Source organism: Gossypium hirsutum, chromosome A07, assembly GCF_007990345.1.
Source record: "Gossypium hirsutum isolate 1008001.06 chromosome A07, Gossypium_hirsutum_v2.1, whole genome shotgun sequence".
NCBI classification, from domain to species: domain Eukaryota; kingdom Viridiplantae; phylum Streptophyta; class Magnoliopsida; order Malvales; family Malvaceae; genus Gossypium; species Gossypium hirsutum.
Genome location: NC_053430.1, coordinates 94,764,020 through 94,882,262, shown reverse-complemented (window position 1 = coordinate 94,882,262; position 118,243 = coordinate 94,764,020). Strand labels below are relative to the sequence as shown.

The following is a 118,243-nucleotide window of genomic DNA, read 5'->3' as shown; positions in this document are numbered from 1 at the left end:
ATTATTTAGAAGCATGCTCACAAATATCATCTTCGTACGCCTTTTTTTTAGAATTAAGTTATGGTTAAATTTTTCTATTAGTCCTTGTACTTAGCAAAATTTGTTAAATTCATTAAATAAAGTTTTGCTATTTCCAAAGTCTGATGTGCCAAACATATTATCATATGTGTAATGTCATGTCGGCTTATTATTTCTACGTACTACTCACTAAAAGTCCAATTAATGGATTATTGATTGTTATTTGCATTAAGACTATAATTTTACAATTCGAAAAGTATAAGGACTTAGAATGAAATAATTGGAGAAAATGGACTAAATCTATAACTATACGCATAGTACATGACTAGTAATTGAATTTAGCCAAACAGATTTAACTCCTATTATTTGGGTCAGAACTAAAATTTCAAAATCTAAAAGGTGTAGGGACTAAAATTTACCAATTTGAAAAGTATAAAGACTAAAATTAATTAAATAAAAGTACAGAGACTAAATTCACAATTTTTACAAAGTATAAGGACTAATAGTAAAATTTAACCATTAAGTTATGCATATGATGTAAGTATCTGAATTTATGATAGACATATCTATTTTCTGTTTTACAGCATTGTCTTATTTCAAAATCATGGAAACAAAGCCAATTAAGTCTTAGCTCGATTGGCATGGGCATTGTTGTCAATATAGGAGAACGTGGATTCAAGTGTACTAAAGCGCATTATCCTCCTATTTATGGATTGGGGAAGGGCTATGGGTAATTCTGAGCATTATGTCAAAAAGAGTATATATATTATTAGAACCCATAATGAGATTATTAAAAAAATTTGAATTTCACTCTATGTAATTATGATGCATGGGTCTCTAATTTCAATATGGGCATATGTTATAGATAAGTTTTCTTGTGTTCTTTTTTGTCCTTTATCTATTATATTTTGTACTGATTTAATTTTACATTGTAATTTCTTGTATTTGTATTGTACTTGCCAATGTACTGGATTTGTAAGAGTAAAACTAAAACAACTATATAATAAGATTAATTAGTAAAAAGTAAGATTGAATTAAGCACTTGTCCATTTAAATCAATGGTGGGATGTGAGTTTAAGGGTCTCTTTGTTTCACTGAAAATGACTCTTGAAAAATGACTTATTTTCTTGAAAAAGTTAATATTTTTTTATGTTTGGATGAATCTGTATAAAATATTTTCTATTATTTGACAGATTTCTTAAAAATATTTTATAAAAGCTGTTTTCAATGAAACAAACAAATATTTGAGATTTTTCTTATCTTTTCATTGTTTAATTGAGTCTATTTTATATTTATAAACTTATATTTTACATTTTTTTTGTATATATTAAAAATATTTTATTAAATTCAAGTTCATTACAACGTTATTTTTTAATTATATGACTACCAAATGAGTATTTTTTTATTTAAAAATGTGATATCAACAAAATTGACAAAAAAATTTAACAATATCAACAATTGGACTTGATTTTCAAATCTGAAAAGTAAAAGGAATAAATTATTGAAAATAAATGTACAAAGACTAAATTGCAAATTTGTGAAGAGTAAATATAAATAATTAAATATGTATGTTTAATAATATTGAAAAATATAATATTTTATATTAATATATTAATATTTTTAAAAATTTTTAAAAATAAAAATAAAATTTATTATCAATATAATAATATGAAGCTTGATTTAAGTTAAATTTTTACATAAAAATTTTGCAAATTTTAAAAATAATTTAATTTTTAACTTCATTGTATAATAAAATATATGTTTATTACTTAATTATATAATGAAAATTTTTTATTTGTATTATTAATTTTTTTCATTTTTAGATAAAAATAATTGTTCTAACAATTAAGTTAACAAAGTATTTGGATAGACTATGGTGGTGGTTCACTCTATGTATGGTATGGAAAGTAATTACGGATAAAGGCTTAAGATGATGTTTCAGCAAATTGATGGGTACTTGAACTATCAATATGTGTTTTACTATGTTCAATGTGGTACTTGAACTATCAATATGTGTCTTACTACGGTACTTGATGTTAACACCATTAGTGAATTGCTAAACTAGCCTATAAAAATTCCACATGTAAATTTTTTTCCCGAATCATCAATTTCACATGAATAATATAACATTATATGAAAAACTAAATAAAATAAAAATAAATTTAAATTTAAAAAATAACTAAAAGTATGGTTAATAAAAAAAGAAATAAATACTAAATTAACTTTCATGGATAATAAAAAATAGTATTTTAAATGGAAAGCTCTTTGAAAAAGATGAACATTTTTTTGTTAAATTTAGTATTTACTTATTTTTTATTAATCATATGTTTAGTTATTTTTTTAATTTAATTTAATTCTTTTTGTTTTATTTAGTTTTTACATAATGTTATATTATCAATATGGACTTGATGATTTAGAAAAAAAAATTACATGTTGAATTTTTATTGGCTAGTTTAACAAGTCATTAACAATGTTAACACCAGGTACCATAATAAAACAAATATTAATAATTCGGGCACCACATTAGATATTTTGTGAAAATATAAATACTATAATAAAATACATATTAATAGTTCAGGTACCATATTAAACATTTTATGAAAGTAAAGATATCAATTATTAAAATTGTAATTCAGGAAAGACCAATTTGAATAAAAAAATCTTATCCAAATCCTTGGGCATTCAGACAGGTATGGTCTAATATTGGTAACCAATAAATTATACAACAAAAAGTAGGTGTTTTTCAAGGGTTGAATACAGAAGCAAGTAGAAAGCCACTTCAATTATAATATAATCACTAAGTGGAGCCCTAATTGTGCAAAGCTAAGCTGGCACTAATTTTGCAGTGCACCACTAACTTCCATACCTTTTCATCTTAACCACTTTATTATTACTAGGCCACTTTAAACATCATTTCATGGATTTTTATTTTTATCATATGTGCCAATTTAACTACTAATTTTTTCAGTTGTTTGAGTTTCAGTTCGATTGACATTGATATTGTTGCCAGTACAGGAGGATATAGATTCGAGTGCGCTGAAGTGCATTATTCTCCTATTTAAGGGTTAAAGAGGGACGATTGGTAGTTTTAAGCATTGTATCAAAAAAGAGCAGATATAATATAATTCAAATTTTATAAAAAGATTCACTCACTTTTGAAAAATATTTATTTATTCAATATTTTTAATTAAAAACAATAAATATCTAATTAATTTTCTAATATAAGCACATGCTAAACATAATGTTCAATTAATATATGTAAGTTTAGTTTTAAAAATTGCCATGAATGATAATTAATTTTCTTTTTGTCCTTGCTGGTTGAGTCTTAACTCAATTGGTATGGGTATTGTTGTTCATATAGGATGACGTAGGTTCGAGTGTGTTGAAGTACATTATCCTCCTATTTATGGGTTGGGGAGGGACTATGAGTAGTTCTAGACATTGTGTCAAAAAGAATAATTATGATCAGAACTTAAAATAAAATTTAAAAAAAAATCCTTTTGTCCTATATTTCACTTTTTATTTTTTTATGTAAATTCATGTTAAATATTTTAAACTTAATTTTAATTCAATTATATATTTTAACTTTGACATGAATTCATTTTTTTTCTATTTTTTGTTGTTATCTTTTAATTAATTTTCCATTAAAATCTTCTAAATAATTATAATTAATTTTAAATAAAAATAATGAATTCATGGGAATGTTAATAAATAATTGAATTAAATATGATTTTAAAATACTTAATTTTACTCAAAGTCATAGAATTTAATTCTATTGTACTTAAATATTATTTTAAAGTAATTAATTTTTTTTATTTTGTAATAAAAAGTGAATGAAATAAATAGAAAATACATAAATATATTATAAGAAGGTTATAATGAATTTTTATTTATAAACTTTTTATCCCAATTTAGTACCTAAAGTATTGATCAGTTATAGTTTTTGGTCCAATTTCTAACCAATGGGTTCTATGACTTTGATGATTTGAGGTTACATTTCGTTTTGCGTATTTGAGGTGAGTTGTGTTCAATTGTTTGGGTTCAATCATTCAAGTGTTCCAAACGTATTCATTCATTTACTTCTTCTGTTTCAATTGTTTTCAAACTCAGATTTCAATTATTCTATTTTGATTTTGATGTTGGTTTGAGATTCAACCATGATTCGCAGCAGCAAAGATGGAGGGTTAAAAAAGAAATTTAACCAAAAAACTAATTAAGAAATACATGTTAAAATAATATAATTTTTTTTTCATTTGAAAAAGATTTTTGTTTTTGAAAATATAAAAAAGTCACATGGCATTATTTGATTGGCTGTCATTTTTTTTAAACGTTTGTTGAAAACATATAATACACTTTAAGTTCTGAATTGAGACAAAAAAAAGTTTTAAGTACCAAAGTGGGAAAACAGATATACTTTAGGGGCTAAATCATGAATTAATCTATTTTTAAATTATAAGATAAATGCATTTGAGATAGGTGTCTATTACATTGATTTTTTAAATTAATGCTAGAAAGATATTTATGTGAATGATGTAATTTAATCCAAATTGGTGAAGAAAAAGTGGAAAAAGTTGGGGGTAAAGGCATTTATTTAAAATTGTCATAATGCTACATCCGCAAAAAAAGGGGCATTTTCCTAATTCCCTCCTTCTGTGGTTCTTCATTCCCTATTTAGATTCTAACTCATTATCCATTTACGATCTTTTTTACACAAAACAACAAGGGGCCAACTCACGCTTCTCTCTTTTTTTTTTGGCATAATAATTTATTGGCTTGAAACTGTGAAAATTCCTCAATTTTTTTAAAAAATAATTAAGTCTCTATTTTTTTACTTAGTTAGGTTTTTAAACCGTCAAAATATACCAAAAATACCCTCAATTTTTTTCGAAAAAGCAGTTATATCATTGTTTCTTTTTTCACTTAATTGGGTACTTTAATAGTTGACCATTAAAGATAATTGCCCCTAATTTTTTTTTAGTTAAAGCCATCATGTGTCACAACCATGGCATGACATGTGGCACAAAAATTATAAAAATAAAAATCGATAAAGTTATAAAATTCATTAAATTTTAATAAAAATTTTAAAAATTAGAAAAAATTAGAATTTTTTTATAAAAATCGTAAAAAAATAAAATATATAGAAATATATAAAAAATTATAAAATTTTATAAAGTCGTAAGAAAATTATAAAAAATATAAAGAAATATAAAATTTATAAAAAAATTATAAAAATTATCATACCAAAAGAATCATTTTATAATTTTTCTATAACTTTTATTGGTTTTTATTTTTATAATTTTTCGTCATATGTCACGTTGTGTTGCGACACGTGATGACTTTAATTGAAAACAACTGGGGGTCGTTAACTTTAACAGTCAACGATTAAAGTTAATGGTTAAAGGGCCTTTTTATTCTTTTTATAATTTTTTTATGATTTTTATAAAATTTTATATTTTTTTATTTATATATATTTATAGTTTTTAATAAAATTTAAACATTTTTATTAGAACTTAATAATTTTTATAACTTTATTGATTTCTATTTTTTAAATTTTTTTCGCATGTCACTCCGTGGTTGTGATATGGGGTGACTTTAACTGAAAACAATTAGGAGTAGTTAACTTTAACGGTCAACTGTTAAAGTACCCAATTGAGTGCAAAAAAAAAGAGATTAATTGCTTTTTTTGAAAAACCTTGAGGGCCTTTTAGATGTATTTTGGTAGTTTAAATACCCAATTGAATGCAAAAAAAGAAAAAGTAGGGACTTAATTTTTTTTATTAAGTTTAAGAGCCTTTTTGATGTATTTTAAAAGTTCAAGTACCCAATTGAGTGTAAAAAAAAAATAAGGGCTTAATTGCTTTTTTTGAAGAAGTTTGAGAGCTTTTTACACCCTTAATCCTAATTTATTTTGTCCTTCAACTTTACAATAAAAAATATTTTGGTTATCCATTTAATTTTTTACCTCTTTTTAACACTCGAACTTGCGCTTTTTGTTAAATCACACCAAAATAAATGAAAAAAATTGACAAACGTTAACTTTGTTGATGTGGCATCCAATTAATTAATTTTTTCAATTAAAAAATTCAAAAACTATGAAATTTTATTTTATTTTTTTGTAAAATTAAATATATTATAATTTTTAAAAATAAAAAAAAATATATATATATTTTCAAATTATTATTATTTATTTCGTTTGGTAATTCAATGAAATTTTGAGGAAACTTGAAAGACGATTATGATGTAAGTAAAAAAAAATTATATTATGTAAAAATAAACTCTTTGTATTTTTTATTTTTAAAAAATATTAAAAAATATTTTTTAAAATTAAATTGATGCTGGATTAATTCGTAAAATAAATTTATATTAATATTTAAAAGTATTTAAAATAAATTTTCTAATAACAGTAGAAAAAGTGATAATATAAAGGTAAAAAAGAGAAAAAAAAGGAGGGAAGAAAGGAAACAACAATTTTTTTCATGTTTATCTTTTTAATTTTATAGTATTAAAAATTAGGCATAATGATAAATTTAACTCTTCATATTTATATTTTTTATCAATTCGGTCATTATATTTTTAGCTAAATTTGATCCTTAAGCTTTCAAATATTTTTGTTAACGAAAATGATAATTAAAATATTAATTTTTTATGTTGTTGGCGTGACAGCTCGCACGACAGTTTATATGCACATTATGTTAGCTTAACATCATTTGTCTTATATGTCATACCAATAATTAAAAATCAAAATTAAAAAATATAAAAAGTTCATAAAAATTAGCATGAAGTACACGTGGATTGTTCTGTAGGCTGTTGTGTTTAAAAATTAATAGTTTAGTTAGTATCCTCGTTAAAAAAATTATTTTGACTCTTTTTTTAAATGTTGATGGTCAAATTTATCTTTCTTTTTTAAATATATATTTAACATACTCAAACTCACGTCTTTTTACACTGACAATAATACTAATACCAACTAAACTAAGATTCAATCAGTAATTTATTAAATATGGAATGGAAACAAAACAAAACGTAGAATTGAGTTGGTCCGGAGTTAATGAAGGGAAACCAAGTGAATATGATTGGTTTAAGCTAGCACGAAGAAGACCCTACTTATTTGGAATCTTAGAGAACAACCCTATGCCCCCACCTTGCCTCCTCCCTCAACCAATCCTGCATTATCATTAGCGTTGATTTCTCTGCTAAACTGGCGTCATGTGTGTGGGGTTTGCAGCCAATCTCATAAAAATCTATCACCATTTATTCCATCATATTATGTGCTGAAGGCTGGTTGCATGCATCATGAATGAAGATAGCAGCTAGCAAGCAAGGTAGGCAATTTTTTTTTAACATTTAATATTATTGTCGTTTACAATTGTACAATTAAATTGTCTAAATTCCTTTTATAAATGGAGTAATTTGTTCTTTTAACCCTAAAAAATGCAATGATATTTTGGAAATTATCCAACTTTATGGGGGAGGTTTAGGTCAGCATCATATGTTGATAAATGGCAAGGTTGTGAGTGACTAAAACATTGGAGAAAGATTGTTATTTGGATTGTCCATAATGATTAGTACATTATTATGGGAAAAATAAGATTGGTACGTTAATAATAATGTGACCTATATACATATGATAAACCAAGTAAATCAAAATGATTATCTAAGTGATAATATCATAATTAACTAGAAATTATAAGTTGATTGAGTTTTAGTTCAATTGGCATGAGTACTATTGTCAATGTTAGAGGATGTGGGTTCAAGTGTACTAAAGAACATTATTCTTTTATTTATGGGTTGTGGAGAGACTTTGGATAGTTCTAAATATTGTGTTAAAAAGAACAAATATGATCTTTGAAATCTAGAGCACCAACAAAAGAGGAAATTTCAATTTGGGTGTACGTCGGGTGATTTGGGCAAAGAAGGCCCATAGCTATGGCAGTGTTCCTTTTTCAGCTTTCTCGAACTGCATTTTGATTAATATTTGATAATACTTTTTAGGTTTTTCTTTTTTTTTATAAATATTTTATCATTACATTTTTAAGTAGTTATAACATAAAATCAAATCAGTATAAACACTATAGATTAATGAAAAAATCGGATAAAACTCATATATGACATATATATGATGAGACTAGAGATTCACACATTGTAATTGTGCATGGTAAGTCTCGAATCTAAATACTTAAAACAAAAAGGTAAAGTTTAGTCAACAAAATTTTGGCATCCACTCTATTCTACTTCATCAATTTAAAGCTAGCTATTGAATAGATGGGTGCAATACATATTATCATCCATCTCAAAGTTAACAATAGTTGGAGAGTGGCCTTGTTAGCTTATCTTGTTATGGTAATGCAGAAAGGTCATTTTCCATCTGTTAGGCTTTTTGATGACTTGAAGTGAATCCCCTCCAACCAAGTGTTATCCTGTGTAGGCGCCATTATTTGCAGCAAAATCCTATGCATGTGCTGCTGCTGCCGCCCTGCAACACTATCTCCACCTTTTATCACACCACATCCCTCAACAAAATCCTCACGCCTCCTAACGACTAAACTATATTAAAAAAATGTCATCTTCTAACGGCTAATTAAAGTGGTAACTTGTTAGGTAAGATGATGGTGTAGTTCCATGCTCCAACGATTATGTATCCCAATCTAATAGCAGAGTCTTGGTCCAAGTGCTAGCGATTCTCTTGTTATTTTCATTTCAATAAAACCATATATGACTGTGAGAGTTGTTAAGTTAATATCCAACCAATATATTTAGATTCGAATATGGGGGCTTGTTTGTAACCCCAACCTTATTTCCCAAAATCTTGAAAAGGGCCCATTTTAACAGTAACAACTTTACAAGATCCTATTGGGCCAGACTGGTATACTGGCTAATGTTTTATCTAGAATGGTTAATAGTGCAATTGAGCCTAGACATGTTAAGGGAATTAAAATTAGTGAAAACTGTCCTGTGTTGTCACACTTGTTTTTTTTGCAAATGATTCACTCTTCTTTTTGCCTGCTGACCCTAACAATGCTAGTGTTTTGAAGTCCATTATTGACAGATATTGTGGAGGTTCTGGACAGAGTGTGAATTTGGCTAAATCAAGTGTTATATTCAATGCAAATACTTCTGAATTGAATAGGAATGGGATGGTAGAAGGAATTGTTGAAGCAAAGAATGCTGGGTCATACTTAGGGGTTCCAAGTTTTTGGGGGAAATAATAAGGGTATGGCAATGAGCTTTATTAAGAAGAGAATTAACAAACTAAAACCATGGAAGAAGAACCTGTTGTCACAAGGTGGAAGGTATGTTTTGATTATAGTTGTTGCTTGCGCATGCCTTAATTACTGATGCTATGTTTTAAACTACCAAAGAAGCTTTGCAACTATATTAATGCTGCAATTGCTAGTTTTTGGTAGAGGTAGAAACATGATGAGCGAAAAATTCATTGTGTGAGTTAGCTCTGTTTAACCAAGTTGAAAGGTGTAGGGGGTATGGGTTTTAGAGATCTTGGATTGATGAATGTTGCTTTACTAGCTAAAAAAAATCGGAGGATTTTGATAAATCCAAAGGCCGTATGGGCTAGGTATTTTCCTAAAGGATCTAGCATGGATGCAAGGAAAGGGGGGAAGGCCTTTTTGGGCATGGGCAAGTATTTTAGAGGGAAGGAATTTTATTAAAGATAAGGTGCAATGGCAAGTCATTGATTGTTCTAAAGTTAGATTATGGGATGATAATTGGGTTAATGGAGAGAGGTGTTATAGAAGGGGTGATGAGGAGCAACAAGTACATCTGTTCATAGGTCGGGTCATTTAAAACGTGAAAAAGTTTGGGTAAAAATATAAACTTGAAAAAATGAGATTAGGTAAAAAGATAAGGTCTGTTTAGAAAACAGACTAGGCCTCGAGTAAAGCTCTTTTTGTCAGAGCATAGCCCAACCTGAATTTGCTGTTTTTTTTTATGTTTTATTGCTATTTTCTTGTTGTTTTTTTACTATTATGTTACTACTATTTTGTTGTTATTATTTGAATTTTGTATAACTCTTTTTTTATTGTTAATTTTGTTACTATTTTAGAAGCATTTGTTTATTAAGTTGCACTTATCTTACTACTATTTAAGTATACATGATTTTTTTTAAATTTATTTTCAATTTATTGGGAAACATTTATTTTAATTTTTTTTGTATTTTGGATGTATTATATTTTTTCAAAAAAAATTATATATGAAAAATTAATACGAGTGGACCGGGTTCAAATTTTAGCATTTTTATCCGGATCAAACTTGAGCAAAATTTTAGATATATTTTTTATCCAAACTTTAATAAACGAACTTAAGATTTTGATTTAACCCGATTCGGTCCATGAATACCTCTTACAGCAAGTCACAATGATGTTTCTTAGATATGGGATAAACATAATCTTAGGTGGAAGATTCAACCCTAATTAAGATTACGAGAATTTAGGGAAATTAACAAGGCTGAGAATTGAAAAAAAGTTTAATACTCCATACATACATAATTGCTTCACTCAAGAAATTAAAACGTTGAATATCAAAAAAAAAAAAAACTTTACATTTTCAACCCAAGAACTTCAATTCTATAAATTTTAAGCTTGATCAAGTCCATACAATTTTTTTAGAAAAATTTATGGCACAGACGATCCTAGACGAAGATGTAAATCAAGACCTAATCCATTATCAATCTTAGGTCCACCATCATCTCCAGTGAACCGCCTCACTACCGAAAAAACTCCGGCATGATCCCCGATATCATCTGACATGGCGGCTGCCATGCTCTCCCTTCCTTCTCCTGTATATAAACGCCGTCCATGCCCAGAACCAGTCCCACAATGGTGCGTGCTACCTTGCAACATATACGATGGGGCTGGTCCTCCTCCTCCTCCTCCTCCATGTGACATGTAAAAAGCAGAATGATACAGTGGCGGTGGTGCAGCGGCTGGTAACACCGCCGCAGCAAGGAGGTGTGGCGGAGGTGTAAAAGGCGATATCATGGAGTTCCGAGTGGCAGCAGCCTGCATTTGAGCACGCTTTAGTAACTGCCTTTCCTTCTTGTGAGCATTTTGGTGACCTCCTAGGGCTTGAGAGTTTGCGAACTCCCTGCAACAGTATTGACACTCGTATTTACGGTCAAGTTCCAGCGATCCTCCGGCTGGTGGTGCTTTGTTTGATCCTTTGCCAGTTCTTTCCCCGATATTGAACCCAAACAACTTCAAGGGTTTTGAGTGAAAATCAATATCAGCCATGGCAGATTGTAGAATAGCAAATCAAGAAATTGCTATCTGTGTTTCATGAGCTAATAATATTGTTATATAAGGTAATTTACTTGAGAGTGAGTGAAGACAGGCAAGAAAAAGGAGAGTTGGTTGCGAAAATGATCCTTAAGAAATAACAAATAAGCAAGTTTTGGCCATGAAAAATGCCCTCAGAGCAAGAAAACTATTCTTATAATTTATTAAACCCCCTCCCCCACCCCCCTTCCATGCAATCTCCTTAAAAAAGAGTGTGTTTTAAGCTTAAAAAGTAGAGTATAGAAGGGAAGTTTTGGGCTTTGAGTATTGAAATTCGAGATTTTTAGCGGTGATTATATATCGGTTTTAGTTCAATTAATTAAGTTAATTAATTTTAGTTTAGATTGTATTAATTTATTTATATTGTCATAATAGTTAAATTATCCGTTTGTACTATAATAGTTTAGCAGAGTATTATTTTTTATATATATTTTAACTATTCACATGATCGGTAAAGAAATAGAAAATATTTTTACTTATTTAGAATACATCTTTTTTTTACGAATTTTATTCATCCTTTTAATTTCAAGTTTAAATTTGAGCTAATTAAATTTTTATTTTATATTTAATTATTTTAAAACATATAAATGTTCATTATATTATTAACACTTTCAAAACATTAAAAAAAAAAGTCCCATCTTAATACATCCATGAATAATTTCTTGAGAAAGAATTATATTATTATAATTATTACTTCCCACATGGAAAACTCCATGATGCACGTGAAATCAGTATGTTCTTCGACCTTAATTTCTTAATCTAACATCACAATCAATATCATACATACTTTAAATGTGTTAGGTTAGAATTAATGATAATAGTGAAATAAATTAATAAAATTAGCTATTATTTTTTAAAAGATAAATTAAAAAAATCGATGATATTTAACATTTATTTTATTATTAAGGATATATATGTTCATCACGTTGTACTCGTTACATGTTATCTTTAAAAGGAATAATATATCACTATGTATGATATTTAATTATCGCTAATATATCACGTCAATAAACTGTATCTTATAAATATGAAAATAGGCCGAAGAGACGTAATTAAATAGAAAAATGAAGATCAATGTATGTAGAGTGAGGGCAGGGACATGGTGACGCACAATGTTGGCTTATAATTAAGATGTTAGCGTGATTGACGTAGAAATCCAAGGTTATTTTAATGAAGGCAAGATCTTTACGAATCTTACTAACCACCACAATTTGGGGAAGTTTAAACTAAAGCCTTCTTTCTCTTTCCAAATCCATCATCACCTTAATTTCCACCACTTTAAGTCATCAACGCCTTAAATTATTGGACTTGTCTCATCTTCACCATCTTAATTTTCATACTTATTTTTTGGTGTATATAATTATTTTTATTTTATTCACTTATTTGTCTCACTTATTGTTACTATATATATTCATCTTCACAAGTAAATAAATAAATTTATAACTGAATTATTAATAGTCGGTGTTCATCTCATAACTCACGTTATCGGTTCAAATCGTAAGAATTATTTATAGTTTGTGAGTTGTATTGAGAAAAATATTGTCGAAGTCCTTTTTTTTAGGTTTAAAAATGGGGGTCGACTTTAAAACGAGGTATGGAGTCGCCACCGATCCTTTTTTGAGGTGTAATCAGATCACCTTGAGATTGATCATTTTAATAAAATATTTAATTTATTAAAACAATAATTCTAGGTCTGTGAAAATTGAGAAAACAGGTTCGGAAGTCGGTTACGCACGAGGAAGGGTTAGCACCCTCGTAACGCCCAAAATTGGTACCAATTAATTATTTAATGTCCTATCGTTGAAATTTGAAGGAAAAATATTAAAATACGATCCCCTTAAAAATGCGTAAACAACTCGATTTGGATTTTAAGATTCACTCGTTCCAAAGGAATAAAATACCACATCCAGTACGTTAGGACACGATATTTTAAGCCTCCAAAAACTGAGATCACCTCAAGATTTCCAAAATACGCGACAAATACGATCCCCTTAAAAATGTGTGCACAACTTGAGTCGGATTTCAAGCTTCACTCGTCCCGAATAAAATACCACATCCAGCACGTTAAGACACGATATTTTAAGCCTTCGAAAACTGAGATCATCTCAAGATTCCCAAAATATGCAACAAAATTTAAAAAAGGGCATTCGGTTATTTGGTCAAACAGTAAATCGAAACCCAGCACCTTAGGGCACGATCTTTCGAATTTCCAAGCGCGAAACATTGCCTTATTTTGAGAAAATTCAAATAAACATTTATAAAAACCGAGTCAAAATATACTTTTTTGGCTTGTTTGGAGATAAAAACAATTGGTGTTGGGCGAAAAGTTGGAATTTCAAAATCATGATGCAATAACGAGCATACAAGCTTAGTATTGAACATGAAATAAAAATTCGGGGCAATAATATTACATGAATAAGTAATGAAAAACACAAAGGAACGAGTTAAGGTACATGCAGTGACAGGATATTATATGCTATATAAATACAAACACTAATAATCGAAAGCTAATAAATTAGAAGCCGACTTAGAGGAAATTCCATGCAAATTACACTAAAGAAATATCAAGTTTCAAAATAAAATTAAATGAACAATTGGGCAGAAAGAAAATATAAAAACATTACTATACAAACAACATAAAGATTTTAAAAAGAGAAGAAAAATATAAATAAATAAAATATATTTAATAAAATACAATTGAACTTTAAAATAAATAATATAAAGTAAACAATATACAAAATAATACACATATTAATTTACATAAAAAGACTTAATATAAATAATTGGTGTATAGGAATACAAATATATAAAAAGTATTTGAATTAATAAAAGTGACAGAATAAAGTTTATATAAAAAAAAGCTTTGTAAAAGGGGAAAAATATATCTATATAAAATAATATAACGTCAATAATATATATATAACTAAATGATGTGTAAATATAAAAAAAATGTATGGGGATATTTAATTTTAGCACATTGAAATAAAAGAAACACATATTGAAATAGTAGGTAGACTCAATTGAAATAAACCAAACTTAAAGAGATAATTTATGAATAAATAGAACATCAAATTAAAACTAAGGACCACAATTCAATGTGTACAAACTTACAAGGATTGAAAACGCAAATGATTCAGATCTCCAAAACACAGTACCTAGGCCCAGGCTAAATTGCAACAACACAGAAATTTCAGGGAAAATTTGAAAAAACAAATAATATGCAAATAAGGCCAATTGAGAGCTAGTGCGAAAGTTGGGGACTAATTGTGCAAATCACCCATTTAAAGAAAAATGCGCGGACTTCCAAACCCGATACTACTTTAGTTTTTCCAAACCCCATGCTGTTTTACTTTACTATTTAAAACCTGCTTTAAAATTTGTGTTTTAAAGAAAACTTTTTTAACTTTTATTTAAAAAAAAAAATCCAAATGCCTTGGACATTATCTCATCTCCCTCACTTTCCCTTTCTTCTCCAGCCGAAAGGCTCATTTCAAGCCCCCAACCATTTTCAAAATCTGATCGTGACCAACGGAGCACGGCCCACCGACGGCGTGAATGCGATATAACTCCGGTAAGCCTCTCATTCTCTCTTATATTTTATACTTGTAGATTCGAATAAAAAAAAAGTAAAACAAAGTAGAAACAACGATAAATAACCTTTGAAACGTATTCTATTGCTTTTGTTGATTTCTGTATATTTGTTTGATTTCCTCAATCTGTGTTCTATTTCTCTCAAAAAAAGAAAGAACCCCCTACCCCAAACAATGAAAAATTCAAAGGCTTTATAGCCAAGTACAAAACCGTTTCCTACTGTTTTCTTGTTCAACTTGCAGGTCATGAAGACGTGAAGGAGGGCGACGTGGTATGTGGGTGCTAACGTGGAGTAGGGCGCGCGTGTATTGAGGAGGCGATCGTGGCTGCGGCGCAAAGAAGGCTTCTAGTGCTTAGGGTTTGCTGAAAAATGTTTTAGGTTTGGGGTATTTTGGGGCTGTTTGGGTTAATTGTTTTTGTAATTTTGGATTTTCTTATGTGGAATTATTTGGGTCTTATTTATTGGGCTGGAATTAAGTAGCCCGAGCTAAAATTGGGTATTACAAATATAATGGTGCATAAATTTACACACCAATGTTTTTAGTTTTCTTTTTTTGGAATATTTATAATGATTTTTTAATCGTTTGACACAATATAATTTATTGTCAATTTACCGATTTTATGTCGACAGAGTATCAAATACAAATGCATAATAAATACTAGTCTTTTGACAAATCCAATGTGTGGGTGAAAAGTACAGCTAAAATAAAATTTTAATTGATAATTATGATTTATAAAAATAATAATTATTGATAATAAGGTAATAAAAATGTAAATTATTGTTCTTTTTGAAATTATAACTATATCAACATTTCTAATCAAAATCAATCATTATAAGCATTAAATTAAATAATTAACGTAACAACTAATTATTAATAACTAAACTCAAATTAATAAACTAACTATAAGAATAAATATGGAGAAAAACTTATTCATTTACATGTTACTTGAACTTGGGATCTCGAAGTTTTTAAGGCCTCGATTTTGATATCTTTGCTAATGTAATTATTTTATTTTAAGAAACCTTAAAAATTTTTTCTTTTTTCTCTAAATTGTTTGTTTATTCTCTTTTGTTTTGCCAAGCGGCTCCCACCAATTCTCTTTCTTTATTCTTCTTATTCAATTCACATGTCTTCTTTTTTTTAGTATGCAACTCTATTCTGTGGGTATCTTTGTTGTCTTCATAAATTGTGATGGACAGATGATGGTGTCTATCGTCAATGAAACTCTATCGATCACCAACAATTTCTCTTGGAAAGTGGGTGGTTCTTCGCCGGCTTCTTAACATGTTTCTATTTTGAGAGTATTTCAGAATAATAAACAATTTCACGAGTTGATTTGGACCCATGTTGTCTTAAGTTTTATATATATATTTTTTCAACTGTTTAATAAGTCTTCACTTTTAGAAGTTTTTGTCTCCTCTTGTATCATGTTTTTTAGTCTTACTTTTGCAAGTGATTTTAGGAATGGCTTGTCGTCATCTTTTTCAGTTTGGTGGATACTCGATTCTTTTGCCCATTTTTGTTCTCCACTTTGGACTATCTGAGGTTGATTTGTTTATCATTTTAAGTGCTTACAATCACCCCATATATGTCGTGCTTCAGTTGTGATGGATAAATTTCGAGTCAACAATTTTTTTCCCTTTTTGATAAAAAAGTGAGTAGTTAATTATATTGATTTTTGGATAAAAATAGTAATATGGAAAAGTAGTTTTTTTTTTCGAAATTGATTTTATGTATTTTTCTTGACTAAGTTGGTGCCTAGTTAACTCGTGATACCAACGCAATCAAGAGTTTTATAATAACACTCGATTATGGCTCACCCATGATGTAGGTGAAGAAAATTATGTAATAAATATATTTATTAAAAGTTTATATAAAAAACTCTTATAAGCAGTTTTGATTTCCAACTACAATGGTAGTTGTAGCTTGAGGCATAGTTGGAATAAGTTGAAACTTGTCTTATTTGTATTATTAATCTTTTGATTTAAAACGTGTAGGGCTTTGCATTTATGATCTCTAAGAATTATCTGGGCCCATCTATGATGTTCAAGTGTGAATAATCAAATCACAATGGATCAAATCAAAGTCTTTTAATGCAAAGTTCCTTGTTTAAGAAGATCAAGTCACACTAACTTTGGAATATCTTGAAGATATTAATTTTTCTCGTAACTTTTATGAGGATAATTGAAAACCTCTTTGTACAGGGGAATGATTATGATTTATTTGTATATAAGCAAGCTAAAACTATTATATGTGATCAACTTGTGCTAGGTAGAAGATTGCGAGGGTGAGCACTTATCATTGTTCATATAGTAACCGATATTTAAACTCAAGCGAGTCACTTAGTTTACAACAAAACTTGAAAGGGGAATGTCTTAGTGAAGTGTAACAACCCTCACCCGACCCAATCACTAGGTTCAAGCTGTAGGATGTTATATTCATTACCGAAGTGACCTCAGACAATTTTACAACATTCAATCAATAACATATGCAAATAAGTATCATACACATTCTAAATATGCAACACAATAATTTTCAAGTCCCATACGAGCTTACGAAAGCTCTTTTCTTAACTCAAGCATGAATTAAGACCAAATTGTAAAGTTTTGAAATTCTCAGACCGACGTTGCAACTTCATAATCTCCACGTCTTGACATTGTTATCTCAGTGAGTTACGTTACGACTGTTGCAAAAGGCCCAATTTGAAAACGGTTTTCTTGCACAACGAAAACCTAAAATTTTAAAAATTGACCCGGTTATGATATTTATAGTAATAAACTTTAACCAAATTCGTACTTGTGTTTTCGGCTTAAGGGACGTTCGTTGTTCCCGACTTTTAACCAAACGATCTTCTCTGATGTTCTCTTACCACGAACTGCTTTAAATGCGGGCTTGAACGAATTGAATCGAAACACAGAACTAGAAAAAGTTCTCTCTCCTTTTGAGGTGAAAACAAAAATTCTCTCTTCTTAATAAAAACCGGTAGAAGTGTTATTCCGAAAAATATATATAATAGTTGAGAATAAATTCTCTTTATACTTTGACAAAATAACAAACTCTTAAAGTTGCATTAATAGCTCTACTGGTGTCATCTATTTATAGGAAGAAAAGGTAAAACCCTTATTGAGTTGTAGTGGTTTGTTTTAAATATAAAATCATCCTACTTAGAATAAGACTAGGGTGGACAACAAACCCTAGTAATTGCCTACTAGGGTTGCCACCCCCTTCATGTCCATCAGGGGTTTTTGAGCCTCTCTCACATCGGGTCCAATTACGAGTACTTCTTGGGCCTTTTTAACCCAATACTCTATAATGTGATCCAACCCGATTCAATTTTTATATTTCTCAAAATAAAATTTAATATTTATATATAAAATAATTTTCTCATCTCTATTTTACCTCTAGCAAAATTTTGATGATTTTAACCATGGTAAAACTTTAACAATTTTGCCCCTAGTAAAATTTCGAGAAAATATGTTTAATATTTCACAACTCAACATATTCTGTAATACTCTGAAAATTTTTACAGTAAGATATTATCCTTGATATAGTAAAATAAGGAAATAAAGTGACAAAAAGGGAAATTTTGAGTTATGTCAATATTGAGAAGTATATTATGATATATTAATTCAAGAAAGGACTAAATTGTAAAAGTGAGAAAAGTTTTGTTGCACAAGAGTAAATATTCAAAATTTGAGGGGTTAAAGTATAAATATGAAAAAGTTGAAGGACCAATAGTGTAAATAATTTAATAGTGGAATGCTTTAGAAACTAAGGAAAATGGATGAATTAGGACCAAATTGAATAGATGAAGAACTATGAGGGACTAAATTGTAATTTTACCAAATTAAATGATGACTCAAGGATAGAATTTTAAAAGATAATGAAGGGCAAAATGGTCAATTGGAAGAAAGAGAAATCTAGAAAGTAATAATGATGCTAGAGATATTTTGATATTTTATAATTATTTAATTAGATAAATATTATTTTATTAATATTTTAATAAGATATTTTATTATTATTGTAACGGCCTAATTTTCAGTGGTGTCGGAAATGGTGATTTGAGATTACTAAATTCGACAAATAAGATTGAACAACATAGTAATTTAATATTTATGAGTCAAGTAAGAATTTAGAAGAATTTGTGAAATGGTGAAATTAGTGAATTAAAAGAACTTATTAGGTCAAATGGGTCAAAAACAAGGTATCGAGACCTCGAATTTGAAAATCAAGCTATAAATATTTTTATAAATATTTATGAAGTTTCATTAGCTAGTATTAAAGTTTGGTTGAGAAATTTTAACGATTAGGTAGCCAATTAAATAAAAAGGACTAAATTGTAATAAAAATAAATTTTGCTAAAAGGATTAAATAGCTCAAGTGTTAAAAGAAGGAAGATTTAAAGGGAAATTAAGCCTAAAAGTGAATAATCTAGACGGCAAAGGCAAGAAAATCAGTAGAAAAATAAGGGAAATAAGGGCAAAATTGGAAATTTTACAACTTTAACATATAAAATAATAACAAAATTGAAGAATCTAGAGATCGCTTCATATTTTATCAGCCAAAACACCGTAGAAGGTCTGGAGAAAGCTGGTTTTTCATATTTTTACATCGTGTAAGTTTAATTCTTGCTTTTTCTTGATAATTTTTATGTTTTTGTGACTTTTACAACTATGTCCATATGTTTAATTCATTAGTTTTTGATTATATGGATAATTTTGAAAGTTTCCATGAACAAGTGCTGAAAGTTTATGATGATTTATCATGGAATTGAGGTTTTAATTTTATTATATGATGATTTTATGGAGAGATTTTTTTTAGAAATAAATATTTATGACCTAATTGTGAAAGTTGTGAAATTAGGGTTTTGTGATGAAACTTTGAATGTCAAAAGCTGTGAGATAGTTTATAATGTTTAAATAAAGTGTTATTTGAGAAGAAAAAGTTCAATTGTTGAATAAATTGAGCAGGGACTAAATTGTAAAAATTGAAAAGTTTAGGGTAATTGTGTAATTTCGAAAATTTAAGGGCATAAATTGTGAAATAGAATAGAATTGAAATGGATGCTAATGAAGGAATGATTTTATAATTATAGATCAAGAAAACGAATTGAATCGTGGAAAGGAAAAAATTCAAGAATAGTCCCTGAATTTCTACGACTTTTGCAAATTAGCCCAGGTAAGTTCATATGGCAAAGTTCAATGTTTTGTTATGAAAATCTTATGATTGTTAAAGTATTTTATTGTTGATGAATATTATCAATTTGCATTAACTAATAAATAACGTGTAACTAAAAGTACAAATTAGTAGGAACAATGGATTTGAGTGCTTCTATTCTGTGACCCTGATGAATTGACGAAAAATATGTGATAAGTGCACCCGTTTAAAACCATAGCTGGGCTATGGCATCGGTGCAATGTGATAATGTGACTCCGTATAAGACCATAACTGGGCTATGGCATCGGTATAATGTGATAATGTGATTCCGTATAAGACCATGTCTGGGATATGGCTTCGGTATGATATGTGAACCGTGTAAGACCATGGCAAGGCTATGGCTTCGGTGTGTGATGCTTAACAATGTGAAAGTCCATAGTTTACCATGGCAATGTGATAATGGAGCACTCAATTCCCTTATTGTTCCCTAATTTGACAATGAAGTAAATGAGAAATGGGCCTAAGGGAGTTAAATTGTGAGTAGCCATATGGAAATTATTCACATGAGTTATTAATGAAATTGTGATTTGGAGGATGAAATAGTTAAACTAATAGATATATGATTGTGTACAATATTTGATAAGATTTGTGTTTTTATGCCTATGAGCTTACTAAGCTTCAATAAGCTTACCTGTGTGTGTTTGATAATTTCTTTTGTAGATTGAATTAAAGAGAAGTTGGTAGATCGGATCAACACAACAAGGCACACTATTCAGATCAATTCCGGTAGTTTTTGTTTTATGTTTAAAGATTTATATGGCATGTATAGAGTTTGAATGAATTGAAGAAAAGATGTTATAAACTAGTTAACAATATTTGTACTAAAACAGTTTTTGGTAAGTAGCAGTAGTTTGACTTTGAAAATTCACCATAAATTGTGGAAGTTGAGTTAAGGGCTGAGAAAAAAATGAGATTAAAGCCTAATGAGTCTAGTTTCATATAGAGGAAACGGTGCATGCAATTGGATTTTATGTTATGAGATATTTAAATTGTTGTGAGACAGAGTCTGAATGACTTCGAGTTCCCTTGTTCTAATTTGTAAAAATCATTAAAATTTGTACAAAAATAATTATAAGTCATACTGTATATGTATGGATTCCTCATTGGGTCTATTTCTAATAGAAACAAACTACATGGTTATTTGAATTCTGTACAGGGAGAAATTTGGTTTGTAATGGACAGGGATCAAAGTAGCCAAACCCTGAAATAGGGGAGAATTTAACTAATAAACTATACTAATTGGACCAACCAAAAATTATATAAAAACATTTGTAAGTAGATATATGAGTCTAAATTCGGAGAAAATTTACGGATTTGAATTTATAGTTTTATAACTCGAGATATGATTTTTTTAGCAACTATGATGCAGTTGGACAGCTTGTCTGAAAAGTATGATATAAATTATCTGAATTTGGTTAAGTGCTCAAATAAGTTTAGTAGTGCCTTGTGCTCGACTCCGGCGACGGTCTCGGGTAAGGGGCATTACAATTATTTTATTAGTATATAAAGAAAGAAAGATGAGAAATTCTCATCCATATTTTCCCATGCACTAACGTGAGAGAAAGAGAGGAAGAAAGAAAGTTTTGCATTCTTTACAATTTGGTCCTTTTACCAAAAATTTGCCATTTTCACCCAAGAATCAAATGAATTTCCATAGCTACCAAGAGACAAAAATATTAAGGAGAGCATGGGGAGTTAGAATATCAAGTTGGATTCAAGAAATAGAAGCTGGAGGAGAGAAAAAATCAAGTTAAAGATTAGTATCAATAGAACAAGGTAAGTATATAAAGATTTCAATATGTTTTTAAGTTTGTTATTATTGACAAAGCATGGAAATAATGTTATAGTAGAGTTTTCTTACATAAGGTCCTATGTTTTTGATATGTTAGTGAAGAGGAAATAAGAGAAAGTGATGAGAAATGGTGTAGAAAAAGAAAATAAGGGTGTTATAACATGGTAATTAATAGCTTGCACAAAAACAGTTTGGACAGCAGCAGTAGACTAACTTTGCAAAATCACCATAAATTGTAGAAATCGAATTAGAAGATGAAAAAAATATGAAATTAAATATTATTGAGTCTAATTTCTCATAGAAGAAATATTTTAAGCAATGAATTTGTAAATTTTGAGATATAATGAATTTTGTGAGACAAGGTCAGAATGAATTCGGGTTCCCCTGTTCTGACTTTGAAAAATCATAAAAAATTGAATAAAAATAATTATGGGCTTAAATTTATATGTATAAAATACTAAATGAGTCTATTTTTAATAGAAACAAACAAGAACATCATTTGAATCCTGTATGAGGAGATAATTAATTTTTGGTGAAGAAGGGTCAGAACTGTCAGACAGCAGAATAAGGGTAACTTTAAAGAATAAACTGTACTTATTGGCTAAACCAAAAATGCTGAAATTTTTATGGTAAGAATATATATGAGTCTATATTCAGGGAAAATTATCAGATATTAATTTGGAGTTCTATAGATCTAGATATAAATAATTTAGTGACTATGATGCAGATAGACAGCTTGAATATTCATAAAAGTAAATAATAAAAATTATGGATAATGTTACTTACAAGTGTGTTATATACATTAAGGATGTGGAATGGAGAGGAGGAGAAGGAAAAATATGTATGAATATTCATCTAGCATGGCTAATTTGCATATTTTAGGCTCAGGGACTAAATTGAATAAAAGTAAAACTTTATGGGCAATTTTGTAAACATGTCAGAAATGACCAAATTGCATGAAATGGATTATTTTATTATTTAAATTACAAAATTGAATGAAATTATTAATTTAGTTCAAGATCGGGGGAAAACATGTTTTAGGGATTAAATTGAAAAGTGTTGAAATTATGAAAAATTCTGATATTTTATAGAATTCATGGATTGTTATCAATATATATGAGAATAATAGCTGGAAATAAGGATTAAATTTCAAGAATTTTATTTTCCTGACCCTAAGGATGAAATCGTCATTAATTAAAAGTTTAGGGGCAAAATGGTAATTTTGCCTAGAGCATTAATTAAATGCATTAGAATATGAAATGAATGAAAATGACGATCAAATTTATTTATAAAGATCCGGACGACTCAAATATGAGACTTGATTGTGGAAAAGAAAAGATATCAGGTTAATGAAATTATAAACACAAACAAGCAATGAGGTAAGTTCGTGTAACTTGAATTATATTCTTAAATGCTTGAGATTGTATTTTATTGATGTGAATATGATTTGAATGTTCATTGTATGAAAATTTATGAAACATTGATATATTTGATAAAATGGGAAGAAATCTCGGTTGAATGAAAGGAAAATTCGATGGATCTCTGAAAAGGAATTGACGGTAAAAAGGATCTAGCTCGGACGGGTGATTCTATCTTGATATAGCCCTCCCGAAGAATATGTGTAAAATGGATTTAGCCCGGACGGTTAATCTGAATTAGGGTCTGAATTTAGCCTGGACTGGTAATTCAGATCCAAGCTCATTAGAGTAATTGTCGTTGCAGGGGATTTAGCTGGACTGGTAATCCCGACAATACTCTATGAGTTTATATTACAGGGGATTTAGCCTGGACTGGTAATCACGCTGTAAGGATGAGGTTGGCGGGAATGTGCTCTCTGATATGAAATGTGTAAGACCATGGTTGAAAGATACCATGGCAACCTTTGTGTAAGACCATGGTTGAAAGATACCATGGCAACCTGTGTGTAAGACCATGGTTGAAAGATACCATGACAACCTGATATGAGATGTGTAAGACAATGGTTGAAAGATACCATGGCAACCTGATATGAGATGTGTAAGACCACGGTTGAAAGATACCATGGCAACGTGACATGAAAAGAATAAGACCATGGTTGAAAGATACCATGGCAACATGACAGAAAATGAGTAAGACCATAGTTGAAAGACACTATGGCATCACTTCAAAGATAAATAAGACCGTGGATGGGAGATGCTATAACATCTGTTGAACAATTGATATTCAGGTAAAATGTACCAGATGAAGAATAGTTATATGAAATGGTTGTGTGAAATGTTTACAAGAACTGGTCATATGGAAATATATGTACAAAAGCGTTGTATGAAATAATTATGAAAATGGATAAACGAAATAAGTATAAGTACATGGAATATAATTTATGTTAAGTTTGATATAAGCTATTACCAGAATAAATATACATAAATATATGGAAATGATGGAACATAAAATATTGATATAATGAAATGAATGATATATGCTTGTGAAGAAACGGTAAGAGCATGATATGTTTCATGACACGTACATATATGATTATCTTTGATATGTTGATACAAGGAAATTATGTAAGTTGAGACTATTATTAAACTAAAGTGCGACATGTCGAGAAAATAGATATATCAATGTTGAATTTATATGAGATATGAGCAAGTATACTAACAATGTTGTTGTTTGATGATTATACAAGTGCCAAACTGTTGATTGAATGGTAATATATTTATTTTATATGATGCATTGAATCGATAAGTATTTTAATTTTTTTAAGTTATCTGCAAATGGTAGTAATACTCCGAAACCCTGTTTTGGCAGCGGATACGGGTTAGGGGTGTTACATGTTCACTATGACTGAATGATTTATTTTCATTTTTAGGCTTCAAAACAATCTAAAAACAAAATTCATTCTCCCGGTCATTTTTTAAGTAATCCATATAGGATAAGAAATGAATCATTTTCATTTCTATTTCCATTTTTGGAAACCTACATTCAGTTCCAAATGATTTCATTTCTCCATTTCAAAGAAAAACATAATCATTCCTAAATGTTTTTCATTTCTTTTTTCCTATCCATTCCGTTCATTTTTATTCAAACACGCAATTCATTTCTGGTTTCAATGAGCTAACGAAGGGACCGATTGGACGTATGTAGTTGAGACTCAAATAATTTATAATTAAGTTTTTACTTTTTGCCTATTAATTATAAACTCATTTAGTCATGAAGTCATTTCATTATAGTATTGTGACTAAGCTCTCCCCAACGACTTACCATTACGAAAGCAACTACTTAACGCTCCTATAATGATCTTGTCATAAGTGTGTTACCCTCACAGGATATCCTTAATCTCTTTAGAATAATACTTGTTCTCCCAATATGATCCTAGTTTATCTCATGGTAAACACTACATTTTCCTTCATGAAAAATCAATCACTACCAAATAGTAATCAAGTCATCCATCATAAAGACGAACGACCCGTAGCCACGTTTACCTTTCGTCAACCATGTAATGCCAATGAGATGATATCATTTACCCATGTTTTAGGCTATGAATTCCACTGTTGTGAATGATGGTACATATTACAAAAGTCGTACACCCAACGCACCAACTTTCGGTTCTTTATCTATTTGAACTCAGGCTTTTACTTACATCAATGTGTACAAGTCACGCGTATATAGTCTACCATCCACTTAAGATTTAGGTATGCCACACTACGAACATCTGTAACACCCCTTACCCGAGACCGTCTCCGGAATCGAGTACGAGATGTCATCCAATTTAACTTACCGATTCGGAGCATAAAAATTTGCTTTTAAAATTAAATTCACTGTTCATAACAACACTGTCCACCTGCGCAACTGTCACTAATTTAATTATAAATTGAGTTACGAAACTCAAAATTTAAATCTGTAAATTTTCCGTGAAACTAGACTCATATTCCTTCTTACCATAAAATTTTCAGAATTTTTGACTTAGCACATTAGTACAGTTTATTCATTAAAGTATCCCCTGTTTCACAGCTCGACAGATCTGACCTCTTGGCGCTAAAAATCAAATATCTAATTGTACAGAATTCATATAAGGTTACCATTAATTTATTTTGAAAATAAACTCACTAAGGAATCTAAACATATAAATTATGACCTATAATTATTTCTGTACAATTTATAATAATTTTCTAAAGTTAGAACAGGGGACTTCAAAAACCATTCTGACCCTGTCTCACTAAAATTTAAATATCTCAAAATATAAAATTCCTTTACCTACACCGTTTCTTTCATGTAAAAATAGACTTGATAAGATTTAATTATATATATCATTCACCCTCTAATTCCATTTCTACTATTTATGGTGATTTTTCACATTCACGTCACTGCTGCTGTCAAAGAAACTGCTTCTTTGAATTAGTTACCATTTAAACATACATAACTCCAAAACATATTCATTAATAACTACTTCAATAGCTAACATTAGCCATATCATTTGGACATGCTCAAAATGATTAAGACTCTATACATGCCATAGTTTAAACATTTTGAAAAGCACATAATACCGAGATGGTTATGATAGTGTGATACGAGCTCCGACGGTCCACTATTCGATCAAGTTCAAATCACTATAAAACAAAGGAAAGAAAGAGATGTGTAAGCTATAAATAGTTTAGTAAGTTACATGTAAACAATAATTACTCAATTAATAATTAACACTTTTAACATATAACTAATCAAAACATTTCTTAGCAATTTCAATCACTTACACATACACAATCTTACCAATTCACTTGCATATACATTTTCACACTTAACATTTCATATTCACTTTAATTCATTATTAATCCCGTTGAACACTTGGAATATATACGGATACGTAGAGATTTAGCACATAAGTGCCACACTGATATGTAGCCGAAGCTACCACTGATATGTAGCCAAAGCTACCACTGATATGTAGCCGAAGCTACCACTGAAATGTAGCCGAAGCTACCACTGATCAATAACACTGGAAATGTCCACGGGTCTGCTCACACAAGCTGTCAGGTGTCTGCAACACATGCTAGATCACCCAGCACCCGGGACTCACTGTAACACTGTAACACTGGTCTCTAGTGACATGTCACTTGTATCCAATTCTATTCCTAAGTTCAACCGGGAATTTACACTTAACACTTTATTTTCAACACTTTATCACTTGAATAATTCATGAACAACTTTCCTTCCACATTCAATATTAATTCACATATCAAATATAATTCACAATTTATACAAATATAACTATTACTTACATATAACTTACCTCGGATGCCAAACGACTATTTTTGTAATTTAGTCGATAACTTTCTCTTTTCCCCGATCGCTTGCACTATTTCTTCTTTCTTGATCTATATTAACACAATTTAATACATTTTATCAATATTCCATTCAAATACAATTCATACACAACATTTTGACACATTTACATTTTCCCCATAACTTTTCAAAAATTCCACTTTTGTCCCTAAGCTCGTAAAAATAAAAATTCTCTAAATTCTTAAATTTCAAACTTCACTAAATCATGTTTCATGCTCATAACGGGCCTCAATTTCACAAAATCACAACTTTATGCACACTTTACCATCTTTCACAATTTAGCCCTTTTTCAACATTTTTCATTGAAATTCATCTAGTAAAACTTGTAATTAACACTTCAAACATTCATTATCTAACATCACTAATCAATTTACAATTATATCATGAATGGGTCAATTTTTAAACTTTAATTTCATTTAAATTAAATGGTAGAAACATGAAATTCAAGCTTCAATAAGCATAAAAATACGAAAATAATTAAAAACGGGGCAAGAAATCACTTACAATTGAGCTTAGGAAAATCAAAACCCTTAACTATGGTAACCTGAAACTTTCGGCAGCAAGCTTCTGATTTTTTTGAAGAAGATGGACACTTATTTTCTCTTTATTTTGTCTTTTACCCAATTTGGACAAAAATGCCCTTGACCCATTACTTAGATATTTTTCTAGAAATACCCTTTTTGTCCATAACACTAATTTATGGTCTAATTGCCACATAAACACTTCCAATTTCATGCAATAATTCAATTAAGTCATTTAATCACTAATTAGACACACTTTGTATTTTTCTCAATTTAGTCCTAAAAATTCAATTAAGCACTAAAGCATTAAAATTTCCTATCCATATTTTCACACAACATTTCAATCAATCAGTAACTAATAAAATTTATAAAATTAAACTATTTCACTTCGGATTTGTGGTTACGAAACCACTATTCCGATTAGGCCCTATTTCGGGCTATCACAATTCTCCCCCTTAGGGATTTTCGTCCTCGAAAATCTTACCAGTGAATAAGTTGGGATACTATTTCCTCATAGCCTCCTCGGTTTCCCATGTTGCCTCTTCCACCCCATGTCGTTGCCATAACACTTTCACTAAAGCAATTTCTTTGTTTCTCAACTGTTTCACTTCTCGTGCCAAGATTCGAATCGGTTCTTCTTCGTATGTCATATCCGATCGAATTTCCACTTCAGTCGGTGAAATCACATGTGATGGGTCCGATCGATATCGCCTCAACATAGAAACATGAAACACATTATGAATTCTTTCCAATTCCGGTGGTAAAGACAATCGATAAGCCACTGGACCAATTCTTTTTATTACTTCATACGGACCAATAAATCTTGGACTTAATTTGCCTTTACGGCCAAATCTCAAAATTTTCTTCCATGGAGACACTTTCAAAAATACTTTATCTCCCACTTGAAACTCAATCTCTTTTCTTTTCAAGTCCGCATACGACTTCTGTCGATCCGATGCAGCTTTCAAACAATCACGGATTATCTTCACTTTTTCTTCGGTTTCTTTTACCAAATCGACTCCATGTAACTGATTTTCATTAAGTTCAGTCCAATATAATGGAGTCCGACACTTTCGTCCATACAACGCTTCATAAGGTGCCATTTTTATGCTTGACTGATAACTATTATTATAAGCAAATTCCACCAAAGGTAAATATCTTTCCCAATTACCTTCAAATTCCAATACACAACATCTCAACATGTCTTCGAGTATTTGAATTACTCTTTCAGACTGTCCATCGGTTTGGGGATGGAATGCTGTACTAAAATTCAATTTAGTACCCAATGCCTCTTGTAATTTCTTCCAAAACCTTGAAGTAAATCGTGGATCTCTATCAGATATAATAGACATAGGTACACCATGTAATCGGACTATCTCAGCAATATACAATTCAGCTAACTTGTCAAGTGAAAAACTCATTCGCACAGGAATGAAATGAGCCGACTTAGTCAATCGATCAACTATAACCCAAATTGAGTCTTTCTTTTTCGGTGACAATGGCAATCCAGAAACAAAATCCATAGTAATTCTATCCCATTTCCACTCGGGCACCATAATAGGTTGAAGTAATCCTGAAGGTACTTGGTGTTCAGCTTTTACTTGTTGGCACACTAAACACTTTGTCACATACTCGGAGATATCCCGTTTCATACCCGACCACCAATAAAATTTCTTCAAATCATTGTACATTTTTACACTACCGAGGTGAACTGCCAAATGACTATCATGTGCTTCTTGCAAAATTTTCTGAATTAAATCAACATTTTTCGGAACACATATTCTATCACGAAACATTAAACATCCATCTGAATCAATCTGAAAATCAGAATTATTGTCCACTGCACACTGAGTCTTTCTTCTTTGCAATTCATTATCCACTTTCTGAGCCTCACAAATTTCTTGAAGAAACAATGGTCTAGCTTTTAACTCTGCAAACAATGATCCATCTTCAGTCAATGTTAATCTCGTATTCAAAGCTCTCAAAGCAAAGAGAGACTTTATGCTTAAAGCATCAGCAACTATATTAGCTTTTCCCGGATGATAATCTATCACAAGTTCATAATCTTTCAACAATTCCAACCATCTTCTTTGCCGCAAATTCAGATCTTTTTGTGTCATAACATATTTCAAACTTTTATGATCTGTAAAAACACGACATTTCTCACCATATAAATAATGACGCCAAATCTTCAAAGCAAAGACAATAGCAGCCAACTCTAAATCATGGGTAGGATAATTTCATTCATGCGGTTTCAATTGTCGAGAAGCATACGCTATCACCTTTCCTTCTTACATCAATACACATCCAAGCCCATTTAGTGACGCGCCACTATAAACAACAAATTCCTTTCCTGACTCAGGTTGCACTAACACTGGTGCCTCAGTTAAACACTTCTTTAATTTCTCAAAACTTTGTTGACACTCCTCGGTCCATTCGAACTTAACATCTTTTTGCAACAATTTTGTCATCGGTGAAGCTATCATCGAAAAACCTTCTACAAATCGACGATAATATCCAGCTAAGCCCAGAAAACTCCTAACTTCAGATACATTTCTTGGAGGCTTCCACTCAACTATTGCCGATATCTTATTCGGATCCACTCGAATGCCATCTCCCGAGACAATATGCCCCAAAAATCCAACTTCACTAAGCCAAGATTCACTCTTGCTAAATTTAGCAAACAATTTCTTTTCTCGCAGCGTTCGTAGCACAATTCTTAAATGTTCAGCATGCTCGGCTTCACTTCGGGAATAAATAAGAATATCATCTATAAACACCACAACAAATTTATCCAAATAGGGCCGGAAAATTCGATTCATCAAATCCATAAAAATAGCTGGAGCATTAGTCAGACCAAAAGGCATTACAAGAAATTCATAGTGGCCATATCGGGTTCTGAAAGCAGTCTTTGGCACATCTGACTCTTTAACCCTCAATTGATAATATCCGGATCTCAAATCAATTTTGGAAAACACTGTGGCATCCTTTAACTGATCAAACAAGTCATCTATTCGGGGTAATGGATACTTATTCTTCACTGTCACTTTGTTAAGTTGACGATAATCAATACACAATCTCAATGTCCCATCCTTTTTCTTCGCAAATAGCACGGGAGCACCCCACGGAGAGTAACTTGGTCTAACAAATCCTTTATCTGTCAGCTCTTGTAATTGCACTTTTAATTCTTTTAATTCAGTTGGTGCCATTCTGTAGGGAGCAATCGATATTGGAGCAGTACCTGGCATTACTTCAATACCAAACTCTACTTCTCTAGTCGGAGGCAAACCTGGCAACTCTTCTGGGAACACATCTACATATTCACATACCACTGGCACTGATTCGATCTTTATTTCAGACACTTTTGTGTTCAACACATAAGCAAGATATGCTTCACAACCATTTTTCAAACATTTCTGAGCAGACATGGCAGAAATCACAATTGGCATCACATTTGACTTATCTGTTTCAACCCGAAGAACTGTACCACTACCACACTTCAACTCAAGAATTTTCTGACTGCAATCTATCTTGGCCTTATGTAATGTCAACCAATCCATTCCCAAAATAATATCAAATTCATCAAATGGCAACAACATTAAGTTGGCAGGGAAACACTGACCTTGTATAATCAAAGGACAATTTTTGCATATTTTATCAACTATCATATGCTTGCCTAAAGGATTCGACACTTTAACCACATACTCAGTCAATTCAACACACAAATTCTTATCAGACACTAAATTCATGCATACATACGAGTGAGTAGAACCAGGATCAATCAATGCAAGAACATTAGTGTCGTAAAGAGAAAATATACCAGTGATCACATCAGGAGAAGATGCTTCCTCTCTAGCTCGGATGGCATAAGCTTTTGCTGGAGCTCCCACTTCAAATCTTCCAGTCGTGTCTTTTGTTACGCCTCTACCACTAGTTCCAATCCCCACATTTCTCTGTGGTCTTCCTCTAGTAGTCACACTGCTCGATCTCACATTCTGAAACTTTTCTATCTCTTCTCTTTCCGGACAATCTTTCACAAAATGATCTTGAGATCCACATTTAAAACAAGCTCGGCTGATTAAATAACATTCCCCCAAATGTCGTTTTCCACAATGTTGACATTCCGGTCTAGTAGGTTTAACACTACCTGTACTTGCCATAGAAGTTGCCTGAGCTTTAGAACCTGAATATTGTCTTCCTCGATCTCTTTGAAAATTCACACTAGAAACATTCGATCGAGTATTCATTTCTTTAAACTTCTTCGCTTGAGACTGAAATGGCTTGCCCATTGATCTTTTTCTTTCATCTCTTGCTTCACTTTCCACCTTTCTTTCTCTTTGCTCAATTCTTCAGCCTTGATAGCTCTTTCAACTAGTACCACTAACTTTTTAATTTCAAGAATTCCCACTAGCAATCGGATATCCTCGTTTAATCCATCTTCAAACCTTTTACACAATGTAGCTTCATTAGATACACACTCTTGGGCATACTTGCTTAATTTGACAAATTCTCGCTCATATTCGGCTACCGTCATGCGCCCTTGTTTCAATTCAAGAAACTCTTTTCTCTTTTGATCAATGAAACGCTGACTCACATACTTCTTCCGGAATTCTTCTTGAAAGAAGTCCCATGTAACTTTCTCTTTAGGCACTACTGACACTAAAGTTTTCCACCAATTATAAGCCGAATCCCTCAGCAATGAGATAGCACATTTGAGACTTTCTTCTGGAGTACAAGATAATTCATCCAACACTCTGATAGTATTATCAAGCCAGAACTCTGCTCTTTCAGGATCATCATTTACATTAGCTCGGAACTCTTCGGCTCCATACTTTCGAATTTTGTCCACTGGAGGCTTTGACAATTTTAACACTTCAGTTTGTTGAGGAGCTATGGGAACAGCTTGAGGAATAGGAGGGGGCGGAGGAGGTTGAGCATTAGGATTAGTTCTAACAAACTCAGTGTACCAATTGTTCATCATTTGGAGAAAAGCTTCTCGAGCCTCATCTCCTTGACCCTGAGTCTCGAATCGACTTTCAACAGGCACATTACTTTGAGCATCATCAGCTGTATCACGGTTAGAATCCATTACTATAAAAAAACATTTTAAGATGTCAGGAGTCGTCACACTATCATTATTCAATTATGGCATGTATAGATAGTCTATTACACTCGCTACGTTAGTCCGAGAATCGACTAAACCGTAGCTATGATACCACTAAATGTAACACCCCTTACCCGAGACCGTATCCGGAATCGAGTACGAGATGTCATCCAATTTAACTTACCGATTCGGAGCATAAAAATTTGCTTTTAAAATTAAATTCACTGTTCATAACAACACTGTCCACCTGCGCAACTGTCACTAATTTAATTATAACTTGAGTTACGAAACTCAAAATTTAAATCCGTAAATTTTCCGTGAAACTAGACTCATATTCCTTCTTACCATAAAATTTCAGAATTTTTGACTTAGCACATTAGTACAGTTTATTCATTAAAGTATCCCCTGTTTCACAGCTCGACAGATCTGACCTCTTGGCGCTAAAATCAAATATCTAATTGTACAGAATTCATATAAGGTTACCATTAATTTATTTTGAAAATAGACTCACTAAGGAATCTAAACATATAAATTATGACCTATAATTATTTCTGTACAATTTATAATGATTTTCTAAAGTTAGAATAGGGGACTTCAAAAACCATTCTGACCCTGTCTCACTAAAATTTAAATATCTCAAAATATAAAATTCCTTTACCTACACCGTTTCTTTCATGTAAAAATAGACTTGATAAGCTTTAATTATATATATCATTCACCCTCTAATTCCATTTCTACTATTTATGGTGATTTTTCACATTCACGTCACTGCTGCTGTCAAAGAAACTGCTTCTTTGAATTAGTTACCATTTAAACATACATAACTCCAAAACATATTCATTAATAACTACTTCAATAGCTAACATTAGCCATATCATTTGGACATGCTCAAAATGATTAAGACTCTATACATGCCATAGTTTAAACATTTTGAAAAGCACATAATACCGAGATGGTTATGATAGTGTGATACGAGCTCCGACGGTCCACTATTCGATCAAGTTCAAATCACTATAAAACAAAGGAAAGAAAGAGATGTGTAAGCTATAAATAGCTTAGTAAGTTACATGTAAACAATAATTACTCAATTAATAATTAACACTTTTAACATATAACTAATCAAAACATTTCTTAGCAATTTCAATCACTTACACATACACAATCTTACCAATTCACTTGCATATACATTTTCACACTTAACATTTCATATTCACTTTAATTCATTATTAATCCCGTTGAACACTTGGAATATACACGGATACGTAGAGATTTAGCACATAAGTGCCACACTGATATGTAGCCGAAGCTACCACTGATATGTAGCCGAAGCTACCACTGGATGTAGCCAAAGCTACCACTGAAATGTAGCCGAAGCTACCACTGATCAATAACACTGGAAATGTCCACGGGTCTGCTCACACAAGCTGTCAGGTGTCTGCAACACATGCTAGATCACCCAGCACCCGGGACTCACTGTAACACTGTAACACTGGTCTCTAGTGACATGTCACTTGTATCCAATTCTATTCCTAAGTTCAACCGGGAATTTACACTTAACACTTTATTTTCAACACTTTATCACTTGAATAATTCATGAACAACTTTCCTTCCACATTCAATATTAATTCACATATCAAATATAATTCACAATTTATACAAATATAACTATTACTTACATATAACTTACCTCGGATGCCAAACGACTATTTTGTAATTTAGTCGATAACTTTCTCTTTTCCCCGATCGCTTGCACTATTTCTTCTTTCTTGATCTATATTAACACAATTTAATACATTTTATCAATATTCCATTCAAATACAATTCATACACAACATTTTGACACATTTACATTTTTCCCCATAACTTTTCAAAATTCCACTTTTGTCCCTAAGCTCGTAAAATAAAAATTCTCTAAATTCTTAAATTTCAAACTTCACTAAATCATGTTTCATGCTCATAACGGGCCTCAATTTCACAAAATCACAACTTTATGCACACTTTACCATCTTTCACAATTTAGCCCTTTTTCAACATTTTTCATTGAAATTCATCTAGTAAAACTTGTAATTAACACTTCAAACATTCATTATCTAACATCACTAATCAATTTACAATTATATCATGAATGGGTCAATTTTTAAACTTTAATTTCATTTAAATTAAATGGTAGAAACATGAAATTCAAGCTTCAATAAGCATAAAAATACGAAAATAATTAAAAACGGGGCAAGAAATCACTTACAATTGAGCTTAGGAAAATCAAAACCCTTAACTATGGTAACCTGAAACTTTCGGCAGCAAGCTTCTGATTTTTTTGAAGAAGATGGACACTTATTTTCTCTTTATTTTGTCTTTTACCCAATTTGGACAAAAATGCCCTTGACCCATTACTTAGATATTTTTCTAGAAATACCCTTTTTTGTCCATAACACTAATTTATGGTCTAATTGCCACATAAACACTTCCAATTTCATGCAATAATTCAATTAAGTCATTTAATCACTAATTAGACACACTTTGCATTTTTCTCAATTTAGTCCTAAAAATTCAATTAAGCACTAAAGCATTAAAATTTCCTATCCATATTTTCACACAATATTTCAATCAATCAGTAACTAATAAAAATTTATAAAATTAAACTATTTCACTTCGGATTTGTGGTTACGAAACCACTATTCCGATTAGGCCCTATTTCGGGCTATCACAACATCACAAGTGAATAAATCCATAAACGGATTCAGGATCTATTCTACTTAGGTCCTGTCCGATGTACAGTCAATCCAATCAGATATTTATGTCTTTATCTTTTAAGAGTCATTCACTCCGATGTCCAAGATAAGGAATCTCCCCAATTGGACTTGATAAACGACATATTAGTCTTTTAATCGATTTGCTCATTTCCAATTAGACTAAGGACATGTAATCAATGAATTTGTTTTATTAACCAATATGTTCGAAAAAATTACAAGTTTACAAATGAATGTATGCCACTCTGGGCACTGGATTTGACAACGACGTCACTTACTGTCGGACCATGTCTCGACGTCAGGGACTCAAAGTCGTAACGTTGCCCTATTCTAGAAACTTTCAAATTGTTGCATATTTCAAGTCATTAACCAAACATATTTGAACTTTCATTTAAGCTTGTTAACTTCAAATTCACATCAATTAACCAATTTAAACAAAACACATCATTAACTAACTAGACCAAATCACCAACTACCACATTTTACAATTCATTATTTACAAGACTTAAACGTCTATTCAACTTCAACATTCCAAGTCCTAATTCTATCATTACATGATTATATGCTTCATTTAACAACTTAATGTATTTAACTTTGAATAATCTAGGTCCATAAGTACAATTGGCATTCATCATAATCAAATTAAAGATCAACTTAGCCAAATGACAAACTAGCAAATGCACACATAACATTACCAAAACTACATCCTTGATACATACATTATGTTAACAATTCAAATGATATATTGATCTTATATACATGCCAAAACATTGAAACAAAAATGAGCATAACTCTACCGATTTGATGATAGTGTGAGCTTCAATTCGATTTGAGAGTTCTACAAGGTGACGATTTACAAGGGAAGAAAATAACTAGAGTAAGTATATAAAATGCTTAGTAAGTTCAATTGGAAGATACTATACTTACCTTGTTCTTATTTAAGCATGAAGGCAAACCTTAGTTTGACATAATTTTGGCTAGTACAAGGCATTTAAGCATCAATAAGGTAAGCTTATAACAATGTCCAATATTATCAAATGCTACATGTAACTTAAACATACCATGATATATAAGTTTCTTTTACTTATCACTATGGCATATTTAACTAAAAAATCATAAATCTATATCATGTTGGAACAAACGTGTTTGTAAAACGCAACAGAAAATATGTTTAAGGAGAAACCAAAGTTTTAATTTTTTTCTTCAAAACAAGAACTTGGATATGATATCTAAAGTAATAAGCACTTAATCAAAACTGTACATTTCGATTCGTCTAGAATGAATGCTTTGACCGAGTAGTCTTCTCCGCTATCCTCAAGCTTACGTCTATTGAGTGTGGGCTCATTTCAAATTAGAAAAATTTTCATAAAAATTACCCAATATTGGGTAATTTTGTAATTTCTCTAAACTTTTGGACCAAGTTGTAAATAAAAAATATCGCTAGAAATCTTTTGAAACAATTTCTTCAGAGAATTTTCTCTTTACAACTTTCTCTTGAATTCAAGTATGTGAAAAATAATAACTCATGTCTCTCTTTATATAGGGAGAGTTTAGAGAATTCAACTATAAATTAAACTTAATCACTTTAATATTAAATTTAATCTAATATTAATGCTACAAAGATATGTATTAAATTAAACTTATTAAAATAATATTAATTTTGGAATAGTTAATCTGAAATCAAATTATACAGTAGAGTCCCGAGAGGAGTATAATTATTCCACTACTCAACTACTAAAGAACCACCGTCATCGACCATCCGCCGGCCACTGGAATACCGCCGACACTGTCGTATCTGATGGTGCTATCGCAAGTGCGACACCCTTACGACACCCCGAGCCGGTTCGACAGTTATCAGTTCAATCTAGGACGATGACGACCCGACCGGTTCGGTCTTGCCACCAATTGCACCGTCAATCTAGTTTTACATACCAGACCCGATTCAACCAATTTTTAGGTCTCAGCCTAGGTTTTGGGTTCTTGAGCCTAATTTTTTATCTCAGGTCCAATTTTCAAGTTCAATTACCCATTGGGTCAATTGTCTAACTTGAAAATTAATTTCTAAAAATATCATATTAATCTTAATTAATTTCATTAATTTAATTTTACTTGATCAAAATTAATTTCCCCAAAAATCATTTAGATTTTCCAAATTAATGTTTCAGGAAAATTCTTTAATCAAATTTTCTTGTTGAACAATTCTCACGATTGCCTAATTTAATTCCACATCGTATAAATCAACTCAATTAAATTATTTCTAAAGTTGTAAAATTTTCTTCTGATTTAAATACAGTCCAATGGAGCTTTTGTTAAGCTAGCGAAGAGACCAATCAAACACATACAATTAGGCTCTAGTAATTGTAATTATATCCAGAAGCATCATTCCGATAATTCACAATTTACTTAATCATGGAATCAATACACAAAAAGTACCATGATTGAAAATTCATTATTAAAGTATTTCATCCAATTACTTTGTCCAATGACCTCGTCATGAGTGTGTTAGCCTTATATGATATCATTGATTACTTTGAGTTAAATACGTTCACTCAATATAATACTATTTTATCTCATTATCACTATTGTGTCTTCTTAATTATTAATATGATCACTATCAACAAATGATTGTGATAAATATTATGTTCGAGAATAAGCAACTCGTGGTCACATTCCATATTTATCAATCCACACAATACCAATGAGAAGATATCGTAAACTCTTTAATTGAGCTATGAATTTCATTGTTGCTAGTAAAGTCATGCCATACACAAGTCATGTACCCAACAAACTGGCTGTGGGCTTGATATTCTTTAGAGTATAAGCCTCCACTTATATCAAAGCACATGAGTTACATACGCATAGTCAGTGACTAACTCAAGAATTAGGTAAACCACACCATGAATATCACAAATGAATTAATTCACAAACGGGTTCAGAATTAATTCATCTCGGGTCCAGTCCAATATATCATTCTTTCAATGAATACACTTACGTTCATCCGTGGAGTCAACTGCTCCGATATCCTAGACTAGCCATCTCTCTAATTGGAATTGTAGACAACATAATAATCCTTCTAAGTGTTTGAATCAAACGCTCACTTTGATTCTTTTATGGGATCACGGACTAGTTTAAATTATCTACTAATGTAAGTTGTTTTTCTTGCAATGTAAATGTTCTTACAGTGCCACTTATCAACAGTTTGAACTTAGACAATCAATGAGCTAATATTTGTTTGTCACAATTTCACTATGCGTGCAAAACATGAAAGACAGAAGCACACAAGATATAAAAGTGAAATTTATTAAGGTAGTTTTTCAAACCCTAAACCTAATTTGAAGATTTTGAGTACAAAAATTTTTAATTATCTGATCTCTGTCTCTGCTGCTATATTTTATTTTTTGTTTTCTATTCTACTGCTCGTTATTCCGTCTGTTTACATCATTGAGAAGAAGAATTTTTTGTTAAAGCTATCTGTTTAGTGGCAATAGTGGATTTGATGTCGCCACTGCGAATTAGCGGCTGCATCACCGCTATTTGAAACTCAGACTTGCTATTAATTTTGGATATTTATTGCATCACCGCTATTTGAAGTTCTCTTAACTCGCATATTCGGCCGATTCAAACCTCCCCTCGAACACCACTATTCTACTAGAAACGGTGACCGACGAAGCGTAGAGGTCCGATTTACAACCAAGACTCGAAGGCTGCCAATTTCAGCCTTGAAATCCCCTCCAGAACTCCGATTTGAAGGAGAAGATTCTAGCGGCCTATTTGCGAATGTAAACCTAATTTGAAGATTTTATGTAAAGAGATTTTTAATTATCTGATCTCTGTCTCTGCTGCTATATTTTATTTTTGGTTTTCTATCCTACTGCTCGTTATTCCGTCTGTTTACTTCGTTGAGAAGGAGAATTTTTTTAAAGCTATCAGTTTAGTGTCAATAACGGATTTGCGGTCGACACTGTGAATTAGCGGCTGCATCACCGCTATTTGAAACTCTGACTTGCTATTAATTTTGGATATTTATTGCAGCTTCAAATGGAAGGATTAAGCGTAGCAGATGCTAATTTGTTGATGTATTTACACCCATCAAAGAGTAGGAACGTGTCTCAGTCGATTCTCCGTGAGCTTGGCTCTTTGATATTCAAGTTAGTTCTTTTACTTTCACTTAAATTTAATTTTTCATATAACTCGAGCGACATGTCATAAAGGTTGGAACCATGATCCGATTTTTAGTCAAGAGGTGACAATTTCCTTTCAAAAGAAACTATCCTTTTAATTTTAGGAATGGAATATGTTTTTCATTGTTGTACTGTTCTGGTTACCATCAATAGTTAATTGTAAGCTGGAGAGAAATGGTATTCTTTATGGTTACTAGGGTTATTTTCTTCTACCATCTAAAATTGTAAATTGAGATTGTGGAGAAGTTTATTTGCCCTGCTTATTGATAATATATATATTTATAATCTAGATTTTCATTATACCTATTGATATCTTGCCTCCGTACGTTTGTGATTTCCTTTGTTTAATTTTTAATCCATTACGAACCAGTGGATTATATAATCTTGCTGCTTCTTGATACCTCGATTCTACATTTTTTGAAAAAACGGCGGTCGACTTGGATTTTGAAAATAAAAACGAAAAACTTGAGAGTTGCCACCAATCCATTTTTTGCTGAGGTGGGATCGGGTCACCTCGAAAAGTGATTATTTTAATAAACAGTTTGATTTATCAAAACAAGGATTTTGATCTACGAAAACCAGAAAAATAGGTCTGGGAGTCGATTACATACGAGGAAGGATTAGCACCTTCGATACGCCCAAAATTGGTACCTAGTTGATTAATTTGTGTCTTAGTGTCGAAATTTTGAAAACTTGAAAGAATTTAAAATACGATCCTTTTTAAAAAAACACTTGAATAGATTGAAATGAATGTTAAAGACCATCTTGTCTCAAAGTAATAAAATGTCACATCCAGTACGTTAGGACACGATATCCTGAACCTTTGAGAACGAGCTTGCCTTTTATTTAAAATTCGTGTATTTTAACGTTTTTAAAAAGGATATTCAGTTATTTAGGGTAGACGAGAAAAATCGAAACCCAGTAAGTTAGGACACGATTTCTTGAACTTCTAAATACTGAATATTGCCTTTATTTACAAAAGAAAATCTTATCTCGAGGTAACAAGATGTCATATCCAGTAAGTTAGGGCACAACACCTCGAATCTCCGAGAATAAGCATTTTATTCAAAACTCGTATTGTAATTTTAAAAGAACATTTTGTTATTTAGGTTAAATGAAAAAAGTCAAAACCCAGTAAGTTAGGGCACGATTTTTTCAAATTTTCAAATACGAAATATTATTTTTATGAAAGAATTATTTTTGTCAGGTAAAGAATAATAAAACACAAATTTGTAAAAACAAAAAGAAATAAATCATGATATTAACAAGCATAACGGAATAATAATAAATGAGCAGTATGAATGACAAAAATAAAAAAATAAAAGAAATAAAACAAACAAGCTATGTAACTTAAAAGGAAAATAATAAGTAAAAATAATAAAAAGATAAAAATGAAAATAAATAAGAATAATAAGAATAAATAAAAAAAGAAACTTAATAGTAAACCGATAAATAAATAAGTAATATATAAAATAGTACAATAATAATAATGACAAAAGTAAAAATTTGTTAATAAGGATAATATTACTTATTTTGTCATAAACTTATTTTGCCATTTTACAAACAGACAGAAAAAAAAAAATTTGAAGTTCTCTTAACTCGCATATTCGGCCGATTCAAACCTCCCCTCGAACACCACTATTCTACTAGAAACGGTGACCGACGAAGCGTAGAGGTCCGATTTACAACCAAGACTCGAAGGCTGCCAATTTCAGCCTTGAAATCCCCTCCAGAACTCCGATTTGAAGGAGAAGATTCCAGCGGCCTATTTGCGAATGTAAACCTAATTTGAAGATTTTATGTAAAGAGATTTTTAATTATCTGATCTCTGTCTCTGCTGCTATATTTTATTTTTGGTTTTCTATCCTACTGCTCGTTATTCCGTCTGTTTACTTCGTTGAGAAGGAGAATTTTTTTTAAAGCTATCAGTTTAGTGTCAATAGCGGATTTGCGGTCGACACTGTGAATTAGCGGCTGCATCACCGCTATTTGAAACTCTGACTTGCTATTAATTTTGGATATTTATTGCAGCTTCAAATGGAAGGATTAAGCGTAGCAGATGCTAATTTGTTGATGTATTTACACCCATCAAAGAGTAGGAACGTGTCTCAGTCGATTCTCCGTGAGCTTGGCTCTTTGCTATTCAAGTTAGTTCTTTTACTTTCACTTAAATTTAATTTTTCATATAACTCAAAACTCCTGTTTTTGTTTATTATTTTTTCTTCACCAAAAGCTGTTTTGTGTTGATATTGCTTTTGATTTAAATAAAGTATACCTTAATTTAGTTTGGTCTGTTTTCTAGTTTAGCTGAAAATTTAACTTCTGATGATGAAGCTAATGATACTGTGGCTCTTTTTAAACAAATGGAGAAGTTTATTACTGTTGAGAATATAAGCTTTTAAACAGGCTGAATTTAACTGCAATGTCTGGATCTAGTAGCGTGATTCTTTTGACTCCGTTGGGATCAATACTAAATCAATAGGTTTTGTAATGATGCACTTCACTTGTAATGCTGATTATAAGAATGAAATGATGTGCGAATATTTGCTTCCTTTTGTCCTGTTATAATATGAAGTGATTCTGTTCTTGCAGGTTTAATGAAACATTTGATGGTGTTTTATTGGCCTATGATGTCAATATTCTGGATAAACAGGCGAAAATTCTTTCTGGTGTTCATCCTTATTTTGGTCTTAGACTAAAAGCAAATCTCCTACTTTTTTCACCAAAGCCAGATATGCTCTTAGGTACCATTTTTTCATGATATTTCAGGTTATTTATTTAGTTTTTTTTTTTTTTTTTTTTCTTGTAGTGGATATCACACTGCCGGTATGTATTTATGGATCTGCATGCCTAAGATGTTGTCTAAACTAATTTTCTTTGCCACATTCAGAGGGGAAGGTAGTGAAGCTTTCTCAAGAATCTATTCATGTTATTGTTCTCGGTTTCTCGTCTGCCATCATAACAGCTGAAAACATTCATGGAGAATTTAAATATAGAACCGTAACAATTTTCTACCTTGTTCTTAATTTTTTTATTTTCTTTGTGTGTTGGGTATGTGTATATGGAAGAGACTACATGTATTACTGTAGTAACTTTAGTGTCTTATTGTATCATAGAAAGACAAAGAGGAACTATTTGCCAGCAAATCTCACAAGCGACTTGTCATAAAGGTTGGAACCATGATCCGATTTTTAGTCAAGAGGTGACAATTTCCTTTCAAAAGAAACTATCCTTTTAATTTTAGGAATGGAATATTTTTTCATTGTTGTACTGTTCTGGTTACCATCCTGTTAATTGTAAGCTGGAGAGAAATGGTATTCTTTATGGTTACTAGGGTTATTTTCTTCTACCATCTAAAATTGTAAATTGAGATTGCGGAGAAGTTTATTTGCCGATAATATATATATTTATAATCTAGATTTTCATTATGCCTATTGATATCTTGCCTCCGTACTTTTGTGATTTCCTTTGTTTAAATTTTAATCCATTACGAACCAGTGGATCATATAATCTTGTTGCTTCTTTATCCCTCGGTTCTGCATGCTTTTCCACTCAATAATGCTTCATTGTGGTTCATCAAGTCAAGTTGATATGTATTGGAGATTTACAACTTATTTGAAGTTCTGATTTCTTGTGTTTTTATTTTTCCCTCGGAGAAAGGGAATGTGCGGTGGTTAATGACATGTTCATCACATGGTTTTTTACACTGATTCTTTTATTGCAGTTTTGATGAGGAAATACTTCATATCATTGGATCTCTGATATCAACTCACGCAGGAAGCATTCGTTGGTTGGATAGACATTTGGAGGAAGATTCAGAATTTGATAGGTCTTTTAGTAAACTCAAAAGTTTTATATAGCAACCTTTCTGTATTTCAACTTGCGAAAGTTTTAATTTAAATGTTGTATAATCCTATAGGAGTTCTATGAAGAGTAGAGATAGAGAATGGCTTGGGGATAATCATATTAAAATGTCCAAAAAGCGTAGAATCACAGAATGATGGTGATGATTACTTCAAATCACTAATTATATTAGGAGATTTCTTGTTGTCAGGTAATTCATTGACCAATTCTTGTGCTCACCATGAGTACTGCTAATCTTTTATCAGTGTTGAAGTCTTCTTCTCCTAAATAAGTTTTACATCCTCTGTTAGAGTAATCAAACTTGTGAACTGTTGGTAGTATTGACGAGTTATGCTTAAAACATAATACCTGTTTTAGTTTATGTTCATCTATTTGCTTTTCTTGCATCTTGTATAAGAACCTTTTGATGTTAACTTTTTTGCCTACTTTAGTCTTATACATTAATTGCTTATAGTTACAAGTGTACTGCAAAATATGTGCTAGTACAGGTAGTGGGGAGTGGTGGGCTGAAGGTCCATGTAGATGAAGGTATATTGCTTCTGGTGATTGCTTCGGTAAGGAATTGTTCTTCTGTTGAAGCTTGCTAAAATTTTGAAATCTTCCCTTCAATTTTTGTGGTCGTTGTTTTGTATGTGACCAAGATTGAAAATTCCAGATTCCCAAGTCGATAAAAGAGATTGCAGTTTTTTTCTCCTGTGAAGTAGGCGATTTTTGTTTCCTAATAATGTATGTTGAGTGACTTTTTTGCACGTTGTACAAGTATAGACTTGGTCTTATCTATAATATGTTAACATCGAATTTAGCAAAAGGAAATGCTTTGTCCCCTTGTCTCATGATGGCTTCACGTCATCTTTTGTGCACTTTCGATTTATGCCAATGTTTACTAAGTAAAAGTAGTCGAATTGCATTTTACGTGCCACAAGAAAAATGGATAAATTAATCCCTGTAGGTTAGATCCAAAAGCAAACTGGTCATTTCTGTTAAAATTTTTGTTCATTTTTACAGTTTATAAGTGGGGAGGGAGGGGTTGTTGTCTTTGAATCCAAGATTTGGTTTTGAGAAATGTTAAGATAAATTTAAAAAAGTTGAGATAAATCGTGTCTAAGATAACCTTTAAAAAAGGTTAGGATAAACCCGTCTAAGATAACTTGCGATAGACACGTATAATGTAATTTTTTTTCTATTTTTTATTATTTCAATATTAATATATTTTTATAAATATTTAAAGTGAATAATGATAGGAATTTTGCTTTAAATACAACTAAAAAAATATAAAATTAAAATTAAAATAAAGATTGAATATTCATTACAAAAATCGATCCAACAATCAAAATACACTAACATTTAGCTGAAATGTATACCACTAACATTCAACTCAATGTACAAAAGTAAACAAATAAAAAAGTACCTAAGGCGATGTACATTGATATTGATGTTGTACTATAAAAAAGCTAATACAGTTTGAAACTGCAACTTTAATTCCAAGAAACTCTATTGATCTCTTATTTCTACAAAGGTAGCCCCAAGTAGTGAAATATATCTAGATCCAAGTATACCATATACCCTAACAATCCATTTTGTTTACTACCTACTTGTAACATATGCAGTTTTCTCTCTTTTTACCTCTATTGCTTCTCGACTCTTGGCTATATTTAGTGTTATCCCTCGAGCCTCAACCTTGCTGTAAGCCAATTGCAGACTTCATTCATCTCTTTAGGGATTGTGTAATGACCAATCCTGCACAAACTGGACCAAAAACCTAAAACACTGATAACACACTTTTGAAGAAAACAATCCATTGGAAGTTGTAAAAAACAGGATATTTTCTATTATATTTTCCACAAGAGGTTACATACATATTTATACACATAGTTAGCCTAACTAAGATAACTTTACGCTAGTAAATAGAATAATTGTAGGGATACTGTACAGCCTTAAAGTTAGGGATAGAATATTTTTAGAATCATGTTTGATATACTCAAATATTCTGAAATCTGACACTCCCCCTCAAGCTGGGAAGTGGATATCATCCATTCTCAGCTTGCTTACTAATTTCTGAAACAACTTCCCAGACAATCCTTTGGTAAGTTTATCTGCTAGTTGTTCATCAGTAGACACAAATGGAGTGCAAATTAAGCCACTGTCCAGTTTTTCCTTTATGAAATGTCTGTCCACCTCAACGTGCTCGATCATGTTGAACTGGATTATGTGCGATATTGATAGCAGACTTATTATCGCAATACAACTTCATTGGACCTTCCCATTTGATCTTCAAGTCTTCCAATATAATCTTTAGCCATAACAACTCACAAACTCCAAGAGCCATTGCCCTAAATTCAGCTTCTGCACTAGATCTAGCCACAACGTTTTGTTTTTTACTCCTCCAAGTCACAAGGTTGCCTCCTAGGAAAGTGCAGTAACCAGAGGTTGATCTTCTATCAACCATAGATCCTGCATAATCTGCATCGGTATAGGCTTCAAGGGTTAAATTTTCTCCTTTTTTAAATAAGATTCATTTGCCTGGCGTGCCTTTTAAGTACTGTAGAATCTGATATACAGCAATAAGATGTGATTCCTTAGAATTGTGCATAAACTGACTTACAACACCTACTGCATAGGCAATATCTGGTCTGATATGGGACAAGTAAATAAGCTTCCCCACAAGTTTTTGATATGACCTTCTATCAACTGTTGTATCTTCTAATACATCTCTGAGCCTGTGGTTCACCTCTATGGGTGTCTTTGCTGGTTTACAGCCCAACTTGCTTGTTTCTGTCAACAAATCAACTATGTATTTTTGTTGAGATATGAATATTCCTTCCCGAGAGTGTGCCACTTCAATACCAAGGAAATATTTTAACTTACCTAGCTCTTTGACTTCGAATTCTTTTACTAGGCATTTTTTTAACTTCTCCATTCCTTCTAGATCATCACCAGTCACAATAATATCTTCAACATAGACTAATAAAGCAGTCATTCCCCCTGAAGATGAATGTTTTACGAACAGAGTATGATCTCCTTAACTCTATTTATATCTCAACTTGAGCATCACTTGGGTAAATCTTCCAAACCAAGCCCTCGGAGACTGTTTTAGTCCATATAAAGCCTTTTTTAGTCTGCAAACTGCTTGTCCTGTATTTGGACCGAATCCTGGAGGAACATCCATATAGATTTCCTCTTCAAGGTCACCGTGTAAAAAGGTATTTTTGATGTCAAATTGCTGTAATTTCCAGCCTCGGTTGGCAGCTAGTAACAACAACACTCTTACAGTGTTTATCTTTGCAACATGGGCAAATGTCTCAAGATAGTGTATCTCATACATTTGAGTGTACCCTTTAGCAACCAATCTTGCTTTGTACCTCTCCAAAGAACCATCTGAGTTAAATTTCACTGTGTACACCCAGCGACATCCCACCAGTTTCTTTCCTTCCGGTAATTTCACTAAGTTCCATGTCTTATTTTTTTCAAGAGCTTTCATTTCAACCTTCATGACATTTCTCCAATTCTCATCTTCTAATGCCTCGAATACAGTTTTAAGAATGGAAATAAAATTTAGGCTAGTAAGAAAGGCTTTGTGGTTATGGGACAAGTTTTTGTAAGACATGAATAGGTGCAAGGGATGTTTTGTACAAGCTCTAGTCCCCTTTCTAATAGCAATGGGAAAATCATCTAAATATGTAGTATTAGAATTCAAAGTAGGTTCAGCAGTTACCTCAGGTCGTATAGGAGAAGAAGATGATTGAACTTGCACTGGTGCCTTTTTCCTTGAGTAAACCAGTAACGGACGAGTAGTGTCCTGAATTCCTCTTGATGATTTGGGTGTACTAGGCTCAATTTCAGGTTGTATAGGGGTCATTGTTTCAAGTTGGGCAGGTTGGGTAGCAGGCAAGGTCTGAGTGAGAATGTTTGATTGCTAGACAGGAGCCGAAATGGGAGTGTTTAGAGCTGGAATGAGAGTGTTTGGTTGCTGGATAAGAGCTGGAATGTTAAGAAGAAAGAATTCTTTATCCTTATCTTCTGTGAATAAGATCTCCCCCTGAAGATAAGGACGAGTGAAGAAATTTTCTTATTCAGCAAAAGTAACATCAACTGTTACAAAAAAATTTGTGGGTAGATGATAGCACTTGTACCCCTTTTGAGTGGAAGAATATCCAAGAAAGACACTTGACAGCCCGTGAATCAAATTTCCCTCTATTTTGAGAATGAACATGGACAAAGGCGACACAGGCAAATACTTTGGGAGTAAGATTACTGGAGGTATTGAAATCAGGAAAAAATTTGGCTAGAACTTGCATAGGACTTTGAGATTCAAGGACCTTTGTAGGCAATCTATTTAACAAATGAGTAGTAGTTAGAACAACCTCCCCCCAATATTGTTTAGGGACGTTTTTTTGGAACAATAGGGCTCTTGTAATGGCTAAAATGTGACCATTCTTTCTTTCGGCTACACCATTTTGTTGGAGTGTACTAACACAAGATGACTCATGTATAATGCATCTTTCTTGAAAATATGTTGAGAGGAATTGATTGAAATAATCCTTGGCCTTGTCTGACCTAAACCTTTTTATTTCGGCCCCAAATTGTGTTTTGATCATGTTGTAAAAAATTGGAAAGACAGGCCTAACATCAGATTTTTGTTTTAAAAGGAAAATCCAAGACACACGAGTACAATCATCAATAAAAGATACAAACCACTGAGCTCCAGAAATATTTGAAATAGTGGATGGCCCCCAAACATCACTATGAACAAGAGTAAAAGGAGTGGATGTTCTTTTATTGCTTACTAGAAAAGAGGTACGTTTATGTTTAGCAAGTTCACAGATATCACAATGAAATTTTTCAACAGTTAATCCTTTGAATAGTGAAGGAAACATAATTTTAAGGACTCTAAATGATGGGTGACCAAGGCGAAGGTGATAGAGCCAAATTTGGTCTTTATTGGTTTTAATAGACTCGGATATGAGAGATAAAGGTGAGAAATTCAGAACACTAACTTCTTCACTGGATTCTTCAAGATAGTATAGGCCATTTATTTCCTTAGCATGTCCAATCATCCTCCGCATATTCTGTTCCTAAAAAAGACACCGATTGTGATAGAAAACCACTTTACAGTTAGAGTCTTTGGTAATTTTTTTAATGGATAAAAGATTGGTAAATAATTTTGGAACATGAAGGACATTTTTAAGAGTAAGGTTTTTGTTTATAACAATATCACCTTGACTGGCCACTGTGATCACAGAACCATCAGCTACTGTTATTTTTCTACTACTAGTGTCATGGGTTGCGCATGGGAGCCCGCAATCATGACATATCTGTGCGATCCATCAAGAAGGAAGGAGGTTATTTGGCCCAATCGGACTAGCCCGTTGCTTGAAGAGATTGAAGCCCCATCTACAAGTTAGACAAATATGGAAACATGACCTTGAAAGATATGATTTTATATTCTTAGAGATTTGATTATAGATACCCTTTAATCATAGCCGTTGATGTACTTGATTTTGTACCGTTGGATTTGGAGAGGCTCAACTATAAATAGAGGCATCTTCCCTCATTGTAAAGCACTTGAGTTTTGAGCAATAAGAATTCTTGAGAGCATTCACTCAAACTTTTCTCTCTTGTGTTCTTATTTTCCTTGGCTTGTTCTTGTCTCATTCTTCTTTCATCTTGTTGGCTTTGAGTTGCTTTCGCTTGAGTTGTGTTTTGGGAAGAATTCTGTTGAATCCTTCTTTTGTGGAAGTTAAGCTAACTTAGGCATTTTTGGAGTAAGAAACTGCCTAAGGCCACACGAATTGTAAGGTAAAAATCCTAAGTTCGTGACAGTTGGTATCAGAGCGGGTTCGAAAGCACTTTTGAGATATGTCGAAAGAAGTTGTTGATCAGAATGAGCCAATAGAGACCCGTGGGAGGGCTAGAAAGGCTAGTCGGTCGAGGGATATGCTGTCAAGCTTGGAAATTCGAGTGGTTAATCTCGAGGAGTCCGTTGGTGACATGAAGGAGACACTCGAAGTGGTCCTGACCCGTATGGAGGAACTAAGGGAAGATAGCAAGGAGTTTGTGTTAAACTCCCTCAGATCCACTTCAGACAAACTGACAGAGGGACGAAGCTCTTGAGGCCCTGCTAACTGCCATGAATGAAGAGATTGCTGAGCTTAAGGGGGAGCTCAAAATCTATAAGGCTGCCCTGAGAAGTGGGATGTTGGCTTTGGGACCGAAGCAACGTCATGTGGATGTTTCAAAACCCGAAAAGTTCAAGGGGATTAGGTCCGCAAGAGAAGTGGACTTCCTGCGGGAATTGGAGCAATATTTTCGAGCAATTGGCATTGAGGATGATGCCACCAAGGTAAACACCGTTTCAATTTACTTTTCTGATGTTGCTCTCTTGTGGTGGAGACGTAGGTCCACGGATGAGAAACGTGGAGGAACGACCATTGAAACTTGGGAGGAGTTCCAAAGAGAGTTGAAGAAGCAGTTTTATCCGCAACATGCTGAAAAAGAGGCTCGTGCTAAGTTGCGTCGGCTTACGCAACAAGGCACTGTTCGAGATTATGTTCGGGAATTCAGTGAATTGATTTTTCAGATCTTAGACTTGAACGAGAAAGAAGCATTCTATTGGTTCGAGGATGGTTTAAAAATGTGGGCCAAGCAAGAGTTGCGTCGCCTAGATATCACCGAATTGACTTAAGCTATGGCCAAAGCAGAAAATTTCTATGATGTTGGGGAAAGAAAGTTTGATAATAATGATTCTTCCAAACCCAAGTCGAAACCCAAAGACAATGGTGGGGGAAACAAGGATCAAAGGGAAAAGAATAACGAAGGCCCAAAGTCTAGTCAAGGTAAGCCTTGGGATAGAAAAGGACCAATGAAGTGCTTTCTTTGCCAAGGCCCACATAGAATGAGTGTCTGTCCAAAGAAAGCCACTTTTCATGCCATGGAGGCACGCGAGGAAGCCGAAGATGACACCAAAAGCCTCAATTCGATATTAGGAGGTGTCGAAGAGAAGTCAAGCAATGGGTTGATGTTTGTGGACATCATTGTAGCTAGCAGAAGATTGAATGCACTTGTTGATACTGGTGCGTCTGATTTATTCATGTCTAAATAAATGGCAAAGGAACTTGGCCTTAGAATCGAGGAAGATTCGGGACGAATCAAAACGGTAAATTCAGAAAGCATTCCCATAACGGGTGTGGCAAAAGGGGTAGAACTCAAACTTGGCGAGTGGACGGGCAAAGCGACCATTAAGGTAATCCCACTTGATGATTACGATTTTGTAGTTGGATTAAGTTTACTTGACAGGCTTATTGCGGATATTCACCCTTTCGAGAATTACATGACAATCTCCGATGCAAATCAACGATATATGGTGAGAATGAAAAGAAAAGGAAGCATGGAGGGAAAAACCTTGTCGACAATTCAATTTGCCAAAGGAGTCCGTCGAAATGAAGTCTCCTACCTAGCTACCTTGAGAGACAATATGGATGATAAATTCGATAGGGAAATTCCAAAGGAAGTGGAACGGTTGCTAAAGTCATTTCAAGATATAATACCCATGGAGTTGCCCAAAAGATTGCCATCTAAGAGGGAGGTGGACCACAAGATTGAGCTATTGCCCAATACTGAACTACCAGCAAGGGCATCATATCGGATGGCTCCACCGGAGCTAGAGGAATTGCGAAAGCAGTTGATAAAACTTTTAGATGCTGGGTTCATTAGACCATCTAAAGCCCCGTTCGGTGCACCTGTGTTATTTCAAAAGAAACATGGTGGATCTTTGAGAATGTGCATCGACTATAGAGCCTTAAACAAAATCACTATAAAAAACAGGTATCCCATTCCTCTTATTGCAGATTTGTTCGATCAACTTGGTAGCCCGAGATGGTTTACTAAATTGGATTTGCGATCGGGGTGCCACCAAGTGAGAATAGCCAAAGGGGATGAGCTCAAGACAGCCTGTGTAACTAGGTATGGGTCCTTTGAGTTCTTGGTGATGCCATTCGGGTTGACAAATGCTCCGGCACATTTTGTACCCTAATGAATAAGGTATTACAACTTTTCTTGGATCGTTTTGTGGTTGTTTATCTTGACGATATTGTGATGTATAGTAAGACGCTCGAAGAGCATGTGGGACACTTGAGGGAGGTGTTCCAAACTCTACGAGAAAATGAGCTATATGTCAAAAAAGAGAGATGCTCCTTTGCCCAACGAGAAGTGCCATTTCTAGACCATATTGTGGGAGGTGGCACGATTCGAATGGATGAAAGTAAAGTTCAAGCAATTGCCGATTGGGAATCACCAACCAAGGTGACGGAGTTGCGGTCTTTCCTTGGATTAGCAAATTACTACCGTCGCTTCATTGAAGGCTATTCCAAGATAACTGCACCATTGAAGGACCTATTGAAAAAGGGTAAAATGTGGGATTGGGACCTTCAGTGTGAGAAAGCCTTCAACCAAGTGAAGCAAACGATGACGAGCAAGCCTGTACTCGCATTGCCAAATTTTTCAAAGGCATATGAGGTACGCACAGATGCTTCAGAGTATGCGATTGGAGGGGTGTTGATGCAAGATGGGCATCCGATTGCTTTCGAGAGTCGAAAGCTTAATGAGACGGAACGGAGATACACGGTCCAAGAAAAAGAGATGACGGCAGTGGTGCATTGTTTGCGCACATGGAGACACTATTTGCTGGGTTCCAGGTTTGTGGTATTCACTGATAATGTTGCAAATAGCTATTTCTTAACCCAGAAAAAATCCCCCAAGCAGGCTCGTTGGCAGGTTTTCCTAGCAGAGTTTGATTTTAGCATGGAATACAAGCCGGGGAATGCCAACATTGTGGCCGATGCACTTAACCGAAAAATGGAATTTGCAACGATAAGCCAACTTGAGTCCCTTATTAGAGCGCATTCAAGAAGGACCGTCCCATGATCCCACGGCCAAAAATCTGATAGAGCTTGCTAGAGATGGAAAGACGAAGCGATTTTGTCTCGAGGGAGAATTGCTATACACTCATGGGCAACGTCTATATGTGCCTCCACATGGGAATTTACGAAGGGAAATCATGAAGGAATGCCATGATTCAAAATGGGCTGGCCATCCAGGAATACACCGTACCTTGGCTATATTGGAGGATCGATTTTATTGGCCTCACATGGGTGATGATGTGGAGGCCTATGTGAAAACTTGTTTAATCTGCCAACAAGATAAGGTTGAGTTGAAAGCCCCTGCTGGTTTGTTACAACCGTTGCCCATTCCAAAACGCCCATGGGAGAGCTTGTCCATGGACTTTATCACAGGCTTGCCTAAATCTGATGGATTTGCAAGTATTTTTGTTGTGGTGGACAGGTTTTCAAAGTATGCAACTTTCATCCCCGCAACCAAGGAGTGTCCCGCTGAGGAGGCAGCTCGCTTATTCCTTAAGCATGTGGTGAAGTATTGGGGAGTACCATAGTCTATCATCAGTGATCGAGATGGGCGATTTACGGGTCGATTTTGAACCGAGTTGTTCAAGTTAATGGGCTCAGACTTAAACTTTTCTACTAGTATGCATCCCCAAACTGATGGGCAAATCGAACGAGTGAATGCATTGTTGGAGACGTATCTTTGGCACTATGTAAGTGTGACACAAAAGGATTGGCCAAAGTTGTTGGACGTGGCCCAGTTTTCGTACAACTTACAACAAAGTGGGGTAACAAACCAGAGTCCGTTTGAGATAGTGACAGGGCAACAGCCGCTTACACCCAATGTGGTTGCAACTCGTTATGCAGGACTGAATCCAGCAGCTTATCGATTTGCGAGGGATTGGCAAGAGCAAAACGATCTAGCTAAAGCTTGTCTACATAAGGCAAGTAAGCGCAACAAGAAGTGGGCGGATCGAAATCGAAGGGACGTGCAATTTCAGGTTGGTGACCCAGTTTTTGCCAAACTACACCTAATTTTGCGACATGATGGGTTACACAAAGGACTCGTTCGGCGGTATGAGGGGCCATTTCGAATTTTGAAGAAGGTAGGCAAGGTGGCCTACAACCTTGAGTTGCCTGAGAAGCTCAAAGTTCATCCAGTATTCCATGTGAGTATGCTTAAGCCATTCCATGAAGATGGAGAAGGCCCAAATCGGAGCAAGTCTGAACGAGCACCAATGGGGGCAAAAGTTGCCTATGATCGAGAGGCCGAGAACATTGAAGCTGATCGTGTGGTCAGACGTATTACCGACCACGGCGTGAATACTTGGTTCGATAGAAAGGATTCCCGGATAGTGAGATGAGCTGGGAACCTGCTGAAGCCTTATGGCAATTCCAAGACAAGATAGATCGATACCATGCGGAGGACGCGACGAGGGCATCGCTAGATTCGGTGGGGGAGAATGTCATGGGTTGCGCATGGGAGCCCACAACTATGACACATCTGTGCGATCCATCAAGAAAGAAGGAGGTCATTTGGCCCAATCGGACTGGCCCGTTGCTTGAAGAGATTGAAGCCCCATCTACAAGTTAGACAAATATGGAAACATGATCTTGAAAGATATGATTTTATATTCTTAGAGATTTGATTGTAGATACCCTTTAATCATAGCCGTTGATGTACTTGATTTTGTACCGTTGGATTTGGAAAGGCTCAACTATAAATAGAGGCCTCTTCCCTCATTGTAAAGCACTTGAGTTTTGAGCAATAATAATTCTTGAGAGCATTCACTCAAACTTCTCTCGTGTTCTTATTTTCCTTGGTTTGTTCTTGTCTCATTCTTCTTTCATCTTGTTTGCTTTGAGTTGCTTTCGCTTAAGTTGTGTTTTGGGAAGAATTCTGTTGAATCCTTCTTTTGTGGAAGTTAGGCTGACTTAGGCGTTTTTGGAGTAAGAAACTGCCTAAGGCCGCACGGATTGTGAGGCAAGAATCCTAAGTCCGTGACACTAGAACAAGGTGTATATGAAAAAAAAATTTGTGAGGAGTGGGTCATGTGGTCTGTAGCTCCTGAGTCAATGACCCAAGAACTTTTGGTATCTGTATTTGAGACTTTAGAACTTTGAGGAGAGGATATACCTGAAAAAGCCAAACTACAAGTACCTGTTGAAGAAGTTTTTTCCAATGATCCCAGCAAATTTTTTAATTTCTCAATTTCTTTATTGAATTCAATAAGTAATTCCTGAGAACTGTTTTTTTTATCTAGCTGTCTAGCTGTATTTGCTCGTCCTTGTCCCTTTGATTGTCCACCTTTTTTTGAAAAATTTTTGTTTGTTGTTTGTGGCTTCCCATGGAGTTTCCAGCATCTGCCTTTAGTGTGACGAGCCTTTTTGCAGTAGGTGCACCATACGGAATCCTTGTTAAAAGACTTTGTACGTTCTATCTGTCTATTATCTTCACTAGTTGGCTGCTCTAGGCCAAATCTCCTCTCATTTACAGCATTAGTAACCAAGGCTGAACTATCCACTTGATTGTTCTCCACCATAACTCCTCTTCTTCCTTCCTCAGCACGAACAATTGCAATTGTTTCATTTAGTGATGGTAGTTCCTCTTTTACAAGTATTTGAACTCTTATTGCATCAAACTCAACATTCAGTCCAACAAGAAAATCATAAATTCGATCCTTTTCAACAAACCTTTTCAGGAGTGCTGCATCTTCACTGCATTTCATCTGAATGCACTGGTAATGATCCATCTCTTGCCACAAACTTTGCAACAGATTGGAATACTCCGTGATTGATCGACTTCCTTGCTTGGTGGATGAAATCTTAGTCTTGATTTCATAAATTTGAGCAGCATCTCGAACTTTAGAATAAGTCTGCTTCACAGCTTCCCATATTTCTTTGGATGTGCTAAGAAACATGCATGTATCACTGATTTCTGGCATCATAGAGTTCCATAACCAAGACATTACCATAAAGTCTTGTTCATCCCAAGCATCAAACTTAAGGTCCCCTTCTTTAGGTCCAGTTCCGAGTAAGTGACTCAGCTTTCCTCTTCCTTTCAAGAAGGTACGGACCAGTTGGGACCATTTCAGATAATTTTTTTCATTTAGCCTGTAGGCTACTTGGATATTCTGAAACTCACTTATTGGATTTGAGTTGTTTACAGAAATTTCTGAGCCCTCCCCAGTGTTACTGGTCTTGACAATTTCAGTCATGTTGTGTCTGAACAAGTTCTATAGACTTGAGGACTAGTTGGGAGTCAGAAAAAAAACAGGCTAAAGAAACCGGCTAAAAAATCTCAGAAATCGGGCTAAATAACAGGCTCTGATACTATTTGAAAAACAGGATATTTTCTATTATATTTTCCACAAGAGATTACATACATATTTATACACATAGTTAGCCTAACAGAATAATTGTAATGATACTGTACAGCCTTAAAGTTAGGGATAGAATATTTTTAGAATCACATTTGATATACTCAAATATTCTGAAATCTGACAGAAGTTAATATGAGCTCTATGCATGAAGTGAGAGATCATAAACAGTGTTGGCTTGTATGCTTGTATGCCTGTATGCTTTTATGGAATAAATGTTGCAAATCAAAGTATTTGCATTGCTTGTATGCTTTTATGCTGTGAGAAAAGATATAATTGCCAGCACAAAAGGGTTGGCTTAATCTACATCATTGTCCACTAAAATTAAAAAAAGAAAAACTCAGAAATAATAAATCACCTTTCACCAATAAAAATAGGAGATGAAGTAAAAAGCTCCACTAATATAGCACCAACAACCCACATATCTGTAAACGCTACCATTATCAGACATCATTCAAGCAAAATTTTACAAAGGCTTCAATAAGCTAATGAAATAATTCAGTGATCTCTCCAGAAATCACACTCTAATTTTGTAAAGGGACTTCCCCATCTACATATATCAGAAAGAACTATCATGCATTGGCTCAATTCCTTTAGTCTTCCATTTATTAGGGGCATCAGATAAGATGAACAAGAGAAACGAGAATACTTTGTTTACCAGGGGTAACATACTCAAATGCTGCAGGGTTGTATTAGAGAACTTGTGCATGAAGTTCCAAGGGCTCCAAATGGTCATGCGAAACTGAATCTGCCTCATCCCTAAGATTCCTGCACCAAAAAAAAAAAGAAATATAATCACTTGCTTACACCTAAGATTGGCATCTCAAATCCATAATTAATCATTTAATATTACGTTGTTTGTTACTTTTTTTTATATTTGGCTTTTGTTTATGGGAAAAAAAATAAAAATTTTCTGAAAAATCAAAATTACAGTTATTTAACATAAAACGCATAATTTTACTTTCACCTTTTTCATAAATGATAGAATCATATATGCTCTCTCTATATAAATCATTCTTTCAAACGAGTATAATTTTACCTTTTAACAATTTCGCGAACACCGAACAGCAATTAAATCAAATAGCAACTATGTGGGAGCTTTAACCAATAAATACAAATTGTTTAAAAAAAAAGAGATAAAGCTTATATAATCAATAACAATGTCAAAGACTTAGAAGTCCAAATATTTTCTTTCAGATTTCACTGCATTGAGAAAACACTAAAATTTGAGCTAAAATTTCAAATTCACTAGAATTTTAAACACTTACAGATATGAAAAGTCAGTTTCACGAAGCAGATCAGCAACTCAACTAGCCTGAGCTTTAATTTGAGGTCGGTTCAAAGACCTGGAAGCTCCAACAGCCGGGTCGTCAAATAGCCAGAGCCCAGATCTGAAGCACCACAGGAAACAGGCAACGAAGGAAGCATCAAGCACTGCGCCACCTCGGAGTGGATGGTGTGTGGTTTGCATAAAAAACCACCATTAGTAGAATATAATGTTAGCTTCACAGAAGTTATTACATAAAAAAATTCTCTTATATGCCAAAAATAAGAAAAATGGAAGTTTTTTAAAACTAAATATATTAACTTGAAATTCGGTTTACAGCTCTAATCATCTATTAACAATTTATTAACAAGTTGAAATCTTTTTAAACTATAGAGATCAGAGACAGAGAGAGAAAACCTGTAGTTCAAAACCAGTAAATACCAATTCTTATACCAATAGTTGGCCAAAACGTTAGAGTACACCATTTAGTAAATTCAAATTGATAAACACCGTTACCAGTTGCCTATTTTCTTAAAAAATCCAATAAATAGTGTTCAATTCGTCTAAGCTGAATCTCAAAGCCGGGTTTTCTTTTTTAAATGAGTACTGTTAGCCATTTGAACCTACCAATAATATTGTAAAAGTAGAAAGACTAAATTATGCCAAATCAAATTAGAAAAACTGGATCCCAAATTTCAACATAATAAAGGGTCTAAAACCATAATTAGATCACTAAAATCAGGCTAGTTGTAAAAATATTGTTCAATTTTACCTGTGCCTGCATTGAACAACTACTAAATATACAAGCATTTTACTCATCTTAAGGATTTGGGACTCAGATAATAAATTACTACTTTTTTTTTTCATTTTAAGAAAAAGACATGATTTGTCTTTCATTTGCAATACTACTGACTTAAAGGGATGATCACTCCGCGCCCCCCTTGGATCCGTAGTAGGGATAAGCAGTTGGTATGAATCTTTCATATTCATTGTGTCTATATGGCCTGACTGGAATCCGTAAAATTCAAAGTTTTGATAGTTTATTTGTAAAATAAAAATTTCCATGAGATGTGATAAACCTAAAAAGCAATTACGAAAAACAATATTAGTTACATAAATCACTATCAGTCACTCTCCTATACTGATTTTTGAGAACTATTTCTATTGCAAGTTTCTTCCAGATAACTAGTAAGAGAAGTCTCAAAGGAGAAATTGTATCCAGAATCATGAGAAACAAAATACGATACCCGTTTTGAAAGGGATAAGCTTGTATACCCAAGCTTTTCGTACTCAACCTTGAACTGGAAAACACCATAAACATCCGGAACCTTAAATGACGCAGAATAGAGACCCTGCAGTACAAGAATGGACCAGTATTTTATGTGGATGACTTCCTACTAAGAGAAGGGTGTTTTCACAAACCATATAATCTAAACTGGCAAATAAAAAACCTTTTTGTCATTCGACAAAAATCTTATAAGAACTTCTTTCCCCCTTTTCTCCTCTAGGGTTTCGGCGTTTTGAAAAAGTTGAGAAGAAGAAAAAGGTTCTTCCCCTTTTCTTTTTTTTCTTTCCCAGTTTTTCTTACCCTCTTTTTTTATTATTATCTATTTTTATATTCCCATAAAATTTTAAAATTTTATAACATATATTAAACTATAATGGTTTATTTATTAGATAAATCTCTTAGTTATAATTTAGCTTTTAATTTAATAACAGCCATACTTTTACCACTTACATGATTTAGTCCCTATACTTAAATTGAGCACTAAAGCATCGAAATTATCTAATCAAAATTCAATTCACCTACAACATAACTCCATAATTATTTAATAAAAATATTTACGACATCGATTTACAAAAACGAAGTCACAAAATTAGATTTTTTAATACTACTAACTTTCGGGTCGTTACAAAGATGAAATAGAGGGCTGCCGACGGAGATGCAGCACTTTGATGCAGAGAATTGGGGAAAATTTTAGGGATTTCGGGCAAGGGGATTTGAGGAAAATTGGAGATCTAGGGGAGGGGATGAAAATAAATCTGCGCCGCCATATAGTGAAAAGTTTTTCTTTTATTTTATTTTTAAAATTTTTAAATATTGAACTTTTTGACAGAAATATGGACAAAAATATTAAATTTTTAATTTTTAAATATTTTTGAAAATTTTATAATTTTTTAATTAACATATAAAACAAATAATATCATGTCATGTGTATTACCTTATAGGTTGTCACATCAATATCATTAAAAAATTAATTTTGTAGTTAAATTTCTGTTAAAATTGATATTTAACATTTTTTAAAAAGTCGAATGTCAAATTTAGTTCAAAAAATAAGAATTAAATTGATTAAAAAATAAATATTGAGAGTTAAAATTTACCATGATCAACTCTTTTATGAATTAAATTGATAAATCGGTATGGCATGGTCTAGTATTGTTGAAAATATTTCTTTTTTCAATATGAAATTCTAATTGTAGTTTAAATGTATACTTAAAACTTTAATTTTGATTTAATCATACACATTTTCAAAAATAAATACATCAATTTTTTTTATATTGAATAAATATAAAATTTATGTATGCAATATATAAATATAAAATTATATTATATCAATAATTGTGTTAATAATTTACAAGAACTGGATCAAATTAAAGTTCATATATTCAATTGCACATTAAACAATTGTTCATGTATGCTTTTGGGATTTATCCCATTTTGATATTTTATTATTTGAAAAATAATAATTTATATTTTCTTATTTATGATTAAAATTTTTAAATATATATAACATAAATTTTGAAACATTTATATTAAAAAAACCCTAAAATCCTAAAACCCAAACCCATAATCACAAAATCCTAAAATCCTAAACCCCAAATCCATAAACACAAAACCCTGAAATTTTAAACCATAAACCATAATCCCTAATCCCTAAACTCTAAACAGTAAACCTTAAACCCAAAACTAAATTGATTTTTTGCGGCATTTTTATTAAAAACCTTATTCACACTCGAAGCTATTAAGTTTTTTTTAATTTGAATATATATAATTATTCACAAACTGATGATGTAAAATTTTAAGAATATTCATATTTTAAATCCATTTTGGTGCTACACATTCAAAAAAAGCCGAAATTAAGGAAATTTGGGACGTTACACCTTTATACAAAGAGTTGGTCAGAGCGTATTTTGACAAGCCTATCCCAATACTTAGGAAAGTGTCGCCCCAAAACTGTCGTCTTAGGACTACACAAAAGCCAACTCTTATTCAAGTGTTGCCTTAGGCATACATATCCCAACCCTTATACAAAGAGTTGGCCAAATCTCAACCCTTATACAAAGAGTTGGCTAAAGCATAGTCTATCCCAACACTTAGGAAAGTGTTGCCTCAAAAGTGGCATCTTAGGACTACACAAAAGCTAACTCTTATTCAAGCGTTGCCTTAGGCATACATATCCCAACCCTTATATATATAAAGAGTTGGCTAAAGTGTAGTCTATCACAACACTTAGGAAAGTGTCACCACAAAAGTGTTGTCTTAGGACTACACAAAAGCCAACTCTTATTCAAGCGTTGCCTTAGGCATACATATTCCAACCCTTATACAAAGAGTTGCCCAAAGCATATGTTTGCAACTCTATCCCAACACTTAGGAAAGTGTCGTCACAAAAGTGTCGTCTTAGGACTATACAAAAGCCAACTCTTATTCAAGCGTCGCCTTAAGCATACATATCCCAACCCTTATACAAAGAGTTGCCCAAAGTGTATGTTCGCAACTCTATCCCAACACTTAGGAAAGTGTCAGCCCCAAAAGTGTCGTCTTAGGACTAGACAAAGCCAACTCTTATTTAAGCGTTGCCTTAGGCATGCATGTCCCAACCCTTATACAAAGAGCTGGCCAAAGTGTATGTTGGCTAGTCTATCCTAATAGTTAGGAAAGTGTCGCCCCATAAATGTCGTCTTAGCACTGTTTTGTTGTAGTGCATGAATTACACATGGTACACTATTCCATCATCCACATCAAATTGATGAAATTTTTAACAGAAAGAATAAATTTGCTCTTTGATCTAACATAAAGGTATTAATTACCCATTTTTTGAGTAGAATACTAAAATGTAATCTGATTCTTAGTACAAATACATTTATGATATTTCAACCAAACTTTGACGAATATTTTTTCTTAGGGGTATGATAATGGTTTTAGAAAAACAAATGTTATAGACTTAACTGAATCAAATTGTATGAGTTTAGATTGGAAACATAAATAAACAGAATGAGGGAAGAAAGAAAAGATGGCATTGTTCTGTAATGTGGTGAAAGGGTCACTAAATCTATATCATTATAATGGAGTATTAGTTGTTAGTTTAGGTTCCACTATCAACACCTCTCTTCTAAAAAGAGTATCCTGGAAATTCTAAGACAGCTAGCAGCATTACTATTATTTGAGAGAGCGATGTTTGGACAAAATGTGTAGTGGTGTGAGATTATGGTTTCAGATTTTCATAAAATATAGTTATAATTGTAGGCAAAGTAAGGTGTATGAAGCTTGGGGGTTTTGGTCTTTAAGCTCTTTGTGTCAGTACGGATTTATTTGGAAGGATGTTTGATTGGTTGTTTTTTGATTAGATTGATCCAACTCCGCAAAATCTCAAGAACAGCTCTAGTTTTAATAAAGTCACTTGCACGGTACATTTCTCAACTATTCTCTATACTTACATCCTCTAATTATCAATATTTCATTTTAAAATATAAAAAAGACGCATAACTTTAAAAATTAAATTAAAAATAAAAGGAGTTTTATCGTTACAAAAGTTTTGGAAACTTCAAAATTAAGACATTTACATTATTCATTTTCTTTTAGATATTTCATTTAAAATTATGTCACATAAAATTTAACTAGTCATTTAATAATTAAATTAACGATTTTAATAATAAAATGACCTAATTAACATAGCTTTAATAATTTAAATAATTTTAAGTCTAGAGACAAATTTAAAATAAGAATATTTGATTTGATTAAGTTGTTTTAATATTACCCTAAATATTATAATAGATTATGTTGTTGAGTAATATTTAATCTAATTATTATTAGATAAAGTAGTACATATTTGAATATAATTAAAAAAAAACAACATAGGAAAGTTATAATAATTTGTCCGTTAAAATCCAACTTATTTGATAAAATTGAAACAGTAAAACAATAGGAGCAACATGAAATTGGTTCAACAAATACAAATTTGTAATTATATCAAACTATAAGGGTACTTTCTTATGATCCCTTTTTCTCTATAAAATCCTCTCCCACTCTTTCTCATTCTAAAAGCGAACGGTTCTCTAGTAAAATGTCGGCAAGGCCTAGAAAGTACACCAAAATCCACCACATTGTGAGGATTCGGCAAATGTTGCAATGGTGGAGGAACAAGGCCCGAATGTCAACCCGCTGCATCCTCTCTGATGTGCCAGTAGGTCACATGGCGATCTACGTCTGGACAAGTTGCAGGAGATTTGTGGTGCGCGTCTTTAGGAAACTCCTTATCCAAACCGAGGAAGAGTATGAGTTTATTAACCAAGGCTTGTTAGCCATCCTCTGCGATGAGTCGGTTGTCGAACAAGTGATCCAGCTTATTTCTGGAAATTATAAGTAAGCTTGATTTTACCACCGAATCTCGACCCTTATTTCATGGCTCCGCTGGTAAATAACGATATAGTGGAATAGAAAGGAAAGCCTTGGATTCTTATGTAGGAATTTTGAGTCAGTTTCTAGTTGGCTCGAGTGAATAATTACATGAAACCAATGAGTTGGCTTCTTGTTTCTTTATTTTTTAAAAATTGTTGGTAATCGACTATAAAGGGGGAAAAGGGTCAAATAAGTTGAGTCATTGTATTAACTTGGAGCAATGCATGGGGGATTTTTACCAAATTAATATAAAAAAATAAAAAAGTACTAAAATAATACAAAGGCAAAAGTATGTACTAAAATGGTACATTTAGGATGGTGCCGCCTCTGGCAGAGGCGTAACCACCCTGTCCCTCTGACATCTGTCACCAAATTAGTTAAAAAAATAAACTGTATTAAAAAAATAAACTGTTTAAAAAAAAAAGAGGAGCGTGTGCCAAAAGCGGCACTGGTGAAGCCTCTGTCAGAGGCGGCACCAGTTGCTGACGTGGCACATACGGCACCCTCTCCCCCAAACCTCTATTTAAGCCTTCGAAGGCATACAGCAGTAACAAAAATTGCAGAAAAAGAGAGGGGGAAGAGAAAAAAGAAAAGAAGAATAAATAACTTTTGCCAGTAAAAAAATTACAGAAAAAAAGAGGGAGAAAAGAATAAAGAAAAGAGGAAGAAAGAAAAGGTAACTTATTATTATTATTTTTAAATAGAATAGATTTTAATAAGAAAATATTATTTTGTTAGTATTATATATTTTGTTTAGTGTTATTTTTATGCTTTGTTGTAAAAGTTATTTTGTTTATTTTTTATTTGTTAGTAAGTTTTGTATTTAGAAATTTTGTTTATTTTTTAACAGATGGAGTATTGAGGATGGATAATTAGTTTTTCGTATGCGTTTATTTCAATAGAATCATCTTGACAACAACTGTTGGATGCATATTTGAATGTCGGCAACAAATAGCAATGAAATTTAATAGAAATGTCTCATTGGATGATATGAAGGGAAGGATTAACGCAAAAATTGTACGACGTTGTGGGAGAAGGATCTCGAAACTTTTCTACAAGTTTCTAATTTCGACAGATCCTATCAAATTCACCGAAATGGAACTTATAGATGACGAAGATATAGAGATAATGATCGCTCTTTATGTGGGAATGACAGTGACAAAAATGCACCAGTTCACTTATTTGTTGAGTTAGCCGGTATGGAGCAAAATGAAGATTTCACTGTATATGGTGAAAAACATGGAGCTCAAGAATCGTGCATAGTGGCTTCAATATCGTACATTGATAGTGAATCGACTATACATGGGATTAGTATCGATCTTAATGTTACACCCGATATTGATGTGGTTGGTGATGATGGATATGATAGTAGTGATTCTTGTGATCAAGAGGTCGATAGTGATAGTGATCCTAATGAAGACGATGTCCCCAATGATATTGACGATGAAGATGTGATTGACGATGGAAACATTAACGCGTTTTCGATCGAGAACCAAATGCGACGTATTGTGATACACAATAATCCTGGGCCATACATGTCGCTCATAGACCCCGACGTGGCGCAAGTAGCTGAGTTCTCAGAGTACCCTGAAATACTTCTTGCTTACTAGCTGGCCGTAAATTCCAATCTTGAGGAGTTATTCATAGGCCAGAGATTCGAAAGTAAGGAAGAGTGCGTATTTTCTATTAAGCGGTATAACATGAATATATCAGTGGATTACAAAGTTGCAGTGTCCAAACTGACATTATATATTGAAGAGTGTTGGAAGTCGGCGGAAGGCTGCAACTGGCAGGTATGAGCTGTATTATTCAAAATTCAAAGATGTGGGAGATAAAAAAATTCGTTGGGCCTTACACATGCATATCAACTCGTATGATAGAAGATCATCAAAAACTTGATTCTAAAACTATCTGTACGTGTATCATGCCAACGGTGAAGGACATGCCGACCATTAAAATTTCGGTACTGATTACCGAAATACGGGCATGATTTCAGTATCGAGTTTCATATCGAAAGGTGTGGATAGCTAAATAGATGGCAATTGAACAATTGTTTGAGTATTTCGATGTGTCGTATAACGAGTTACAGGGATGGATAGTCGCTGTGCGGGAGTACATTTCGGGGACTGCCATTGAGTTACAGACACAACCTTATTATGGCCCGGATGAACAACTAAAGCGGGAAAAAAGAATTTTCTATTGGATGTTCTGGACGTTTGATCCATGTGTGTGGGCATTTCCCCACTGCAAGCCGTTTGTACAAGTGGATGAGACTTGGCTATATGAAAAATATACACAGATCTTACTCCTTGCGGTTGTTCAATACGGCAATAAGAACGTGCTCCTGATAGCATTTGCCATCGTAGATAAGGAGAATATGGAATCTTGGGAATTCTTCCTTACCAACCTGCAGAGGTATGTTATTAGCAATGATAATATCTGCGTCATTTTCGATAGAGGAAAATGATTAATTGTCGCAATTAGGCGTTCCAGTGTGCCATAAAGATCCGTTTACTGCATCCATCACATTGCAACTAATTTCCATTGATATTATAAGAATGCAGACAGGAAGAGACAAGTAGTGAAAATGGGTAAATGATAACCTTATCTTTTCAATATAAGGTATAAAACTTCATTAATGTAAACTTTATATCTTCTTTGTCTTTTTCTTTCTAATATAAAACTTTCACTCACTATTTCTCTTTGTGTATATATATATATGGGTGAATATATTTGATAACTACTTTTATTATAAGAATAGGATTAAAATAGTTTTTTTTATTATTAAATTAAATAAAAGATTAAATCAATCTATTTAATAGTAGAATGAAGAATTTAAACTAGTCTAGATAATAAAGCAATTTAACATTTACTTTTACTTATATATATATATAACGACTTATGTGACCCTCTAATTTTATAAAAATAATCATTTTAGAATGAATGAAAGAATCCACATGATATACCATGTCAATAATTAATTACTTTTTTAATTTAAAAAGTTTTTTTATTCTTTTATAATTTATAATAATTTTAAATTATATATTTTTATATTTTTATATTTTTAAATAATTAATTAATTGATAATGTGGCATTCCTTATATAATACATAAATAAAGTCACAAACTAAATGTTTTAGAAGCTCTAGAATTCTCTAGGATTGTATTTACTTGTATAGCGTATTTAAAAATAAAAAATTTGATTCTACATTTGTATTGTTTGTAACCATTAGATGGAGAGGGCTTGGCCTATAAATAAGTACATACTTTTCTTTATACGTAATTAATTCGTTTAGCAATAATTAAAATATTAAATAAGAAATAAAATTATAAAACAATATGTTGTTTGGAAAATAACTATTAGATAATCATATTAGTGAATCTGCTAATACATACTTCATCCAGATAAAGTATGCATTATTAAAATTAAATTAAAATATTAAATAAGAAATAAAATTATAAAACAATATATTATTTGGAAAATAAATATTATTGTAATGAGATACATGTTTTATTAGGTATAAGTATTTAAATTTTGTTTTTGTAATATGATACATTCGTAAATATATATAATCATATTAGTGAATCTGCTAATACACTCTTTTTCAGGCTAAAGTATGCATTATTAAACTTAAATTAAAATATTAAATAAGAAATAAAATTATAAAACAATATGTTATTTGGAAAATAACTATTATATAATCATATTAGTGAATCTGCTAATGCATACTTCATCCAGATAAAGTATGCATTATTAAAATTAAATAAAAATATTAAATAAGAAATAAAATTATAAAACAATATGTTATTTGAAAAATAACTATTATATAATCATATTAGTGAATCTGCTAATACATACTTCATCCGGATAAAGTATACATTATTAAAATTAAATTAAAATATTAAATAAGAAATAAAATTATAAAACAATATGTTATTTGAAAAATAACTATTATTGTAATGAGATACATGTTTTATTAGGTATAAGTATTTAAATTTTTATTTTTGTAATGTGATACATGCGTAAATATATATATTAGTGAATCTGCTAATACATACTTCATCCGTCTAAAGTATTTGCCAGCAAATAAGAATGGAACCATGTCATAAAGGTTGGAACCATGACCCGATTTTTAGTCAAGAGGTGACAATTTCCTTTCAAAAGAAACTATCTTTTTAATTTTAGGAATGGAATATGTTTTTCATTGTTGTACTGTTCTGGTTACCATCAATAGTTAATTGTAAGCTGGAGAGAAATGGTATTCTTTATGGTTACTAGGGTTATTTTCTTCTACCATCTAAAATTGTAAATTGAGATTGCGGAGAAGTTTATTTGCCCTACTCATTGATAATATATATATTTATAATCTAGATTTTCATTATGCCTATTGATATCTTGCCTCCGTACTTTTGTGATTTCCTTTGTTTAATTTTTAATCCATTACGAACCAGTGGATCATATAATCTTGTTGCTTCTTTATCCCTCGGTTCTGCATGCTTTTCCACTCAATAATGCTTCATTGTGGTTCATCAAGTCAAGTTGATATGTATTCGAGATTTACAACTTATTTGAAGTTCTGATTTCATGTGTTTTATTTTTCCCTCGGAGAAAGGGAATGTGCGGTGGTTAATGACATGTTCATCACATGGTTTTTTACACTGATTCTTTTATTGCAGTTTTGATGAGGAAATACTTCATATCATTGGATCTCTGATATCAACTCACGCAGGAAGCATTCGTTGGTTGGATAGACATTTGGAGGAAGATTCAGAATTTGATAGGTCTTTTAGTAAACTCAAAAGTTTTATATAGCAACCTTTCTGTATTTCAACTGGCGAAAGTTTTAATTTAAATGTTGTATAATCCTATAGGAGTTCTACGAAGAGTGGAGATAGAGAATGGCTTGGGGATAAAATTGTTGATGAGGGAGCAACTTCCATGAGCTACGATAATCATATTAAAATGTCCAAAAAGCGTAGAATCACAAAATGATGGTGATGATTGCTTCAAATTACTAATTATATTAGGAGATTTCTTGTTGCCAGGTAATTCATTGACCAATTCTTGTGCTCACCATGAGTACTGCTAATCTTTTATCAGTGTTGAAGTCTTCTTCTCCTAAATAAGTTTTATATCCTTTGTTAGAGTAATCAAACTTGTGAACTGTTGGTAGTATTGATGAGTTATGCATAAAACATAATACCTGTTTTAGTTTATGTTCATCTATTTGCTTTTCTTGCATCTTGTATAAGAGCCTTTTGATGTTAATTTTTTTGCCTACTTTAGTCTTATACATTAATCGCTTATAATTACAAGTGTATTGCAAAATATGTGCTAGCACAGGTAGTGGGGAGTGGTGGGCTGAAGGTCCATGTAGATGAAGGTATATTGCTTCTGGTGATTGCTTCGGTAAGGAATTGTTCTTCTGTTGAAGCTTGCTAAAATTTTGAAATCTTCCCTTCATTTTTTGTGGTCGTTGTTTTGTACGTGACCAAAATTGAAAATTCCAGATTCCCAAGTCGATAAAAGAGATTGCAATTTTTTTCTCCTGTGAAGTAGGCAATTTTTGTTTCCTAATGATGTATGTTGAGTGACATTTTTGTACGTTGTACAAGTACAGACTTGGTCTTATCTATAATATGTTAACATCGAATTTAGCAAAAGGAAATGCTTTGTCCCCTTGTCTCATGATGGCTTCACGTCATCTTTTGTGCACTTTCGATTCATGCCAATGTTTACTAGGTAAAAGTAGTCGAATTGCATTTTACGCGCCACTAAAAAAATTGATAAATTAATCCTTGTAAGTTAGATTCAAAAGAAAAAAATTGATAAATTAATCCCTGTAGGTTAGATCCAAAAGTAAACTGGTCATTTCTGTTAATTTTTTTTTCATTTTTACTATTTAGAATTGGGCATGTCAAGTGTAACTATTTGGTTCTTTCGTCAGTTCCTTCAGTTTTTTAATAGTATAAATAGATGAATTTATAACAGAAAGGACTAGTTTACTTATTGATTTAACGTAAAGGGACTAAGTGTCTATTTTTTAGTAAAGGGAGCAAAATGGAGTTTAACTTTTAGTATAGGAACATCCATGATACATTTATTATCTTCATTGGTGAAATAGTTTTGCGTATTTTCTGGCTGCCTATGTCTGTGTTGCAGCGAACCAATTTCTAGAACTATGCCAGCCAATGCTTCTCCCTTCTTATTTAGGGGAATTCGTGTTTTTAATTTGGAAAAAGAAAAGAATTCAACTGGCAGGGAGTTTGAACTTGGGATTTATGGTGGATTCTCATGAACTTTTGCTACAATTATCTAATTAGACAGCAACAGTAAGAAAGAACAGAGAATTTACCTTTTGCTTATTTTGAAACTTTGAGTTCGAGCTTGCATTTTATTTAAAATTCGTGTATTTTAACCTTTTTTAAAAGGATATTCAGTTATTTAGGGTAGCGAGAAAAATCGAAATCCAATAAGTTAAGGCACGATTTTTCGAACTTCTAAATATTGAATATTGCCTTTATTTACAAAAAAAATATTATCTCGAGGTAACAATATGTCATATCTAGTAAGTTAGGGCACAACACCTTAAATCTCCGAGAATAAGCATTTTATTCAAAACTCGTATTGCAATTTTAAAAGAATATTCCGTTATTTAGGTTAAATGAGAAAAGTCGAAACCCAGTAAATTAAGGCACAATTTTCTCGAATTTTCAAATACGAAATATTGCTTTTATGAAAGAATTATTTTTGTCGGATAAAGGATAATATAACACAAATTTGTAAAAACAAAAAGAAATAAATCATGATAGAAACAAGTAGAGGTGTGCATGGGCTGGGCCGGGTTCGGGTCGGGCCTAGACAAAATTTTAGGCCCGTCCTGAAAATGGGCCTAAAAATTTGTCCAAGCCCGACCCAGAATAAAATTGTTAAGCCTGAGCCTGGCTCGACCCGGCCCATATTAATTTTTTTAACTTATTTCATTAAATAAAAAATTTAAAATATATTAAATCATCAAATACATTAAAAACAAATATTAAAACAAGAAACAAATAAAAAATATACTAAAACAATTCTTAAAACAATAGACAAATTGAAAATATAATAAAAAATGTTTATATTAAAATTAAAATTAAAATGTAAATATGATTAAAAATAAAAAATATATATTTAGTATATAATTCGGGCCGGGCCGGGCCGGACCCGGCCAAAAAAATTTTACCCGAGCCCGACCCATTTTCTAAACGGGCTTCTTTTTTTGCCCAAACCCATATTTCGGGCCTATATTTTTACTCGAACCCTCTCATTTTTCGGGCAGGCCTAAGGGTCGGGCCGGGTAGCCCGGCCCATGCACACCTCTAGTAACAAGCATCACGAAATAATAATAAATGAGTAGTATGAATGACAAAAATAAAAGAAATAAAACAAACAAGCTATGTAACTTAAAAGGAAAATAATAGGTAAAAATAATAAAAAGATAAAAATGAAAATAAATAAGAATAATAAGAATAAATAAAAAAAGAAACTTAATAGTAAACCGATAAATAAATAAGTAATATATAAATAGTAAAATAATAATAATAATGACAAAAGTAAAAATGTGTTAATAAGGATAATAAAAAAAAGAAAATAATAATTTGCTAATAATATAATAGTAACGATAATAATAATAGTAATAATATTTATTCATTTTGAATAACGTAATAATGAAAATATAATACTAATAAAAAAATACATTAGTAATAATAATAATAATATGTTGTTAATAAGAAAAATACTAACAAAGATAATGATAATAATATGCTAATAATGATAGTGATAATAAAAAGAAAATAGTAATAAAAATAATAATAATAACAGTAGGGTAATAATAATAATAATAATAACAAAAAGGACTAAATCGAATTAAAACAAGATATCTGGGGTAAATTCGAAATAAAAGAAGTGGAGGGACAAAAGGGAAATATTTAGTGACGTCATTATGTTTAACAAAACGGCGCCGTTTTTGTTTCATCCATTTCACCCCAATACAAACCCGAAACCCTTATTTTCCCCAAATCAAAATTTCCCCTAAACCCTAAATTTTCCCCAAATCAAACCCATTTGCCGTCTCCCTTTCTCTTTTGGTTCGACAGGTTTCATTTCATTTCGATTTCTAATCAAACCCGAAGCTCCTTGTTTCATTTCGATTTCATTTCTATTATTTTTTATGTGGGTTACACTTCTGTTTTATTTTTGCAGCAAGCGGAAAATTAAGGGATTTCATGTCGAAATCAAACCCGACTGAAGGCTAGCTTTTGCGAGTCCAACAAATCAAGGTACTCTCATTTAGTTGTTCTTTTGAACCCTAGACTTTAGCATGCTGACATTGGTAATCTTAGATTGTTGTGCTTCTCTCTCTTTTCGGGGTTTTGGAGATGTTTGGGTTTCAAATCAAATAGTGGATTGGTTAAAAACCATTGTTATATCAGGTGCAAAGATTTTTACTGGTCATCAAGATGGTAAAATTCGTGTATGGAAAGTATCTGTTAAGAACCCTGGTGTTCATAAACGAGCTGGTACATTACCATCTTTGAAAGAAATCCTCAAAAGTTCAATTAAACCAAGTAATTACATTGAAGTGAAACGCAAAAGATCTTTATGGATCAAGCATTCAGATGCTGTGTCATGTTTGAGTTTAAATGAAGAACATGGTCTTCTTTATTCAGCTTCATGGGATAGAACATTTAAAGTATGGAGGATTTCTGATTATAAATGTCTCGAATCGGTTAACGCACACGACGACACGGTGAATTCAGTAGTATCGAGGTCCAGCAGGGAGATGGTTTTCACCGGTTCGGCCGACGGGACGGTTAAAGTATGGAAAAGGGAACAACAACTTAAAGGGACGAAACATAGTTTGAACCAAACATTGTTACAACAAGAATGTGCTGTTACATCATTAGCAATTGATGCACCTGGTTCGGTTTTATATTGTGGTTCCAGTGATGGCCTTGTTAATTTTTGGGAACTTGAGAAAGGATTAGCGCATGGTGGTGTACTTAAAGGACATAAATTAGCTGTTCTTTGTCTTGAAGGAGCTGGGAATTTGGTGTTTAGTGGCTCAGCTGATAAAACTATATGTGTTTGGCGTAGGGATGGTAACATTCATACATGTCTTTCGGTTCTAACCGGACATACAGGACCGGTTAAGTGTTTGGCATCGGAAAATTCATGGAGTTGAGCTAATTTTGGCCGAATGGCTGGTGATGGCTAAGGAAAATGCTACTTCTTGAATTCTTTTAATGCATGCATCGGTTATGTGAAGTTATCCCTTGCATGCAAAGCCATGCACGGTTTTTGTATTGTTCTTACCTTGTAAATATGGTTTGGTTTGTAGCTAAATAGGTGGGAGGAAGCATTGGCGAGAAAGGGGAAGGAGCAAGTCGATCGGCTAGATAGCTCAGCTTGGAGAAATTTTAGTAAGTTCTTCAAAGTTAACGTGTAAAATTATTATGTTTGAAATATAAATATTTCATGCAGGTGTGGTTCGGCAAATGGACTGTTAAAATTATAAATTTAGGAGTTAAAAATACATGCTGATTTTTATTTTTATTTTACCGAAATGTTGCTGTTAGAAGAGATGTAAATGTGAGAAGTATATGCACAGGTTGACTGCTGAGTGTATTTTGTTTCAGCATGCGACTTGTATTACCGGTCTGCTGCTTTGGTGTTAAAGGCAAATAAAATATTAGTGGTTAAATGTTAAACTTGGCCCCTGTTTTAAAGTTGAATAAATCAAACTGTAATTGTAACATATGTTATGCTACTAAGTTAATTGAGAGTAAAGTGTCAAATTTACTATCCAATGCACTGTCATTTGTGCTGATTTTCTTCATTAAGTTCAGCTGTCCGAATCTGTTGTTGATATCAAATTATATGCAATGCACTATGAGATTGTATATGCATGTAAATTTGGTTTTTTGGAGGTTTGGATGGGTTGTATGGAGATTGAATATATTGTTGGAGACCAGATGTTGCAGTGATTATTCCTTTAAATGTAAAGCAAAGAGTTTACTGAATTTATAATGCGAGACCAGTTGTATTAAATGTTTGATATGTAGACACTTATATGTTTGTTCCACATTAAAAACACTACTTTAGGTTCAACATTTTTTGATGTTTTATTGTCATTTTTGGGACCTTATTTGCAGTACTTTAGGTACATCAAGAACAGTTCGTTCCAGAATATATATATATTTTTATGAGTATGAAACTAACTTATTTATGATCAGTGACTCTAATGGCACATATTTGTGTATATATATATATTTTAAAAATTCCTTCAAAAATTTCGAACTAACTCTTGTCTCGTTAACTATCCCGCCGCCAGACAAGCCTCTCACCACCATTCTGTCCCAGCCTCCTCTTTCTCTTGTCGCGTTCAAGTTTCCAACAGACTAGGAAATTTATTAAGGTAGTTTTTCAAACCCTAAACCTAATTTGAAGATTTTGAGTAAAGAGATTTTTAATTATCTGATCTCTGTCTCTGCTGCTATATTTTATTTTTTGTTTTCTATCCTACTGCTCGTTATTCCGTCTGTTTACTTCATTGAGAAGGAGAATTTTTTTAAAGCTATCAGTTTAGTGTCAATAGCGGATTTGCGGTCGCCACTGTGAATTAGCGGCTGCATCACCGCTATTTGAAACTCTGACTTGCTATTAATTTTGGATATTTACTGCAGCTTCAAATGGAAGGATTAAGCGTAGCAGATGCTAATTTGTTGATGTATTTACACCCATCAAAGAGTAGGAACGTGTCCCAGTCGATTCTCCGTGAGCTTGGCTCTTTGCTATTCAAGTTAGTTCTTTTACTTTCACTTAAATTTAATTTTTCATATAACTCAAAACTCCTGTTTTTGTTTATTATTTTTTCTTCACCAAAAGCTGTTTTGTGTTGATATTGCTTTTGATTTAAATAAAGTATACCTTAATTTAGTTTGGTCTGTTTTCTAGTTTAGCTGAAAATTTAACTTCTGATGATGAAGCTAATGATACTGTGGCTCTTTTTAAACAAATGGAGAAGTTTATTACTGTTGAGAATATAAGCTTTTAAACAGGCTGAATTTAACTGCAATGTCTGGATCTAGTAGCGTGATTCTTTTGACTCCGTTGGGATCAATACTAAATCAATAGGTTTTGTAATGATGCACTTCACTTGTAATGTTGATTATAAGAATGAAATGATGTGTGAATATTTGCTTCCTTTTGTCCTGTTATAATATGAAGTGATTCTGTTCTTGCAGGTTTAATGAAACATTTGATGGTGTTTTATTGGCCTATGATGTCAATATTCTGGATAAACAGGCGAAAATTCTTTCTGGTGTTCATCCTTATTTTGGTCTTAGACTAAAAGCAAATCTCCTACTTTTTTCACCAAAGCCAGATATGCTCTTAGGTACCATTTTTTCATGATATTTCAGGTTATTTATTTAGTTTTTCTTTTTTTTTCTTGTAGTGGATATCACACTGCCAGTATGTATTTATGGATCTGCATGCCTAAGATGTTGTCTAAACTAATTTTCTTTGCCACATTCAGAGGGGAAGGTAGTGAAGCTTTCTCAAGAATCTATTCATGTTATTGTTCTCGGTTTCTCGTCTGCCATCATAACAGCTGAAAACATTCGTGGAGAATTTAAATATAGAACCGTAACACTTTTCTACCTTGTTCTTAATTTTTTTATTTTCTTTGTGTGTTGGGTATGTGTATATGGCAAGAGACTACATGTATTACTGTAGTAACTTTAGTGTCTTATTGTATCATAGAAAGACAAAGAGGAACTATTTGCCAGCAAATCTCACAAGCGACATGTCATAAAGGTTGGAACCATGATCCGATTTTTAGTCAAGAGGTGACAATTTCCTTTCAAAAGAAACTATCCTTTTAATTTTAGGAATGGAATATGTTTTTCATTGTTGTACTGTTCTGGTTACTATCCTGTTAATTGTAAGCTGGAGAGAAATGGTATTCGTTATGGTTACTAGGGTTATTTTCTTCTACCATCTAAAATTGTAAATTGAGATTGCGGAGAAGTTTATTTGCCCTGCTCATTGATAATATATATTTATAATCTAGATTTTCATTATGCCTATTGATATCTTGCCTCGTACTTTTGTGATTTCCTTTGTTTAATTTTTAATCCATTACGAACCAGTGGATCATATAATCTTGTTGCTTCTTTATACCTTGGTTCTGCATGCCTTTCCACTCAATAATGCTTCATTGTGGTTCATCAAGTCAAGTTGATATGTATTGGAGATTTACAACTTATTTGAAGTTCTGATTTCTTGTGTTTTTATTTTTCCCTCGGAGAAAGGGAAGGTGCGGTGGTTAATGACATGTTCATCACATGGTTTTTTACACTGATTCTTTTATTGCAGTTTTGATGAGGAAATACTTCATATCATTGGATCTCTGATATCAGCTCACACAGGAAGCATTCGTTGGTTGGATAGACATTTGGAGGAAGATTCAGAATTTGATAGGTCTTGTAGTAAACTCAAAAGTTTTAAATAGCAACCTTTCTGTATTTCAACTTGCGAAAGTTTTAATTTAAATGTTGTATAATCCTATAGGAGTTCTATGAAGAGTAGAGATAGAGAATGGCTTGGGGATAAAGCTGTTGATGAGGGAGCAACTCCCATGAGCTACGATAATCATATTAAAATGTCCAAAAAGCGTAGAATCACAGAATGATGGTGATGATTGCTTCAAATTACTAATTGTATTAGGAGATTTCTTCTTGTCAGGTAATTCATTGACCAATTCTTGTGCTCACCATGAGTACTGCTAATCTTTTATCAGTGTTGAAGTCTTCTTCTCCTAAATAAGTTTTACATCCTCTGTTAGAGTAATCAAACTTGTGAACTGTTGGTGGTATTGATGAGTTATGCATAAAACATAATACCTGTTTTAGTTTATGTTCATCTATTTGCTTTTCTTGCATCTTGTATAAGAACCTTTTGATGTTAACTTTTTTGCCTACTTTAGTCTTATACATTAATTGCTTATAATTACAAGTGTACTGCAAAATATGTGCTAGCACAGGTAGTGGGGAGTGGTGGGCTGAAAGTCCATGTAGATGAAGGTATATTGCTTCTGGTGATTGCTTCGGTAAGGAATTGTTCTTCTGTTGAAGCTTGCTAAAATTTTGAAATCTTCCCTTCAATTTTTGTGGTCGTTGTTTTGTATGTGACCAAGATTGAAAATTCCAGATTCTCAAGTCGATAAAAGAGATTGCAATTTTTTTCTCCTGTGAAGTAGGCGATTTTTGTTTCCTAATGATGTATGTTGAGTGACATTTTTGTACGTTGTACAAGTACAGACTTGGTCTTATCTATAATATGTTAACATCGAATTTAGCAAAAGGAAATGCTTTGCCCCCTTGTCTGATGATGGCTTCACGTCATCTTTTGTGCACTTTCGTTTTACGCCAATATTTACTAGGTAAAAGAAGTCTAATTGCATTTTACGCGCTACTAAAAAAATGGATAAATTAATCCTTGTAGGTTAGATCCAAAAGCGAATTGATCATTTTTGTTAAAAATTTTGTTCATTTTTACTGTTTAAGATTGGGCATGTCATGTGTAATTATTTGGTTCATTCGTCAGTTACTTCAGTTTTTTAATAGTATAAATAGATGAATTTTTAACAGAAAGGACGAGTTTACTCATTGATTTAATGTAAAGGGACTAAGTGTCCATTTTTTAGTAAAGGGAGCAAAATGGAGTTTGACTTTTAGTACAGGAACATCCATGATTCATTTATTATGTTCATTGGTGAAACAGTTTTGCATATTTTCCGGCTGCGTATGTCTGTGTTGCAGTGAACCAATTTCTAGAACTATGCCTGCCAATGCTTCTCCTTTCTTATTTAGGGGAATTCATGTTTTTAATTTGGAAAAAGAAAAGAATTCAACTGGCAGGGAGTTTGAACTTGGGATTTATGGTGGATTCTCATGAACTTTTGCTACAATTATCTAATTAGCCAGCAACACTACGAAAGAACAGAGAATTTATCGTTTGCTTATTTTATTACCAATGATTATGAATCAATTTTCATTTTTTTTTTTGTAAGTGGGGAGGGAGGGGTTGTCGTCTTTGAATCCAAGATTTGGTTTCGAGAAATGTTGTGTAGTAACGAAATATATGTTTTTGACAAGTGGGCACGAAGACCTGCGTAGCCGATATGCAGTGACTCCGAAAAGTTAAACCAAACCTGCACGTTACAATATATAAAGTAGCCGATATGTGTTTACCTCCATTGGTATCACTAAATTCTTTTGCTTGATCAAAAGTACTTAGGGTAATACATTTGCTTGATCACCCAATACGAAAGTTGCTCTGGGTAATATATAAAGTAGAGATGAAATTGTTAAATATAGTTTCAACTTAAAATTTATTTCATATTATCTTTTAAAAATGATCGTATAGTCACACGCTCTAGTGTAAAAAGTATGCTCTCTTTCTTTACCTTTTACTTGTGTGAAAGTGGATTTTTCCCACTATTTTTCCTCTTTGGTTCAAAAACCCATGAAGGAAGAAACTTTCATGAGTTAGATGATTCATGCCACCTCCAACGTAGATTTGATGCTTTTGATAGTGAAGAAGGATGTTTTCTCTTTTTTTTTTTAGGAGTTTTATGGTTTTTCGTAGCTTTTTTTTATTGTGCTTTAGTGATGTAATTGATTTATACATTTGTCGATCTTCCACATCATGAAAACAAGCCATATCCACCTCAACATAATAAGCGAATTCTAATGGTCGAGATATACAAATGGTCAAAGATAAATAATGGCTTTGATTATGATCTTTGTTTTCCTAACTTAAAACTTTTATGAATTTCAACTCTACCCATCTCTTTTGTTGAATGAATTTATTTTCTTGTTCGTAAATAATATACATGTACCTGGGACACATTTCAATGAGATTTGTGTAAATCTAATCATTGTTGATCTGGGTATGGAACTATACCAATATATTAAACAAAGTAGAAGAGATCTGTGTTGGTTTTGTGGATCATTTTAATGGTGGATTCTGATTTTTCAGAGTTGAACTAACTAAATACATTCTCTGTTGCACTATACGCTACTACTTATGATTGGAACTGCAGCTGGATTTATATAACAAATATTCGATATATAAATGGATATCCTCTTTTAGCTGTTGAAAATTGAAAATCATGTATTCATTTATTCATGCTCCATTTTCAGGTATGGAGTTTCTTTCAGAAAAATAAAATCCATTTCGGGACCCATGTTTGTAGGTTCAACAATGATTGAAAGAGTAGAAGAAGAAGTTGATTGATGTAATGTTGGTCCTTTACATGATTCTCACTATTCATCAAACATCCATGTGATATCTCATTATTTTAAATTGCAGAATATAAAAAATGACTTGTCCATTAAAGTATTATGGAGATATTGCATTAGGAGTCGGATTTTATTGTCTTTTAAGTTCAAAAAATAAGTAAACTAGTCTTTGTAAAATAAATAAAAGAGTAAATTAATCTTGGAATATTAAAAATTGGTTATTATATGTTAACAATATTTCACAAATTTGTATTTATTTAAAAAACATAAAATTAGGTGACGTGGCACGCTTCCAACGATCCATTGTATTATTATTATTATTATTATTTGTAATGGTTAGGGTAACGTGTTTGACGTTTGAAAACTTTAGATACCAAATTGATAAAAAAATAGTTATCAAAGTGATAATTGGGTGTAACTTTGGGGGTAAATAGTACATTAACCCTATTAACAAATATGGTTATTTTTGTATTTATCAAGTTTTAATTGTTCTTTTCTAAAAGGTGTAAAACTAAAAAATTTATACAGATATACGTGAATTCCTCTCTATATAATACTAGAATTCCATCGCACTCATATGCATGTGGAAATCATGCATTTAGATCATAGATGTGTTTAAAAATAACATATAATAAATAATGAAATGTAAGGTATTGGAAAAATTACGTTCGAAAAAGTTAGCAAAAAATAGGTTTAAGGAAAAACTAAAGTTTTAAAAAAAATTCAAAATAAGAACTTGGTTGTGTTATCTAAAGTAATAAACACTTAATCAAAATAGTATCTTTATAATTCGTCTAGGATGAACATTTCGACGGAGTAGTCTTCTCCGCTATCCTCAAGCTCATGTTTGCGGAGTATGGACTTATTTTGAATTAAAAAAAAATTCACAAAATTACCAGTGAGGCAATTTTGTAATTTCTTTAAACTTTTGAGATCAAGTTATAAATAACAAGAATATCTCTAAAAATTTTCTGAAATAATTTATTTAAAAAAATCTCTCTACAACTTTTCTTAAATTCAAATGTTTGAGAATAATAACCGAAGTTATCTTTATATAGGGAGAGTTTAGAGAGAATTTAACTAGGATTAGAATTAATTACATTAATATTAAATTAATAAAATATTATCAAGATAACTATTAAATTAAATTTAATATCTCATATCAATATTAAATTTATAAAATACTATCTAGATAAAATATTAAATTTATTAAAACAATATTCTCTTTAGAAAAGTTAATTTGAAATCAAATTACTTGGTAGAGTCCCACTAGGAGTATGATTTTTCCACTACTCTACCGCCAAGAACCGTCGCCGTTGACAATTCAACGGCTGTCGGGTCGCCATTGTCGCAGTCTCTGTGCTTGGCGATGCCATCGTCTGCACAACTTCCTCCTGGCACCCTGAATCGTTTTCGCTTTGCCCAAATGGGCCTGGCCGATTTGGTTTCAATAAGTGACGACCCAATCGATCCGGTCTAGCTACCAGTTGGACCATCGACCTAATTTCGTACACAAGACCCGTACACAAGTCATGTACCTAACTAGTCGATTATTGGCTCAATCATCTTTAAAGCATAAGCTTTCACTTATATCAAAGCACATGAATTACATATGCAGTTGAGGCGGCTAATAAAAATATAAAGAGGATCGTGGGAAAAATGGCTGAGACCTACAAGGATTGGCATGAAAAGCTACCATTTGCTCTCTATGCCTATCGAACGTCGGTCAGTACTTCTACTGGGGCAACATATTTCTCGTTAGTTTATGGGATGGAGGTTCAAATGTTTGAGAATAATAACCGAAGTTATCTTTATATAGGGAGAGTTTAGAGAGAATTTAACTAGGATTAGAATTAATTACATTAATATTAAATTAATAAAATATTATCAAGATAACTATTAAATTAAATTTAATATCTCATATCAATATTAAATTTATAAAATACTATCTAGATAAAATATTAAATTTATTAAAACAATATTCTCTTTAGAAAAGTTAATTTGAAATCAAATTACTTGGTAGAGTCCCACTAGGAGTATGATTTTTCCACTACTCTACCGCCAAGAACCGTCGCCGTTGACAATTCAACGGCTGTCGGGTCGCCATTGTCGCAGTCTCTGTGCTTGGCGATGCCATCGTCTGCACAACTTCCTCCTGGCACCCTGAATCGTTTTCGCTTTGCCCAAATGGGCCTGGCCGATTTGGTTTCAATAAGTGACGACCCAATCGATCCGGTCTAGCTACCAGTTGGACCATCGACCTAATTTTGTACACAAGACCCGTACACAAGTCATGTACCTAACTAGTCGATTATTGGCTCAATCATCTTTAAAGCATAAGCTTTCACTTATATCAAAGCACATGAATTACATATGCAGTTGAGGCGGCTAATAAAAATATAAAGAGGATCGTGGGAAAAATGGCTGAGACCTACAAGGATTGGCATGAAAAGCTACCATTTGCTCTCTATGCCTATCGAACGTCGGTCAGTACTTCTACTGGGGCAACATATTTCTCGTTAGTTTATGGGATGGAGGCAGTTTTGCCTATTGAAGTCGAGATTCCTTATCTCCGAGTTTTATTTGAATTGAAGCTAGATGAAGTAGAATGGGTCCAATCCCGGTACGATCAGCTGAACTTGATTGAAGAAAAAAGGCTGAAGGCTATCCGTCATGGTCAAATGTACCAGAAGCGAATGATGCAAGCTTACAACAAAAAAGTTCGCCCAAGAGTATTCCAGGAAGGGGACTTGGTATTAAAAAAGATTCTTCCTATGCAAAAAAATTTCAGAGGGAAATGGATGTCAAACTAGGAAGGACCTTATGTAGTGAAGAAGGCTTTTTCTGGAGAGGCATTGATATTAGCAGAAATAGATGGTAAAAGCCTTCCCAACCCGGTAAATTCAGATTCGGTCAAGAAGTACTTCACCTGAAAAAGAAGAGGTCAAGGCGAAAACCCGCAAAGGGTGCTTTGAGACCAAAGGGGTTTTGAGTTGAAAACTCGGAAAAGGGCAGCTCAAATTGTGATCAAAGATGGGGCATGTTGCGGCCTTGTTCTACCAAAATTAACAAGAAGGAGGAACATTACATCTTGGGGTATCAACGAAATACCTCGGGCCTCCTAAACACATATCTGGCTCCTAATGGTTTTCGAACAGTTCGAATAGTGAAGCTCATGCTGCGATATCTGGGGCACCTATTTTCCATCTTATACATTTTTTTTGTACCTTAGCGAAATTTGTTATCATGATTAGTTTTCTACCTCGAGCTTCGCTCTCAATAAAGTTTCATATTGTCCATTTTGATAATCTTTTTCAAGCATTTCCTATTGAAAAATTTGGTTAATGGACTAATAACACTTTTATAAAAGGAGTTCTGCATATTACTCTAGAAGCTTCTAAGTAGTGCAAGAACTCGAAACAGATCAATTATTCAGAACCCACCAAGCTTGAGGGTTAGAGTTACTTGAGAAGTAAAAAGTTTAAGTTAAGACTATTGCTTCAGATGTCTGTTAAAGATATTAGTTGAACGAGAAGAAATACATCAATGACAAACAGCGAGCAATAATAGCCTAAACGTTAAAAAGGGAATTCTCACGACAATCTGCATTCATACAAATGTCATTCATGATACATCTAGTTAGGGGCATTTGATTCATTTCAATCATAACATCCTAATTATTTGACATACGCATTACATCTAGTTAAGAGCATTTGATTCATTGCAATCATAGCATCCTAATTATTTGGCATAAGTATAGATACAGGAAACCGATTTTACAGATCATGTTCCTCAGAGAACAGTACAGTGGCATCGGTGAATTCGCAAGCCTTAACCCCCTAAGTAGTAGGGTAACAGGCTGGAAAATACAGATTTTCCCTAAACAGTAATGGAGCAGATCGAAGACAGCGAGCCTTAACCCCCTAAGCAGTAGGGTAACAGGCTGCAAATTACAGAATTTATCACCATGTATCGGCTATGGAGCAAATAAAAAATGGCGAGTCTTATCTCAATGTATCGGCTATGGAGCAGATTTTAGCCACCAGCCTTATCTCTCTAAGGTAACAAGAGAGCAGGTTAAAGATACGAGCCTTAACCCCCTAAACAGTAAGGTTACAGGCTGTAAATTACAAATCTTATCTCCATGTATCGGCTATGGAGCAGATCAAAAATGGAGAGTCTTATCTCCATGTCTCGACTATGGAGTAGATTTTAGCCACCGGTCTTATCTCTCTGAGGTAGCAAGAGAGCAGTTTGAAGATACGAGCCTTAACCTCCTAAGCAGTAGGGTGACAGACTGAAAATTGCAAATCTTATATTCCAGAAGTCGCAATGGAGCAGGTTAAGGACGTGGAGTGGATTGAAAGCACAATTCCTATATCCCTGAAGATGCAGTGAGGTGGAGTGGGGCTACTTGAAGAAGATGAGCATAAAGAGGTCAAGATATGACAAGAACGGGCAAAATGACTCTTTTAAGGTCTTTGCTCAATTCTCGTTACACGACAATGAGCAAAGAGGGGAAGCTGTAGACGGCCCATTTCGCCCAGGGCCCAGAACAATACCAAAACCAAAACAAAAGCAGACCAAATAAAAAAAACAAAGTCCAAATTACATACCCAACATAAAAACTAAAATAAAGCCCAATACAAGCCTAATACAAACCCAATTCTAATACCCATTTACAACATGGCCCAATTGGCCCTCAAATCTAAAACGATTTCAGCAACCCTAGCGCCGCAAGCCAACCCCAAGCGCCGTACGTCGCGCTGCCTTTCGCTCCGTGCGCCGCGCCACTCGTGCCTCCATGTCAGAGCCCACGTCCACCACGCACCTGCAAACAAGCGCAAAAAGAGCAGCAAAGAAGTTCTTTTTTGTTTTTTTCCATTCGATTATAAAACCGAATCAAACCGAGTGTAAAGGGGAGGGTTTTTTTGTTTTTTTGAATCTAATAGCAGAGAACATACACAAAAATCCATAGCAATCGAAAAGAAACCGGATCCAAGATTTAAGAGGTTGTTTTTTCAATTCTTTTCCCTAGGATTTTCGTTTCATATTTGTGATTTTTTTTTGCTTTTTCGTTTTTTACAAACTGATTTTAAAATAAAAAAAATAAAAAAAGAAAGGGGACTTACCTTTTAATGGCCTTTGAATCCTTGTCTGCTTCGTTGAAATCGAAGTTAGATGAGGGTTAGAAGGATACGACTCCAAATAAAGTCGAATTTGATGTCATCTGCCGATTATGGTGATGAATCAATGGTGGGGAAGAACTGATCAGCACAAGAGCAGTGAAGAATGAAAACCTTTTTAGACTTTATCAAATCTGGCGCAAATAAGTTTGGCAAACAAGATGGCTTAGTGTTTTATGTATAATGAAACGGTGCTATTTGGGTAAAACGGGTAGGGGTTTGTGCATCCTAGCTTAAAGTGGGTAATTTGCGTGGTTAATCCTCCTCGTTTGCGCTGTTGTTTATTTAAGTCCTGTTTATTTTTTATTTATTTTTATTTATTACAAAATTTCCACAGGAATTTCGTGTCAATTGCATTTTAGTTCGCATTGAAGCACAGCGTTTTGGGAAGTTGGGTTATTTACATTTAATATCCCCTTTTATTTACGCGCATTTTTTAAAATCCTTAATTCTGTTTTATCACTTTATTTATTTTCAAATTTGTCCTTTTGATTTTATTTTTATTTCAATTGTGTATTTGTTATTTCAGTTTACCTTTTTATTCTTTGTAATTCTTTTATTTTTTTAATTGATTTATTATTCATCTTTTAGAGGTTGTTTTAACATACTTTATTGATTTTGCATTATTCTAGTTTGTTAGTTTATACTTTCATTCATATATATATTTTTAAAATTGTTTTATTTTACAATTTATTTATTTTAAAATCCTCTTTTATATATATTTCTATATTTTTATATGATATTTAATTTAATACTATTGTATATACATATACGTGACTTATATATATATATATTTTTTATATCCTAAGTACACACTATCAATTTCATATTATTTTATGTAAATATTTTTCTTTTAAATCTATTTATGTATATATTTATTTTTTTCTTTCCTTTTAAATTTATTTATGTATAAGTTAGTTTTCTTTTAAGGATCCTATTTTAAATTGTATATTTTATTTATTTTAAATACTTTAATATCTTTGTATATACATTATTTACATTAAGTTTTCATTTTCATATATATATGTATATATATAATTAGTTAAATTAATTTGTTTTATTTGAAATTATGTTATATATTATTTATTTCGAATTTCTTCTTACATATTATATATTTAAATAATCGTTCATATATTATCAGTTTTTATGTATATATAAATTATTTCGAGTTCTAGTATGTGTTATTCCTTTGCATATTTTTTCATAGGTTTTTTTAAATTGTTCGGTGCTATATTGGTTTCTAGTTTTCATATTTTGTTTTCATATTGTTTTCATATTTTATTGTTTCATGCATGTGATTATATTTTATTTCTTGTCATTGCATCATGATTATAATTCTCATATTCACTCAATATCAATTGTCCTTTATCTCCAAACAAATCAAACAAGTATATCTTGACTCGGTTTTCATAATTGTTAACTTGAACCCTCTCCACATAAGGAAATATTTCGTGTTTGGAAGTTTAAGAGATCGTGCCCAATCGTGCTGGGTTTCGACTTTTTTTCATTCAACTGAAATATGGAATATCCTTGTGAAATTTCGTCCAAGTTTTCTTAAATTAAAACAAGGCAATATTTTGTGTTTGGGAGTTTGAGAGATCGTGCCCAATCGTGCTGGGTTTCGATTTTTTCATTCGACTAAAATACAGAATATCCTTTTGAAATTTCATCCATGTTTTCTTAAATTAAAATGAGACAGTATTTCGTATCTGAAAATTCGACAAATCGTGTCCAATCGTGTAGGGTTTCAATTTTTCGTTTGGCCAAATAGCCAAATATCCTTGTCAAATTTCAAATACATGAGTTTTGGAAATTATGAGATGATTTTGTATCGAGGGTTCAAAATGTTGTATCCTATCATACTGGATATGATATTTTATTCTTTCTGAGCAAGAGAATCTCAATATCCAGTTCAAGATATTTAAACGTCTTAAAGGAATTGCGTTTGTTTTTCCGAAATTTCAACATTAGGACATTAATTGATCAATACGGTACCAATTTAGGGTGTTGCGAGGGTGCTAATCCTTCCTCGTGCGTAACCGACTCCCAAACCCGTTTTCTAGTTTTTCGTAGAAAAAAAATGTTGTTTTAATAAACCAAAATGCTTTATTAAAATGATCGATCACAAGGTGACCTGATCACACCTAAACAATAAATGATTGGTGGCGACTCCATTTTTGTTTTAAAGTCGATCCTCGTTTTTCAAATTAAAAATGGTTTCGACATGTTCATAAGTGAATTAATTCAAAACAGATTCAAAATTAATTAAACTTGGGTCTAATCCAATATATCATTTTTCTAATGAGTACATCTATGACTCTACTTGTGGAGTTAATTGCTCCGAAAACTAAAACTAGCTATCTCCACAATTGAAATTGTAGATGACATAATAATTCTTCTAAATATTTGAATCAAATGTTGACTTTGATTCTTTTAGGAGATTACAGATTCGTTTAGATTATCTACTAAAGTAAGTTACTTTTCTTGCAATCTAAACATTCTTAGAGTGCCACTTATCATTAGTTTGAACTTAGACAATCGATTAGCTAATATTTGTTTGTCACAATTTTGCTATGCATGCAAAATATAAAAGATAGAAGCACAAAAGATATATCAGTGAAATGTAAAATTAACTTTATTTTTTCATCGTTCAAATATATAGAAAATAGTTACATATTTACTACAATATGAGCACATTTCCAACATAAAATTTGAAACTAATAATAATAACACATATGTAATATGTATGAAATTAAAATAAAAAATAGTTTAACTTAATCTTTATATACATAAATTTAGTGAGAGATAACATTTTATGTTAAAAGTTAATTTTTTTAAGTTTATTTAAAAATTATTATTGATATAGTAGGAAAGAAGTTGTTTATAAATATATTAAATACAAGTTGAATCCCTAAATATAATACTAATAAAAAATAATTATTATTAAAGCATATATGGAGTAATAGTTCGCAAATAAACTATAGTTAATATAATTGCAATATACTAAAGGTTATGTCAATGTATTATTTATAAAATTTTATATAAGAAATATAATGTTAATTATTATATATGTTTATCAAAACAATACTTATCATATAAATTAGAGCTATAATATGTACGATATTAAAATAAAAAAATTAGATTAAATTATAAGTTAAATAAAGTTTAAATACATAAATGCATCAGATTAAAATTACTATATTAATACAGTTAGTTATCATGGTGTTGTCATTAATCCTAAGTTGGTATCAAGTTAATTTGTGACACCATCTCAATCAACAATATTATTAATACTAGAAATCTTGTCACACATGTATGCGCATGGAAACCATGAATTTAGAACACAAATATGTGTTTAAGAATAACATCCAATAAATAATGAAACATATGGTTTGAAACTAATTAATCATAATAATTATAATAATTTGTGCATATTAAAATATGTATAAAAAACATTAAATTAAAACTTTTGTTGAGTGATAAATTTAAGATTTTCCTACAATTGGCACGGGTTCAAATCCCACCATATGATATTTTCTTGGTTTTTGTTAAAATAAAAAGACTAAAATACCCTAAAATAATATGACTTATTTTAATTACGGAAGGATATTTTTATAATTTCCTAAGGTTAACCTGTGACACCAACTTAATCAGAGATTTTATTAATAGTATATATATACAATTGATGGAGGTAATTAAGTGTGAATAAAAAAATTAATATGTATAAATTTATTAAAATAAAACCTTAGATAAGTGGTAAATTTAAGGTTTTGCTAACCCAATTGACATGGATTCAAATTTTATCATATGCATATTATTATTGTTTTTAGCTAAAAAGATTAAAATACTCTCAAATAATATAATTTATTTTAAACGCGAAGGAACATTAAAATAACTTCTCTAACTAAGTTAGGACCTGATTGATGGGTGACAACAACTTAATAAAATGTTTTATAAATAATATAAATAATTAAAATTTGCAATTTTGAAAAAGGTAATATAATTTATTTTTACTTTTTTGTTAATGAAAATATAATAATTTAAATATAATATCATTTAACATAGAATTAAACTTATTTAATTTATTACTAGATTATTACACACCCACTATGTAGATAAAAACAATGATATAATAAATTTATTAAAAATTTATATAAAAATTAAATATGACTTTAGTTGAAATGGTTAAGTTAGAGGTGAATGTTATAAAATCTTTTTTAGGTTCAAATCTTGTTTTATATATATATATAGATTTTGTACGAAAAAAACAATAATGTCCTAAAAGTAATAATTATTGCTTTGTTAAAATCGACCTTTTAAGAACTTAACAACTGAGTTGATACTCGATTAAAAGACGACACCAATTCAATTAGACTTTTTATAATAATATTGATATAAATTCATGTAATAAAAGTCTATTTATCTTATCAAGTAAATTTATTTTTCCAAATATTTTATTAAAATTAAATTTATTTTCCCAAATATTTTATTAAAATTAAAATTCTTAAAATAGAAAATTCGGTAATATAATAAACAACAAAATTATACTAATCAATGTAAAAATTTTCCCAAACTTGTGCTTTAATATATATTATAGATATAGATTATATTTATTTCTAATTGAATCGATATCACAAGTCAATTAAATATCAAATTAAATGTGAAATGACTAAAAGACATGCCTTTAAAAAATTAAGTTACATTATTATGAGAATGTTTATATAAAATCAATAAAAATCTAAATATAGTAAGATTTGAACTTAAGATATCATATTTCTTTTAAACATATAATTTAACCATTTCAATCAAATCTTCATCTTATTTTTATATAAACTTTTAATAAATATTTTTCACTTACATTATATATGTATTATAATCTAATATCACCGTTATTTTTACACTAATTGTAAATAAACGCACCGTTCATCCAAATTCACCCTAAGAAAATTATTATTTACTTGAGTGATATTAACTCTTATTCAAGTTAAACTACTCTAGCATAGGAGTTAAAAAAGGCTTAAACTCCATTTGTATGTATTTTCTGATTCTTGCCCAATCAAGAAAATCCAATTATATATAAGATGTTAAATCACCAATCACATAGGTTCCAATTGAACCGGATCTACTACCAATTCAGTCCAATTATTACATCATTGCTCACCATTGCACTTACTCGCTGTGGAGTTGAACCCATTAAACCAAATATTAACTAGAGAGATTGACCAAAGTAGCAAAAGCATTGATCTTGCTGATATGCATAGAAGTACTAGCATCGTATAGCATGTATATATAGAGATATCTACATAGAGAGCGAGAACAATCTAATATTTAGATAAAGAGATGGGCAAAATAGATAGCATAGACTAACCGACTTACACTACATTTTAGTTTGTACATCACCTGGACATACCTCAAGCATCTGTAAATTTGTAGTGATCATCAATGGTCGGGTAAACGAGGCCCTCAGATACAAGAAACTCTAAAGATTTCTTGTACAACCCAAAGTACACTCTTTGCTTACTGCTTATGGTTACAATCAAATTAGTGTTTGCATTAATGAACCAAACAGTGAAAGAAACAGACCTGATTTTATCATATGACACATTTAGTTCTCGAGCCACAACAGAGGGTACCCCAGTCTCTGATGCACTGAAAACATAACTGAAACTTAACAATGCTTTGTCTAACACACAAAAACCAAATATCTATAACACCATTTCAACGATTAAAGGGAAAGAAAAAGAGTGGAATTACTTTACCCTCACAGTACTGATCAAAACAAATCACCCAAACTGCAAATAGTCAAATACAAGCCAATTTCTAAATGTGTAAAGACCTGAAATGCTGGACATATTTATCCCATAAGAGTCACTTGTTTTATCATTAGGTTATGTCATCTAGATAAGTTATACTAGCTTATAAGATAATTTTGTGAACTTTTCCATTTTTAATGAAAAATAGGAGCCTGTTCAAATCTGCATGCTCATTAGAAGTTCAGTTTAATGCAATTCATTGGAAATTCAACCAAATCAAACAGGCTCACATAACACACTTGGTTTTAGACGATATCATAGGCAATTCACAGGCATGCGGGCTGACGCAAGTATTGTAAGACCCTTGAACTAACACCACAGATCTGTTCTTCGACAGTGTTGTACTGGCCAGAAAACTACAAAAAAAAAAAAAAGGGCTAGATAAGGATCAAGTAAATGAAGGAACTTAGCAAAGTATTCTACCACTATTTAGTTCCTTCACCTGGTTTGTCAGGTTAGTTTGGTAGCCATAGCCCTTTGTTGGGTTACCAAAATTTGAATTTGCCACTTCAGGCTGAGTGGTCATGCCACCATACATACAAAGTTGAGATAAGACAAATAGCTCCTAACAATAAAAACATAAATATTTACATTCAAATAAGCTGAAAAGTCATTTCGCAAACTAGAGCCTCAACTCTTACCCTCAAATTGGTGTTGTACAAATGAACATATATACACTCAAAATGAAGTGGCTTGCAATCTCATTAAAATCAGTAACAGGCCTGAAAGCAACACCAAAGTTCAAAGACTAGCAGTCTATGTACAACATCCAAAAATTTGACATGAACATAACAATGGCAAAAGCAGAATCAAATAACAACTCAGATAGGAAAATTTCCATTCCTTTGAAATACAAGACTATGAACTAAATTTCAAAATATATCATTCCATAATGTTCCTGATTTATTTGGTATAACTAGCACTATGGAGACTAACTGGAAGTATTGCCCTGTCTTACCCATGGGTTTAATACTAAAATAAATCTAATTTGTATTGATTTCCAAAAGTAGTCCTAAAATTATTCTAAAAAACCATGAAATATCATGAAATCCATTAATGAAGTCTACTCCAAACACCAAAATTTAAACCTAGCCAATGTGATTTTAAACTTTAGGCTTTAAAAAGTCTAACCACTGAACACACCCAATTGAGAGAAATAGAAGTGACAAAAAGCATAGTCAGAGAATAGTAGACTTAGACAAAGAACTGAATTAGACCAGGACATTATGTGGTCTGATTAACTGTTAATGCTATTTAACTTTATATTGTTCCGATAAAAAAAAAGTGAAAAGAAGAAACATAATGTAAGAATTCATACACACACAGAGATATGAGTGTGTGTGGAATACTTGTTCATGAATCCTACACAACACACATATATATATATACACGTTTAGTAGCATAGAAAACTTAAACAGAATAACTAAAAGAAGAGGGAAAATTAACGCATTCAACCCATCCTGTGCTATCATCAACTCTAAAAGTACAATCTGAGACAGGATTGTCTATCTTGGATACCATCCCCACTAGCACAATCTAAAAACAAAAAACCAAAATTTCAAATTTCATAAACCATTTAGAAAAGTATTGATTATTTATGGAAAAGAAAAAAGAGATCAAAGCCTACATTGTTGACATCAACACCGTCAATGGAAATACCATATTCTCCACCTCTTGAGAGATCCTTCAACTGCTTCACTGTTCTGTAAGTGGCATTGAGCACCGTGCATCACTCTGAATAATTCAAAATAATAATGATAAACCTTTTTGGCTCAAGAGAACTATAGTGAAACAAGAACCAAATTTCACGTTAATATTTCAAGCAAAGGGGGGGAATACTAGAATTAGTTTGATTACTAGTTAACTACTAACTTTTGTTCTTTTCTTTTAAGTGCATTTTAATTGAAAAGTAATCATTTATATTTTAACCAGAATTCGAGTTACATTATCATCATATATGTTTTTAATTTTAACAAATATTATGATTTAACTTCTTGATTATTTATCTTCTGAAACAAGTAACAAAAGCAGATAAAAAAAGACGAAATTAAATATGAAATAAATAACAAAATAAGAAATTGAAAGAAACCTCAACATAAACCAGAAAAAATTAGCCTATACTCATATTAGATCAATGTTAGTTTCATAAACAATTAATTGAAAAAAGAAAAACAAGAAAAACTGGAGAGGATAGACAAAAGAATAATGCCAAAAATATATGATAAAATATACTTTGGAGGAGGAGGAGGGACGATCGCGGACGGTCTCAGTGGATTGAGAAGGCATGAATCCGCCCCCGGAAAAGGCCGCGTTTCCATGAAATTCGTTCTTCTCCATCATAGCTCCTTCCGCTTGTTATTAGAATTGTTTGTAGTTTTTCTTTTTCTTTTTTCAACAGAATACACCTTGGCTCCCGGGCCGTGTCATTTTATTTCCCCTCTACTTTTAGACAAATTATTTTGTGATCCTTCCTACCACATCAGATTTTTTTAATTATTTAATAATATTTTAGTAATTTTTCTACGTTATTAATATACAAATTTGGTAACTTCTTAACTTTGAATTTTGAATTTTAAACCCTAAATTTCAAACTTGAAATTCAAGTTCGGGATTTAGAGTTTAAGGTTAAAAATTATCAAAATTATGTGTTAAATACATGAAAAAATTTGTTGAAATGTCATTAAATAATTGGAAATAGATCATGAATGATGTGGTGAGATTTTAACTCAGGTTTTTAATATATCAAAATATACAAGTTATATACACACTCATTACTTACTTAGGATTAAGTAAATTATATCATGAATGGCATAAATAAATAAATTTATAAACGAATTCAGGATGAATCTAACTCGAGTCTTGTCTAACTATTGTCAATTTAGACAATCACAATTTTGGGGGGCCATCTATTCCAATACCCAAGGCAAGATATTTCTCTAATTGAACTTAATAGACAACATAATAACCCTTTAAATCAATTTGCTCAATTTTAAATCTTTAGACTACAAGCTATTAAGATTTACCTACTAATATAAATTGTCTTCTCGCATCATGATCCGACACATTCTACAACTTGATATTAATTAAACGTTAAATAATCATTAAGTCAATATTTGTTTATACATTTTGCTTTGAGGACAAATAAGAAATAATAATTTAAACATGATATACTTTTAAATCACTAGTAATAATTTGTTGATAGATTAATTATAATCTTAATTATTTTTATTCAGGACGTTTAAATCACTGGGTGTGATTTTATAGGATCCTATAACATTAACAGTAATATCAAAATAATTTCAAAATTAAAAACAGTGATATCTAATAATGAATCACTGCTACTAAAGTTGTAAGAAGTAATAATTCAACATAACATTTATGTAATAATATAATCATATAGTATATCTTTTTATTTGTGATATTTGGATTGAACACAAGTTATGGAGCAATTACACTTGTATAGTCCAACTTTTGTTTCTTGAATCCCGAGTAGGCTAAGATGAAGAAATGAGTTTAATATCTCATATCAACTCATTTGAGCATCATCGTGCATTTCTACTCTCACCTGATTAAGGAGAACCGAAATATACTCCCATTATGTACGAGAGGCAAATCTTATCTTGAGCATTCATATTTCACTACATAGATTGTGGTATACCCAATATTAGTCTCTATAGTACAACTATTTACAGAAGATATTTGACTGTATCAAAGCATACAAGTGACAATGTTAAAACTATGATAATCTAAAATCTAAGAATTATACATATAATTCTCGCTATAAGAAATGGTGTGACTATTACATGATCATCTAAGAAGTATTCTTATTATGGGTCAATCCAATATATAATTCTCTAACATATACTTTATGTGTTGACTTGATATCACATATCTGTAACATCTCATCACTAATCAAGCATATATTAATTTCAATATACTATTATTGTCCAAACTCGTAATAATACTTGATTAATGATATTTAAGAACAATCATATTATTTGTAGGATTTTATTATTAAACAGTTCATTTAACACAGAAATAAAAAGACTAAAAATAATAATGACAATATCTTTATTAATAAATTAGGTAAATAAATATGTGATTACAATTATCTTATAATTGGTTTTTCAGCATACTTCAACTCAAAGTCGGAAGTTTTTTTATTGAAAACCTTGATAAGCTATGCCTGTATATACGAAGCAGTGTAAAAGGTCCTTATGCTCAACAGTTCGTGAAACAGAAACCATCTATATACACAAGGTTAATGACTTGTGAGACTGCAAAGGAAGCATGGGATAAGCTTAAGAGAGAGTACCAATGAAGTGGCAAAACAAAGTAAATTAAAGTATTGAATTTGTAGAAAGAGTTCGAGGTTTTAGATTTGGGTGGAAAAGCACTTTTTCATTACAGTTTTAACCCCAAAAGTTAATTGTTGCTTCTACGGTGAGAAAGCACTTTTGACTTCCCAAACGCAACAAAGAACCAGCCTTACTAATATTGATCAATACAAACTGAATTGATACAACTGGTATCTGTAGATCATTGACAGATAAAAGGGGACCCTGGCTTTTGAAGTGATTACTTGGCCTATACATCAAAATGTTTGAATCTAATGCATTATAAATCAACAGAAACAAGCTTGATAACCTGAATAACACCTTACCTAAGAGTGTAAAACAAATATACTACATTACTTAAAAGAACTCCAATATACAAAGTTGGACTGTCAATACGGCACTTCTGCTAGTCAAATTACGGTTCAGCAGCCAGTTGTTTCATCCTTTCTGCCATATGCATACTCGTTGTCAGTTGGCACATATCAGCAACCGGACCTCAGGGGAGTTACACTCTTATTTGCACCCTTTCTGCCCTTTGCGTTTGTTCTGAAATCCATCTCTCCAAGTAAAGGATGCTTCTCTGCCATCACCTTGTATGGTTTTGGCTGCGGCAAATTGTTGTTAGCTGCGTGTGGACACTGTTTCGGGAAGTTGGGACATCATGATTATGTTTTCCCTCGTATGTTGTTATGACAGCTCTCGGATCCATGGAAGCTCTTTCCACATGTTTCCGAACATTGCATCCTTCATTCGTGCATTTGTAGTAGCTCCTGTTGGAATAACTTAGATGTATCAGAAATGAAACCGAAACATTAAACTACTTGTGATTGAAATATAGAGCTCAAAAAGCAAACCAAATAGCACCAGATGGTTAAGTAGATCATCAACTGTGACCGAGAAAGTCCGATTAATGTAGGTCACAATCATTAGCAGTCCTATCTGTGTATGCATAGTATTAAAATGATCCATGAAAATAGATCATACTGCTTTGAAGATAAATTCTAAGATGTCAGTTTGCCATTGTAATGCACTCAAAGGTTCAAACCAATGCTAAACACCATTTTTTCAACTGGTTCATATCCCCAAACCCGTGTCTCAACATGTGCCAAACACAGGTGTCAAACAAGGGTACTTGAAGAATGACGAGTCAGAGCAGCCTAGAATAGAACCATAGATAAAGAAAATTATATGATAGTCCATTGTACCTTGGATGAGGATTCCCTTTGACAACTTTCTGACCATAATTGCGCCACCGATAGCCATCATCTAAGAGTTCAACTTCACTTCTCGTTTGCACAACAATTTTCGGTTCCGTGACTGTCTTATGTGAGAAGGCTATCGCAGCTTCCGTAGCAGCATTCCTGCAGTCAAAAGCACACTGCACTAAGAACTATCGATGGTAAAGATACATAAATTTACATGATCAGTTACATTTGATTTGAAACTCACCTTTTTTTCGGATTCGGTTCATCATTATTATCTCTTTCGTCTCTACCCTCCTCGTCACAATGTTCCTCATTCTCACTTGATCCAGGTAATTCTGCAGCTTCAGTAGATTCATGATTTTTCCCAGGTATCGAACACACTGGTACAACAGCATTTACCTTGTTCAAGTTTCCGGTTAAACCCTGAGAACCTAGTTCAGGAGCCTGTGAATTTGCATTTCCGTCGCTACTGCCCATCCCTTGTTTGTTTGGTGGAGGCTTTTCATGATTGTGTGCACCTTTATATAGAATCTCAGTTATTAGGCCATCTGTAGATCGCTCAACCTTCTTCTTGACAGGGCATTTCAAATGCGTACATTTATAGTAGCTTCTCGAATATTCACAGCCTTTAATTGGCTTCTGTCCATACTTACGCCAGTTGTAGCCATCTTCGGCAGGTTTATCCACAGCAACAGAAAGCTGATTTTTACTATCATATTGAGAAGCTTCAGCGTACTCCATTGTTGAACTCTGAAGGCCAGAAGCTGAAGGAGCCATCTGAGATGAAGTTTCTTCATGATTTAAGGTTTGTGCTATGGCAGCTTGAGCTGTAACCTGCGCCAATGCTTGCTGGTGGGATATTCCGAAAGGACTCTGCACAAATTATGGAACAAAAATTGAACCCTAAACCATAACTAAAAGAACATCATTGAACTCAATTTACCTGTGGAGAAAGGCAATAAAAGGCAGGAGAATTAAGCAAGCCAGAAGGGCTTAGCCCAGGAGGCACAGTGAACAAAGCAGAGTTAGGAACACCAAAGTTCAAAGGTTCAGATCTTTTTTCACCTCCATCTTTAAAACACACATCCATAAATGAACCATCCATTGAATTGTAAGGTAATCTAGATCCAGGTGAAGCCATAGCACCGGCTAATAGCTGAGAGAAAGACCTATTCTCTGTTGAGTCCTGGTTGGAGAAAAAAGCTGAAACCAGTGTCATAGGTCCTGGGCTTAGCCCTGAACCATTTGAAAACGAACTGTCCATGGTTGGTGTTGGTGGCAAAGTTATTGTTGGACGTGTTGGAGCTGAAAGCTTTGAGCTTGTTCCTTTCTTTGCCATTTTTCCCACTATTTCCCTCTGTTTCTTTCCCCTGTTTCCTCACTTCATATATCAGACAGAAATTTTTTAAAATGAAAGATTGTATTCTCGATTTCTTTGTTTCTCAGATTCTTAATTTTGTCGTTTTTGTCTGTGTAAATGCGTTAGTTTCTTCTGATTGATAGTTTCGTGTTATCTTCAACTCCGAGCAGAAGGCCTCAACATTACAAATGAAAATGACCATTTTCTTAAGAAAAAATAAAAAAGGAATAACTACACTGCAGGTCAACCCATCGAAACTTAGGTTATTTTTCTGATCATCAAAATTACAAAATCATCACCTAATTAATGTATTTGTAGGGGGACAGTATTCGGTCTTTTGGTCATTTTCTTATTAAACTGACTTAACCGAGAATTAAAGATAAAAAATATACATAATTGGGTTGAGATTAATTAAATTAACTGATTTTAATTATTGAGTTAGGTTATAGAACTTGAATAATATTTATTTATTTTATAAATTAAAAATATATTTTAAATAATTAAAAAATATATTAAATTAAGTCAATCTTTTTGATTGAATCAATTTGAAATTTCAAAAATTAGTTACCCATAAAAAAAACAACAACAACAAAATCAAACCCATTAACTGAAAATTACTCTCTCCTATGTGTTTGTATTTTTTGTCTAATTCTATTAACTACCGTGACAATTCTAAAATTAGTATAATAATAAATTTAACAATTAATATATATTTTTCAATTTGATCATGATTATAAAAAAATTAACCCTCAACATTTACGCATTATCTCAATTTGACCTAATTCTAATAAAATTACAAAATCCATCTCTAAAAAAATTTTAAAAAGTCAAATAAAAAATACATAAAAATCTAAAATTTCAAAATATATATATATAATTTCTAAAAATCCAAACATTCCCTAGGAAGAAATTAAAAAAATATACTTTTAGATTTTTAAAATCTCATTAAATACTAATAAAACTTAAAGTGACTAATTTCTTGTAGTTTAACTTGGTAGGTTTCAATTAAACCATGTTTTAGCTATTTTTGATGAAAAACAGGGTAGAAAACAAAGCTTTTAAAAGCAGGTGCTTTACAAATTACATGAACAAGCTATTAATATTCATACATGGCTGCATGGAAAACAAATACTAGTTGATGCTTGGTAGTTTTTATTACCATACTCAACATAAAATATGAAATCATTGGTGTCCTATTTTCTTAATCCTTATTAATCTTAGATTAAATCTCTTCTTCACTTCATAATTGTAAAAGTAATCAGTTTGCTTCTTGTTCAAACTGATATTTAATCTGATGTCCAGGCACGAGTCGAAACAATATAGTGAAGAAAGGTAGAAAAGTAAAGAGAGTAAAAAGAGAGATAAACACATAAAGTTTAAAAACGTAGTTCGAAAACAATCCTACTATGTGGAGTCTCACTCAGTGAATGATTTATTTAATAATTGATCCAGTAACTTATAGGTTAAAGCTTAATCTGTAACGACTCGATTTTTAGTGGTACTAGAAAATGCGGTTTCGGAACCTCATTCCATAAAAAGAATCTGTAAATATTAAATATGAATAATTACAAAGCTTATATAAAAATATATTAAATATTGGTATAGTAATTTTGTTGAATTAATAGTTAATTATGGCCTAAGGATTAAATCGTAAAGTCCAATTACTATAAATTTTTAATTGATCAAAGACTTGAGGCCTTAAATAGAAATTAAATAAAGGTCTAAAATGGTAATTAAACCATTTTTTAATTATATAATAGTGGATGATGATGAAGGATTCTACTAAGATTGATTAATGTTGTATTAAGTTAATTAAACTATGTTAAAATTAGTTAAGTTAAATTAATTAGGTTTTAATATAATTGTTAAATATGACTCCTATTTTCAGTCAAATCTGAGAAATAATCTTTTAGTTAAACTCTGTTTACTTGTTTCAATCAAATACTGATTAGTTTAGATTATTTTATTATTATTTGACCTATGAATTTAGCCTATAAATAGGCTCTTTTACAACCTTAGAAAAATACACCCATTAAAGATTAGAACTCATAACACATTTAGAGAATTTTGTGTTTACGTTTTGTGGGTTCTTTGTTTTCGGGTTTTCGAAGTTTAGTTTTTATCTCCATCTTTTGTACTCTTCGTTCTTTTACCATTATAGTAAAATTATCTTTGCCTGTGGTTTTTTATCCTCTTTGGAGGGGTTTTTCCACGTTAAATTTGTATGTTCAATTTCTCAATTTATTCTGTTATTTTCTTGTTCGTTGCTTAATCGGGTCGAAATCCTAACAAATGGTATCAGAGCTAGTTTAATTTTCATAAATCAGCCCGTTCAGAGATGGCAACAATAAGGTTTGAAATTGAGAAGTTCGATGGTGAGACAAATTTCAATCTGTGGCAAGTTGGGATGATGGCAATTCTAGTTCAATCAGGCTTAAAAAAGGTTGTTACCGGGAAAAATCCTGAGAATCTAAATAAAATAGAATGGGAAGAGCTTGATAAAAAGGCTTTGTCTGCAATCCAGTTGTGCCTCGCGAATACGGTATTACAGGAGGTATTGATGGAGAAGACCTCATCCGCCTTGTGGAAAAGGTTAGAAACTCTTTATGCGACTAAGTCTCTAGCTAATCGTTTAGTGTTGAAACAACGTCTATTTACGTTTCGCATGAACGGATGTGAGCTTCTTAGAAATCACATCGATCAATTTATTACTCTTTTAAATGATTTAAAGAATGTTGAGGTTCATATTGACGATGAAGATCAGGCTATGCTATTATTGTGCTTTTTACCCCTTTCATACAAGTCTTGTAGGGAGACCCTGATTTATGGCAGAGACAAACTCTCGTTCAAAGATGTGAAGAGTCATTTGTTGAGTAGAGACAAACTCGACAATGAGTTTCATTTGGATAGCAAGACAAATAGGCAAGCTTCCGTTTTGGTAGCATCAAAGTAACGAGATAAAATGTGTCGCTATTGTAAAAAGTTAGGTCACGTCAAAGCAAATTGTTATAAACTGCGAAATAAAAAAGCTGCTGAGAGTAACGAGGAAGATGTAGCTGGTGCTAATTTGGCCGATGAAAATGGTGATGATTTCTTGTTAGTGTCAACAAGCGATAACACCAAGCTCACGTCCGAGTGGATCCTAGATTCAGGATGTTCTTTCCACATGTGTCCCAATAGAGAATGGTTCTCCACATATAGTTCGATTGAAGGTGGAGTTGTGCGCATGGGAAACGATTCATCTAGTAAAGTAATTGGTATTGGTACTGTTAAAATTAAGATGCACGAGGGGATGATTAGGACACTCTCAGATGTCAGGTATGTACCTGATTTACGAAAGAATCTCATCTCCTTAAGTATTTTAGACTTGAAAGGATGCAAAATCAACATCGAGTTGAGCGGCATTAAAGTATCTCGTGGAGCTCTCATTTTGTTAAAAGGTAAAAGAACCGGCAGTCTTTATATTTTGGAAGGTTATACAGTGACCGGTGAAATAGGATGTCCCTCGTCCGTTACGGAGTTGAAGTCAACTTGTTTGGAGCGAAGGCAACTTGGTCATAGGAGGGAAAAAGGTATGACTGTTTCGTTGAAAAGAGGTTCTCTTTTGGATGCAGGTTTTGAAAAGTTAGGGCACTGTGTTCATGAAAATCAGACCCGGGTTAGTTTTGGTTTGGCAGTGTACAAGTCGAAGGCTAGAAGTCTTCCAGTTTCTAAGCACAAATTCGATTCAGTTAATTCCTTGCATAGTTCAAGATAGACTCGTGGCGGGCTTTGGCAAAGATGGCGTTGTGAAAATATGAGTCAAGGTGGAGATTTGTTAAATATGACTCCTATTTTCAGTCAAATTAGAGAAATAATCTTTCAGTTAAACTCTGTTTACTTGTTTTAATCAAATACTGATTAGTTTAGATTATTTTATTATTATTTGACCTATGAATTTAGCCTATAAATAGGCTCTTTTACAACCTTAGAAAAATACACCCATTAGAGATTAGAACTCATAACACATTTAGAGAATTTTGTGTTTACGTTTTGTGGGTTCTTTGTTTTCAGGTTTTCGGGGTTTAGTTTTTATCTCCATCTTTTGTACTCTTCGTTTTTTTTCCTTTATAGTAAAATTATCTTTGCCCGTGATTTTTTATCCTCTTTGGAGGGGTTTTTCCACGTTAAGTTTGTATGTTCAATTTCTCAATTTATTCCACTATTTTCTTGTTCGTTGCTTAATCGGGTCGAAATCCTAACAATAACTATAAATATGTTAAATTAGTGGAAAGATGTCATCTTCATCTTTCACCATTCTCCATTGTCGTAACTCGAAAACCAAGGAAAATGTTGAAACATTAGGCCAGTAGGTAATTTCATGTTTTTTTTTATAATTTTTATAGATTTGAGTTTGAGGTCATGAGAGCTTGATTTAGCTAGCTTATATACCAATTTGTAGAACTGTTAAAGTTTTAAAAAGTTTTAATTGTTGATTTCTTGAAGAATTAGGCTCGAAATTGATAGATTTTAAGCTAAGAATAAGAAAAGGACTAGATTTTAAGTTATTTTAACTTGTTTGTCAACTCTGTTGCATTAGGGACCAAATTGAATAAATATAAAATTAATACTTTTGGGGCTTTTAACTCAATACTTTATAATTTGATCCAACCTATTTTTTTGTATTTTTCAATATAAACTTATCAATATATTTCTAATTAAATTAGAATCATGACAATTTTACGGTAAAAAAATCTATGAAAAAATATATTTACTGTATCCATATTCAATTATTCACTATGATAAAATAATATATTTCTATTTTCGAATTTTATTTAATTCGAAAAATTCATTTCAATGTCTTTAATATTAGTCGTATATTCTAGTAGGACATGGTCTTTAATAATTAAAGATATTCTTTAGTTTAAATTTTATTATAAAAATATAGATTACTAACTTTTGCATTTTAATATTTAATTAATGGTAAATTTAAACTTGCAAGCCAATGAAAAACAAACATGCACAAAAAAGGGAAAAAATGGTAAAGAATGGATGTACCACCATATCTCCTGTACTATACTTTGGATTACATTTTAGTTCCTTTATTGAAAAAAAACCAAATTAACCCCATATATTGGATGGGTGAGCAAAATAGTCCATCCGTTAAAATTTGGGGTATATATATATAATGTATAATAATAAATTTAGCCCTTAACCTTTACACAATTATTTAATTTGACCTCTACGTTTTTATTGGAAACAAATTAGAAATTTTTTAAACTAATAAGGTTAAAAGGGTTAAAAAGGCTTTAATAACAAATTTAAAAAAAAACAATTAAACCCTTTTAGAATTAAAAATTTATTAAAAAAATCATAAAATTTATAAAGAAAATTTATTAAAAAAAGTTATAAGAAATTTAAATTTATAAATTTTTTTATTAAAAAAATAACAATACCAAGCCGTTAAAAGAATACATGTCAAATTTGTTAGCCTTATAAATCTCAAACTTTTCTAGTTTACTTCCAATAAAGGGGTCAAATTGAATAAATGTGTAAAAGTTGAGGGCTACTTTTGTTATTATACTTTTTATATAAAAACCCAAACAAACATTTGATGGTACACTTGTAACGAAGGGACGATTTTATTCACTCATCTAACATATAGGAATTAATTTATCATTTTTTCAATAGAAGAACTAAAATGGCTTTTGTGTTACAATGTTATTTCAACCCAAATAAAATGTTTAATCAATACATTTACAGTAAAAGATGTTTCTTTTATTTGCTCTGTTAAAATGCTAGAAATGTTGCAGTGACTAAGCTTTTTAAAAAATTGAACATCTTAGATCCTCCATACAAAGACATGTTAATTATTCATCCATTGTCATAAGTGTAGGGATTTGACCATTATCGGAGAAGTCGATCTTGTTCAACCTCAAACAACACAAAACTTGCTCTGGCAATTCTTCTTGTTTTTGTGCCTGCTGATCATCATCATATGTCAAACAACAATGGATTTAGACTACAAAACAAGATCAGATTATTATTATTTTGTTACCTGGATGGTTAAACCGAGATCAAGTGTTCCGTTCTTCAAACGATCTCGAAACGATTCAAGTCCCTTCCTTGATATGAAACTGAAGCGATGTATGTCTAAATCAATCTCGAAATAATTCGAGCCCTACAATCATAAACACAATCAACAACCTTCTACCTCATTTATGGTGTCACGATTCAGATACAAGTATCGAATATACCGATATATATATATCTAATACATGTAGGGATGTCGCGACGTCTCTTCTTTTGTGTTGCAACTTCACTTACTGTTTCAGCACGAAATCTCTAATCACTTTTGAAGATTCATGAATGTGTTCATGGACACGAATTGAACCAGCATATATCCTATTAATGCATTCTAAATATCAATATTGTGTTTATTCTAGATTTTAGATATTTTGGTGATTTTGGTGTTGGACTAGTTAAGGTATTTCGTGCAATGAATAAAATAGTTTAAATTGCTTCGGATTTGGCGACTAAATCAAGTGTGGGGTGTGATATTTAGTGGCATCCTTTCATGGCAAGTATAATTGTGAGAAGAGTAAGAACGTAGTACCGTCAAGACAAAGGATGACACGTCCTTTAAAACATACCGTAGAGTCACGATTGCTTTCGTAAACATGCTTAGAACCGAAACGTGCTTCAAAAACGTTTTACAAACCCTTTTAATTAGGTTTATTTCTATTGGGCCCTTATAAATGCTTTAAAATTTTGTTTGTGTCGAAATGAAATGTATGATTGAATTGGATTCATGCACTTGGATTCAGCGACCGAATTAGGTGCGTGGTGTCACACGAGTATCAAGTATTTCAAGGAAAATGGAGTGTAGAAGACGAAATACCTTAAAAAATTTGTGTTGAGGGCGAGAGAGAACTGGTTTTTCATTATAAGCATTGACAAGTTTCTTTTCCGTAGAATTCAAATTGAGATCATCAGGATTAACCAACCCGGCCATGATCTTCAACCTTTCTCTGAAAAGAACGTTGGAATCTTTCGTAAACCCTTTCACTTTCTCCACTTCATCATCAATAAATTTCTGAACCATATTCAAAAACTTCTTAGAAGATGATACCCTCGTGTCTTTATCAATATTACATAAATTCGATAAAGTTACCTTAATGTTTTCCAAACATTGAGGAGAGATGTTATTGTCGAAATCCTCGGAAACTTTGAAGTAAAGAACAAGGCTCATTCCTTCACCGTCGCCATCGCCGAGGAACATTGCAGCGGGATAAGTCGGCAACTGCAAAAGCATACATAATAAGTGCGATATTGATATAAGAAAGCAGGATAAAATGGAGTCAAACCCATTCCAAAACATACTTGAATGTTTACAATTAGAAGAGGAGGGATTTTCCCATTTGGTTTGAAATGAGGAAGCTCTACATGTTGAGCAATGTGATTTATCTTTCTTGGGCATATGAATAAATCAACACCTATGGGAGTATATGGGGAGAAATCGGATGCAGGACACTTCCTTTTATCTCTGTATGCCAAATAAATCATAAGCATATCAGAAAAAATGAAGAACCCAAGCAACATAGATAAGAGTCATCGTACTTAAAATAGGTCTCGCCACGAAGTTGAAACTTTGAAGATGGAATCTGAGACCAACAGCCTCTATTTGCTTTCTCATCCTTGCTGCATGGAATTGCATATCCTGCTCTTGGACGATATAAAAATTGTTTCGATGAATCTGCATATGCAGATGTGAGTATTAGATACAGATGAGTATGTTGAAACATGAAAAGAACTTACATTCTTCTGCATCACATGAAGTCCTCTTAACAGAAAGCCGATAAACGGTAGATTTTCGTCTTTGAGATTGGGAAGCCATATGAGTTGCCAAAATCTTCTCATTGAAATTGATAGAAGGAAGCATTTTACAAAAGCCAGATCGCCTTTCATCTTTCACACTTTTAAAGCTTCCATGAGAACAATCCAATAGCTTCTTCTTCTTCCAGTCATCGGCCTCCTTTCCAAAGCGCGAAAGCTCATGACCATGGCTACTCATGGTTGAAAACCGAGCGTTGGATTCTCTCGTTTCTTCTTTGCTCAATCTACCACCGTCAATTTTCAGGTAACTTTCATGGTATTGTTCGTATTTGCACTTGCCTTCCACGAAGCATGATGAAGCTCCGTATTGAAGTACTTGAGCGCTTGATATATTCCCAATTGCAGTGCCCATTGTTGGAAAACCATCTAAAATAAAAAGGTTACCTCATAGTCATATATTCCCTATGCTACTCAAACATATAGAGAGGTGAAATCTGCTTGTTACCTCCATAAACACTGATGAATTCCTCATCTGATTCCGATTCCATAATACTAACTGAATCAAACCAAGTATCCTCATGGCAAGATACTGCAAAGTACCATACTTCTTTTCGTCAATCATCTTTTCCAAATACGATGTTTGAATCAAATTTCATTTTTATCAACTTAAAAGTTTATTTTTGTTCATGTATTAAGCTAAATAAATTAACTGAGCACTAGTAAAGCTTCTCCAGTTTGTTTATGTTGATGAACAATCTTATTTAATAAATCAGTTAAAATTTATTTATTGTTCTATTAGTTTATATATAATTTTAAACTTTAATGACCACAAACTAGACACAAACAAACTTAAAAATAAGCAAATGAACATATTAAAGATTCGTTCCATTCAATTTGATTCATTTACAACCCTAATGATAGTGTTCAAATTGGCCCATAATTCAAGTATCATAGTAAGTGAATTCAACTTGCTTGTTAGCTTGAGTCCTTTCTATAATAATTGGTGGAACTATTTTTTTAAAATCAAACTCGAATAGCATGCATATGAACTCTTAATATAAATAGAAGTTAGGTACCTTTGGCATCCATTTGGCTAAGATGCCATTGCAATTGGGTTAAATGGAATGTAGAGTTGGAAACCTCAGATCTTCTACAAGTAGTGGTTGCACCCTTCTCGAAATCCATACGAACATATTCGCTAACAGCTATATCTGTTACACAACCATTGCTTTTCCTTTTCTTGCTTCCATCGGAGACCGAACCGGAAAGCTTCCCAAGACATTTCTTTGACCATGGGCGGTTTCTTTTTTGTGTCGTAATTCTTTTATCCGATGTTGATACGCAACTCCCCATTAAAACAGCTTTATTGCACAACACTGTTAACACCAAATTATTGTCTTAATTTTTGAAAAAAATTAATTAAAGCAATGTGAAATGAATAATATAAGAAAAAACGGAAAACATAACGAAGAAAAAAACAGAGAAAAACCGAGAAAAGTAAACAAAAATGGATCAAAATAAAATAAAAAAATAGGATACCTTTAGAACAAATAAACCCCTAGAAAAGACCCCAGCCTTTTATTAGCAATTTCTAAGAGTATGTAGACGAGAAGGAAACAAAAGATAAAAGCAAGAATATGTCAAAGCATCAAGATTGGGTCATATAGGAGTACATTCGTAAATCATAAGCAGTAAAGCTGCAATTCTTTAAACAAAAAAAAAATCTTTGGTGGGGGAGTGGGCGTTTCAGATAAGTAAAAGTGAGAGGAGAGAATTTAAAGGCTAAAACCAATTAACGGATTTTTTTCCTCCTAGAATTTAGCTTTCATCTTGCAAAATTTCTTTATTGGGTGGGTGGTTTACTATTTTTGGAACAAAGATTTAGAGCTTTCTGTCTTGTCTGAAGGTGCCACCTTAGTTTTTCCGGTGGAGCATTTGTTGTTCGGTTGAATACTCCGATTTCGTTGGATCATGATTAGGTAATAATAATTTATAATATTTGATTTCTTTATTTTTAAGGAGTAAATGTAAAAGTCGTTAGTTTTTTTATTGTTTTTGTTTTGCCGACCGTATTAGTTTTCGGGTTAGTTATAGATTACTTTTTTTTTCTCTATCTTCTCTTTTTTTTTTTCATTCACAATGTTTTCTCTCTTTTTAATTTACAGAGATTTATTTTATAAGTATCATTATTATCTTTAAAAATTATGATAGGCAGATGATGATACTTATTATTATTGAAACATCACCGACTATTAGTAATTTCTTTTAGAAAGTGAGTGGCTCTTTATTGGCTTTTTAATTTGTTTATATTTTAAAAGTATTTCAGAATAATAAATGATTTCATGAATCGGTTTGGACCCATGTTACCGTAAGTTTTATATTTTTTTTGTTTTTTTTCATTGTTTAATAAGTCTCATTTTTAGAAGTTTTTGTCTACTATTGTAATACATTTTTTTGTCTTGCTTTTACGAGTGATTTTAATGCTAGTTTTGTCGCCGTCCTTTCTAGTTTGGTAGATGTTCAATTCCTTTTCCAATTTATGCCTACCGCTTTGGACCATCAAGAGTTGATTTCCTTATTGTAATCACTCTAAATATATTGTGTTTGAATTGAAATAGAGTCAATTGTCAACGCATTATAATATTCTATTTATACTAAGGCTGAAGCTATTATTGTATTGATGGAGTTTGTCCTTTACTGCTTGTAACAGGTGTTTATTATTTATTAATATTTTTATTTTATTTGCATTAATATCAAATGTATATAAATATTATAGCCTTAATGGTTCAAAGTACAAATCACTCAACTATGCTTAAGTTTGTTTTTTTTTTTTGTTGGTAATCAATTTTTAGCACTTTTACAATAGTCACCCACCAAATTGGGTTTTTTTGTTTTCCTTTTCTGTTAAGTGTGAGATGATGGTTTAAAAATTGATATAATAATAAATTTGACCCTCAATTTTTATATATTATATCAATTTAGTCATATTTTAAAAAAAATCAACCCTCAACATTTAATATTATCTCAATTGGGTTAAATTCTAAAAAATTCAAACATATAAAAATACATAAAAATAAAAAAAATACATTGTATTTTATATAAAATAATAAGTTCATCTAATAATAAAAAACACATATATCAAATAAAAAATTGCTCAAGCTTTATACTAGTATACTTTTTTATGTGTAGCCATGGCTTCTCACCTCCTCTCATCCGGCTATTCCCTCTGCATCTACGTTCGTATATGGAGGCCATGCCAATGGCAATAGACTTATTTGGGATATGGTTTTAGTCTAAAGTTTGAGTAATTTTTTTATTTGGGAAGTGTATTTTTTATTAGATTTACTTATTATTTTAAATAAAATACAAAGTAAAATATTTCTTACTTTTTATATAATTTTAATGAAATAATATTTGATGTATCATCAATACATTAGTCTCATGCATCATTAATGATTAATAACATAACACATCATCATTAAATTAAACAAAAATTATAGAGGACTTGTAAATAAATACTAATAAATTCTTTTATTTCCTGAGGTATCTACTTAAGCAAGCCGAGTGGCCAATCCTCTGCGTTCTTTGAGAACATTAAAGGGATAAATACTAACAACGAGTTTTAAAGTTGCTCTAAACTAAAAGTGAAGATCAAACCCTTGACTATTGATTAAATTAGGAGAAACCATTGCCATCTCAACTAACACCTATGGTTAAATACTAATAATTTTATTCAAACATAATTAAACATTAATCAAAACTATTTTAAATAAATATCAATATCTTTTTGAATTAGGATCTAAGGTCTCGGGTTTTGGTATTTATTTATAAGCCCTCCACTATTTTTTGTTTTATTTAATGATGAGGTGTCATGTTATTATTCATCGATGATGCATGAGACTTTATGTATCGACAATGCATCAAATATTCTCACTTTTTTAAATTTATTATATTTGTTGAAAATATTTATGTGTTTTTGTTTTTATTTCTTTTTTTAAAATTTTTAACATTAGGACTAAATTGAGATAATATGTAATATCAATGGTTGATTTTTTTTAAAATTATTATGATTAAATTGACAAAATAAATAAAAGTTGAGGGCTAAATTCAATTTTTGATCTATCAGCTCACCTTCCCATCAAACACTTAATAGCACTGAACCCATGTGATGGCCTGATGGGCAGGGTGTTCACTACCTTAGGTGTGGCCTGGGTTCGAGTCGCACTAATCGTGTTTATTGTTCGGACTTTGCCTTATTCTTATAATTCAAAAAAGAAAAAAAAACACTTAATAGCACTTAATTGAAATATACAAAAAAAAAAGGAAAAAGAAAACCTGATTAATTGGTTCACCATTTTAATAATTTTAAAAATTGGATAATCGAAAAAGAAACTTAAGCATAATTGGATAAACGATAGTATAGTTTACCCAAAAATTTATCAACCCATGTGTATTGAAATGGTTCTAATTACAAGATTAAATTCTAGTTGTAACTTCATTGTCAAATTGCGTAAAATACTTTAACCTACTTAGTTTTGTATATAAGGATTTTATTGTTGTTGTGGGAATATTACAGGGGCTCATAGATAATTGAACCATTTGATCACACATACTAGAAGAGGAGTTAGTCATACTTTATCAATCAATCAAATTCAATTTCAAATTTTATGGAATTGGATGAATTGAAATAAATTCAACCAAATAAATTTATTTAAATTAAGTTAAAATGAATTACCCAACCCTTAGGGATCTACTTGAAAATCAAGAGAAGGATTCACTTCAAACTCTCATAAAATATACACATCAAGGGTGAAGCTAGAAAATTTTTTAGAGGTTGAAATTAAATTGTAATTTTAATGATAGTAAAAATGTGATTTCACCATTTTAACAGTATATATCTTTATAATTTTTAAATGATTAAATCAAACTTTTATCATTTCTAGGGGTCAAAATGAAAATTTACTTTTACTAATTTAAATTTTTAAAAATTTTTAAGAAGGTGAATAAAAAATTTTCTATTTTAAGAGAACCAGGTCCTTCCAACCCCTAACTAATAGCAATTTAACAAAAGAATACTTCTTATCAAAGGGTTAAAGTGGGTGGTCAAGGTGCCTATTTAGGGCATTTTACATAAAAGTTAATACATTGGTATATAAAGTATAAATTTTAAATACATTTTAATTAATTATTTATAAAGTAATGATACATAAAATATTTTAAAAATTTAAATATAATAATAAATTATATTTAAATAGATTAATATAATGATACATGAAATATTTAAATATATTATTATATTAAATATAAATTAATCTAATTTTTATATACCTTTTATATAATTAATATAAATAATAGTATTTTAAGCATTTTTTGTGTTTGGGTGGGGAATCACTTTTTTACCGCAATTTTGACTCAAAAAATCGGGTATTCTTCATTGCTTCTGTAGTGGAAAAATACTTTTAAACCCTTAAAGGCGATGAAGAATGGGACATAAGTTATATTGTATTACTAGTGTGCATACTCATACGATGTAGTGATGAAACCAAGGGGGTTGACAAAGGCCCCGACCCCCCTTAAAATAAAATTTTTTCATTTAGGTCCCTTTATAATTTATAAAATTTTAAATTAATAATGGTAAAATTATACTTTTGCCACCCAAAAATGATAAAAATCATTTAAAAATTATAAAAATATAATCTATTAAAATGGCGAAATTACATTTTTATTATTGTAAAATTATACAATTTAATTTTGATCTTTTCAAAAAGAATTTCTAACTTCGTCCTTAATAGGATCTACAATAAATGAAGGATTTTGTATTCAAAACACGAATATACCATTTATTAATGTAGAAAATACATGATGATAGCAAAAATTACATGGCAATAGTTAAAAAAATAGTTGATTTTTAAATAATGTTATAAAACTCGATTGACAATTATGAATGGCGAGATTCGAACATTAATCTGTTAGGACTTCAATCTTTGTTATTTATGTTAACTTATTTATCTTTTAACAAAAAAGGTATAATGACTTATTTGATCTTTCAATTTTATAAAAAAAAAGTCATTTTAGTTTTTCATTTATTTTTTTGTTTCTTTTAGTTATTGAACTTACATTATTATCAAATCACTCAAAATAGATAGAAAAATTAATTTTTATTAATTTTACTGACGTTGGTATTTACGTGTATGTCACATAAGTAATTAATTAATTTTAAAAATAAAATATATTAAAAATATTTTTAAAATAATTATATAATTTTTTAAAATTTTAAAATTTTAAAAATTTAAAAATATAATTAATTGATGATGTGGGGTCCACATAAATGACACATCAACTAAAAGAACAGATGTTAATTTTTATCCATTCTGGGATGTTTTGAAGGTAAGTTTAAAAAATTAAATAAAAAATTAAATTTTTTTTTTTAAATTAGAGGGATAAAATGCAAATAGAATATAATAAGGTATTATTACCGAACTCCCATCTAAATAGATTTGATTGATACCAATCCAAAGTTCCGATCCGAATATTTTAATGCCCCCTCGAAAACATCCCCTGAAAGTACAGAAAAGGACAAAGAAAATGGGACACATCACGGTCATTCTGTCAATTCCAAAGGGCAAATTTGGCAAACCATCTCCCCCACGAATCAATAAAACTTCCCTCCCCTCGAAAAAAAAAATAAGAAAAAGAAAAGCTTATAATTTTAACTGCTAAGAATAATCAATTAGAAATCCCTCTCTTATTCGTTCTCTTTCGCTCTTCACCGTTCGGATTCTACAATAAAAGAAACCCTAGCCTAGGCATTTCCGATCAAATCAGGTAATCTTCTACTACTTACTTTTCATGATGTTTTAACGGCTAATTTAATTGATTTTGATTTTCTTTCTCTTTTTTTTTTCTGGTTTAAGGGGAGTAATGGATGGATCGGGCGGAAGAGGAGGAAGTGGAGTGGATAATGTATTACCTAATTACAAGCTTGGAAAAACGCTTGGAATTGGTTCTTTTGGAAAGGTCAAAATTGCTGAGCACATTTTGACTGGTCACAAAGTTGCCATTAAGATTCTTAACCGAAGGAAGATTAAGAATATGGAGATGGAGGAAAAAGGTTTGATTCAATTTAGTTTTTTGGTTTTTAATGATTGAAATCTTTTGGGTTTTGTTTAGTTTTTGAAGTAGAAAAGATAGGAATATTGTTAATTTGAATAAAGATTCCTTTTTCTTATTTCTAGTTTATCGTTTCTTAATTTATTGCTCACTTGGTTTTTTTTTTTCTGAATGATTTTTATGTTTTTCATATTGAAGAATCGAATTTCTTAAGTTCAGTGTGCTTATTGTTTTTGCTACTTGTGACTTTATTTTCCGAAGAAAAAGATCATTTTTTTGGAAGACCAAATTTCATTATTATTTATTGCTGTTAGGTTGGAAACAATTACTTGAGTAAAATAAAGAGGGAACCTTTAGCATGTTATGTTCCTGAATTTGGGATTGAGTCTTCGGATGATTTTACACAAAAATCAGATTCAAAGCAAGGGCCCTTGCCCATAAGTCGATTCCTGTTTTTGCCTATGGTGCGTGCCTCTTAGAACAGTAAGGGAGTGCCTACCTTTAATTTGAAACTTCAACACTCATAAATAATTTCCTCTTAAATGAAGGTTTACAAATTAGGAAATAAGATGTAAAATCCTAATTTCATGTTCTTGTAAGGAAAACAAAATATGACTGCAAAGTATCCTAATTTATTTAGAGAGTTTTAGTTATATTAATAAGGAAATTCTAGGAAACAATTAGAACTAAATCCAAAAAATCGAAATTAAATAATCCTCTAACAAGAAGATTTCTCGACTTGTCTTACGCGTGACTTCTTGCATATGGTAATCAAATTCTATGGTATTATTTATTGACAGAGGCTTATATTTTGGTGCAGTTAGAAGAGAGATTAAAATTTTGAGATTGTTTATGCATCCTCACATCATTCGACTCTATGAGGTGATAGAGACAGCAACTGACATTTTTGTGGTTATGGAGTATGTGAAGTCTGGAGAACTCTTTGATTATATTGTAGAGAAAGGAAGGTTGCAGGAGGACGAGGCTCGCAACTTTTTCCAGCAGGTTTGTGTTCTTGTGTATTAGTATTTATTTATTTTCTTTTCCTAGGAAACTATTAGTATGAAATCTGTGTTTGGATGCAGATAATTTCAGGGATGGAGTACTGCCACAGAAACATGGTGGTTCATCGAGACCTTAAGCCTGAAAATTTACTTCTGGATTCCAAATGCAATGTGAAGATTGCTGATTTTGGCTTGAGCAACATAATGAGAGATGGTCATTTTCTGAAGACAAGTTGTGGAAGCCCAAACTATGCTGCCCCAGAGGTAGGAGTTTGTGAATCAATGATGAATATCTTACATTTATAATTTTGAAAAGGTGGAATGTGGTCTTCTTTTACTTAATAGAAAATTTTATTATGTTAAGATGATATTACCCAAGAGTAAATGGATCTCCATTGTTATAGGTTATCTCTGGGAAACTGTATGCTGGACCTGAAGTGGATGTATGGAGCTGTGGTGTTATATTGTATGCCCTTCTTTGCGGCACTCTTCCTTTTGATGATGAAAACATTCCCAACCTCTTTAAGAAAATAAAGGTATGTAGCATAAAATTTTCATGTTTTTTGTCTAAGATATCTCTTGGATCACAATAATGGATAGCTCTTTATTTTTTGCTTATGGTATCTGATCTTCACGACGTTGTTTCTCTACCCTGTCAATTATTTCTAAATAACATATTTGATACAGGAGCTTTTTTTTACTATTATGTTATTTTATTATTTTTCTTATTTATTTATTAGTAGTCATATAGATAGATGTTTAGGATTCTAAGTCAGATTTAGGACTAAAACTTTATTTATAACCCTAGTATAACTAAGCTATAAAATAACTTTACAGGCAACATTACCATTTTTCTCTAAATTAACAGTCTTCAGAAATTAGAGGTTTTTATAACCTTATGGCTTTCTAATGTTCCAACTTCTGTCGTTCTTGTATTTTCAGCATTAATTCTCTAGATTTGCTGCTGTTTTCTCCCTAAACTACAGAATATGCTTTCAACCCTGTTTCTTGCTTGAATCCTGAAAGTGCTGATTGCTTGGAATTTGTATTATGTCCTTCAGGGTGGCATATATACTCTTCCAAGCCATTTATCTCCTGGTGCTAGAGATTTAATCCCACGGATGCTTGTAGTTGATCCAATGAAGAGAATGACCATTCCTGAGATTCGCCAGCACCCATGGTTTCAAGCGCATCTTCCAAGATATTTAGCTGTCCCCCCACCAGATTCAATGCAACAAGCAAAAAAGGTTGTTGATATTTTTTTCCTGATTCAACTTAGTTGTAAATTTGCCTATGTACTGCTATATTAAACCCTGAAAAGGATTGGCATGATGTGAAAGTTGACCATTATGGTTGAATAAATATAGCTTGGACTGTATGCCCTAAAATTATGAACTCTTTCCGGCTTTTGAATGTGGTTCTGCTACATTTTGGTTCCAGAGGTTTGTATCCTGGGGAAAACCTTTTGAGCACTTATGCTGTTATGTTAAAATGGGATAATTTTGAATTATCGAGCTCTCCTTGCTTGTTATTTGACTCTGGGAAATAGCTTTGCTCGGATAAGTTGTTTCCTTACTATTATCTATTTCCTAACATCCAATTCTCGGTTACTGCCTCAAGCCTCATTGAAATGCTTTCTGGATCATATAAATAAGTTTTAGCGAGCCATTTGGTGGTGCCCCAAAATTTTTGAATTCTGCCATTAGATATTTTCATACTTTTGTCATGCTCTACTCTCTGATTGAAATGTAATTACAGATTGATGAGGAGATCCTTCAGGAAGTGATTAGGATGGGATTCGACCGGAACCATTTGGTCGAATCTCTTCGGAACAGAATTCAAAATGAGGTTTGAACTTTTCCAACTCCTTGTTTTCATGTTTGTTTAGACTGTTTCTTATTGCATCTGATTATCTTCCAGGGAACTGTTGCTTACTACTTACTATTGGACAATCTGTTCCGGGTCTCCAGTGGCTATCTTGGAGCTGAGTTTCAAGAAACTATGGTGCGTATTTATTTTTTCTTTTTCAATTTATTTCTAATATTTCTTTTCTAAGTCTGCCTCTTTGATTGAATTTTGAAAAACTCATCAATCATTATTTAATAGAGTCCACCGTTGAGACCTATTTCTGTTAATTTAGTTGATTCACATAATCTTTTACTAGTTTTATTTTGCTGACTTCCATATTGGGTGGAATTCTAATTTTTTTTAAAAAAATAATTGTTAGGAATCTGGCTTCAATCGCATCCATCCAAATGAACCTACAGTTCCAGCTGTTGGACACCGCCTTACAGGATATGCTGATTATCAAACAATGGGTTTAAGGGGCCTTGAAAGAAAGTGGGCTCTTGGACTTCAGGTTGAGTTTGTGCTTTTCAAGCGGTTTTCCCAGAGTCTTTTCTGTTTTATTTATAGTTAAATATGTGTAGGCATTCTGAGGTTTATGCTTTTATTTCAAAAATGATTGGCAGTGTGAATGATTTATAATCAGAAAGATAAAATGGTTGATACCTTTACTAGTTGAAAAGATTGGACAATTGGATTATACATTTAGTATGTAGCAGGTGCAGAGTAGTAACATTGTGTTGTTTTTGTTTTTCTAGTCTCGTGCCCACCCTCGTGAAATCATGACAGAAGTTCTCAAAGCCTTTCAAGAACTCAATGTGTATTGGAAGAAAATTGGTCATTACAACATGAAGTGTAGGTGGCTTGCTAGCATTCCTGGCCTTAATGAAGGCTTGGTTAACAATCCCGTGCACAACAGTCACTATGAATTGACCATTATAGAAAATGATGGTGTTTCCAGGGCCCCAAATGTTGTCAAGTTTGAAGTGCAGGTAATGTTGCAATGCTTAGTTGTAGATTATAGAATGCCTTAAATAATAGTGCTAACTTGTGTTTTGGCTGCCATGGATGTTGATAGCTTTATAAAACTCGCGAGGAAAAGTATTTGCTGGATCTTCAGAGGGTTGAGGGGCCACAGTTTCTCTTCTTGGACCTTTGCGCTGCTTTCCTCGCTCAGCTCCGTGTCCTCTAGCATGAGAAGGTTATATTTCCATTGACTTGTCAATGAATCTCCTATGAAGCGTGTGAATAAGAATGAGAATATTCTATGTAAATAACTATTTTTTGGTAGTTTTGACTAAAACCTTTTTTGTTTTATAACCCTAAATTTTAGATGGGTAATTGTGGAGGCTGAAGGCAATGCCTTGATATAATTAGAATTTCCACAATGTTGTATGTAACCAAAGGAGAGTTTTTATGAATTATGATATGATATTTGAGCTGAAAATGAAAAATCATACTAATTTTAAATCGAAAAATATGTATCCTTAAATTTGTCTAGTATCTGAAATTCTTTTTTACCTCGTTAATACTTAAACTTAAACTTGTAATTTGCTATTTAAATTATAATCTTTACCCTAACATCATTACTTTGTGTTAGCGTGACACCAATAGTTAATAGTTAATCTTATAGTAACATGTGAAAGCATATCATAATAACACATATCGAACATATGTTAAAAAATAAAAAAATATTTTAAAAAATATAAATTAATTTTAAAAAGTTTAATTTTTTGGACAAGTTTAAATACCAATTAGGTATTTTTGGATAAATTCATGAGGCAAACTACATATTAACCTTTAAAAATTAACATTGTTAACAAATTGGAGCAATGTGTGCAACGTAATACAAGTTTAAGTATCAATTAAATATAAAAGAAATTTAAGTTCCAACTAAATACTTGTAGACAAATTTAAAAAGTAAACTGCATATTAACCATTTACCATATGAATAGGGTTAGACAATATAATTTAACATATATTCTAACATTTTTTTTATTTAAGCTTAACAGAAATGAAATTTAGATTTATTTTTGACATCTATATTCATTTCAAAATGATTTTGTCCCATTTATTTTGCTTAAATTACAAATGGTATTTTAATTATTCACTTTTTTCTATGTTGGTATTTAACTTTTTTTGTGGTATCTAAATTATACTTCGTTCCTTAAAACGGTACCTAAAATATATTATTTTTCTCAATTAGGTACCTAAACATTTTCTATCACAAATGGTACATAAATTATACCCCATTATCTAAAGTAGCATCTAAACTATACTCTATTACCCAAATTACCAGAACAGTTAAAAATTCTTCTTATCCAATCATTTTATAAAACACGACACTTCTAAATTTAAAAAAATAATTAAAAATTAAATTAAATTAAATTAAAACTTTTCAATCTTCTTACACCCTATTCATCCCCACAATTATTTTTTAATGCAGTTTATTTTAACTGTTAGATTTTTTTTTTTCAGTTCTTTTACCATTTTTTTCTACTCAATTTCTTCTAGTATTTGAGTTTCATGTTTTAGTAGATTTTTTTTTATAATAGAAGTTGACCCAATATTAATTATTTTATGCAAAGTATATAAAAAAATAATAGAAAAAGTTACTTTTAATAAAAACTAATAGATAGGTTTTAAATCGAGGTGAGAAAAGAATCGAATCAAAGTTTAAAAATTGAAAACAAAGTTTGTTGGAATCTAGGTTATGTTTGCCAAAAACAGGGTTTGGATGAATTTTTTGATAGGTTTTGGAATTTTCCATCACTCCAACTCTTAAGTAAAGAACAAAAGAGATTAATATGTTCATAAATATTTTTTTATATTTTTAGTTAAAAATTGCCATGTGTCACAAAATGATTAACTAAGAGTTTTTTTGACGGCCTGAGTAATTTAGGTAATTGAGTATAGTTTAGGTACCACTCTGAATAACAAAGTATAATTTAGGTACTAACTAAAGAAAAAATAGTTTAGATACCACTTTGGGTAATAAAATATAATTTAAGTATCATTTGTAACAAAAAAAAAAAGAGCGCTTAGATATCATTTGTAACAGCCTAATTTTCAGTGGAGTCGAAAATGGTAATTTGAGATCACTAAATCCGAAAAGTAAGATTAAACAAGATAGTAATTTAATATTTATGAGTCAAATAAGAATTTAGAAGAATTTATGAATTGGTGAATTTGGTGAATTAAAAGAATTTATTAGGTCAAACGGGTCAAAAACGAGGTATCGAGACCTCGAATTTGAAAACCAAGCTATAAATATTTTTATAAATATTTATGGAATGTCATTTAGCTATTATTAAATTTTGGTTGAGAAATTTTAACGTTTGAGTAGTCAATTAAATAAAAAGGACTAAACTGTAACAAAAACAAAATTTGCTAAAAGGATTAAATAGCTCAAGTGTTAAAAGAAAGAGGATTTAAAGGGAAATTAAGCCTAAAAGTGAATAGTCTGGACGGCAAGGGCAAGAAAATCAGCAGAAAAATAACGGAGATAAGGGAAAAATTGGAAATTTTACAATTTTAACATATAAAATAAGGACAAAATTGAAAAATCTAGAGATCTCTTCATATTTTCTCAGCCAAAACGCCATATAAGGTCTGGAGAAAGCTGTATTTTCATATTTTTACATCATGTGAGTTTAATTCTTTCTTTTTTTGATAATTTTTATGTTTTTATGATTTTTACAATTAGGTCCACTTATAGAATTCATTAGTTTTTGATATTATGGGTGAAATTGGAAGTTATCCTGGATGGGTAAGGGAATTTTATGATGAATTATTATGAAATTTAAGTTCTAATTTCATATTAAGGTGGTATTATTAAGTGATTTTGATAGAAAATGGTATTTAGGACCTAATTGTGAAAAAGTTGTGAATTGAAGGTTGGTGTTGAAATTATGAATATCCAAGGTTTTGAAATAGTTTAAAATGATAAAATAAAGTGTTGATTGAGAAAAATTAGTTCAATTGATGGGTGAATTGAGCAGGGACTAAATTGTAAAAATTATAAATTTTGGGGTAAAAGTACAATTTCAAAATTTGAAGAGCATAAATTGTGAAATGAAATAGAAATCAAATAAATGCTAATGAGTGAAAATATTTTATATTATAGATCAAGAATCCAAAGTAGAACGAGGAAAAGAAAAAGTTGCGGAATAATCCTTAAATTTTAATATCTTCTACAAATCAGCCGGGTAAGTTCATATGGTTGAATTTAGATGTTTATTTGTGAATGATTGAATGATGTAATGTGTTATTATATATGAATTTGTTGTGGGATTGTGAAAATTTTGTTAATGAAAGAATAAATGTGGAAATGCAAATTAGGAAAAATGCAAGATT

At 31.9% G+C, this 118,243-nt stretch overlaps 8 protein-coding genes, 3 long non-coding RNA genes and 1 pseudogene across 29 annotated transcripts; 5 read left to right on the top strand and 7 right to left on the bottom strand.

Moving 5' to 3' along the window:
* Window positions 1–10,646: 10,646 nt before the first annotated feature.
* LOC121203771 (zinc finger protein 6) lies at window positions 10,647–11,264 on the bottom strand. Its single transcript, XM_041074223.1, has one exon. The coding sequence runs from the start codon at window positions 11,262–11,264 to the stop codon at window positions 10,647–10,649; it is 618 nt and encodes a 205-aa protein (XP_040930157.1).
* Window positions 11,265–14,307: 3,043 nt separating this feature from the next.
* On the top strand, window positions 14,308–15,435 carry LOC107955491 (uncharacterized). Its single transcript, XR_001699984.2, has 2 exons — window positions 14,308–14,880; window positions 15,143–15,435. It is a non-coding gene; the product is annotated as an uncharacterized lncRNA (long non-coding RNA).
* A 2,247-nt stretch (window positions 15,436–17,682) lies between these two features.
* LOC121203770 (uncharacterized) lies at window positions 17,683–32,074 on the bottom strand. Its single transcript, XM_041074222.1, has 3 exons — window positions 31,569–32,074; window positions 29,446–29,678; window positions 17,683–17,793 (listed from the first exon to the last, which is right to left on the bottom strand). The coding sequence occupies exons 1-3, from the start codon at window positions 32,035–32,037 to the stop codon at window positions 17,683–17,685; spliced, it is 813 nt and encodes a 270-aa protein (XP_040930156.1). The 5' UTR covers window positions 32,038–32,074.
* Window positions 32,075–41,324: 9,250 nt separating this feature from the next.
* On the top strand, window positions 41,325–44,457 carry LOC107955492 (uncharacterized). Of its 4 annotated transcripts, XR_001699986.2 has the most exons (9): window positions 41,325–41,557; window positions 41,812–41,927; window positions 42,373–42,524; window positions 42,671–42,780; window positions 42,897–42,982; window positions 43,505–43,609; window positions 43,700–43,834; window positions 44,133–44,198; window positions 44,300–44,457. XR_001699986.2 is itself a non-coding variant. In XM_016891284.2 (7 exons), the coding sequence occupies exons 2-7, from the start codon at window positions 41,818–41,820 to the stop codon at window positions 43,779–43,781; spliced, it is 645 nt and encodes a 214-aa protein (XP_016746773.2). In that variant the 5' UTR covers window positions 41,325–41,557; window positions 41,812–41,817; the 3' UTR covers window positions 43,782–44,457. The 4 variants fall into 4 exon arrangements, 2 of the variants coding, with proteins under 2 accessions (XP_016746773.2, XP_040972697.1); XR_001699985.2 differs by having other exon boundaries at window positions 44,133–44,457; XM_016891284.2 differs by having other exon boundaries at window positions 43,700–44,457.
* A 2,764-nt stretch (window positions 44,458–47,221) lies between these two features.
* Window positions 47,222–58,775, bottom strand: LOC107955494 (uncharacterized). Of its 10 annotated transcripts, XM_041116761.1 has the most exons (5): window positions 58,634–58,774; window positions 58,430–58,534; window positions 57,184–57,349; window positions 56,574–56,683; window positions 47,222–56,340 (listed from the first exon to the last, which is right to left on the bottom strand). In XM_041116761.1, exon 5 carries the CDS (start codon window positions 55,751–55,753, stop codon window positions 54,461–54,463), a length of 1,293 nt encoding a protein of 430 aa, XP_040972695.1. In that variant the 5' UTR covers window positions 55,754–56,340; window positions 56,574–56,683; window positions 57,184–57,349; window positions 58,430–58,534; window positions 58,634–58,774; the 3' UTR covers window positions 47,222–54,460. The 10 variants fall into 10 exon arrangements, with proteins under 10 accessions (XP_040972695.1, XP_040972693.1, XP_040972688.1 ...); XM_041116759.1 differs by having other exon boundaries at window positions 56,588–56,683; window positions 58,430–58,775; XM_041116754.1 differs by having other exon boundaries at window positions 47,222–56,683.
* Window positions 58,776–70,867: 12,092 nt separating this feature from the next.
* On the top strand, window positions 70,868–76,274 carry LOC107955495 (uncharacterized). Of its 5 annotated transcripts, XR_001699989.2 has the most exons (11): window positions 70,868–70,997; window positions 71,104–71,180; window positions 72,242–72,323; window positions 73,235–73,318; window positions 73,587–73,702; window positions 74,148–74,299; window positions 74,441–74,550; window positions 74,668–74,753; window positions 75,283–75,387; window positions 75,478–75,651; window positions 75,950–76,274. XR_001699989.2 is itself a non-coding variant. In XM_016891285.2 (10 exons), the coding sequence occupies exons 5-10, from the start codon at window positions 73,593–73,595 to the stop codon at window positions 75,596–75,598; spliced, it is 684 nt and encodes a 227-aa protein (XP_016746774.1). In that variant the 5' UTR covers window positions 70,868–70,997; window positions 71,104–71,180; window positions 72,242–72,323; window positions 73,235–73,318; window positions 73,587–73,592; the 3' UTR covers window positions 75,599–76,274. The 5 variants fall into 5 exon arrangements, 2 of the variants coding, with proteins under 2 accessions (XP_016746774.1, XP_040972686.1); XR_001699990.2 differs by lacking the exon at window positions 73,235–73,318; XR_005929937.1 differs by lacking the exon at window positions 73,235–73,318 and having other exon boundaries at window positions 72,242–72,338.
* LOC121203768 (protein JINGUBANG-like) lies at window positions 71,222–72,085 on the top strand. The gene has a single exon (XM_041074221.1). It carries the CDS (start codon window positions 71,222–71,224, stop codon window positions 72,083–72,085), a length of 864 nt encoding a protein of 287 aa, XP_040930155.1.
* Window positions 76,275–82,658: 6,384 nt separating the features above from the next.
* On the bottom strand, window positions 82,659–83,714 carry LOC107955496 (uncharacterized). Its single transcript, XR_001699991.2, has 2 exons — window positions 83,345–83,714; window positions 82,659–83,043 (listed from the first exon to the last, which is right to left on the bottom strand). It is a non-coding gene; the product is annotated as an uncharacterized lncRNA (long non-coding RNA).
* Window positions 83,715–89,165: 5,451 nt separating this feature from the next.
* Window positions 89,166–91,640, bottom strand: LOC107955497 (uncharacterized). 3 transcript variants are annotated; one of them, XR_001699992.2, is made up of 5 exons: window positions 91,444–91,640; window positions 90,839–90,945; window positions 89,853–89,933; window positions 89,654–89,776; window positions 89,166–89,567 (listed from the first exon to the last, which is right to left on the bottom strand). It is a non-coding gene; the product is annotated as an uncharacterized lncRNA (long non-coding RNA). The 3 variants fall into 3 exon arrangements; XR_001699993.2 differs by lacking the exon at window positions 89,853–89,933 and having other exon boundaries at window positions 91,444–91,638; XR_001699994.2 differs by lacking the exons at window positions 89,166–89,567; window positions 89,654–89,776; window positions 89,853–89,933 and adding an exon at window positions 90,375–90,747 and having other exon boundaries at window positions 91,444–91,627.
* A 1,996-nt stretch (window positions 91,641–93,636) lies between these two features.
* Window positions 93,637–96,305, bottom strand: LOC107955498 (probable WRKY transcription factor 4; annotated as a pseudogene).
* A 5,413-nt stretch (window positions 96,306–101,718) lies between these two features.
* LOC121231856 (uncharacterized) lies at window positions 101,719–105,912 on the bottom strand. Its single transcript, XM_041116751.1, has 10 exons — window positions 105,468–105,912; window positions 105,005–105,304; window positions 104,434–104,517; window positions 103,911–104,354; window positions 103,713–103,848; window positions 103,476–103,638; window positions 103,267–103,395; window positions 102,994–103,188; window positions 102,151–102,273; window positions 101,719–102,073 (listed from the first exon to the last, which is right to left on the bottom strand). The coding sequence occupies exons 2-10, from the start codon at window positions 105,279–105,281 to the stop codon at window positions 101,963–101,965; spliced, it is 1,662 nt and encodes a 553-aa protein (XP_040972685.1). The 5' UTR covers window positions 105,282–105,304; window positions 105,468–105,912; the 3' UTR covers window positions 101,719–101,962.
* A 4,682-nt stretch (window positions 105,913–110,594) lies between these two features.
* Window positions 110,595–115,334, top strand: LOC107955500 (SNF1-related protein kinase catalytic subunit alpha KIN10). Its single transcript, XM_016891289.2, has 11 exons — window positions 110,595–110,753; window positions 110,843–111,039; window positions 111,859–112,043; window positions 112,124–112,306; window positions 112,447–112,578; window positions 113,104–113,289; window positions 113,801–113,890; window positions 113,963–114,046; window positions 114,270–114,401; window positions 114,646–114,879; window positions 114,966–115,334. Exons 2-11 carry the CDS (start codon window positions 110,850–110,852, stop codon window positions 115,077–115,079), a joined length of 1,530 nt encoding a protein of 509 aa, XP_016746778.1. The 5' UTR covers window positions 110,595–110,753; window positions 110,843–110,849; the 3' UTR covers window positions 115,080–115,334.
* Window positions 115,335–118,243: the final 2,909 nt, after the last annotated feature.

Bases quoted from the DNA above. Each gene is read 5' to 3' on its own strand.
- LOC121203771 (XM_041074223.1), bottom strand. From the start codon at position 11,264: ATGGCTGATATTGATTTTCACTCAAAACCCTTGAAGTTGTTTGGGTTC.
- LOC121203770 (XM_041074222.1), bottom strand. From the start codon at position 32,037: ATGGGCAAGCCATTTCAGTCTCAAGCGAAGAAGTTTAAAGAAATGAAT. The intron at 29,679-31,568 runs GTATATTTTCTC...CATTGTTTGCAG, and splicing joins TTCTCCTGATGTGATCACTG to AGTTAAAAGCTAGACCATTG. The intron at 17,794-29,445 runs GTAAAAATGTAC...AATTCGTTCAAG, and splicing joins TGGCAGTTCACCTCGGTAGT to CCCGCATTTAAAGCAGTTCG.
- LOC107955492 (XM_016891284.2), top strand. From the start codon at position 41,818: ATGGAAGGATTAAGCGTAGCAGATGCTAATTTGTTGATGTATTTACAC. The intron at 42,525-42,670 runs GTACCATTTTTT...TGCCACATTCAG, and splicing joins AAAGCCAGATATGCTCTTAG to AGGGGAAGGTAGTGAAGCTT. The intron at 42,781-42,896 runs GTAACAATTTTC...ATTGTATCATAG, and splicing joins GAGAATTTAAATATAGAACC to AAAGACAAAGAGGAACTATT.
- LOC107955494 (XM_041116753.1), bottom strand. From the start codon at position 55,753: ATGACTGAAATTGTCAAGACCAGTAACACTGGGGAGGGCTCAGAAATT.
- LOC121203768 (XM_041074221.1), top strand. From the start codon at position 71,222: ATGCTGACATTGGTAATCTTAGATTGTTGTGCTTCTCTCTCTTTTCGG.
- LOC107955495 (XM_016891285.2), top strand. From the start codon at position 73,593: ATGGAAGGATTAAGCGTAGCAGATGCTAATTTGTTGATGTATTTACAC. The intron at 74,300-74,440 runs GTACCATTTTTT...TGCCACATTCAG, and splicing joins AAAGCCAGATATGCTCTTAG to AGGGGAAGGTAGTGAAGCTT. The intron at 75,388-75,477 runs GTCTTGTAGTAA...ATAATCCTATAG, and splicing joins GAAGATTCAGAATTTGATAG to GAGTTCTATGAAGAGTAGAG.
- LOC121231856 (XM_041116751.1), bottom strand. From the start codon at position 105,281: ATGGGGAGTTGCGTATCAACATCGGATAAAAGAATTACGACACAAAAA. The intron at 103,639-103,712 runs GTACGATGACTC...TTTGGCATACAG, and splicing joins CGTGGCGAGACCTATTTTAA to AGATAAAAGGAAGTGTCCTG. The intron at 103,396-103,475 runs GTATGTTTTGGA...ATGCTTTTGCAG, and splicing joins TTCTAATTGTAAACATTCAA to TTGCCGACTTATCCCGCTGC.
- LOC107955500 (XM_016891289.2), top strand. From the start codon at position 110,850: ATGGATGGATCGGGCGGAAGAGGAGGAAGTGGAGTGGATAATGTATTA. The intron at 113,891-113,962 runs GTTTGAACTTTT...ATTATCTTCCAG, and splicing joins GGAACAGAATTCAAAATGAG to GGAACTGTTGCTTACTACTT. The intron at 114,402-114,645 runs GTTGAGTTTGTG...TTGTTTTTCTAG, and splicing joins AGTGGGCTCTTGGACTTCAG to TCTCGTGCCCACCCTCGTGA.